Here is a 144,179-nt window from a genome sequence, read left to right on the forward strand (position 1 = left end):
ATCATGTTGCTAAAGCCCTTGCCATTTCCTCTCGGCTTCATTTGCCCTCGCCAGCTGCATGCTGGGAAGGATACGGATCTCAGGTGGGTGCTGTGAGGAACCTGCTGTTCTGACAGACTGACTGGGAAGGAAATGTTTCCAACTGGTGGCATAGTCTGTGGGCCGTCTCAGGCATCGCCTGTAAAGGAAGCAAAGCCCTTCTGATGGGAGAAGGTGCTCATTTAACATGCACAGAGAGAACATCAGGCAACACTTTGGTGTTCCTTCAGGAAGATCTGGAGCCTAGCTGCCCGGTGGGGTTGAGGAGCAGGCATTTTCAAGGGATCAGAAATATAGGAGCTGAAAATGAAACCCAAAGTAAGGAGGGGAGTAGGCAAGGCAGATCTAGAGCTAGATTCGGGGAAGACTGGCACGGCCAGCCCTACCACTGGACAGAGTGCTTCTTCTCCCCTTTCTTTAAGCTTAAAATTGCATTTTTACTTTGCTTATATAAGGCAACTAGGCAGGCCACAAAATATGGTGCTGGTGAGACCCCACCAATCTTTAGGTTGCCCAGGGATACTCGCTTTGGTTTCAATATGCACATAAACAGCAGTCTGATTGTTGCTTTCTGTTGGCTATATGTCTTTCTCTCCCCCCCCCCCCTTTTCCCTCACTGGAGCACTTAAGACCCAAGAATGTATGATGTGCCTATAGAAAACAAATCTGTGTTGTGAATTGTCCTAAGGCACTTCATTTTAAATCCATTTACTCCCCAGCCCGCATTGAAAGCTTTTACTAGCTCCAGAGCAGCACACTGCATGGATAGACTGTATTACCACAGCAGAGGGCGGGGGGAGGTGGGTGGGTCAGGGCGGTGGGATGACCCTCCAGCTTTCCCCTGAGATGTTCTGTATAATCTCCACTTCTGTTGAGCGTGTTGGCCTTCCCAATGTCCATCAAGGTCAAGCAGACTTGAATTTTCCCATGATGACCCAAAAAGCAATGGTGCAAGAAGATGAAGAAGCTGGGTAAATGACATGGCTCCAGCTTCCTATGCTACACAGCTGAGGCAGTACATTTCATTGCATCCTTGGGAGAAGAGTTCAGAAGACGGCGAATGACCCATTGGATGGAAATGCTGAAATGTAAGTACCACCTCCACTTCCTCCACCTTCCAGCCACAAGGCTGGCCCCACCATTAGGCAGAGCGTGGAAGCTTGGGTGGGGGAGACATGTCCCCAATCAGTCATTCCCATCCTCCTAGCAGCAGTGATGCTTGCTTGTTGCTAGCCTGGGCAGGCCAGCTGCCTGTGTTGCCCAGTTATTGTCTTCTAGTACAGTATTCTTCAATGCTGGGTCTTCAGATGTTGATAGACTACAACTCCCATAATCCATGCCACTGGCTGAGCTGGAAGCTACCTTGAGTCCCATCAAGCCAAAAGGAGGGGTATCAGCTTCATCTTCATCTTCATCTTCTGGTGAGGGATGATGGGAGTTGTAGTCCAATAACATCTGAGCACCCAAGGATGAAGAACACTGTCTACTACATTGTAGACAGCACTGTTGGGAAAGTAAGTGGACATGCATCTCAGAAGGAATTCTGGGTGCACATGAGGAATGGGGGAGAAATTAAATCAAGTTCACTTTTAAAGGTAAGCTTACCTAATTTGCGCTTACTGGAACAATACAAGAAACAATGCAGTTGTTCTTCAAAATTCGCAGTTCTCTGAATTTTTCAGTGCTGTTTTCCAGCCAGGTAATGTGTACAGAAATGCACCGACTGGGGTAAAGTATGCCTAGAAATGAATATATATTAGTGAAAATGACATGCAAAAATGCATATTCTAGAGCAAATTGCTTTGCAAAAATATGTAGCATTGCGAGTTGGGAATGGGGTTAGGCTGTATGCCTGAGTCCCTTCTAATTCCTGAATCCAGCAAGGGCTAAAATCGAATGGAGGATTCAATTGCTAGAATAGCCGGGCCAGCTTCTTGTTAATGGCCCCCTAAGCACGGGCCATCAAGGTAACAAAGGAAGTGGCTCTGTGCCAGAGGAAAAATGTGGGGGGGCCCCGTCTCTCCAGTGTCTGGACTTTTCTTTAAAAATTTGCAAATGGATGTGGAAATATGCAGAACGGAACTTAAGACTGGGAAAATGAAAAACTGAGGGAAAGTGAAGCTGATGAAGTCGCCCATCGCTAGTGCATCTGCAATGCTTTGCTCTTATGATGCACTCTGGTGCTGCTGCTGCTGCATGGAGCATTTGTTCGACTGGGCAGCAAGCAGGCACTGAGCAAGCTCTGGTGAGGTATTGGAGGATGGAAAGATTTGTGTGCCCTGCCCTGTGCTCCCTAAACTGAGCTGCTGTGCTCAGTGCAGGGATGTTGTCTGGTCGTCAGTGCTGAAGTAAGATTCAACTGCCAGTTGTTTTGGCTTCTGCACATTGAATGGGGTGGGGGTGGTGGGGCCGCACACACCCCTAATTGCCCTTTTCCGCAGGTGTTAAATGCCCTGAGCTAGTCCCTTCTTTGTAGATGATCTCAGGGAATATTAAGAGGAACTTTTCTGGCAATGCAGCTGTGCCACAAACTTCTCTGGCGTCTCTGCATTGAGCTAATGTTTTAAAACCTTAACCTAGTAGTGAACTCAGCAGTGGAGCCTACTTAGGTTATGCTTGTGATTAAGAACTCTTGAAACAACCTGATCAACGTAGAAATAATTTTGCAGTTGTGAAGCATTCCTGTAACCTTTTTTTTTTGCTATTGGCTTGCTAGCACATTTTTATTGTTAACATTTATTCTTAATGTCATACTTTTGGTATATTGAATACATATAAGTGTTCACTCTACCACTGTATGCTTCTGGGTTATATTAAGACAAGGCAGGTATTGCTGTATCTGAGCCAGTATGCGGTATTAATTAGAATAGGGACATGGGTGGAACTGTAGTCTAAACCACAGAGCCTCTTGGGTCAGCGGTTCGAATTCCCACGACGGGTGAGGTCCCATTGCTCTGTCCCAGCTCCTGCCAACCTAGCAGTTCGAAAGCACACCACTCCCAGTAGATAAATAGGTACTACTGCGACGGGAAGGTAAATGGTGTTTCCGTGCACTCTGGTTTCTGACACAGTGTTTGATTGTGCCAGAAGCGGTTTAGTCCTGCTGGCCACATGACCCAGAAAGCTGTCTGTGGACAAACGCCAGCTCCCTTGGCCTGAAAGCGAGATGAGCGCCACATCCCCATAGTCGCCTTTGACTGGACTTAACCGTCCAGGAGTCCTTTACCTTTTACCTTTATTAGAGTGTCGGACTAGGACTTGGGAGATTTGGGTTCCAATTCCTGCTCAGCCATAATAATAATAATGAAAAAAATTAATTTTATACCCCACCCATCTGGCAGGGTTTTCCCAGCCACTCTGGGTGACTTACAACACATAAAAAATTGATAAAACATTAGACATTAAAAATTTCCTGATACAGGGTTGCCTTCAGATGTCTTCTAAATGCCAGATAGTTGTTTATTTCCTTGACATCTGATGTGAGGGTGTTCCACAGGGTGGGAGCCACTACTGAGAAGGCCATGAAGCTGACTGGGTCATCTGGGCCAGTTGTTGTCTCTCAGCCTCACCTACCTTGAAGGGTTGTTGTGAAGACACACTGGGGAGTGGGAGAGCCATTTGCAATATCCTGAGCTCCTTGGTGGAAGGGTGGGATAAATAAAAATGATGAATAAAATTGAGTAAATAAATAATTCTCATGGCAGAACTATTACTGGTGCTCCTTTGCCAAGCACAGCGCTGTTGCTGCTGATAAAACAAGCCCTCCCTTCTGCTTAAGTGTTGTTAAACCCTGCAGGAGACTTCCTTGCAAGAGCTCACTTCCTTTACCTCATTAAGATAAGCAAGGCAGACTTTTCAAGAGTTCACTTTTAAATCTGTGCCTGGGGATTTACAAATCCTGTATAGGGTTTATCTTTCTTTTAACATCTGATGAGATATGCAAATGCAGCTTGGCATCAAACAGCTTGGTACCATTATGAAGAAGTTTTCAAATACAGGTGAGCAGAGGAGTGTAATGAATGCAGCATGTGTGGATTTATTGGGTGGGCATATTATGGGATACTGACACACAGAAAAAGGGAACTTGCAAAGCAGTTCCTGCCTGCATTTGAAGGGCAAATTAGTCTCTCTCTCTCTCTCTCTCTCTCTCTCTCTCTCTCTCTCTCTCTTCTTCTTCTTCTTCTCCTTCTCCTCCTCCTCCTCCTTCTAGGATGTAACAATGTGTAAAGTACATTAAGCAGTGGCATTGAAATGTTAATATTTTATCATTTTGCTCCCATAGCCTTCTTTCTCAATGGCGAAAAGGGCAATAAAATTTATGACAGCTGAGTTATCTGCTCACCAAGGTATAAAAAGCAGTCAGAAGACGAGACCGTTTCATGACCACGCATAGGTCGCTGTAAATCAAAACTCACACCTTTCCAGGAGTGTTCATTCATAAAGGAAGGAACGAAGCATGAAGAAGCTGGCATTCTCCCTCCTGTTGGTTTTTGTCTTAGGTAAGGCCCTGATCACCTGTAAATGTTCTAGATATGATGCCTTGGTCACCTCCAGACTTGCTATTTTGCAGGAGGGATTCAATCGCATATCACGTATAGGGGGTCCTCCAGACTGAGGTAGAGTTTTTAGTGGGCAGGTGCATTCTGTAAGATCTCTCTCTCTCAGCAATCACTTGTGACTGGGTAAGATTGTTTTCCATTAACACAGTCTTAGTGGTGTGTCTGTAAATGACTGTGGAGGCCCTTTCTGGATCCGCACATCCTTCTACAGTGGGGACAAAGGTTTATTAACAAGTGTTGGATCACAAGGAGGATTTGATGTGATAATAGTGCATTAGCAGTGAATTGATACTAGACTGACCACTCATCATTTTGCTTTGTTCACTCAACACATCTCTTTACCCTGAATTTGACACTTGATATGCATATTTTTTAGGACCCAGCTTATTTCTGTGATTGCAAATTGTTTTAAACCATTTTTAACATGGTGGCTTAATTGTTGCAATGCACACTGGGACCTTGGATGAAGGGTGCATAAGTACTACGACTACACTAATTCTGCAATGCTTCTTCAGTGTTACACATTTCTGCTGTCTGGAAGGACATTGTGGTGCTATAGTGCATCAAAGGTGGAACAAAAAATCATCATGCACAATAAAAATGATGTCGGGGTCGAGGGGCTATGTTTGTGCAAATAAGGTAGATGACAGTGCTCTGGTAGAACACGATTGTTTTTAAATTTTGGTGGGTTTGCAGTTAGGAAAGTGGTGGGGAAATATCTGCACAACAATCTGCACACTGTGTAGAACAGTGACTGATTGACAGGGAGACATATAACCTCTGTGTAAACAAATTCAGGATGAATGCTCAATAAGCAGGTTGTCTGGAGGAACCACTTATATTGGGACCTCCAATAATCAACTGGAAAAGACAGAACAAAAAGCAAAGCCTCTGGAACTAAGAAGATGAATGGCAATTTAGGATCTGTGGACAAGGGCCATATCAGACATTGGAGGTGCAGGGAAAGAGATCTATGATTAGGATCTCCCACTTCCCTTCTTTTTTTGGAACTAATTTGATGTATGCTGTAGCTACTTTGAAGCCTGAAGAAGTGATGCTTTGGGAATAAGGTATTTTACCCTTTCCTCCTTTGTCATTCCTCAACTCCCCCCCCCCCCAATTCTCTATATCCAAGATGGATGTCTGTGTGTTGTAAGGGGGAAGAGCAGGGACATGTTGCCTGTGACCATGGGGGCAGATTGCTGATCGCTGCTTTCCCCATCAGGAGTTTGAATTACCACTGGATTTGAAGTGTGGATATACTCAAATAAATAGCACCATGTAGACCAAATCATCTAAGCAATTTTGATATTAAAAGTTCAAAATCAGAGTTACCTGACAGAATTATAATGTTTTTCTTTAGACTAGGAATGAGGAATTTATGGTTCTGCAGATTTTGCTGGACTCCACCAGTTCCCATCAGTCCAAGCCAAGGATGATGACTGGGCAGCTGGTTCCCTATCTCTGGGTTAGACAAATTATTCTCTCTAGGTCCAATTTTTACAGCACAACTGTCCTTTTTCCTTCTTCAGATAATAGTTTGCAGTGGAATCCTATGCATGTCCAGTCATACGTTAGCCTCATTAAGTTCAATGGAGCTTCCTCCAAGGAAAGGATTGAAATCATAGGGTCGTAATCATCTCTACTTGAAATACAGTGAAAAATACGCAGGCTGTTATTTAGCTATATGCACATGTTTACCCTCTCTGTTTGCATCCTGTGATTTACTAGTGTTAAAAATGCCTCTGACATTAGCAAATGAATGCATAAATTCACAAAAATAAAGCAGCCATATGCATCAACAGCCATAGATTGCAAGGGGGGAGGGGGAGCAAGGAAATAAAACAAAACCCATATTTCTTCGTCTTCTAGGGACTGCAGCTCATGTTCTGACACCCAAGAATGATACAAAGGAAGAAATGGAAGCTGAGGCAAGTATCTGTTTCTGCATGATGGCAGGAAGAAAGGAGTAATTGATGTTTCTCAGACTTTACGAACTTAGGCTTTCTTAAAACTGAGTTTTCCACTTGTGGCCCCAGCCTAGCAATAACTACAGGTGAATGCATGGAGGCTCTTGCCTGCAATTCTGTGCCTGCAGTCTTAGGTTTGCATGCATAGATGATAGCCCCTCTGTCGAGACCTCTTCAGAGCTACAATACCAAGCCTCAGCTGCTGAAAGGGAATGAGGAAATGTCACAGGATCATCTCCTATCATAGAACTTTATGTTCTAAGAACATGAAGTTCTACGACATGTTCTACGAGACCCACCCATCTTATGGTCTTATGGTTGTGTGCTATCTCATCTTTTCATTGGATGGAGATATAGCTAGAGTGCAAGGCCTTGACTGGTGGGAGAAGGATCCATCTTGACTCAGAGAAAGATGTTCCAGGGAAGGAGAGGGTCCTCAAAGCAGCTGAGGATCCCATTCCACCACAAGACATCATTCCTTGACTCTACATGTCTCCCAATGACCAGGAAGGTCCACCCCACAATCTAGTGGCTGGAGAGTTTTCAAGGCTTCCTATTTTCTTTCCTCACAGCTAAAGGATAGCTGGAATAGACGTGGGTCTTATGGGAGATGGAACTTCCAAATTCAGACTGGAAAGAGAGAGTACCTTTTAAAAATGTGTGTGGAAAGTAACAGCAAATATTTGACTTACAGAGCGTGGGCGGCCATATTGCTGCCTCTTACTTTCCAAAAATGATATTGTATTTCATAGCAATGTGGTCTTCGTTTTTTATTTCGGGGAAAGAGAGCTCTCAGAAAGCTCATCTATAACCATGCCTCGGTTCCTTTTATTGCCTTACCCTAAATTTTGTTTCTAAAATGCTTGTTTCTTCTTTCAGCCTTTGCATTTCTCCTGCAAGATGCTAAGTTCCCCTCATTCATCTTCATCTTCAGGTATCTGTTTTTGAAATACATATTAGAGCAGAAGAAGACATTCACTGAGTTGAATACGAAATTTGGGAGTTATGCTTACTTTCCCCTCCCAAGTCTTAGACTGTATACACAGCATGCATTTAAACACCCCCCCCCCACCATTATAAAATCCTAGGAACTGTAGTTTGTTAAGGATGCTGGGGAGGTCTCTTGGGAATACAGTTCCTAGGGTGTGTGGTTTTTTGGGGGTGTGTGTGCTTTAAATGTATGGTGTGTATGGAAGCTTAGACAAACTTTTTAAACTGTTATGCTACAGTCCTTCACACACGTACCTGAGAATATGTTCCATTTAACTTAATAGGGCTTATTTCTGAGTAGACATGTGCAGGACCGCACTGTATATAATGTACAACAGTCAGACCATATGAAAATAAGACATAATGGAACCTTATTTCTCAACAATTTGGGGTGGGGGGAGAATTTGGTAATATATTTTAGAGTTCTTGGTTCACTTTTCTGGATGTCAAAGAAATGGATACTTTGAGTGTGGGATTAATATATGTGTGTACTTGTGCATTAATTAATTGATTTATGGATAACCTCTTACATGATGTGTCTCAAGGCAATTTACAAACAGCATAAAAGCAGCTAAAAATAGTTACCACTTCATTCATTTAAGTAGTCTTCAGCGCTAGTCATAAGGTAAGCAAGCAAGCATGTGCACACACACTTAGACTTAAAGGATAAGTGCAATGCTAAAGATCTACCGAGCTCTTACAGTTTTGTGAAAAACCTTTCCGAAAAACCCGATACAAATGCTAGATATTAATTGTATCTTCTTACACATTACTTCCAATTCGATTAATGCAAATAGACATTTGGAAAACTGCTATTTTTCTAAACTGCAGTCCACATTTTATCTCTACAGTTCATACTTTGAGTCCATCGGACATTAAAGCAGTTGCTGCTATTGGAGGTTTTGGAAATGTGAGTATAACGATGAGCGCTATTGGAAAAGGGATCAAAGGTAACATGTTCTTCAGGAAAACTGTATTTAATATGAATGATGTTGACTGTGGTGTGAGGTTATAGTTTAGTATAGAAAATAAAATAAAAAGTGGCCCCCCATGTTCCATGGGTAGTTTGTTCCACCTCCTGTCCCCAGCACTAGGGTTGCCAACTTCTGAGCTGGCTCCTGTAGCTGTGCCTTAAATAGCTGCTTGATCTGCAGCAAGCATTTCTGTATCTCCAGCTGCCTATCTTTTCCATCAGCCTCTCAAACCAAATACACCTGAACGCTCTGACTTTCTTCCCAAGTCCTTCTAATATGCTCACTTTTCCCATTGCCAATACAGTGGTACCTTGGTTTACATATGCTTCAGGTTACAGACTCCGCTAACCCAGAAACAGTACCTCAGGTTAAGAACTTTGCTTCAGCTTGAGAACTGAAATCATGCTCTGGTGGCGCGGCAGTAGCAGGAGGCCCCATTAGCTAAAGTGGTGCTTCAGGTTAAGAACAGTTTCATGTTAAGAACAGACCTCCGGAACGAATTAAGTACTTAATCCAAGGTACCACTGTAGAGGTGTTCACACCTGTACAAAAAAAGTTGAGCTGCACATTCATGTGTCATATTCAACAAGTACACAGTCTGTGTGCCTCTTCACATAGCGGTTGAATATACAAATAAACATGCGTACATTCTTTTCCCACAAAGACTTGTACATGTGTACAGAAGCAGGCTGCACATGTTTTCCGTGCAATGTGTGAACAGGTCAATTATGGTGATGGAATCTGTTGAATGGGCATGAAGCCTTGTATTTATTGTCTTCTTCGTTTCATAGTCAGTCCGTCACTAAGTTGCGCAGCATCTCCCTTTACCACTGATCATCTGGCTGTACTCAGGTGGGCCACCCAGCTGATCTGCGCCAACCAGTTGGTCATAAGTGGATCGGCTGGTTGGACTAAGACATGGCAGTGGGCAGAAGTTTAAATAATAATAATAACAACAATAATTTATTATTTATACCCCACCCATCTTGCTGGGCTTCCCCAGCCACTCTGGGCGGCTTCCAACAAAAGAATGCTGAAAGCCATGAAGCTCCAAGCCCCATGGCTCCTTCCTCTCAAACCGTGCAAAGACAAAGAGGGTGAGGGGGCAGAGTGGCCTTGAATCCTGAACAGCCTACCCCCCCCCCACTAACTGGGCATCCCAGTCCTGGTGCCAGTTACCCCTTTCCTGGGAGCCACCAACTTGCGTGGGTGGGGGGAACTTGTCCCAGTCGAAGACAGGAATACCATCACCAAGTTTGTAGCAGCCTCCCCCTTTACATTGCAAATATATATATGTGGCTCTTTCCCTCTGTCCCTCATTCTGGCTACTGCTGTGTTCTCCTTTCTGATGGTTTCACTTCAGCCTCCTTGCCTCTGTCCAGAAAGAACACTGTGGCAAAAATCTGAGTCATCTTCTAGCCCAGAGGCCACCTTAATCCAGAATCCTCTTTTCACTGTGGCAAAAGCAGATTCCTCTGGGAAGCCGCAAAGCAGGACATGAGCGCAAGAGTCCTCTCTCCAATGATGTTTCCCTGCGACTGGTTTTGAGAGGCATATTCTGCTTCTGACAGTAGGCTTTGCATGCACATCAGATATTCTGCCACTGAGCTATGGCCCTTCCGCTCAGTATTTGATGACCTGTTACAGAACCAGGAAAACTGGCAGACCAAAACACAAAATCCACACATAAACCCCAAATCAGTTATTCTCAGGACTTCATAGAATTGTAGAGTGGAAGGGACCACAAGGGTCATTGAGTCCAAACCCCTTCAATGCAGGAATCTTTTGACCCTGAGATTAAGAGTCTCATGCTGAGTTACAATCTCCTGTAACATTCAGCTTCAGTAAATAGTTCAGGGTTGGATTAGCAGGGCGACCAGTTGTCCCAGCCTGCTAGTCAGCTAAATTGTCTCAGGAAGGCTCCCTGCATATTCTCTGGTTTGTTTTTTGAGATCGATGGCTATAGTAGACTTATTCCACTTGCCATCTGTCACTGATTCTTAAAAGGGCACAATAATTCATGTTGACACTTGATAGCAAAGATCATCCAAGCGTCACCTACTTAATTAAGGAGAGATATCAGCCAGTTAATCAATAGTGGTTGGCAGGGTGGCATGGGCAGCAGGGTGGCATCACTCACCTGGCTTCCCAATGCCAGGGTTGCTAAGGAGAGTGGTGCAGCAGTAGGAAGGTCAGGTGCAGGTGATGTAATTCCACACACTGGATTTGGCATTGAATGTCTAAGTGCATATCAACATATTGTATGAACATGCCAACTTTCAAAGAAGGTTAGACAAATTGAACCTAAGCACTGTTGAGTTTTTACAGAATCCCTTTCCTGCATCAATGCCACCCTCATTTTCCTCAGTCTGCTTCTCCGCCTTCCTAAGATTCCTCTTACAGTGGTACCTTGGGTTACAAACGCTTCAGGTTACAGACTCCGCTAACCCGGAAGTAGTACTTTGGGTTAAGAACTTTACCTCAGGATGAGAACAGAAATCGCACGGCGGCGGCGGGAGGCCCCATTAGCTAAAGTGGTACCTCAGGTTAAGAACGGCTTCAAGCTAAGAACAGACCTTCAGAACGAATTAAGTTCTTAACCAGAGGTACCACTGTATTCAATTGCCTACTCTCCACCATTCATTTGATCTCTTGCCCCTGAACACCCAATCCCTTCGATTCACTAAACTCTGGGACCCTTGCCCATTTGTTAGCTTCCCAGTGTCTTCCCTCGCAGAAGGTAGCCTGCAAACATCTTGGTTCAATTAACACGCCAAGCCACTGCACCGACTTAGCCAAACAATGCCCAAAGCTCCATTTGTTGGAGCCCAATCCAATATAGAGGACTGAATTATACACATGCTCACATTTGTCTGTTTTGTAATACTGAAGCTTCACCCTCACACACACACACTGAACAATAGGCCATAGCAAAACTTCACAGAACTACAGACAGGGCAGGCAGCCTTATTAAAATCACATTTGACTTATTCCTGTGCTAGATCTTAAAATTACTCAGCTTGGCAATGCTCTCTTTCCTTTTTTTAAAAAAGGCTTTTAGTTTTACAGGCAATCTCACAGGTCCACCCCCCCCCCCTTCCCACCACTATAGACAAAGTAAGAAAGGTTTACAAGAAAAGATGCAAAGTTCTGTTTTGGTCATTCACAGTGTATCCTTCAGACACTGACTAGACAAGGTGTGTTTGTTTTTAGTCCTGATGCATTTATCATTGTATATTTATTTACAGGTGGGGGGCACCAAGTTGGAGCAGCCAGACCTCCAAAGGTACAACTTTTCATTATGTCCATAAAACATGTTTATTACTAACTACAAATGTGTTTCACAGTTGCCATGTGTGCCAGTTACTTTAGGTAAAGGTAAAGGGACCCCTACCATTAGGTCCAGTCATGACCGACTCTGGGGTTGCGGCGCTCATCTCACTTTATTGGCTGAGGGAGCTGGTGTGCAGCTTCTGGGTCATGTGGCCAGCATGACTAAGCTGCTTCTGGCGAAACCAGAGCAGTGCGCGGAAACACTGTTTACCTTCCCACCAGATCAGTACCTATTTATCTACTTGCACTTTGACATGCTTTCGAACTGCTAGGTTGGCAGGAGCTGGGACTGAGCAACGGAGCTCACCCCGTCACAGGGATTTGAACCACCGACCTTCTGATTGGCAAGTCCTAGGCTCTGTGGTTTAACCCATAGCGCCACCTGTGTCCCGCCGGTTACTTTACCAGCTGTGAAGAAAGCCTGACGGTGACAGGCTGGAGTCAGTGCAGAGGGAAACCCTAAAGATGTGGTTTTAGTAGCCAAGAGAAAAGTGTCTTGCTGTTAGGCCAAAGAGGAATTCCTCCTACTTTACAATGAAGTCATGATCCAGAGACACTGGTGGGTCAGATCCAAGAGTTAAAACAACAACAACAATAACAACAACAACAACTAGCGAGTCACCTTTACAGTCCAGAAGGCATGCCACACAAGGCAAAAGGGATGGGGGGAGAGAAGAGGGAAAAAAGCAAATTCAAATGAAAACACCTTGTGTTTCATGCCATGACTATTTCAGATACGAAAACATGAATTGTTTTTGTTTATAGCACAGAGAGGGATCTTATCACGGCAAGCATGAAAACGCTAACAGGTATGACTTATAGTTTAAACTTTCCCTGTTCTATTGACTGTTTGACTTTGCAGATGAGATCTCTCTTTAATTTAATCTATTGCCCAACACTTTATCAATAAAAATACATATTATTTCTTGGCAACCAAAGGCCCCTATTCCCTGCTTTCTACCAACCCAAACAAATAAACAGGTTGATGGTTGCCCATTGTCATCTCATGTTCCTACAAGCAAATCCAGAGCCCACAAATTTACTGAACTGGGTGTATGTCTTGCAGCTCTTATTAGCAGGTTTAATCCTTCCGTGCAGTATTACTCTTCCCTTCGAAACAGCAGCGCAGTGCCAAGAAGTGGGACCCTGTAAGTTCTATTTTTATTTGCTACTTCGTATTGAACTGGAAGGCTTATTTGGGTGATAAAAGACACAGCAAATGAAAACTTTCTAGTTTCACACAGCCAAGGAATGTACAAAAAAACCCACTCCACCTTTACTAGATCATTCCAGTGACCTAATTATTTTATAGACCAAATACCTGGTCTGTTGCCTTCTGCTCAGTACAGTTCTGCATAGGAACTACATAGAAAACAGTCCTCTAGCTTTCTGCACTAAACAAACTTCTGCCATAGGTACCCACATTCTACCTGAAGAAAAGCAGAACTGCATTCTGTTCAAATTTAAAATGCATGATGGAGACATTGGCTTTCCTCGTAGCCTCTCGGGTGGGGAAGTGGGGCAGATTGTCATCCCAGTAACAGATGGGGAGGTTTTACTGTGCTGTGTTCCAATAAAATAAGATAAAAAACCGTCCCTGATGCCTATAATTAACAAATGCTGCTTTGCACTTTGGCTGAAGTGTAACATTCAGTTCGGCCTGAGATTTTACTTTTAAAAGCATTACTGCCTCTAAGTACTTGCAGGATCAAGCCACATGACCTCATCAAAAATGATTAGAAAGGCGTTATAGATTTTTTATGCTGTTAGCATTTCATCTTTGTGCCTATAAAGAATAAAGGCTTGTTTGACGATTTCCCCTTTTCATTTGTGGTGCAGAGATCTCTTAGATCAAGCTAAAGGAATTGTGAAGAACATGAAAGGGAGCCAGGTATGTATACCAATGCCAGGGCCGTCTTACCCGTAGGTGCTAGGGGTGCAGGGCACCTGGGCGCCGGGCTCTCAGGGATGCCAGGCCGAGAGTCCGGGGCCGAAAGTTGAGTCCCAGGAAGAGCCCACCTGTCGGTTGGAGCGCTGCGGTGGGCTCTTCTGCTGCGGGCAGCTCTGCGCTGCGAGTTCAGGGGCGACCGAGCCAGTGACTGAGGAACCAGGGGAGGGGGTGCCGGGTGGATCTTTGCACCCTGGCGCCACATATGCTTAAGACAGCCCTAACCAACGCTATAGACCAGTGAGCAGTTGTGGCCCACAAAGGTTTATTTATGTTTGCGATTGCCTCTCGAATTGATTTCGCTGTTGCTGACGCAGGGTGTGTGTTTTTTGTAGCGAAGTCAAAATGGTGCTCCTCCCCCGCAAGGGCTAATACTTTATAAAAACCTCCCTGAAGCATTCAGACACCAGTAATTTCTCACATCTACCTCCCCACCTCCAAAGCGAAGATGATACCACCTGAAGAAAGGTGGTTTGCAGGGCAGATATTGCTGGGTGTTCTTAGTTGGAAAAACAGCACACACCAAATCTGGTCTACTTTGGGGGGTTTTTTAACTAGAAACCTGGGATCCTGTAAGTGGCATTAAATGCAAAACAGTGGCTGGCGGGGGTCAAGCTAGATGCAAAATGGTGGCTCAGTGGGCAGAGTCTATTGCCAGCTGCATTTGGACTTCTATAATATATGTTCAAATCTATTAGTAGTAGTAGTACTAGCGTTTACCCATCCTTCACCCTACGTTAAAACCCAATATTAAAAATAGTTTAAAACAACTTAGAATAAAAAGAATAAGGTGAGTCCTAAAAAGAGACATGGATTCCACATTATTTGTGTCAGAGCCAAAGTGAATAAACTTCCTATTGTACTAGTCCTTGTTTTGCTGGAATCCTCCACTCATACACACCTTGATTCCTATTCCCTTATTAATCTGCAGTGTGACAGTTGTTTTTCCTTGTGCTCTTACCCTGCAGCAGACAGATTACCAATGTGACTGGAAGCTCATCACAATTTTCCATCCATGTCCTTTCCAAGTGTCCATCTCTCAGGTAAGAGTCCCATGTCTTGACTTGCCAAATGGACCAAGGAATTAGCTTCAATAATATGGTTTAAAACGTTGATGTTATCATGGATAACAGCTCCACAGCAGATCATATCATAAAAAGTGAGTCATTAAGGTGCTAAAATATATTTATTTTTCTTCCAGCTTTGTCTAGAATGTACAAGACTCTTTCTTTTTAAATCTAGTCCTCTTTCCTATTTCTTACCTTGTTTCTGATACCTCTGTATTCTCTCCTTTGCCTGCCCCACTGAGCCATTCAAGCATTCAGGGGGATCTTATTTCCTCTGCTCTTGATATTTGAACATTTCTGCTTTTCTGCATACTGTTAATCAATTTCACGAATACCCCCATTTGGACATTGTTCAAATCAATTGAAGGTGTGCGTTATTTTAATTTCTGGTTTGCTTTTTCCTCCCTGACAATGCTACACATTTATCCTTGGACCATACAACTCCTTCCAAAGAACAAAGTAAAATTTTCATTTCGGGTCTTTTACCTTTGTGTGCATATTGCACCAAACAGCCTGTGTTATACGGCAGGCTCTGCAACATTCCCTCCTCAGGGCTTTAATCAACTCTCTGCAAATTACTTTGTTTGAAGTCTGCAGAGGTGATAACTGTATATGAATATTTGAAAGGCAATAGTTGCTCCCTGCTCCCCTCTCTCATTCTCTAAAATTCATAAGAATGCAATCCTCAAACTATTAGCTAAGGGCTACTCATCCAGTGATTAATCAGTCTTGGGAAAAGCCTAGTTCAAATTGGATTGTCTGCTCACCTCTTGATTGCTTCATCTCAAAGTGCTGGAAGAATATAGATCAATATATTGCCCCTGGGTTCTTCTGTTTGGTGCCATTCTAAGGACCTCTTTATGATACGTAAAAACATTAGATTCTCATTGCAGAGTTGATGGGCATATTTCAGTTCTATGTAAGGTCAGAGGCCTTTCATTTTTGAAAGTTGTGATTCTACCTCTTGCACCAATTGTTTAGTCTGTAGTTCCCAACCTTGATTCATTCACTTGTTGGTGAATGCTGGGGGACAGCTATTTTGTCAACCTTTTGTTTGGCATAAAAATGAACCATCACCTCCTCATCCACTCTCTAACATAAATCCTTTCACTTCCAACAGACAACTTCCCACCTTGACAGCATAAAACAACTTGAAGAAGTCTTGGATTTTTTATATGAAGAAGTAAGAGCTAATTCATAGATTTCAACACCTTTCTTCTCCCCCTCCTTTTACAGTATAATGTCTATAAAACAGAGAGAACCATTATAACAGATGAAATTTAAAAGAGGAAAACAAACTACAAAATAGGCATGTAGAATGAGTGGGTATGGCTGCACATGGTTTAAAATAACAAGGACCACATAAAACCTCTTCCAATACCTGATTCAGATAATAGAATCATCGAATGGCAGAGTTCGACTAGATGGGTCATCTAGTCCAACTCCCTAAACTGCAGAAATCTCAGCTCAATGTATTAGTTTGTTTATGTAAGGCAGTTATATATTGCTGTTTATAATATCCATCTCCTATTTTAGTTTGCATTGCAGTATAAAACAACTCCCATAATACACACACACACACACACACACACACACTGGTACCTTGGTTTTTGAACGTCTCCGTTGACTAACATTTTGGTTTACGAATGCTGTAAACTCGGAAGTAAATGCTTCGGTTTTCAAACATGCCTCGGAAGTCAAACATGCCATGCGGCTTCTGCTTGAGTGCAAGATCCTGAGGAGGCCTAGCTGTTGGCTGTTGAGTTTTTGGTTTTTGAACGTTTCAAAACTCGAACAGTTTTCCGGAATGGATTATGTTCAAAAACTGAGGTACCACTGTTTGTGTGTGTGTATCTCCAAATCAAATTCAAATCAATAAGCAAATAAAACAGCAGACTGGTGATGTTGGAGAATACCAGTGTAAATGGGAGCAGAAACTGCCAATATTCATTTATTTGTCCCTTGTCCAGGAGAGAAATCAATTGAGGGCCCATCCATATCTTGGCTTTATGTGGACTGTGAACCCTTTGTGTGTCGTGCAATCCCCCCTCAACCATGATGCATGATACAGCTACTGGCGTCCTGTACTTTCTGCTCTCCAAATCCAGAGATTCCTATTTGCATTTCCAAAGCATAGGGAGTCTCCAGATTTAGAGGGGAGAAAATGTGGGGCAGCAGTAGTTGAGGGAGAACACTTCATGGAGAAAGGGGAATTAAGAGAGGCACAAGGGAGTCACAGTCTACACTGAGATATGGATGGACCCTGATGAATACAAGTGGTGCAGACATTTAAGAGAAAATCTTCTGGTGAAAGTGAATAGTCCACAACTGCTAGCTTTTCCTAATCATTTTTTTTTTAATCACTATAGATGCCCAAAGTTTTTGTAAACCTGGTGGATTCTCCTCTGCTCACAGTCTCACCTCTTCCACACAATGATCAGAATTATGTCAGGTAAATCCCATTTTATTGCAGCTGTTGATGAGCCAAGAGCTCTCATTGTGTTCCTTGCTGAGGAGTGCTCATTTTTCTCCAGAGGCGTTTTGTGACAGGGATATAAGAAGATTGCTGTACTGCATACCAAATCAATAGTCATCCTGATTGCGCTTCTGAAAGGGTTCACCTTGGTCTGCCAAATATCCGTCACCTCAACTAATCACAACTTACAAAGCAGGCTGCTTTCTCTATGTTGGAAATTAGGACCAACTGTGGGAAACCTTCCCCTTTGACCCTACTCAGGCCATTTTGCCAAACTTTAAAGTCGTTTGGTGAATCAGCTTTCTTCCACTACCCACATTTTACGTCACCATCAAATAACAGATTCTAGTTATTTATTTGGATATACCTGTGATAGAGTGATGGAAGTTATATACTTTTGGAGTGCTGGAAGTTATTTCTGCAAACCTCTGAGAACTTTTTACCATAGTTAGGGGAAAACACGCCACATTATGTCTGATTTGGAAATGTTTTGATATGGGTGACTGAAAATTGTTTTTTGTATGTCAAATTCTAAGCTAGAGAAGGAGGGAGTGAGACTCCATGGAATTGCAATGAGGGCTTATAGGTCATGTAGTCTGTCCTCCGGCTCAATCAATACAAGAACCTCAGAGTTAGAGGCATCCCCAAGAGAATTTTTGAGAGGACCTCAGCAGCTATGACAGAGTTGCAGTTAAGGAGATACTGGTCATGTTCTTTCCAGCACAATGCAATAGCTTCTTTATCTTTTAGAAGTGTGGTACTGTCTGTTGAGCGTATGGGGCATATGCCATGATTCATTGTGCTCAGAATGCTAGCAAGGAAGTTATACCCAGTTCCACATTCAATAGAGTTTGTGCCTGCAAAATTTTTGAGGGGATGCTTCATTTCCAATCAATGGGTATAATTACTGATATCGTGTAACTTTTTATACCATAAATGCTTCAATTTGATTTTGTCCTATATTCACTCTGATCTTATATTCTTCTTATTTTAATTCAAACAGCAGAAAGGCCTTTTCTTCTACTGTGCAATAAAAAGTAAATAGTGTTATGGTTTATCCCCCTTCTCCCCATTTTTGTTGCCCTATAGCCCCTCTGGATATTAATCATGTGGTAGCATTGAGGAAGCATCACACAGCAAATTCTAGCAGCATAAACCCACCATGCATGCACTGCTATTGTGTCAACAACATGTTGCTGAATACCCTTGCAGTAAGACACCAATCTGGAGAAGCCCTATGAAACATATACGTTTCTAAAATGCATATGAATCACAGCACAAATCTCTCCTCTCTATGTTTCAAAAGACTGCATGTTTATGAAAAGCTACAGCAATTTTTATTTCATTTATTTATGTTTTGGCTTGGCTTTTGCCAACTTCCAGGGATATTCTCCTCAAGCCATGCCTTTGTCCCAACGATTGTTCCAGTCTGGAGGTGGCTGTGTGGAGATGGTCCTATCAGGTGAGCACTGTGCAAGGGAGAACTCACATTCATCTGTGTATATCTGTCCAAAAATTAATTTGACATGACATCTAAATAGATTTAGAGTCTCAGATCCCTTTAACGTTAATCTTTTTAGGATCACATATGTATCCCTTTCATGTTTGTATTGCATTCTTCCTCCAAGGAAGTTATGGTGGCAGGGAAATGATGAATAAATTTGGTTTCCCCTCTTCAAGCAATGGAGTTGGCCCAAGATCAACTCTGTCCAGCTCAGGAATCTCAACGCAGATGCCAGTGTGCCTACAGCTCTTGCGCATTATGGGCCTCCAAACACAAATAATATACAACCCTTCCTCTTTGTTTTCAACATAAATCTATCAGTTATGCAAATTGAGTAAAGCTGTCTAGTTTGCATAATGCATTTGCATAAGGTATGCTGCCTTCATTATTTCATAAGAATTTTGTGTCAGCAACCGAGGTGGGGGGGAGGTGGGAATATATTTAGGAAGCTGCCTTATACAGAGTGTAACTGTTCATCCGTCTAGTTCAACATTGCCTATGCTGACCGGCAGAAAAGGTTCTTTCCCAGCACTGGAGGTGCCAGTGATGGAGCAAGCTTTTAAAAATGCCCTGCATATCCTAGTGATACATGACAGCTGAAATCCCAAATTTTTCAAATGGTGTTACAACAACTGCAGAGGGGAGAATTGAGGAACTGTGCTATCCCAGCTGTAGCTAATGAAAGCTCTGTTTGCCAAGCTGGTTAATTATGTTGTCTCTACTGCAGAAGCATGTCGGAATATTTAGCAGGTGGCAAAAGCTGCCCATATCCTGCACTGTTGGCTAGCTGGGGTGTTCCTGTTTCTGAGCTTTATGCAGGGCCAACCACGTGATCTAATTACTAGGTTTCTGCTCTTTCTAAGAAAACGGCCTTATGCAATTCACCTCGCAGCCGCTGGGTCGTTTCCTAATGGTTGCATAAGATGCTTTTTCATGGAATTACTTTTGTGTTTTGACTGTATAATTTGATTATTCTGGCTTATTAGCAGTAGAGACGGCTCTGAAACTCATTTAAGCCATGGGCAAATCTGTGCATTGTGCTATGTTCTCTGTGGTTCAGGGACAGAGTTCATCCTGTTAACTGTTTGCTTATCCTTATATGCAGAATTCTTTGGAAAATCTGCTGGCATCAAGGAAGTATGGCCAGAAGGATGATTTCGCTGTGGTTCTCCAGACTTCTCTGCAAGAAGCAAATATGCCTCTTGCAAAAGTGAGTGTGAGCTATGGTTGAGGTGTTCCTTCTGGGTAATACCTGGTGGTCCTAGAAAAATAACTGTACCTTGAAGAGAGTAATCAGACTATACGATTTTTGGCCTGCAAGGCAAATCAGTTTTCCATGTGTCAGGGAAGGCAATCCATGCAATCTAGATGATTTTTATTTTCTTCATATGAAAAAGGGAACATGAAAAACAGCAAACTATTTTCCCCTTTTGAAATATGTATAAAAAAATTAAAAAATTGTCCAGTAGCACCTTAGAGGCCAACTAAGTTTGTTCTTGGTATGAGTTTTCGTGTGTATACACACTTCTTCAGATACCTGTCCATGCATGGTATCTGAAGAAGGGTGCATACATATGAAAGCTCATACCAAGAACAAACTTAGTTGGTCTCTAAGGTGCTACTGGACATTTTTTTTATTTTTAATTTTATTTCTACTGTGTCAGACCAACACGGCTACCTACCTGAATCTATTTCCCCCTTTTGTTACCTTGACATTCTTTGAATACAAGAAGTTATTTTGTATTGTATCAGATAATTGGTCCGTCTAGCTCGCTATCATCCACATTGACTGTCAGTGGCTGGCTAGGATTTCAGCCAGGGGTCTTTCCCTATCTAGAGATGCCAGGGATTAAACTTGGGACCTTCTGCATGCAAAACACACCCTCTACCATTAAACTACAGCCCTTCTTTTTGTGAGCGCTTATAAAGTATTGAAAACAAGACTGCTAACTCCCAGATGCCATGTTGTCAAATATTTGCTGGGTCGCAAGTGAATAATCATGACATGTATCTATTGGCCATGATGACAAAGGCTGATGGGAGATGGAATCCAACAACATAGACCAATTGCCATTCTCGGTGGCATTTGCAGACCACCACAGGTCCAGGAAGGCCAGGGTGGGTAGGCAAAACCCTCCTGTGTGAACAGCTGACCGCTTCATCAGCCTCAGCTGGTCACGATGGGGTTGGGATGGGGCAGGAAATTTGAAATTCAGTTGTGACCAACCTAAAAGGTAAAGGTGGTGATTGGACCTTGGCACACCTGGCTTCTGTCAGATCTGTGGCCAATCCCTTTAAATCAGCTACACTCTGAGGTAGCAGGGCAGGCAGTCTTCAGACATCCCACCCACCCTTCCCGTACATTTGGCTCTGCCTGATGGCAAGTGGGCAGCACGTGTGCTATGGAACTAATTGGTCGCCATATTTGGGACCAGGGAGGAATGTGCCTGCAGACCAGCTGGGCCAATCTGAGGTTTCCCCCACCTCATAGCAACTGTCACAAGTTGCTGGTAAAAGAAGGCATTGGGTTGGATCCTTAGTCTAAACAAGGGGGTGGGGTGGGAACAAGCCCTATCCTCCTTTCAGAATCAAGTATCAGGGTACCCCGGTAAAGGGGTCCAGGGGGAAGGATTCTGTCTGAATGCCCCGATGGGGGCTAACGACCCATAGAACTTCCCAAATGGCGTCCTGGAGGGATTGCTGCATTTGAGGTGTGTCATGGTGGGATCCTTAACCCAGGATTGACCAGTAGTTGGGTTGGTTGATTCAGGATACATACCTAAGCCAAAACCTACTTACATCTGTAATCAATAAAGTTATGGCCCCAATTTGATCCCAAGATTTGTCATGTCATTTTTGTCTGCTTCCCGACCCCAGTAACCCCAGGTTCACTGCACATGGGCCCACAGCTAGAGTGAACAGGCAGTGAATTCAAAACTGTTCTGTAATATTCTCATCAGAATTTTTTTTTCTCTTCCAGGGCAGGCGAGATAATGACTATTCCGCAAAAAAGACTTTTATGAAAAACAAATTTGCTGTTCTCGGAGTTGGACTCTGGAACAATATGGTAAGAGGTACTAGAGACATTGGGATTGCTCAATAGGTTGCCGAGCATGGCTGCATGACCACACTGGCCCATTGGGGAGTCTACCATTGGAGAGGGTATTATCGCTTTAACAGTATCATGAAGGAATCAGGGCAACAATGAGAGGATGAAATTAGCTGGCAACTGCTTCTTTCACCAAGAAGAGCAAAGCTGAAATATCTAATGCCAAATAACGCTTTCCTTTCCAGTTGCAAATTTTGAGTTTACCACCCTCTTTTTCCAGGATATTCCATTCCTCTACATCCCCACCAACACGCACACTAATTTCCCACCTCAGCCGACACTGAATAGGCTCAGTCTTTACTGGGCTGCTTTTGGCCCTTCCCTTCTTAAGGTATTTTGTTGCTGTTTTGCTTATCCCCCCCCCTGCCCCCCGGTCCTTCTGTAAAACTCTAGGTCAGGCATGCTATCCAAGACATGGACTCCTCAGAAGGCTGTAAAGAACTTTGTCTGCTCTGTGATCAGATTGACTATTTGTCTTTATCTCATGGCTGCATCTTGCTTTTCCTGAGAAGAGGCACAAGGTAGATCACATGGGTGTGTATCCCATTTCTTATCTTCATGGTGATGATCCTCTGAGATAGCGATTAGGCAAAGGTAACTCAGAGAGATTCATGACAAAACAGGAATTTGAACCCAGGTTCTCCCAGCCCTAAGTCTGATGTTCAATCTGCAACATCACCATTAACAGCCATTCATTTATTTCTGCCCATTTCTGAGGTTCAGGCATGGGTGCCATAGCTTGTGCTCTTCCTCCATGGTTGGAGGGCATCAAAGCTTCTGAATACCAGTTGCTGGAGACTGCAGGAGAGGAGAGTGCTCTCACACTCAGGTCCTGCACAGGTCACCAAAGGAGAGGATACCCTATCCCCCCCCCCAAAAAAGGCCAATGAAGAATGAGTATGCTCAATGGCAATGAGATACTGACTGACTGTTGGGGGAGGGGGCGGAATGAAGAACTGGTTGGGAGGGAAGAATGGAATAGAGTAAGGTTTCCCAGACTTGGATCTCCAACTGTTTTTGGACTACAACTCCAATCATCCCTGACCACTGGTCCTGCTAGCTATGGAGTGTCCTGGAGGATAGCAGAAGCACTCTGCACTGGCCCTAAAGGATCTTCATTGGCTCCCAGTACAACTCTGAGCACAGTTCAAAGTGTTGGTGCTGACATTTAAAGCCCTAAATGGCCTCGGCCCAGTATACCTGAAGAAGCATCTCCACCCCTATTGTTCAGCCCGAACACTGAGATCCGGCACCGAGGGCCTTCTGGTGGTTCCCTCACTGTGAGAAGTGAGGTTACAGGGAACCAGACAGAGGGCCTTCTTGGGAGTGGCGACTGCCCTGTGGAACACCCTCCCATCAGATGTCAAAGGAATAAACAACTTTCTGATATTTAGAAGACATCTGAAGGCAGCCCTGTATAGGGAAGTTTTTAATGTTTGGTGTTTTATTTTGTTTTTAATACTTTGTTGGGAGCTGCCCAGTGTGGCTGGGACAGCATATAAATAATGTTGTTGTTGCTGCTGCTGCTGCTGTTGGTGGTGGTGGTGGTGTTGCTATGGGTCCCACTTGTAGACTATAACATCCAAAGTACTGTAGGAACATTCTCACCTTCTTCCTGTTCCCATTGTTCAAGACCGCGTCCTGCACAGAATAACAGACAGAAAAAAATGAATTGGAGGGTGTGTGTGTTGGTGTGTAGGTGTGTTGGAGCCTTGCTAAATTGGAAGGACCCCTAGTGCAGTGGAAAGTGCTGTTTGCCCTGTTATGAAACAACTGAAAGCATTGGATGTACATGGGCATCTATCCTGGAAAGAGGAAGCAAAACCATGTGATACAGCCATTAGCGGCAGCTACAGCTAAAGCCCCAGGATGATCACCAACTCCTATTTGCATACAGTTCACTCTAATGCCATGGGCATTTTGCCCGGTTGGCCAAGAGATAAAGACTGGAATCAAGGTTGCAACCTTAGATGAAAAGAACTGCTTGCAGTTATCTTGATCTTCCTCTCATTTATAAACACCTGCAAGGATAACGTCAAAGTTCTTGTCTCAGCCCTCCTTTTATTGCAGGTCGGATGCCCTGATAAGATACAGGAGTGGGTTCTCCTCCTGGGTTATTTGGTTTGCATTTGATTTCTTTAATCAGGAAGGGGGATTGTGAGCTGATCATGCCTGAATTCTAATTTAAAGTTAGTTATGCAGATTGATAGACACGGCAAACAAGTGGCTGACTTTCTCTCTTGTGTTTTAGCCTTGAAATATCAGCCACTGTTCAGCTGAGCAGAGAAACTTGGATTAACATTTTTTCCCCAAAAAATGCTGTGGATGCCCCCTTTCCAATGGTGGAGGAAGGAGGGGGTGTGGCGTGTGCTTTGCCCCGGGTGTCATCACTGAGGGGTGTGTGTGACAAAATGAGGGTTTTTTAATGAAAAAAATTTCACTCATGAAACTTTTTAGGAGTGACGTGGTGGCTTAGCTGCCTGCAGGTTCTGTGCTGCCTGAAACAGCAGCATGGGACTTGCGTCTGCCTACTGCCTCTCCCTCAGCCGCCCTACAGCTGAGGGGCAGAGAGGCTCAAAGCGTTGGAGAGGCTCGCCCCGCCCCCATGGGTGGATCGCCCTGCCCCCATGGGCAGCTCACCCCACCCCCACAGGCAGCTCACCCCACCCCCAGCTGCAGGAGACACCCCCGCACCAGGCACCCAAGTGGCTAGCTACGCCACTGCCCCTTTCCCCTGTCTTTTTCTTAAAGAGCCTTGCAACTGGGTGCATGTATACAGAAGACCATTTACCAAATGGTCACTTATCACCAGGGTTCATGTTACCACTTGGTAATCTAGCCTTCTTCCAGGGAGGATGAATGCAGCCTTCTCCTTCCAAAGACCTCCAAAATCCACTATTTGGCAGGATGATGCTGTTGACTGACTTAAGAGGGGATGGTTACATGGAAAGGTAGCACTTTGTAACCAACCCTCCCTTATAAGCCTTATAAGCTACCCTACCTTTACTATTTTGATGCCCTATGAGCAAATCTCTTTGTATGCTTTTTGAAAATTACACTTATATTAGTAGCACCCTAGCATGAAAACGTAAGGTTTCCTATACCAGGGCTGAAGGCCACCTTTCATATTTGCATGTAACACTAAACCATATTATGGCTTTGTGTGAACAAGCAAGCAAGCTGGTTGCACGGTGGGGAAATCATAGCTGATTCATTCCTCCCCTACTCCTGCTGTTGTTGTGCTGCTGGGACCTAAGCCATGGTTTGGTTTGGTTTGGTTTGGCATTATGCCCAAGCCAGACTCATGGTTTGTCTCCTCCGAACAAACAATGATGGTAAGCCAAGAACAATGCTTGCTTACTGTGTGTGGTTTGTCTGGAGCCTGGGATGTAATGTCAAGCCAAAGAGATTTTCTCAAGCATGGTTGCTTGTTTAGGAGGAGTTTGGGTCTTCTATAGAGTTTTAGTGCCCACACTTTTAAAGAAACAAAGAGCCACTTCGCTGCCAACATCTTGGCTCTCGTGCTTCCAGGAGAAGTTAACAGATGTTTGCATTAAGTTATTTCCCCTGGGTAATTTCTTTATCACTAATCTCTGTTGGATGGTTGGCTGCAATCTGTGCAAGGTCAGATGACATGCAAGATACTGTCAGTATTTAAAAAGCACAGGGCGAGTTTATCTGATCACCATCTCTGACAAGGAGACTCTATTGCTCCCATCAGAACAGCACAACAAAACCCACAAGCTAATGCAAAACTACCTCAGCCCATCAGAATGAGAACTAGTGTAACATAAAGGTCAAGAACTTTAAGTATGGTGGCTTACGGCAATGAATGCTTTTCACGTTTGCACAACTGGTGTTTTGCCTGTGTTTTAAAAGGTCCATTTGATCAGTGCTTTGCAAATTATCTGCACTGCTGATTCCCATCTTTGAAGTCTTGGTCTCTCTTGTCTTATTGGACTGGCAATGAACCACACACTGATAACAACACTAGTCCTGGGGAAGCTGCCAGATCCTGGAGCAGCTTGGACTTGGGTGTCATTCTGCTAAGTCAGGGGTGGGAAATCTGTGACCCTCCAAATGTTGTTGCACTACAAATCCAGTCAACCCTGGCCATCACGCAGTCAGCAGAGAGCAGATCTCTGCCTTTGACTTATTCAAACCCTGGCACATGGTTGTACAGAAATGTATTCAGCAGCTTATTTGCATACTGCAGTCATCACCACCACATGTTTAATGCAGACAGTCTGATTATTTCTTAAAATGTATCTTTCATTTTTATTTAGAGAAAGAGTTTCCCTTATAGGCAACCTTCTTTCATGTTAAAAGTAAAATGTCTCCAAAAATCCCTGTTTTATAAATTTTGGGAATATAACTCCAGAAGAAAATCAGAGAAACAGGAAAGTTATAGTGATTTGGGAAGATGAATTCTATGCATACTGATGCTATTCTGTATGAATTACTGTCTGAAACAGTAATTGGGAGAAAGCCTGCTTATATTCAAGGGCTGTGCAGGTGGCTGGGACCGTGTAGTTGGCTTATTTTAGACTCTGGGCTTATTTGTTTTGTGGGGCCTTCCTCTCTAGATGGGAACACTTCATTAAGTTCCTATTGGTAGAGTTGTTGCAGAACTGAATCCTTGATTTGAACCTTCTGCAGAGTATAAATGAATTTGCTCTCCAGCATAAGAATGAGTCTCAAAGCTTTGCTGCAGAACAGTCTTAAAATTGTTAAAATTAAATGTTACAAAATACAAATCAACTCATTGCTCTTAAACAGCAAACAGTGTGGTTCCAGTCTTCTTTTTAGTCCTTAATATAGTTCAGTAAACTTTCCTCTCTCTGGTCCCAGAAAGAGAGTTCATATACAAGCATATTGCTTGTTCAGGATTGTTGAGCTGCGCTTCTGCTGCTGATGGCTCCAGCACTAATATTCTGAGTTTACAGGCTTCATCTTCCTGTTGTGAGAGATCTCTGCTTGGGTTCCTGGGATGAGTCATCAATTAGCCTTAAACACCCCTGTTATGTACTGAGTTGAATAGGATCCAAACTGCAGCAGTCTGATTGGTCCTAGAACAATAGGATCCAAATTGCAGCAGTCTGATTGGTCCTAGAACAATAGGATTCAGAATACAGCAGTCTGATTGGTCCAAGAACAATGCAGCAGTATGATTGGTTGGCAGGAACCACCCAATCATGCTCCTGATTGGCTTACAGTAGAATTCCAGAATTAACCAATCATGTGCAGCCCATTGTGTAAATAATGTATATAAAGCAGATACTTTGAGGGGACATTCATTCATTCCTCCTCACCACTATGAGCTGAATAAAGAGCATGAAATCACTTTGCGACTCTGAGTATATTTCAACCCCCCTTGCTGCATTTGCTATAGTTAAACCTTCTGCCTAATGCAAACCGCTGTGCATAGCATTTTAAATATGTAGCATTTAATGCATATTAAACAGCCTTTGCTGCTCATTTTGCTCATTGGGCTCCTGCCCTATAGTCCTGCCAATATGGCACTAGGGAGGCACTATTCTCGAGAAGATCCTCAAAGTACCACCCTCCATTTCAGAACATTGGTTGCCCCACAAGTTATATTTTCCCAATCGCAGCCCCTTCCCCTGTCTTCATTCTCTTGCAGGGCACGTGGAAGGGCCTGTAATCAAGCAAAGCACTGGGCTGACAGCACCACCCTCCAGCAAACAACAATAGCAAGATGCATTTTTGCATGTGGGCAGCATTATGGTTTGAGCTGGTTGCCGTTGCCATCGAAGTGCCTAGTGATTGCTTTTCTCTTGGCCTAAGCAATTTAGATATCAGTCATCTCAGCAAGGTTTTGAGATGTTTTCTGTACATGACTGTGAAGACATTGTCTCTCTGGATGTGCCCCCATTTAATTTCATTTATGCTGCAAACATGCCCCTGCCAGATGGTGCCTAGCACTACTCATGTCTCAAAGGGAGATGGAAAAAGCTTTAGTGACCCACAAGACATGATTCAGTTTTTTTGCAAGCCCCTTTTAGAAATTAGCAGGAAAACTGGCCTATGCTTTTGTTTTAAAAGGAAAAAGATTTTCTCTGGTGTGGCTGAATCTTTGTTCCTTAATTATTTAAGTATCTTTTATTTAAGTATAGTACAGTAGTTTTAATCTTAAACCTGTGGAAATGACCGCCAGTATTAACAGCTTGCGAATGCATTATTTCAATTGGTCATCCATTCATTTTCAGTTTCATGAAATTTTCATTTGCCCATGAGGTCTTATTTCTCAATTTTCAGTTTTTCTTCATTATATCCCTGTTCTATTCTCAATCATTATTTTGTGTGCCAGCCAGCCAAGCATGCACTTTTCATTTTTTTAACCAATCGGTTCCCTAAATCTAAAACGCTCCTTACAAAAGTTGAGAAAAGTTGGAAAGCAAAACTCTTAGGGCCACTTTGAATGGTCATCATTTGCTGGAAGTGATCTGTTCTTTGTCTGGTTTTGCCTTCTGACTGACATGCTCATTTTCTAAATGCAAGGATGTAGCTTTTTTTGTTTTTAATTTTTAGCGGAGGGGGGGACATTTTGTTTCCTGCATGAGCCGTAGTCTACAGTCTCAAGGGCTTTAGTCAAGAAATAAGTTTACCTCCTCATCAGATGTAGTGCTAATTGCCTTGAATTAAACTTGCAGGTCTAGCCTATAGGTAAAGTAAAGGTACCTCTGACCATTAGGTCCAGTCGTGACCGACTCTGGGGTTGCGGCGCTCATCTCGCTCTATAGGCCGAGGGAGCTGGCGTTTGTCCGCAGATAGCTTCTGGGTCATGTGGCCAGCATGACTAAGCCGCTTCTGGCGAACCAGAGCAGTGCACGGAAATGCCGTTTACCTTCCCACCGGAGCAGTACCTATTTATCTACTTGCACTTTGATGTGCTTTCGAACTGCTAGGTTGGCAGGAGCAGGGACTGAGCAACGGGAGCTCACCCAATCGCGGGGATTCAAACCGCCGACCTTCTGATCAGCAAGTCCTAGGCTCTGTGGTTTAAACCACAGCGCCACCCACGTCCCTTAGGTCTAGTCAACAAGAGGCTAAAATGCACCCTTTGAACTGATCTGCTGCCTGAGCCTCACAGTGCTCGCATCTTGTCTTCCAGCTGTTACCAGATGGACAGAAGCAGCCCTATTATCTTGCAGAGATGCCCGAGGTGCGATGTCCTTCTCAGGTAGGAGCAGTTTTCTTTTATACATGCATTTTTGCATTTTATCTGTGTGCCCCCCATCCCCAAGGGACCTCTTTCTCTAAAGCAATGCAATCCCCTTCTCAAGTCTTCTCAACCATTTCTAAATATTGCAGAATCACAGACTTCCTACCTCCAAATGCCCATTTGACCGACATATTTTAATATCACTGCAGTAGAGGCACAGCTAATAAACTGTGGCTGTTAGTCATGATGGCTGCAGTATAATACGGAATGCCAATCACTGGACAGCAACAGCCAGAGAGGGCCATTCCCTTAATCCCCTGGTTGCAGGCTGGTGGGTCCTTGAAGCAGTTGGTTGTCCACTGTGGGAGCAGAATGGACCTTTAATCGGCAGACCTTTGTGTCAGTTTGCATTTCTTAGTGCAGAAAGTATTGATCTGATGTGTAGAGATCTTTTCTAATCTACTTAATACAAGAGGGTTCTGGAAGCTTCTCTGTGTGAAAGAAACAAGCAGAAGGTTCACGATGTTCGGCTTATTCCTTCAGAGAAGTTGAGTACAGCTGGCTTAAACTGGTTCTCTTATCTCTTTCTGTCAAGGTCATGCTGGCTATAAAAATAGGCTAGAATGAGACTGGGTTTCACTCTCTCTTTCTATCTCTTTTCCTTCTGGTGTAGTGTTCTGTATATAGTGTTAAGGTTTAGACTTGCTGTAAGTATTGTAAGTTTAAGTCTGCTGCAGCTGGATTTCTTATGGACAGTGCCAATTCTGAATGTATTGGATTTGTGACCATTCTGCTCATTTGCCCTCAGTAGCAGCAAAGCTCTGTTGGATAAAATACAATTGCCTCCGGTCTATTTTTTGGGAATCCTGCAACTTGTTTTAAGATTTTACTCTGCTAACTGTATGTGGGAATCTGCTCTGGATCAATATTGAGTAGAATTTCATGACACTTTGATCTGATCCAGCAAAGTTCTTCTGATGTTCTTCTGAACCTGGCGAGAAGACTATACCACAATAAATGCTTTGAGGTTTGAAGTTCTGACCATTCTGTGTGTTGTGGAATGACCAAGGAGAGGGACAGGGAACTTAGTTCTGCGAGATGAGAGGATTGAACCTTGAACAAATGGTTAGCGTTGCAAGGGCAGAAACTTTAAGTGCCTAGCTGGTGATGATTTTAGTTCATTTAAAAAATAATCTTCCTTTATGAGCACCTTTACAGGAGATAAAGGCATTCCTCAAGAGTAGCCTGAGTGCCTTCACATTAGTAATACTCAAGACATTTTGCTTGTCTGCACTGCATCAATCCTGAATGATGTTCTTACTGTACTGGTAATGAGAGGAGAGAGACATTTCGAAATCAAATGTACTTTTCAGCCAATGTAAATTTTTCATTTAATGTTGTTCAGAAAGGGGAAATGAAAAAAGAGATTCAAAGGTCATTTGTGAAAATGGCTTCAGAGATGCCATTTCTCCCAGAAAAGAAAAATGCCATCATTGCTCATTTGCATTTATAATTATTGCTCTTTATGATTTATTTCTAGAATGCCTGCTCTAACTAGGTGCTATACATAAATCAATATGCAAGACATAGAAGGGAAGGCATGCGCTAGCAAGAGGCCTTCCCACTCAGAAAATTTCCAGATATCATGGCAATTTATCAGTGACCACCCATTCACACATAGTGTTGTATTCAAAGCAGTGTTAACTAAATTATTCCATCAGTGCAAGGATTTCTCCCTGTGCATGGGACATTCTCTACCCCCCCCCAAACTCCATCCCTACACCCTTTAACTCTCTTCTGGGTTTTCCACAAACTCTTCAGGACAAATTTGGAGATGCAATTATTTGGTTGAAAATTGCCCTTGTGTACTCATGAGAATTCTGACTGAACTTGTCTGGACTGGGTGAAGTTGGAGAAGACAAAGGGAATGTTGCAGGATATCAAACCTGCCCAATGATCATTTACAAAAAAACAAACCCCTGTTGTTCAGATCATCTGGCAGCACACAAAGCAATGTGATATTTATTAAAAATTAGTGCTGACCCTTCTGAATTTTAACCAAGTTATGGCAAAGAAAATTCATCCAGTTTCACACATAAGGAGTGGGTGGGGAATTTATTGTGTGGGTAAGATGGCATTACTTGAGTTTTATCTGCTAAAATAATTTCTTTTTCATAGATGATAGATGATAGATAGATAGATAGATAGATAGATAGATAGATAGATAGACACACAGAGAGAGGGGGGTTTGGCTAATTAATGTTCTATGGCCTTTTAAATGTCTTTGGGGGGGCTGTTTTTGTTTTAACTATTTATTTTGTGATTCTATCTTGTATTTTTATCTTGTGACTTGCCCTGAGATCTTCAGTTGAAGGTCAGTATATAAAACAAACAAACAAAATAAAGTATTAGACTAGCCTTCACCAACCAGGTGCTCTCCAGATGTTTTGTACACCAACTATCAGCCCCAGCCAGCTGTAGTCCAAAACACCAGGTTGGTGAAAGTTTCTTTCTGTCTTGGCCATGCTAAAGATCATGTGCCCTTCTTCATAGGGCAGGTGTGGGGAACCTTTGGTTCTCTAGATGTTGCTGAACTACATCAGTCCCAATGGCCAGGAATCATGGGAGTTGAGGTTCAGCAACAACTGGAGGGCCAAAGGTTCACCCTACCTGTCTTAGAGTCTGGCAGTCCATAAGCAGGCCATGGTCTCTGGAGATTAGAATGGTCCCTTTAAATCCAGAATTTGAAATGATTAACTCTGGTTGCTGAATCTGCCCTTCTGACTTCAACCATGGTGCGAAATGATTATTCCTCTCCCCGCCCTAATTGTTTTCATCATCTTGTCTCTGCAGGAGAATCCATACTTCTTCACATTCAAGAATAGCAACTACTCATCTTTTCCTGTGGAGCCACGAACCAAAACAGTGTCTCAAGTAGGGAAAGCTCCAACTGCATAATATTTTATTATTGCTTGTCTTTGGGTGGAGAAGAATGGGTATTGGACATAAGAACATTGTATATCCCTTGCAGTTATTTTCTAGGGGGCAATGCTCTTCCTCTAGTCTGTTGAAGAAGTATGCATTTCTTTCTACTGCAACTGCTAAAGGCCATTTGTAATGCATTGTTCTCTGTCCTTTGTCAGCAAAGGAGCTTTGGGACGGACATTCCATGTATAGACCGCAACCCCTCAGACACAATTCCTGCCTCAGGTACAGATTTGTATCTCTGGATTTGCTCAGTCATCATAGGTCCTGTCTTGGTTCATTGCCAATGTTGAAATAAAATTCAGCTAGTTGTTTGGTTCAATTCTGCTGTCTTGTCTTTTGCCTCGGGCAGCAAAATATATTGGGCCCTCCTAGCTACTTCAGAGGACAGTTGCAAGGAGATAATATGGTAACACCCCTCTAATGCCTGCCTTACGCTCATTGGGGAAAGTGGAAGATGACTGTGATTTTTTTTTAATTGGTGAAGGTTGTTAATTTCATTTCCAAGTGGGAACATCACTGGGATGAGTGGGAGAAAATGATGGCATAGTAAGCCTTGGGAGGTATACTCTGTAAGATTCCAGGCAGAAGCTACCTTAGATATCAGGGATTGAACCCACTGGACCTTCTACATGAAAACCTGGTGGTCTGTCACTGGATAATGGCTCCTCCATCATGGCTAGGGAGCATGTGAATTTAGGAAGCTGTGGTACTCTAGTTCAGTGTTATCTAAACTGCTTGACTGTGGCTCTCTGGGATTTCAAGCAGGTGCCTTTCCCAACCTTACCTGTAGATGCTGGAAATCAAACCAGGAACCTTCTGCATGCAACCACTGAACTATAGGCCTTCCTCAAAGAACCTTGGTTACAGTCCTGTTTGGGGATAATCCACAGCCTGTATAGAATCTGCAATCTATTTTCTGAATACAGTGGTGCCCCGCAAGACGAATGCCTCGCAAGACGGAAAACTCGTTAGACAAAAGAGTTTTCCGTTTTGGAGGTGCTTCGCTAGACGAATTTCCTATGGGCTTGCTTCACAAGACGACAATGTCTTGCGAGTTCCTGCTGGTTTTTTTCCTTTCCCCTCCCCTTTTTCTAAGCCGCTAAGCCGCTTATCAGCTGATCCGATCAGCAGATAAGCCGCTAAAAGCCGCTAATAGCGCTAATCCGCTAATCCGTCAATGGGCTTGCTTCGCAAGACGAAAAAACCGCTAGACGAAGAGAATCACAGAACGGATTTTTTTTGTCTTGCGAGGCACCACTGTATTCTAAAAGCGGTACAATGGTGATTCCAGGGACACTGGAATGTGGTCCTCCATTCATTCTCCAGTTGACTTATATGCTCTTCATAGTGTGAATTATTGGCTTGGTATTAAAGAGTTTTCTCCATGCTCACATACAAACCCAATTTACCTAAAGCCCAGTTTTTCAAAACTACAAAGTGTGCATCTTTGGGGGAATAAAAGTTTCCTTCTTATAACTTCAAAGCACTAGCATAGCTGACTTTAAAAAAACCCCAAGTTCTTTGGCAATGCTTCAGAAAAGTATTGCTAACCAAAGAAAGGATTACGAGCACATAGGAATGCAGGTGCTCAAGGCATTCTGCAAAGAATGTTGTGGAAACTTGGTTACAGAGCAGCATATAAGGCCTGAAATAAATATTGTGGCTATTGTCACAATAGTTCGGTTTAAGGCAGTGTTTTTCAACCTTTTTTGGGCAAAGGCACACTTGTTTCATGAAAAAAATCACGAGGCACACCACCATTAGAAAATGTTAAAAAAATTAACTTTGTGCCTATATTGACTATATATAAAGTAATTCTCTTGAATAGGAATCAAATAAGCACAAAGAAAGTATTTTATAATTACTTTATTATGAAATAGTAAGTAAACAGAAATATGAAAAATTATAAAATACTTTATTCAGTGCGCAACCTGGGCCTGTTTGGCTAAACACAAAGCTGATATTCTGGCTGGAATCGAACGTTGCAGACCGTTCTCTGCTCAGCGGGGATTGATCCGCTGATCCCCGCTGAGCCGGCGGATGACAGCTCCGTCTCTGCACTGTGTGCGGAGAGGGAGATGTCAGAGCCCCGCTGCTCTCTATGGGGAATCAGATGAGAGCGGACCGCCTGTCCGCTCTCATCCGATCCCATCCGATCTGATCCCCACCCAGGACGAATGGAAAATAGGGTGGACACAGTCCGGTGCCCGCCTAGTGGGCGAAAATTTGACATTTTTTTTAAAAAAAATCTTTCAAATTTTTCAATTTTTCCCACGGCACACCAGGCAACATCTCGCGGCACACTAGTGTGCCGCGGAACAGTGGTTGAAAAACACTGGTTTAAGGGACTTGCACATTTTGAGCTGTAACAGAGTATGGCATAGCTAGTCTTTGAGGGGCATCCTGGCCTTCATCTAAAATGACCCTACAACAGTTGAGACTCATTAGACCACGGCTGGGAACCCTCAGGCCTGTGGGTCAAATGTGGGCCTCCAGACTTCTCTGTCTGGCCTTTGAAATTCTCTTCAGGCCAGGCTGCTTACTGGCCCTGCATAGCACCCCAAACATTTTTGCCTGGCTGAAATGTGGCCTTGAATTCTTCTAAAGCTTGTCTGGATGGAGAACAGAGAGGGCTGTGTGAGTGTGTGTGGAAACAGCACACTGTACAAAGGGAAAGCAACAACACAATGTCTCTGGCTGCTGTTGCCTCTCCCTCCACTCACCACCGGCATGTGGCCCTCAGAAACTTGCCCAGAAAGAAATGTGGCCCTCTCTGGGTGAAAATTATTCCCCACTGCTGACTGAAGATTGTCAGATACCAGTTCCTTGGATTTTATTTCAGCATAATAATTTTGTGGGAGAAAAATCCTAGCTTCTAGGGAAGAACAGTTGCAGGAGAATTAGGTATTCTGGTAAGTATCACATATTTGCCTCCGGGGACTAACAAGAGTTACGGCAATTTGGCAGAATATGAGTTTTAAATAAGATCTCAAGTTCTTTCAACTTCTTCTGAAGAAATATGTTCCGAATGTCAAAGATCCTCTTAAGAGTCCCATCACTCTCTCTCTCTCTCTCTTTCTTTTTTATAGTTCATAACTTGAGGCCAGCAGACATTAAAGTTATAGGCGCCCTTGGGGACTCAATAACTGTAAGTGCAGATCACCAAAATGTGCTCTATTAAAATGAGTGGTGTCAAAGCTGTTTCTGAATTCTGATCTGAAAAAGGAGGGATCTTCATGGCGAATTGAATTTCCCATGCTTTCTTCCGCTTTGTTCCCATTATGCTGCAGTCTTAATCTGGGATTGCCACCTCCTTGGGCCATTGCGCATTTGCAAATGCTAATTGATACAAATGTGTATATATATTTCAAACATTTTCCTACCACATGTGGACATTTCTTTGCAGAGGTGAACTTGACTAAAGGCCATTTTAACCATGTGACTTCTAACCTGGAAATCCCTTACTTGTGGAAGCTCCATGAAGGCGCTATAATTTGGGGGGTGGGAGATCTTACCACATTTGCAGTTGCCTACGTGCTAGCAATGTATAACTCAGTCAACAGCAATAACAAATTAATGTTATTTCTATCCCCCCTTCAAAACCCTATGTTGCTTTGTTGCAATATGCTTTGTTATTTATTGCTTCTGTACCCATCAGTATTCTTGAAACAAGTATTAATGGAAGGGCAATTATTGGTTTATTATTCTTTGATCAGCAACCATCAGTTTATGGATTTTATTCTAAGTAGGCTTGTAAATTTAGCCCTGGCCAATGACAGTCCTCCACTGCTTGCTTATCCCCATGATAAGGTAGACAGGATGCCAATGCTATTTTTAGGCAGAACTAAAATACTGTCAAGGTTCCTCAGAGCGAGAGTGGGGGATATTTCCAGGGGGAGTCATCTAAAGTGGCTTCTTTCCAACCATCCCATTCCAAACCAGCAAGCAATTTATTCTAAATGGACTTTCCCAAACCCCTTTGTCCTCTTTGATATCAGGCAGGAAATGGAGCGGGTTCTTCACCAAACAATGTCCTAGATGTTCTGACACAGTATCGAGGCCTTTCATGGAGGTGAGTGCCACAAATCAAAATCTTTAGATATTCTGCAGTCTGTTCTTATTCTTTTCTTCTTGCTGGCTTTCGAAACCAATTCCAGTCTCCTCCTTGCTGACCTCAATTGCTACTTCAGAGCCATCTTGAGCTTGGCACTCTTAAAACTTGCACAAGCTGTAACTAGAGTCATGGCTCTGGCAGATGTGGCCTCAGGCTTCTCTGATGATATAGGAGTCTTCCTCTTGTTTATGCATGGCTTCGTCTTTTTTCAAGTTCCTGTGGATTGACTTATCTATTTCTTCAAATTAACGAAAGTACCTTTTTCTACAAATGTTCTGACTTTTCATATTCCCATCTCATTCATTTTTCGCTACAATGAGGACAAGTACTTGAAAGCAGCATTCAAATGGAGTGCGATGAGGCGACTAGAAATAGGATATACGCGTGAGAAACCTTGTGTCTCTAGATAATTTATTTTCTATCTTCTTACACAATATTAGTCACAAGCAGATAGCAGTTCCTTTCTTCCCTGTACAAAACTGGGGCATTTCAGTGAATGGTGAAAGTAACAGTCCATTTACTGGTTCTATTAAACATGCTAGCTCAATTTGTCTGTAGCATACATTGCCTACTACCAAGGAATATTTGACTGGCAAGCACAAGAAACAGGGCCTTTTCAGTGGTTGCCCCATGCCTATGAACTCTTTTCCTAGATCATTGCATAAGGTTCCTCTACTGATGACTTTTAAATGAGTAGTAAAGAGTTATTATTTTTCTCTTTTGCCGGTGTTTTACTTTGCTATTTTTGCTGCATATATAATTTTAGTCTCCTAGTGTTGCTTTTAACTGCTGCTAAATCACCAGGCACCAACATTTGTAACAGATACTAATATAGGTTTGCTATATGTCTGGATTTTCCCGGACATTACTGGGATTTCAAAGGCGGAATTGACCTCCGGGGGGGGATTTCTGAAAGGCAGTGCTTTGTCTTGGATCTTTCGGGGTGTCCTGGTTTTTACTTTTTGAAATATGGCAACCCTATACTAATATATGTCACACAGTCAAAAATCAGAAATGACAGACTAAGGACAGTCCTGCTCATTTGTCACTATTACAGTGAAAGCTTCTGACTTCAATTGCATTCAGACTCGGCATATATGGATATATTTGATGATTGCTTACTGGTGCATGTACATAAATGAAACTAATGCATAGAGTCTTCAAGAGGAATATTCTTAGGCAAAATTATAACTCACTCTAGGGAAACTACCCCCTCCCCATTTATTAAATTGCAAGTCTATAACAGAAATCAAAACACAGCACATCAACCATGCATTGTTGTTTTTTAGCTGCTTGATACCCCTGCTGGCATTTTGCTGTTCTGGGCTGGCCGCAAAACCAGGACATTTACTATCATAGGGACTCTGCTCATTATATAGTTAACACAAGTTTCACAGGCATGTGGAGCCGTTATAAAACCCCACAATACCTATGAACAAAGACAACAGTGCAGTGTGTGGGCATATCATTAGCAATGAAGCCTCTGCCATATCATAGGCTCTGCAACCTGAGTTATTAACCATAGTCTTGAGAAGGATCCTGTGAATGGACTGGAAGCATTACAAAGACTTAGGAGGTAGGCAGCTAGTGATTACTGCCATAGATAGATAGATAGATAGCCTTATAGAATACCATTGGGAGCCCCATTTCAATGCATGATACAAGTAAAATAAATAAAACAAACATTCAAACCAGTAGTTCAAGAAAGTGATAGCTGAGGATCGGAAACATCACCAGGGGGCACTCTGTGACTTGTTCCAAGCAAATCTTCTCTAACTTTGTTTGCTTTCTCCTCCCTCCCCTCCCTGCACACTCCCCCCCAATTCTTCAGTGTTGGTGGAAATGAAAACATAAGCACAGTCACAACATTAGCAAGTAAGTGCCCATTTCCCTAAGGTTAGTGCATTTGTGAAGCTCTTTCATAATTTATGGAGCAAATTTGAGGAAATGTTCAGCAGGCTTGACAGACTTAAACCTCTTTGTATTCAGCATCCCAGACTGATGGGGGTGGAGGAGGGGCGGGGAAAGCCTTCTCACAGCCAACGCTGTAATTTGCTGTGCATGACTTAACAGTGTGTGTTTTATAATTTCCCAGGGTCTTAGTTGCTTCGAAATTCTCTGTGACTTTATATATATATATGTGTGTGTGTAGCATAATTATTATTCAGCTCCGTACGATCTTGGAATGCATTAAGCAAATAAGCAAGGCTCCTTGTGCAAGTTTTTATGGGGAAAAGAAAGGTGTCTTGGAATTCTTTTACAGGCAACCAACGGACATCAAACCACAGGCAGCTCATGGAACCAAGCAGTTACTTTAGTTGGGGGGGGGGAGCACTTACAGAACAGAGTGAAAGGCAGGGGCAGCCCTCCTCCCCCTCCCTCCACAGTGGCCTTTTCCCGAATCTCATTGATGCTTTTGACAGTGGAGATCCAGATGCCTCTGGAAGCTAAAACAGGATGCTATGATGACAGCCATCTCCCATTGTTTACCCCAACACCTGACGTTCATATTGCTTTTAAGCATATGATTTTATGTTAAGAACATAAGGGGAGACATAAAATTTAAAAGAACATAAAAAGAACATAAAAGGCCCCTCTAGTTCAGCATCCTGTTCTCACACCAGGTGCCTCTGGGAAGCTTGCAATGGGGCTTCAAACCATGTTCAGATGAATGTAGTTAGAAGCCTCCACAAGATCAATACTCCTGCATTAACTATCACTACTACTACTACTATCATTTATTAATACACTTTCCCATCTGATTGGGTATTAAATTTTTGGATGGTGTAGAGACTTACAACCGTGTTCGTCCAAACAAGCTTAGAAGGGAAGTTCAGGGCAGTGCAAAAGAGACATTGAGGATGAAGTTTGTAGTTGTTGTTATTATATTCATCCATCCATCCATCCATCCATCCATCCATCCATCCATCCATCCATGAAACCTCATTCCTCCAACATGTTCCCTTCCCAACACATTGCTTGGATGTCTAAATTCATCCACAGAGGCACAGGTGTTCCATTTTGCTGTCGTGACTAATGGCTATTCTACGTATTTGTCTTGTCCCTTTTATGACCATCTAAGGCCACCCTAAATTAATGCTGTCAGGTGAAAAGGTGTTGCCTTTTGTTTGTCTTGAACCAGCTGCCAACCATTATTAGAAAACAGAAATATCTATACTATTCATTCATCGTTTGGTACGCCTCTATGATATCTCACCTTTATTTTTCAGATATTCTTCGTGAGTTCAATCCTTCTCTGTTAGGCTATTCCAGTGGAAAAGGAAGCCAGAGCACATCTAATGCCTACCTGAACCAGGCTGTGGCAGGAGCCCGTGCAGAGTAAGACTAGATGTTGGGCATGTTTGTTTGTCTGTGCAGACCTGTCTGTTGCAGATGTGTTAAGCCTTTTTAGCATTTCTCTGTAATGGTACTGTTGCAGAATCATAACTGGGAAGAAAAAAAGAAAATGCACTATCCTTTTATCCTGAGATGCTAAATCCTATTTTGAGAGAAGTTGATCAGTGATTGAAAGAGCATTGTCTCCACATTCTGAGGCCTCATCCATCCTGTATTTAATGTGGTACAACTTCCTATACCTCCACTGATTCTCCATTGTCCATATGGTATTCTCCTACAAATTGCTCCTTTCTCATGTGTTTCCCTCCTTCAGTCCAGGTTTTCAGACACCAGGGAGAGGGTATGAGGAAATCCACATTGAGGGAGGGCAAAGTATGGGAAGGCAGTGATTTGGAGAATGTCATATGGACAACAGAGAAATGGGAAGCGGCACAAGAAGCTTACTATCCACATTAAACTGCCTTGAATCCCAACTTGGGAGAAAGGTGGGATATAAATACATCAAAGAAATAAAGAAAACAAAATGGCAGTGTGGGTGAACCCTCACTTCTCCACAAGTTGAGTTGAGTCTCTGATTATTTATCTCATTCCTACTCCTGTCAAAAAAAGGAAAAGATTTCAGCAAGGCTGTCCTCCTTGGTTATTGGGTGACTGGAGTAAATGGAGCAAATAATCACACATCATTTAGGCACTTTCTCCAAGATGCTGGCAAAGGCTCTTTGACAACATCCCAACTCCAGTGTGAACAGAAACAGGAGCTCCATCAGAGAGTTCCCCCCTTCAGGACCTCAGCTGTGCATGAGACACTTGCAAATGGGAATGAGCAGCTGAAAAACTCTGGCTGAGTTTTCTGTTTCTGCTTTCTCACTGAAAGTTGCATCTTCAACAATGTTTGTTGAGTAGATATCCAACTGGAAATGAAAATGTGAGGTGTTTCTCTTAGAGCTGCAATGCTTAGCTGATTAATTGGTGAGAGCAACTGATGAAAACATTTTTTTATCCTCCCACCCAAAAAAACAGTTGCCCGGATTTAACCAGACAGCAGATTGTAAATCAAATCTTACATTCAACTCAAGTGCTTTAAAAAACAGCAACGGCAAGCATTTTGGTGGTACCCAATGGAGTGAATCTGCCCTCACGCCTTCCTAAATCTGTTGTGGGTTCCCCCCTAACCCTTCCGAGTTGATTTTGGGTGGGGCATGGAGGGAAAGGAGAGGAAGGGGAAGTTCTGTTGTGCAAATAGTGCATCTACTTTGTGGGATACCACTTATTTCCTCCTGCAGGACAACTGCAGTAACACACGTGCGCATCATCAAAAAACAATGCTTTCCCCACTTTTGAACAATGATGTTTTCCTCATCTGCAGATTTAATAGATCAATATAAATGGGTTAGAAATCATTGGGAGTGTGTGATTTGTGGTGCAGCGGCAGCTCTGACTCATCCCCATATCAATTAGCCCTGTGTGAATGTGGCCCTTCATGTCAGAAGTGGACCTCCCCACTTCTGATAACCCCCCCCCGTAGCCACTTGAACCTTCTGCACAGAGATGCTCTTTTTCTGCACAGTTAAATATTATCTAGGGGTGGCAGCATTTGAACTAGCCCTAGGTTGATTTGTCTTGAGTGTTTCTAAATGTATGTACTCATGCACAGTTTGGTTTCTTTCTGACAAGGTGCTTGGCTCTTCTCTAGTGCTTCCATCCACAGAAAATAAGAGCCCCCTCTCACCTTGGAAAAACAGGGAATCCTTGTATGTCAGTCACAGTTTGTACCATACGCATTGATGCCACATAATAACAGTAATTTCACCAAGGTGATAGCACACAATAACAGAGTGCTGAGCTGATCACTCCAGCAGTTATCACCACCACTGTTGCTTTTTGAAAGTCATTATCTCTGCCGGCAGAATCCTTGCAGTTATCTGTTCCACTGGCACACAATATCATTCACGCATCAAGGGTTTAGCTCCCTCCCTCCATCCCTGTGAAGGGAGATTATTAAGTAACAAAGCTGTCTGTCCTGAACACTCCCTTCCCTTGACCTGCTTCATTGCAACCCTTCAGGATAGAATTGTAGAGTCGGAAGGGACTCCAAGGGTCATGTAATCCAACCACCTGCAATGCAGGAATCTCAACTAAAGCATCCAGTGCAACTTTGCACTGTGGCAAACATAGCAAAAACGGACAACTCACTGCTGGGTTATCCATTACAAGGGCCAGCTCCAGGTTTGGGGGAGAGCCCTTGGTAAGATGGTACCCAAAGAAACCCACAAACAGACACTGCTGCAAGTGGCCCAGTGCTGCAGAAAGGACCCAATCCTCCTGTGAGTGGTTAAGCTTGATGCCCCGGGGCTGCCACTTTTCCTCCCTAGCAGCAGCAGGTCTGCAGCGGCTCCTTTCAGCTGTCCTGATGCATAGTGATCCTGGAGAAGAGGCAAGAGTCCAAACAAGATGGTAGGAGGCAGGCCCAGGACCGTCTTGGCTGGCTTCGTGCCAGGCTGAGGTCAGGACCCTGGGACAAAATTCTTCATTTATTTCATAAAATTTAGGCACCACTTGATTGATTTTAAAATAATAATAATAATAATAATACACACATCAAAGTGGTTTACAAAAAGAATTAAATCACAGAATTCTTGGTGGAAACAGTTAAAAGTTATTTGAAACATTCAAAAATAAAATAAAATCCGTGATAAACTAAAAGCAGATTAAAACACACACCATCATTCTGCATATATGGGTGGATTTGTCTAAGCAAAAATGTTTAGATGTTTAACCCCCCACAACATGCTGAGTATGCCACATGTTCAAAGATGACAAAACAGGATGCTAGTTTGAGAACCCGGCAAAACTGACTTGTACCACAGAGTTAGTGACCTGCATGCCTTCTTGAAATGCAGCCAGAAGAAGCATTCCCTGTGTGCTGCTGCTACCACAGAACTGTTATTAAAAGAGGCATAGTATCTCAGGATGCTACAAGCTTAGCTTAGCTGCTGCTCCCTCTAACAACCTGGAGGAAGGAGTTGGTAGAATGCTCATTAGATTTGCACATTACAGAAAACTAGGACTCCAAATACCACAGGGGATGGGATGAAAATTCAAAATGTCCTTGATAAATTGGAGCACTGGTTGTTTGCAAAATTATACATAAGATTTAACCTGCTTCTTTTTCCCAAAGTGTGATGTATTACAAATTAGGGAGAAATAACCAAATGCATAAATTTAAAATGGGCATGGTCAAAGTGGGATGGCTAGGACAGGGATCATTAAACATGGTGTCCTCTAGGTATTGTTGATCTCCAGCTCCCATCAGGCTCAGCCAGCATGGCCAGTGGTGAGGATGATGGGAACTGTAACCCAACAATAGCGGGAAGGTCAAAGGTTAGCTACCCCTGGGTTAGCCTATAATGCTACCGAGAAGCATTGTGAGGCTATGCTGAATCGTGAGGGCAGATTCCCACATCTGAGCCAGTAACACAATGCATAGGGTCACATTTACTTTTTGCAGGCTCAGAACAGCTCGACATGGAGTGATATGCAAAAAGGCATGCAAAGCTCTGTGGGTTGTGTCAGCCACCCAGGACTGCCTCTGCACATAGCAATGGCTATTTTAGCTAGAGGTCAGTCACAGGTGTGGCTCATGCCAGTGGTGGCTGCAAAAATAAACTCTGAGTCATCAGTGCAGCACTGCTGTAAGTGAGGCAAAGGCCATTTTTGATAGCATGAACAGAAGTGTTGCATGCAAGCCACTGGATTTAATTGTGCCGTTAGATTACTGTTATCATCTCTCCCAGCTCAGTTAGATGACAATAGCTGGGGATAATATTTCATGCCTACAGCTGATATCATGCAACCCTGAATTTATCCCGATAGAAGCTGATGCTTGGGTGAGAGATGTCTGTTTTCTGTTCCTGGCCCCAGGCCAGCGATCCACTTTTACATATGGCAGGGAATTGCATGCATGGATAGAGCTGCTATTCCATGGGCACATCCCATTGTGGGAATCCTACTGCACACAGAACAGCAGAGCAGTTCCACGGCTCTGCATTCCTTGTGTGCCAACACATGTGGGATCATTCTCAGAAAGATTAGCATTGCACAAATCGGCAGGCCAGAGCTGTTGATGTGATCCTGCCTGTGCAAGGTGTCCCATATGCAGAAACGGGCACAGTAGTCATGACTTGTCTGCCCTCTGAGACTGGCTATTTGAACATTAAAGCAAGTTTAAAGATGTTTTCAAAGTTCTTTGTGCACTGCCTGTTGAATGAAGTGGCTTTGGGGGGTGGGATTTATGGACACAGGCCAGTACCATTTGAATTAGTTTTCCTGTTACCATATTCCTTGGAACGACGCTCCCAATGGCTGTACTGATCACAAAATTCTAATCACTTGCCTTATGTTTTTTATATTTAGAGGCCTCCTATCTCAAGCTAGAAGGCTAATAGACTTGATGAAGACTGATTCTGTGAGTTTCTGTTAATGCGAGCCTTTCTTTTCTTAATGGGTTGCATTATCTTACGCGATTTCGCAAGGGATGGGAAGGGGAGGTTAAGGTCTTAAGGATGGAATGAAGGGTTCACTTTTTAATCATATGGAAATGAAAAACACATAGAAATGGCTCACAAGGGATCCTTGACTAATTGTGTAATATGTTTTTCTTTTCTTTCCTTTAAAAAAATTTGATTTGAATATAAATACCCAGAAAAACTGCAGATAAAAGCCATATTCGTAGAAGAGGCACCCCCTCCTATTCTCACACAAGAGGGAATGCTTTTTAATTTTTATTTTTTTAAAAAACCTGTGGTGCCTGCTGTGATATATGCAGCCACCATCTAAAACTGGGATGGCAACCCTATGGTCTTCCAGACATGATTGAACTCAAACTCCCATCATCTCTATTCGGCGTGGCTGATGGTCAAGAATGATGGGAATTCTGGAGGGCCACAGAATCTCTATCCCTGATTTAAAAACATAGAAAATATTCTTCCTTGCCCCTTTAAAATTATTGTCTTTAATTTTTCCATAAAATTTTAGTCATGAAGATATGATGTATGAAGATATAATCCAGGAAGGGTTTGCTATTTCTCGTGCCTGCCTACCATGCATTGCTGCAGCAACACAACATCTTCCAAACAGAGTAGATTTTTTTTTTTTAAAAAAAAAGGATGCAGATGCTGATGCAGTTCATTAATACTGCTAGTAGTTCAAAAAAGCCAGAAGATGCAGTGGCCAAGGTGTGGGCCGGCATGCAGGAGTGAGAGAAGAGCTCTGACGGGTACGACTGATAGGAGTGCTGGTGGTCAGATTTCTGAACCCTTTTTGAATATGGATGTTAGGATTTATATATCTGAATTAGCATGCTTTGGGCTGCTACGGTACTGCTTCAAGAGGGTGCCCAGAATGCCACTATTTTGCGGGAGAAATTCAGGAGCATACCAGAACTATAGTTTATTGCAGTGAATAAAGCACTCTGTTGCCCGAGCATGACAATTTTTTAAAAAACACACACAACAGAAAACAAAAAACAAAGGACTTTTTGCAGTTAGGAAAGTGACAGGGAAATGCCCTGAAGCGTGTGGGATGAGCAAATGATTAACAGGAAGACACGTAAACACCCTGCAAGCAGTTCAGGCTGAATGCTCATTGTTGTATAACTGCCCCACAAAGAAATCAGAATGATTGCTAAATAAAAAGAAGACAGGACATAATCCAACTACCACCTAAGTGTTGTGTATGCAAATCAGTATAAATGCTCGATAAACAAGATGTCTGGTGGAGTCCCTAGTGGCTCAGCAGTACACATCAGGAAAAACAGTAAACCAACTATTAAAACAGATGGGATGCCAGATGCTTCAACATGTAACTATTTAACAAGACATATATACTTAGATTAGTTATATACCAGTTTAATCATTCTAGTATCCTGCAAAGAACCCTGGGAATTTTAGTTTTGTTCTGAAGCTTAGAATTCATACATCTCCTGGGAAAAGGGGAGTGCTGCTAAACCAATTATGTAAATATGTACTATATAGGACCCCTGGATGGTTAAGTCCAGTCAAAGGTGACTATGGGGTCATCTCACCACATGTGTTAAGTAACTCACATAGTTGCTAGTTTGGGCTGCTCAAGAAGGACCAAGCATCACTGCGGTCCAGCGATGCAGCTGCCAGGTGTGTGCCTGCAAATCATTTGTGCATTTAATAAGATGCATGGGAAAAGTTAAAAGCAACCCATCAAACTCCCCTGAACCTTCTGAGGTTGCATTAAATCACTGCAGAGAAATTGGGCTGACAGATTTCTGTTTTCGTTCCAATGTTCTGTTTCTACAGTACAAGGTGCTGAAGCGTAACCAATGATGTCACTGCCCCAGGAGGTCAGCCTGGCGACTAGTAGCTCTCCAAAGGCCTTGCAACTGTGATCCTTTAGCTGGCAGCCCTGGAGATTGATCTTAAAACTTTATACATGCAGACAGTATCCCTTGTTACTGAGCTGCAGCTCTTTGGCAATGGTGTGCCTAGCATGCTTCTGCCCTAAGAGCATTTGTGCTTCTTAAAAATGGAGATCTGGAGCCCAGTTTCTAATGTGACAGTATACAACTAGGTATGTAGGTGACACTATAGTAGCATTAGTGATTTGAAATAGGCCACTGCAAAGTGAACCTGTGATTTTTTTGTTTTGTTTTATATAACCATGTGGCGCATAAAGACCTAATTTAAGATTGCTGCCCTGGTTTCCTAGGTTCTGTAAAAGTCCAAAGGAATAAGCTGACTGTGCCCCTAAAAGAGCAATTTAATTAATCCTTTCTAGGCTGTTGACGCAAGTATTTTTCCTTCTTGCTTTTCATTATGTTTCATCTTCTTTGTCTTTAATGTAGAAAATAAATTTCCAAGAAGACTGGAAACTTGTAACACTTTTCATAGGAGGGAATGACTTGTGTGACCATTGCAAAGATCCTGTAAGTTTCCAAGACATTATTTTAAAAGTGTTTTTCTCTGTTCATCCCATACAACACCCCGCAAGAAAATCTTACTTGTTTATCTGAGTGCTCATCCATAAATATTCCTAAGTGGTAATGGTGCAGACGCCCTGGGGATACATCTACACAGGATCTGTCCTTCACATTATTTAATATAATATTGGAATGACTCCATGTTATCTCTGTCCCGCTGAGTAATGTTCGGGTTTAGGTCCGGTCCTACCATTAGGCAGAGTGAGGCTATCACCTCAGGTGGCAGATGTTGAGGAGCAAGTGGTGACAGCTCCTCTGGCAGCTCCTTCTGAGCTCCCCACGCCTTTCTTCCTGTTGGAGGACAGAGCTGTGTTATGCCACATGGTTTGTATTGCACTTCTAAGAGCCTACTGTGTCAGGTTTGGTGGCAGACTCTGTTCAGTTACTAGTAATGAAATAAGATTGCCACTTGCTAGTCTACTCAGCTTCTGCCCAAACATTCCTGGTTTGCTTTCTCTGTGGGGCAGGTGAGAGCAACAAGCCATCTAAACTGGGATTGTTTCTCCCGAACAAATCACGATCACTAGCCAATGTGAAATCATATTTTGTTGCTGACTTGCTGATCACGATTTGTTAGGGAGAACAAAACAGGATCAAGGTTTGGACACCATGACAACCCAAAGCTTCATGGCTAACTGAAGAAGAGCAATTGGACACTGTGAGCTGGCTTGGCTTATCTTCATGTGATAGGGGAGTTAATGTCAGATGGGTTTAAGCATCTAGTCATGTCACCTTCTCTGTGGTGGGACCTAGAGGTCATTCAACCTGAAGATGATATCACACAAAAGCATATCTTTGAGAACTTTATTGTTGTGACCTCATCTTAAAGATAACTTTCTCTTGATAAAGTCAAAAGTTTAGATAACGGATATATAGATAATTTAATAATAGAACACTTATCATGCCATGGATCCAGCAAATCTGAAAATCTGCCACTTCCTCTAAGCCCTGCTGCAGTCCTTCAGATCAACCAAGAGCGGCAGGTTAGCATACCAGGTTAGCACAGGGAGAAAGAGGGTGGCTGTTCCACAGCTGTGAAACTCTTGTCCCTTTTATGGGCACCACAACCTTTAGAAATATTGTCAAAATATTCAAGGCTGCAACTGTGGATGGTACCTTAAGAATAATCAGGTTATTTGCAGGTTACTTGCAAGCAGGTTATTTGCAACCTTATCAGGCTATTTACACGTGAAAGAGCTTCTAGAAGAAGAGGAGGAGTTTGGATTTGATATCCCACTTTATCACTACCTGAAGGAGTCTCAAAGCAGCTAACATTCTCCTTTCCCTTCCTCCCCCACAACAAACACTCTGTGAGGTGAGTGGGGCTGAGAGACTTCAGAGAAGTGTGACTGGCCCAAGGTCCCCCAGCAGCTGCATGTGGAGGAGCGGAGACGCGAACTGGTTTCCCCAGATTACGAGTCCACCGCTCTTAACCACTACACCACACTGGCTCTATGTGGACTTAGGCCTCACAGTCTCTTCATGCAGCATCGACTTCCTCATTCACTTCTGTGGCCAAGGCAGCTCCATCATACACATGTTCCGTTGTTCATACAATTGTTCATGCAATGTAAGTGGCAGAGTTAGCAAATGGAGCTCTGCGTGACTGTTTGCCATTACCAATCATTATCCACCTTTAGGACTGAGTGGATTGAAGTTTAGTTCTGAATGCCTACCTGGAACCCTAAATGTTTGCAATGCAACACAAGTGTTGCGCTGATGCACTGATAGCTTTGCCCCAAACAACCCCATGCTCAGTTTGCCGGTGCAGCAAATCTTACATCTGCTTCTCACATGATGCTTTGTTCTCAAGTTCCTAATCTCAGAATTTCTTACTTATTATGTCAGTTTTAAAAGGTGTGCACTCTCATATAAATTTCCCCTTAAAATATGAATGAATAATGAAGTTACTGGGAAAGAAATGAAGCAGGCTATGAGCAGGTCATTGTGCACACAACTCACCTCCACTCCCCCCCTTTTTTTCTTTCATACTATAGGTACTTTATTCCGCTGAAAATTTTGTAAGCAATATACAGGCTGCTTTGGACATACTCCATAAAGAGGTATGAAAGGACACTTTGCCAGTGGGGCTGGTAGGGGGAAGTAATGAGATGTTGATTTACTAGTAGTGGAATAGGTTACTCTAGAACATGAAATTATTTTATTTATTTACTATGGGAATTCAAAACTGGAGGATTCTCAAGACCCCAGGAGCTGCCAAATTTGACTATTGGGCTATATTTGGCTTGGGGGGGTCACACATTGTTAGAGAACTTACTTAAATGAGATTTTGCCACAGGCTGAATGATACGCAGGTGATTGTGCATTGTGAACACACCATTTAAACGATATTTCTCCATTGCAAGAGTGTGGTGTATCACACCTCAGTTTTATGCATCCAGGCACCCATCTAGTTCTTGGTAACACACAATAACATCAAACCACTGAAATGAAACTCTTCTCATTCTTGGTTTGGAAACTTCTATCAGCAGGACCATTGTCTATGAATTGCATAGTACAGCCCCTTCCGTTACAGATAAGGACCTAGCTTTGACAATCTTCCTCCCTACGACTTCAGTGGCACTTAAGCTTTTAAGGACTAACGTATCAAGGAAGAGCTCTTCAGCCTGAATTAGGGATCCCTGAATGATTGGGGGCAGGGGGTGGCAGCTGTCCTGCCAATAATTTCATCAGTTCAGTGTGTACTGTGCAGACTGGGTCAGTGGACGATGAATATGTTATATTGATCACAAGGCCAAATGTACTAAGAAGCTGGTACTACCTATTGCATTTTGCACCTACCTTTTGGCAGGTTCCTCGTACATTTGTGAACCTGGTCTCCATCCTTCACATAACAACTCTGAGGAAATTGTATCAAGACAAGAGAGTTTACTGCCCGAGACTCCTCATGAGGTAGGGGATTGACTTCTCATTTTCCTACAGTTCAGGAAACCCTGCAATATATCTGATTGAGGGACCTATTTTCCACGTTCCATCCGTGGGTGAACTGCATTACACATGTGTAAAAGAAGGTGCACCTGTTATCAACACTATTATTTTGCTTCTTGAGGCACTTTCAATTATTTTACTTCGTTTGGTTGGATGGTCATTGTCAACGTACTGTTGCTTAATATTTTATCTTATTTTAATATTGTATTACGGATTTTAAAATTTTTATGTATGCCACACTGAAATCCATAAAACTGTGGTGTCTGTTTGTCTATCTGTCTGTTTATCTATAGGTGTGTGTTCTATATTCTAGAGTTACTGGCAGTCATGGAATTACTACTATAGATATATAGACACACACACACACACATGCAGATATAAAATATTATCTTGACTTCCAGATATAAAGAACTGTGCCCATCAGTTTACATCCTAGATTACTGTTCATAATGAATAGCAACCACTGTACAGAGAAAGTAGTTAGTGCCAAATACAGTTCTGCAGCTCAGAGTGTTTGAGAAACATGTGAAATTTTATTGCCTTGCAAATTGAAATGCATTGCAATGGCAGTGAAGCTAGTATCCACCAAGAAGGAGTCTGCATAAATCACTGTGTGCTTGGCTTGAAGCCAGCCTGATTACTCTTCTTGCCTTCCTAACCCCTGCATTCCTGCACATAATGAATCAGGGCATTTGGGAAGGATAGAAAAGGTCACAGATATCTTCAGATAATCGTTTTTCTAAGGGATCAGAGGAACTCATCTTTAATCTCTTAGGCTCTCGTCCCAGTCCTTGTCTAGTTATTAGAATCTTGCGATAAGCCTGTGCTTGCAGCAAATGACATTTGTTAAAGAGAAGCTGTAAAGGAAACACACAAAGGCAGTACACACAGATTGCATCCAGCGTTTCTGAAACAAGGAAATGCCCTGCATTCATCAAAAGGGAATGCTGATTGCACTCCAGTATGAAAGTGGCAGAAGAAGAGACAGGGGAGATCAGTGTTTAGTGTTTGTGGAGAGACAAATAAATGCCCTGATTGACTTAAACTATAATTCCTTTTTACATGATCAAAAGCCCAGGTAGGCTGAGGTGGTGGAAAGTGTGTGGGTTCACTGCCTCCCATGGGCGTAGCCAGGATTTTTGTGTGGGGGGGGTGACCTTTGGGGGGGCATAACCTCAGTTAGCTATGTATTTATTTTTTATTGATATTGATTTAGGGGGAGCAGCTGCCCCTCCCTGGCCCCCCTTGGCTATGCCCATTCCTCCAACCCTACTCTCATGGCATATGCGTACACAGAGCCAACACATGGAGATCAGGAGTAGCAACAAGCAGCACAATCCTGTTCCTACTCTATATGTTCAGGCTTTGTGGACCTTACCATTTGGAAAGGACTATAGTTGTTTGGAAATCTGCAAGTTTGAAGCAAGTTCAGGGATGAATTTTCTAAAATGAGAAGTTCTGCTGCTCGAGTTTTCCTGGACATAACGCCTTCTGACTTAGAATTACAGAATTGTGGAGTTGGAAGGGTCATGTAACCCAACCCCCTGCAATGCAGGAATCTCAGCTAAAGCATCCATGATAGATGGTCATTCAACCTCTGCTTCAAAACCTCCAAGGAAAGAGAGTCCACAGCTTCCCCAGACATACCATTCCACTGTCAAACAGCTCTTACTGTCAAAAAGTTTTTCCTGATGTTTAGTTGGACTCTCCTTTTTTATAACTTGAAGCCATTGGTTCGATTCCTACCCTCCAGAGCAGGGGGAAACAAGCTTGCTCCATCTTCTCTTAAGATGTTTAGGGGATGCGTTACTGTTTGAAGAGCCACGTACCATTTCTCTCCTTTCTAGATCTCTGTGTACCTGTGTTTTGAACCCCAATGATAACTCTACTGAAATTGAGACGCTGGAGTTGTTTAACAAAAGGTATCAGGTAAGGAAACTTAATAATCTCCCCTTTCATCACATTTAGAAACAGGTTGCCAGACCCAACTCCTCAAGTAATAGTTGCAAGCAAGCATCAAATAGATGAAACTTTCATAATGGGTTACCTCTTACGCACACTTCATTCTTACCTCATGGCCACAGCATTTTCCGCCCCCCGTCACTGTCCAGGCAATTGGTAGCGACATCAGTGACAGTATGGAGGACAGGGGCGGGTAACACCAACTGCTCCTGCCCCATAGGCAATGGTAGTGCAAATACTCAAACCTGGGCCAATCGTTGTTGTTTTACCTACTCTGTATAACCTTTTTGACAGCAGGTTATATAGAAAAATCTAAGGGAGGTAGAAGAGCAGCAGCAGGTAAATGACCTTCATAAAGTTCTGCTAGGTGGAAGTTTCTGAGTCCTGAATTATTTATCCATGCAGTGACATTTGCTGAATAAATTTATACCTGAATTTTATGTCGCATTCTCCCCCCCCTTCTTTTTCAGTGGAAACTAGATGAGGCATGCTTGCCTGGCCAATTTTAATATTTTAAAAATGTCACTTTTCCTTTCCTCACTCTCACTTTAGTGTTTCCCTGCAGTACTGGGCATGTATTCACAGAGGTTTGCGGTAGCAACTGAGGGAAGTTGGTTACTTGGCAATGAATGAGACTTATCAGTTGCACTACAACAGAAAACAGCAGCAGCAAGACATAAGAAAGGATCTAGCATTTAATGTCTTGCGTCAGTTTCCACTGACCATGTGGAATTGTAACTAAGGCCTATAGAATATTGACCATGTTGGTATATTTCAGCAGGATCCTTCTCCATTTTTGATTTGTAAGCTTTTCTGGGTTGACACTTTCCTCAGTTACTGACCCCATAGTCTCTGCTGAGCATCTGTCCCTGATGTGCCACATGTTCCTTCCAATCAACCTCTGCTGGAGAAAGGAAGTCTATTGCCTCTTTATCAGGTGTGATCAGATCTTTCACGACTCAACAGAACTAACTTTAGAAGGTTAATCCAACATATTTAGTCACAAGCCATGTTCTAACACCATCTTATTGTCCTATTTTGCCATGTTTTTCTTGGTGCTTACCGCAGTCTTCCTAAGCCTTAAGCCTAGGATGCCCAGAATACAAAATCTCTGGTATAATATTGAAAAGAATTATATGTCACCTTCTCTACTAAATACTGCGGAAAGGACAAATAGACTTGAAAAGACAGAGGAGCTGCTGTGTGCTCAAATAAGTATTAGGTGACCTGGTTAGAGGCAAATGAAGATTAAGAAAAGGATTCAGGAAGGACATGTGTTTGGGGGCTTTGAAATGTGGTTTAGTAGGACAGTGAACAAAGGCAGCGTGGAGGGAGGGAGGAAGGGGAGCTGCAAGAGAATAGAAAATGGATTGGAACAGTCTGCAATTAAGAAAAAGGAATCTTTTTGACCAAGGATTTCAATAGGAGAACTCTGATACCATAAGAGAGAGCTGCTATAGTGCAGCAGCTGAGAGTGTGAACTGTGAGCCTGAGGAAATCTGTATAGGAAATCTGTAATTAGATCTTCCACCTTGGTTATTAGCTAAAAGTCACCTATGGTGGGCTGGCTCCCGCCCCCCCGAGCATCCACATCCCTTCTCTCTCTCTCTCTCTCTCTCTCTCTCTCTCTCTCTCTCTGTCTGTCTTCCTGCTGCTCTTGGGAGGGGGACTATTGTAATATGCTGGTTTTTCTTTGGGGTGGGGGTATCTTTCTGCAAACACTGGCATCTCCCTAAGTCTGAAGAACTGAGTACACTAGCGAAGTATATATACACTAAGAGGTCCCCATCTCCATGTCCTAGGCAATGTGCTTGCACCCTGTGTTGGCTATATCTCATTTTTAAAGCCGTGTCTTTGTCACACACTGGTCTGTGTATTAGGCTTACATCTCAATAAGGCCCTGGGTGATGGTAGGAGCTAGTTCTACTGCCTTCTGTGATGTTCCTCCCTGTTGCTCTGCATCTAAAAAGAAGCCAGGCACAGCTTCGGGGAGAATAAACAAGCAAGCTGTTATGTACTGAGTTGAATAGGATCCAAAATGCAGCAGTCTGATTGGTCCTAGATCAATAGGATTCAGAATGCAGCAGTCTTATTGGTCCTAGAACAATAGGATTCAGAATGCAGCAGTTTGATTGGTCCACAGGAGCCACCCAATCCAGCTCCAGGTGGAAGTGAATCAGCGACCTGATTGGCCTACCAGAGAATCCCGGAATTAGCCAATCGTGTGGGGCCCATTGTGTAAATAAAGTATATAAAGCAGTCATTCTGAGGGAACTTCCATTCCTCCTCACCACTGTGAGCTGAATAAAGAGCATGAAATCCACTCTTGACTCTGAGTATATTTCACAAGCACTGCTCAGAGAGGCTCAGAAGGAGGCTCTCTCCAATGGTGGTTTTAGCAGCTGCCAGAATGTTGGCTGCTGTAGCCACCCAGAGTTTTATCACCACATGGAAGCTCAGTGCACTAAACCTTTTCTCTACCCAGTATTTCTTCATTGAGGTATCTGGCTTCCATTTCTGGTTTAGCAGCCCTACTGTGGTGCAATAACTGGGTTTTGCTTTGCTAGGAGGGAATTCATGGCTTAGTCGAGAGTGGAAGGTATGACGCGAAGGAAGATTTCACAGTGGTTGTGCAACCGTTTTTTGAAGAAGTGAGAATGCCGGAGACTCCGGTAAAGTACAAAATTGCATGTATACATGTGCTTTGCTTTAAACTGTTAATTTACTGTCCACGTTCCCAACATTTATAGCTCATTTAAATAGGAATAAGTTGTCATGGTACATATTTCCACATGACTACATGTCATAGGAACCTTTCACCACATAACATTGGTCTGTGAACAGCTTGTATTCACACTAACTTGGTGAATTTGCATGCACACACACACACACTCCTGTGTGAAATGGGGAGGGGTTTGGACAAGACCAAGTTAATGGTCTCAGGATGCCTGCAAATGTTTCTCGACAGAGGCACATCCTTTGTTGATGAAAGTACTGGATGGCCCAATAAAACTGTTTTGGGGGAGATGATTCACTATGATTTCCCACTCTAGTCAGAGCAAGGGAGCCAGCTAGCTAGGTGTGAGTAAAGAACAGTGGACTGCCATTTGAGTAAAAAACTAAGAAAGGATCAGAGACAAAACAGAGACAGAAAGCTGAATTCAGAGCCATAAGCTAATAGCATTTTCAGGTACCTGCTGCCTCTCTCTGCCCATTGGATGTGGAAACTTTGGCTTTCCATTGCAGTGTTTAAGCTGCTTTCTTCCAAAGGAAAAACAAACAAACCTGGATAAGTGCTGCACTGCTAGAACTTATCTGGAAAATGGAGTGAGGGTAACAATATATTCCTGGGTATGGGCAATCATTGTTCTTGTCACACATATTGCCTCCGGTCTCAGATGCTGCGATGGAATAATAATAATAATAATAATAATAATAATAATAATAATAATAATAATAATAATAATAATAATAATAATAATAATAATATTTATACCCTGCCCATCTGGCTGGGTTTCCCCAGCCACTCTGGGCAGCTTCCAACAGAATATTAAAATACAATGATTAACCAAATATTAAAAGCTATATAGTACAGTGGTACCTCGGGTTACAAACAGTTCAGGTTACAGACTCCGCTAACCCCAAAGTAGTACCTCGGGTTAAGAACTTTGTCCCAGGATGAGAACAGAAATCCTGTGGCAGTGGCATGGCGGCAGCGGGAGGCCCCATTAGCTAAAGCGGTACCTCAGGTTAAGAATGGTTTCAGGTTAAGAACGGACCTCCAGAATGAATTAAGTTCATAACCAGGGGTACCACTGTATATAGAGAACAACAGTGGGATGATGCAGATATTATTCAAACTATAATCCGTGTGAATGGCCACTGGGCTTCTCTAAGCTTTACATAGAATTATGTCACAGACCATGTCACTTGCATATATTTGCCATTTGGTCCCACTGTTTATTTTCTTCATTCATCATGAGCTCTGATCACCAAAAGCTTAACCCACCACAAATGTTAGTCTTTAAGGTACTACAAGGCTCTTCATTTCCCCCACCTTCCTGTCACCTTCTGAAAGCCCCATCATAAAGTGGTTGTCTCTTTCTTTAGGAAGGGTTGCCCGATTCCTCCTATTTTGCCCCAGACTGCTTCCACTTCAGCCAGAAGGGTCATTCCCAAGGTGCTCGGGCTCTGTGGAATAACATGGTAAGAAAAATCTCTCTCAGTGCAATCATCAGATCTCTAAAATCTTCCAGTGAGTGTGATTTGCACCAAAAGAACACTCCAATAATTGCATCAGCTTGGCTGAACTTCAATGATTTTTTAAAAAAATATTTATTAAGTTTCCATTTTATCAAATTTAAACAAATCCTTATTATACATATTTGTCTCATGGTTTCCATAATTCATTATTACTTCATAGCATTTATTGTTGGTGTTATTTAGTCGTTTAGTTGTGTCCGACTCTTCGTGACCCCATGGACCAGAGCACGCCAGGCATTTATACATTTTCCCATTTACGTTTCATTCCTTCCGTTAATCACAAATGTTTAAATAAATATAAAAAGGTACAAATCCTTAACATTGTAAGTTTTCTTACAACAACCCTACTAGTGTTGTTAATTGTTAACAATTGTCATTCAAATATTGTGCTGAACTTCAATGATGCTCCTGGCAGATTAGGGCTAATTGAATTGTTCTCTGTGGTAGATGTTTTTACATCACACATATTTTAAAAACTACTCACGGGAACTATCTCTGCAAACTCTTGAAATGCGCTTAAAGAAGCTGATTGGATTGGGGCTAGAGAAGCGGTTCTCAAACTTTGTTCTCTCAGCCACATTTTCAGAATATTTTTTTTATCGCACAACACCACTTTTTTATTGCAAAGAAATACATTTTTTTTATTGCAAAGAAATACATTTTATTGCAAAGAAATACATTGGAAAACACAACTAGGGTTGTCCTCCATATCACTTGAGGCTCTTGCTCTCATTTTGAAAGGATATTTATCCATATTGTGCAAATAAAAACTAAAAATATTTCTACACTGCACTGAAATGTTTCTTTGGTTGTCCTGGAATCTTCTTGCCACTCTTGCCATCCTCTCCTGTCATGTCAGTGTGACACTCCACAGCCTTTGAGAACCACTGGGCTAGAATATCTATGGGCAAAAATCTTGCAAATATGGCATTGGTTCTACCACTTGTATTCGCTCCATTACTTCTAAACCAAAAAATTAGGTTTGCTTGAGTTTTTATTTCCTCATTCTCAACTGTAGTCCAGTTACACATTCCCAAAGAGAACCAAGTTACCGCATTTTTCGCTCTATAAGATGCACCTAGTTTTTAGAGGAGGAATACAAGAAAAAATATATTCTGTTGTTGAAGAGGAAGGAGGAGGGAGGATCAGGCTAAGGCATCACAAGAGGCGCTGCGCAGCTCTCCCTCTTGCTGTTCTGGCTTCAGTGATAGCTGCGCAGCCTGCATTCACTCCATAAAATGCACACACTTTTTAGGAGGGAAAAAGTGCATCTTATAGAGCGAAAAATACAGTACTTCATAATAACCCAAACGCATGTGGGGAATAGGTGCTATTCTCACCTGGCAGAGAAGCAGACACCTAGGCCTCATCCGTACTATACATTTAAAGCAGCATTATACCACTTTAAACAGCCATGGCTTCCCCTGAAGAAACCTGGGAACTTTATTTTTTGTTAAGGCTGCCAAGAGTTGTTAGGGGACCCTTGTTGCCCTCACAGAGCAATAATTCTCAGGAAGGTTTAACAGCCAATCATGTATGCTGCCTTTCCATAGTTAAAACCATGCTCAAGGCAGCTTTCAGCTTGGAGGGGGCAAATTACATACCGTAACTGCAAGGAACTCTGAAAATTGTAACTCTGTGAAGGTAGGGGGTCTCCTCATATCTTTCAGCACCTGTGACAAACTACATTTCCAAGGATTCTTTGTGGGGGGCAGTAAGCTGCAGGGGTTTAACGTGGTATAATACTGCTTGAAATATATGGTGCAGGTGGGGCCTTAGAAACAAATCCGCTCTATGACTATAAATGTGATGAATTTGATGAACGAGCAAACTGACCTGCAGGAGACATGGCCTGTGTGTGTGTGTGTGTGTGTGTGTGTGTGTTGACTCTTTGCCAACTTCCTGTCTATTGCATTCTTCTCTCCCTTGTAATTTGCATCTTTTGCATCCTAAAGCGAAAGATGCAGCAGGATCAAATGGTGTTTTAGTTCAGAAGTCAATGTAACGATGAATCTGCAATTATGCATCGGCTTCTTCCTTCCCCCGAAGGTTATGCAGCTTATAGTGACTGACTCCCCCCTCCCTGCCTGTTTTATTCCTCATCCCATGCTGACTCTTCTTCTTCTTTGATACAGCTAGAACCCCTTGGGGAGAAGTCAAAACTGCAAACGCTTGAAATGATGATAACCCTCAAATGTCCAGATCAGGTAAAGCGAATCTTCTCAGGAATATTTAACAGTGTTGCTCTTATTAACTAGCTGATGCCAAGCATGATTTGATAGGTGTGTTTTCCTTCCTTGCTCGCTCTGTCTGTTGAAGAGACAAACTAGCATCGCCACCATCTTGTTTCTACTCTGGGGCCTATGAACTGCAGAAATTCACAAAGTGGGAAGGAAGCACACCAGGCAGCTAGTTCTCTGGTGGAGCACATGCAGCAGTGGCTTAATTCACACAAACAGTAGGATGCTGTCACAAACTGATGGAGTTGGGAAGGGGACATTCTAGTTTTGATGGAGGAAGAGCATTTGCTGTTTTCCAGACAGGCCTGAACAGCAGAGGTTGGTCCATTTTTGAGGGTGCACTGCCCCACCAACCTCAGCCTAGCCTCAGCCAATCCCCACCTTCCTGCCTTCTTATGTACATTGGTTTATTTATTTATAAAAATATTTATATTCTGCTGTATATACACAGCAGTTTACAACAATATAAAACTTCCTCCTCCACTGTATCAGCTTCGTAGACATAGCTATCTCTGCTCACTAGGACAATGTCTTTATTTTGACTTGGGTTATCCCTGTTTCATAGGCCCAACCATACTTAATGACATACCGAAACAGCAACTATACCTACACCAGTGAGACCACTGCAGATTATGGGAGCCAGATGCTGTGTGAGGATAGAGCCCCATCCATCAACTTCCCTACTTCAGGTAATGCTTGACATCAAAGCCAGCCAAGGGAAAGTTCATTACTGTACTGGGAAAGTTCATTACTGTACTGAGTTCAGTGGGATGGCATTCTTTAAGGCAAGGAGAAATCCTTGGTTTGCACAAAAGATAGAAGCCCTGTTTAAGCATTTACAACAGGAGTAGGACTCTGCTTCTGCTCTGTCCCTGGTGTTACATCTCTCTTGCCATGCAGCACTCAAGCTTTGTGAGTTGAGCACATGGATCTGAAAAGGGTTTCCTTCGTGCAGGCAGCTGCTCACACACAGGGGATCCACCCAAATTTGTGGGTGTCTTGCTTGAATGGAGCCCTACAGGCAAGCAGCTGCTTGTTCGTGGCTACTTTTCCAGGTCTGTGCTCATAGCGATAAAGCTGCAATGTCGTGGCTAGGACTAGAAGCTTCTCCAGTTACAAGTGAGTGCCCTTCATATAAATAGTGAATAGGGGTAAAGTTGTGCCTTAAAAGTAAGCAGCATGATCCTTTGTGTGCTTATGTGGAAGTAACTTTCCATAGGACTTGCTCTCAGAGAAGTGCATCTAGGATTGCAGTCTAATTTATTTGCTTTTGAAAGCAAAATGATTAGCAAATAGCTCAGCAATGGAAGAGCCAGACTGAAATACCCCTGAACCTATGGGAAAGTAGTATCTGGGATACCGCAATGTCTGAGCATCTCACCAGACCATAGCTGTCAACGTTTCACTTTTTTAAAGGGAAATTCCCTTATTCCAAATAGGATTCCTTGCAAGAAAAGGGAAAAGTTGACAGCTCTGCACCAGACACAGGAGGGCAATTAAAGGCATAATGAATAGAGACACCTTCCAAGTAACGTGCGCCCCATTTTTTAATTATGTTAATGGCCCAAATCAAGAGCTGGTTATACCAACCACTCAATATTCTCAGTGGAGGGGTTACGTAAGGTAATATGTTTGAATGTGTAAGTGTATGTCTAGAGACAGCGGATAAAACAAACATCATTAGCTGTACTGCTGAATAAGTGTTTAATGGTTATTGTATTTGTATTGGTTTAAAAACCAATAAAAATTTGTTTTTTAAAAATCCTACTTCATGCATTTGCACAGCTGCTGAAGTAGGTTCTTATTTACAAAAGCATTTGTTGCAATGAGGGTATTTGCTGCACAGGGGTAGCCAATGTTGTATCTTCCAGATGTTTTGGACTACAATTCCTACCATCTCTGACCACTGGCCAAACTGACTAGAGCTGATGGGACTTACAGTCCACAAGAGCCCTATGGTGGTGATCCCTGGGTTAGTCTCTAAGGTGCCACAGGTCTCTTTGTCTTCCTGACCCTGCGGTGTGTTAGAACAGCTCCTCTCTTTCTGCAATTTGTTTGCATAACTTGCCGAAATATGATGATGTGACGCTTGCTCAGCTAGTTCATCAGCATGCTTGCTCAGCTAGTTAGAAGGAATCATCCTTTCAGGTAATTTGCAGGCTGACTTGCTGTAAATAATTCGTTGCAACTTCAAGGCCTCATATACATTTCAGAACTTGGCTATACTTTTATAATGCTGTTTAGTAGTAAATGAAGCTTGGCATCCCCTTAAATGCTATTAGAAGATGCATCCTCTCCAACTCATAGTTGACGTTTCATCCTACATGAAGCTTGGCTTGCTTTGTGTTGGAATACAGGTCTCCTGTGAGGTAAACTTCCTGTCCTGTGTTTTGACCACCAGATGCAAAATAAACCCAACCCATTTTCACTCCTTCCTAGAAACCTGTGAACCTTCAGATGTTAAATGGGCATAAAATAAGAGCAGGATGAGAAGCGCGGTAACACTTCAGAGTTCTCTCCACAATCTAAATCATTATTAAGAATTAGTGCAGTTCAGGGTTAGCCAAGATGGAACCCTTAAGATGATAACTTCCATCTTCCCTGACCATGGGCCAAGCTGGCTGGCTCTGGTGTTGGAGTTGTACTCCACAACATCTGGAGGGCACCATGTTGCCTATCCTATACCGGGGTAGGAGATCAGTCCTGGTGCCCTGGTTACCCCACCCACAAAAGAATTAAAATCCATATGGGCTGAATACTTTGTCCCAGCACTACTTAAAATGGGTATCCCCTAAACCTCCCACCAACTTGAAAAAGTTTAGAGCACCCATATCAATATTATAACCCTTTGGTGCATGCTTAACCATTTTAGAATTATATTAGAATTATATTCTGGTGCTGTAGTATTTTTAACATTGTTCCACTTATAGAGCTGGTATCTTATAATGCATAGGAGTGCCAGATATATATGGAACACCAACTCCTTGTGTTGTGCAAAGATTCAGTGCCAGATATATATGGAACACACAACTCCTTGTGTTGTGCGAAGATTCAGTGCCGAACAGAATTAAACGGCCCGATCCTATCCTTTGGATCTTTTGATAATCAAAATCCTTAATGGTAGCTTAGGCATTCAGCCTCTTCACTGATAGATTGATCAGTATGTTTCTATCTTGCCCTACACGGCCATTGTTTTATTTTATACAAAACTGCTAAATTTTGTGAATCAGAGCACGTTTGATGTCTCTCAGCACTGGAGTATAAACTTTCACTAATTCACATCCTATGATTAACATAATTCTCCTTCCTGTTGCAAATTTAACCACATCTTTTTCTTTCTTTCTTTTTCCTTATAGTGCATAGCTTGAAACCAGCTGACGTGCAAGTAATTGCTGCCCTGGGGGATTCCTTGACTGTAAGAAACATTGCTCCTTTTGCCATCCCCCAAAGCGAGCTGCATCACAGTTTGCTTGCTTAGACGGAGGAGGGTATTTGGCTTACATACTGGCTTGTGGCATGTAGAATACTTTAGCATGCTAAGCCGATGGAACATTTGCTACAGCCGGGGTGTGTGTCATCACTGATGGGAGATAGTGGCGACCACATTTATATGTAAGATGGCTGCATGCACCGCTCCGCACATAGATTTCCTTATTCCCCATCATCCACGTAGCTAGCCAGAGTTCTTGGTGATGGTTCCAAGCAGTGCCAGATTTACATATAAACTAAACAAGCTATAGCTTAGAGCACCACTCTCTTGGGGGCCCAAAATTGTTTTAAAGGAAAAGAAAACTGGATGTACGTTTCCAAAATATAAGATAAAAAACAAATAAAATAAAACCTACATACAGCAACAGTGTTTTGTGTTGTGTAGGCTCCTATGATGTAAGTAATGGGCCCCACCTGCTACTAGCCTGCTCCCTAAAATATCACTGGTTTGCTCATTTCTATATATAGGATACCATGTAACATATATTCAACACAAAAAAACAGCGACAATTTGTTGCTGACAAAGGACAGCTGGGCCCCATTACCTTCAGTCGCTTAGGGCCTCATCAAACCTAAATCTGGCCCTGGTTCCAAGGCTCTAGAACTCCTTGCCAGTTGAGGTCCAGCTTCAAATACCTTTTTCTGGCAGACTAATCAAGGGCAGCAGTTGCAGCCCAGTGTGGAAACCCCTCACACCCCAGAGGGCAAAATGACTTCACCATGGTGACCAGCCATTGGAACGCCTCCTTGGCCAGCTGCCATCACAAAGTTTGAAATTGCCCTATCAGGTGCAAGCTGAGGGGTGGAGCCAGGATGGAGATGAAGGCTGACTGTGTCCACTTGGCCCCATCTTCAAAGACCTTTCACCGTCCGGTCAATAAAGTTTTCTTTAAATAGGCCATTCCCCTATATTGTAAATGTGTTGAAATAACTTTTAGCTGGTGTTTTTATTGAAGTTTTTCCTACCTGATATTTTCTGGGGGTTCTTTGATATCATTGCTGTTTTATTGTATTTTATTATGTGTTTTATAATATTCTGATTATCATTAGGCAGGACAAAAAACCCCTAAAAATAGTCAAAACTCTTCCCCCATATGCCACATTATGTAAAGTGCCAAATTATCATATAATCCAGCCAGTCATTTGCGCACATGCACCAACTCCATTTCACATTCTCTGTATTATCCTGTACAGAGTGAATATGGGACAGGGTGTTGTAAAAGTTCATTGGCCTGATTGGGTGCCACTTCTCAATTAATTGCCCCATTTATTGTCCAGTTATCTCGAGTCATGCTGATAATGTTTCTAAACCCGGCTTCATGCAGCCATAAATCCTGTTGATGGAACACAGTGTACATAGAGCTTTCAAAATGCCATGGAGGCTCTGACAAAAAGGGTCAGCTGCCCTTGTTCTAGGAGCCCGAAGCCTTAAAAGTACACTTTTCATTATGAACAACAACAAAACAAAATACGTGAGTTGCCAGCTTCATCTATCTCTTTGGTCTCTCTGAGGCAGGCTGGTAATGGCATTGGAGCAAAACCAAATGACCTGATGGATATGAATACGCAGTATTGGGGGCTGGCTTGGAGGTAGGTAACTATCCTTGTGATTTTGCTCCACAAATAGCCACTGACCTTGCATTTGTGGATATTTCCTCCCATAGACAGTAGGCAGTTTTAGGGCATTGTGTCTGGTTTTGCCACACTGGGCACTGAGCCTAGGGGGGCACTGCAGGGTGTCACATCTATGATGTAGTGAATTGAGCAGAACGGAAGGCAAGAGGTGGGGTGGGTGTGGAATTTGGGCCTCACACAGGGCGTCACTGAAATTTGAAAGACCAAAGTCTGCCTCCCACCTAAATAAAAGGGGTAGGAAGTAAACAAAAGGAAACTCCACAATTATTCTGATAGGGAGACTAGCTTGTGAATGTTGAATTTTGAAAATCTTCAGCGACAAGGTTAGTCAAGGTATTTTGGCCCCAAAGCAGAAAATCCCACAGGCACCTCTCCACATTATCTCCTTTGCAAAAGCATGAAATGTACCTTTTGGTGTTTGTCATTGTTCCTCTTACTGGCTAAAACTTGGCTAAGAGGCTCGCTTTCTTTCTTTCTTTCTTTCTTTCTTTCTTTCTTTCTTTCTTTCTTTCTTTCTTTCTTTCTGACTCTTATTGCAGCATTGGAGGAGATGCTTCATTAAGGAATGTAACAACTTTGCCCAGTAAGTAAAAGTCAAGGGGTTGAATCCAGATTTATAAAGCAATCCTAAGAACAGGAAGCTGTTGGCTTAAATTAAACATGCACAAATTACCCCTATTCCAAACTCCTCTCAGGAGTGGGACTACTGCGGCTGACCTGGCCTAATCCTGGCAGAGGGAAAGCAAGCCTTTAAAATGCAGTTTACTTACATCTCCCTTTTTGCCAGCATAAGTTCCACCAGGTTGCCAGGTCATATGACTAAGCTGAATGGAGTTAGGCTCCAGCCTAAATCCATTCTGCCTGGTGCCATCCTGCCACTCCGCCAGGGCTTGACATCCTCCAACATTTCCCCTACTTTGTCATCCTGTTGTCTTCTCCAACCACCCAGCCAAGGTCTTCTCAGGTTCCTGACTCCACATCCAGGGGCGCCGACTTATAAAAAATATTGGGGGAGCCCGCGAAAGCTCATGAATAATTAATAAGCTCATGAATATGCAGATAAAGTGGCGCCGCCTCCTCGTGAGCGAATAGGGGAGAGCGTGCTGCGCCTATTAATCAGCTCCGAAGGAAATTGGGTGGAGCTTTTGCTCGGGAGGGAGGGCAGGAGGCATGCAGCCCGACCCTGTGCATTTTGGGCTGGGGGAGGGGCGGCGGTGGCGCTCTGCTGGAGGGGCGCCTGAGATTATTGGGGGGGCAGAGCCCCCCCAAACAATTTTTTGAGGGGGCTCGGGCCCCCTCAGGCCCCATGGAGTCGGCGCCTATGTCCGCATCAATTATTTCACCTATATACTTCCAAGTTACTCGCTCATTTACTAGAATAATACCTGTCCTGCTTTCTGCTTACGAGAGTAGTGCTCAGAGTGGTAACAACATTAAAACAAGAAGAAAACAAGAGTTTTTTTAAACCACCGAAGTTATTATTTTCTTTCTTTCAGATATCCTCCGTGAGTTCAATGCTAACCTCACGGGATATTCGACTGGCACAGGAGACCTAAGAAAGCCAACTGCCTTTCTCAACCAAGCAGTTCCAAGAGAACCAGCTGAGTATGTCTATCCACGGCATAGTGTCATGTGGAAATTGTTCAGCTCGTGGCGGTGGTGTGGCGCATGCCCGTCGCTTCATCCTCACGCAGCCCCTGCAGCATCACAAAGTGGCACTGGACTAGTAGGGCATGCTTTTTGTGCCTGCCAAGGGCTGTGGGTGGGCAGCAGCAGCACAGGGCTGGCAGAGCAGCAAGGAGCAGAATGCACCCCCAAAAAATGTGCCTGGGGCCACTGCCCCTCTCCCACCCGCGGTCACATCAACACCCCATGTTTAACTCACTTAGATCACTTTGACATCCATGGCTTCCTCTGAAGAATTCTGGGTACTATAGTTTGCTAAGGGAACTGTAAAGGTAAAAAAGTAAATGACCCCTGGACAGTTAAGTCCAGTCAAAGGCGACTCTGGGGTTGCAGCGCTCATCTCACTTTCAGGCCGAGGGAGCCGGTGTTTGTCCACAGACAGCTTTCCAGGTCAGGTGGCCAGCATGACTAAGCCGCTTCTGGCACAATGGAACACCGCGATGGGAGCCAGAGCACACAGAAATGCTGTTTACCTTCCCGCCACAGTGGTACCTATTTATCTACTTGCACTGGTGTGCTTTTGAACTGTAACTCCATGAGGACTCTCAAGGGAAACCATGTCTGTTAAAGTGGTACCAATTAAAGCGGCTTTAAATATGCAGCATAGATGTGACCCCAGCCTAATTAGGCCTTGATAGAAAAGAGGTGAGTCCTAAGTATTACCCAGCTTCTTTGTCTTGCAGTCATTCTGTGAAAGCATGAAGGAAGTTGCTTTCATAGATATTTATCCATATGGTTCATATTTAGTACAGTGAGAGAATGCAGGTGCTCCCCTTTCCCATGGTCTCATTTATTGTCTTTATGTGCTCAGATACTATGGTGATGTCCCTGAACTCTCAAAGACACACATATTAGAAGTCATTTCTACCACATAGTATTTACAGCCTTATCTGGCAGAGATAAAGTAAACTTGATATGGTTCCTGGAATACTATACAGCAACAAAAGGAAGAAAGGAATTACCTTACCTAATCCGACTATTCCTCTCTGCTGATATGAAACCATTTTTTATTTTCATTTTCATTGTCAAAGAATGTAAATCAAAACCAAGAACCCAAAGTAGCATTTGAAATGTCACACAAGCCTAATCATGGGAAAGAAATGAAATGTGTTTCAGCTCATTCCAAGCCCTGGAGCTTCCTTGAAAGCCTAACGTTTCCATTAGTCTTCTGGGTTGTTGTTGTTGTTGGTTTGTTGGGGTTTTTTTTGCAGACTACTTTTTCATGCACTTGTTTCAGTCAGGGACTACAGAGCAAAACTAGGAGTTGAAAAAAAGTAACTCAAAGAAGGAGCAGTTTTCGCTTGGAGGCCGCCATCGCTAGTTCATTCCTGGTTTCGATTAAGGTTTTGAAAGGAAATTTCAAATGTTCTTTCTGCGTTTGTGTGTTTTCACTAAAGTACCCCAGCGGAAGTCAGAATCTCTGCTTATGGGGACCAAAAGGGTGGAAACATAGGACAAAAAAAGAGGGCAAAGAAAGAGGACACCTTTGCATAAACTGTCCAGATGCTGTCCACATGCTAACTTTTGAGGAGCACCTTCAAGGCTCCTGCTCTCCCTTCTTGTGGTCCAGGACTGCCAGAGGACTAATTTAGGACTGGGGCTCCCTTGCTGTTAGAAATGAGTCATCAGGCATTTTCACGGATGACTCATTTTTCCTTGGTCCCGTTTTCCCATTCCAGCTGTAAACAAAGACAATATAGTCTTAAAGTGCCCCCCTGGGTCTCAGGAAATCCAAATTCCATTTTAGCCAATGATTTACCAGGTTAGATTAGGCAAGTTGTTTCCCTTTCTGGGACTGCAGTTCTCTCTTGGTAAAATGGGAATAGCCACTTCTCATTGTACATACCTGTTTTTAAGGATGAGTCTACAGATATATTCAGGCATCAAATACATGCCTTGTGTCATTTTACCTTGTCCCCTCTTTCCTAGGAAATTACCAGACCAAGTAAAGCACCTTGTGAAATTAATGAAAAACGACTCGGTAGGTTGACAACATTCAAGAAACTTGCTTACTTGTCACATTATATGAAGGGTTGCCGATAATTGCTTCATGTCGGTTGGCAACCATGCATTATATACCTGTGTGAATAAGTCAGCAGTGGTAACACGTGCATTCTTTTTCTTTGCTTAGAGAATCAATTTTGACACAGACTGGAAGGTCATAACTGTATTCATTGGAGTCCATGATCTGTGCAACTATTGCAAAGACATGGTGAGTTATGGGGATGTTCTCAAAGCACTGAGATGCTGGATGAAAGCCAAAACAGTGGTTTTCAGGGAATCAGTAAAGGCTTTCCTTTGTGATGGTAAAAGATGAAATCTCAAAGCCTGGAGACCCTAATGCAGCCTAGATGGCTTCGGTGGAGACTCTAGCTATTATTAGCACCAGAGCAAAGGTAGTTGTGCTGCCTAAAGTATCATTCTGGGTTTGAAAAAATGACTTTAAGTGGAAGCTGGAAGGAGATTGACTCTCTTACCTGCTCTGGCCACTGTTTGCAGTGTTTTCTAAGGACACAAGTTGATAAACGCCACACTTCTGTGTGGTTCATTTTGGCTGCTTAATATTACAAAAGCCCTAGATTAGCCACACAGAAAAAAATTCTGAACAGCCTTAGCAGCCCACAACCTGAGTGTCAGAACTAGTAGACCGAGGAAGTTCAAATTTTAGGGAGCCCCCATAGCTTTTTTGAAGTTGAAGATGTAGCTTCAGGTATCAAATCAACTCTTGGGATGCCGGCTAAAGATGGTTATGAAAAAAGGGTGGTCTGCCTTGCTTCCCCAACCACAAGATGTTCCAAATGTGACCTCCCTGTAGGGTTTGTTTCTTTGAGATGAAAGAAAGCATTGGAGACTTAATGGTGCATTTGCTGTACAAACAGATCATGTTGGAAATTTGTAGACCACTGAACATCCATTTCATTCTCTACTTTCTGACTCCTTCGCTGTCTTAAGAATATTCAGTATGTTATTTCTATCCCTCTCATAAGAGCTGAAGGATGTGACATTCCATAGGCAGGGAAACATCTAGTCATCAGGGGTCCCAGATTGTGCAGATGTCAGATTATGCAAAAACATTATAATTATTGTCCTGTCCACAATGATCGAGACAGCCAGGTTCAGAGCATCTTGTATTTTGTGTTTTTTGTCTTGTATTTTTTGTTGTGAACCACCCTGAGATCTACGAATGAAGAGTGGTATACACATTTAATTAATTAATTAATTAATTAATTAATTGGGAAAGGTTTTATTTGTTCATTGTAACTCTTAATTGGGATGCACAAATTCACTAGCATCATCTTTTTTTTTAAGCTACATCATGAATTCCATGTTATGTTTCCCAGTAAGGAGTGACTTGCATGATTAATCTTGTGTATTTATAATATTTGCAAAGGTCACTTTTACCTTTTTTAGGACTAGTAACTCTCTCTTTCTGTCTCCTACTTGTATCAGGATCACTATTCAGCTGTAAACTTTTCAAGCCGTGTTCAAAAAGCACTTGACCTTCTTCATGCAGAGGTAGGTGGCTGCTGCCTGGAGAGCATCTTTTCATTTTATTTTAGGATGTTGCTGCATAATCACACAGTGGATGTTTTTTAGGAGATTTTCAGAGCCATCACTTGAAATGGTCTGAGGCTGACTACAATTTCTTACTACCCACCCAACCTCTAGTGAGGTCACATTCTACCACATCCATACAATTTCTCAGCATTAAAGTGGTATTGCTTGGTTGGTGGAGAAATGCAATTCTCCCCTTCCTATAGGTAAAGGTAAAGGGACCCCTGACCATTCGTGGTCCAGTCGTGGCCGACTCTGGGGTTGCGGCGCTCATCTCGCTTTACTGGCCGAGGGAGCCTGCGTACAGCTTCCAGGTCATGTGGCCAGCATAACTAAGCCGCTTCTGGTGAACCAGAGCAGCGCACGGAAAAGCAGTTTACCTTCCGCCGGAGCGGTACCTATTTATCTACTTGCACTTTGACGTGCTTTTGAACTGCTAGGTTGGCAGGAGCTGGGACCGAGCAACGGGAGCTCACCCCATTGCGGGGATTTGAACCGCCGACCTTCTGATCGGCAAGTCTGTGGTTTAACCCACAGTGCCACCCGCGTCCCCCCCTTCCTATACATGGACTCAAATAATGCACATACAAATGTACTATTGCTATGTAGGATTCAGTTAAATAGGTGTCATGGGATCCCTTCAAATAGCACATAGAATATGTCTAGTAATATGTGGCAAAATGCTCCCTCTTCTCCCTGCCTATTCCATGTTATCCCATTTTTTCCATATGAACCTACCAGCAGGTGGGTGTGGTAGATGCGATCTGCCCTGGGTGTCACCTCCAAGGTGCCAAAAAGGTCCCTCAGCAAGGCACGCAATCTCTGGCTTCCCCAAAAAATATGAAATAAAGTTAAACCATTTTTGCAGGCCAAAAAAATAAAATAAATCAAATCAGTTGGGGGGGGGGGAGAAGAAATTTTTCGCACTGGGTACCACCTGACCTTGCTATGCCACTGCCTGCCAGGACCCTGAGATAATCTTCTGAGGCCCTTCTTCATTTCCCTCCTCCTCGAGAGGTATGGAGGGTGAAAATACGAGAATGGGCCTTCTTTGCAGTGGCTCCCCATCTGTGGGAATGCTCTCCCCAGAGAAGTTCACCTGGCGCCTTCATTATACACCCTTAGGTGCCAGGCAATTACATTCCTTTTTAACCAGGCTTTTGGTTGATCTGATTTACATCCTATGCCCTTTTAAAATGTGCTCTTTTGGGGGCGGGTGCTATTGGGTTGTTGTTTTTATTTTTATTATGTATTCTGTGATTTTATATATTGATTTTATTCTGTGAACTGACCTGAGACCCCCGGGTATAGGGGGGGTATATAAATTCAAATAGCAATAATAAATAATAATAAGGTCCTAGGTCTTCACATGATTTATTTAGAAAATGTCTGGAAAGGATAATATACACTTGGAGTATTCTGTGCTTGATTGTGCAGGGAAGCCTTTAGCTATGGTATAAAACTCTCCAAAGGGGGGTTTCAGTGACTATAGAAGGACATCCTACAAGCATTATTGCAAAGCCACAAGGGAGCCATGTGCCTGTATGAGTAATATAATGTGACTGGGTAGGGGGTGGTGGACTTCTGCCACTATATCACTAATTACTGTCACCAACTATATTCTGTAGGTGACCATGACACACTCACATTAACATTAATCACCATTATCTAATCTTCCTGGAAAGCTTCCATGTGGAAGGGTAGGGATATGGGGGAAACTGGGTCAAACAAGATGAGCAATGAATCAGGCTCGATAGCTGCTTTGACATAGAGACGACGCAAGTCCTGTGTTTCACATGCTGTTGTCTCTTATAACTTAGTGCTTCCTTTCCCATCAGGTGCCAAAAGCTTTGGTGAATCTTGTGAATGCAATGGACCTTCTTCCTCTGAGGCAACTGTTTCTGGATAGCAGATTGCCCTGTCCTGCTCATTTAGCAGTGTAAGCCAGCTTTGGTTTCTTCTTGTATCCATGTCATCCAAGTATATCTGGCCCATTCTGCATGGCATCCACACCACCAGGTACTTAAAGCACATGGCTTCCCCCAGTGAATCCTAGGAGCTGTAGTTTACCCCTCACAGAACTGCAATTCCCAGCGTTCTTTGGGAGAAGTCAAGTGGTGAATGGTGAGCAAGTGATCTGCTCACTGGATGTTAGGTGAGATCCCAGTATAATGGTATGTCTAGGGAGGGCTTTAATGGAAGCATCTCGGACTGCAAATTCTTAATCAGATAAAATGAGACAAAAGCCCATGATGGCACAAATATAGGAAAACTTTCTGAAATGCCTTTGTATTAGGCATTTTGAGAAAGCTAATTACAAGCCAGCAGGATCTGTCATAACAAGCCATGTGTGGTAGCCTCAATATGTCATATTGTGCAGGTTGTGTTTTCCCTACCAAGTCACGATTTAGCAGATTTCCTTGGGAAACAAAACACAGATGTAGAATAAATAGATTATATTTAGTCTGTCTTCATTCCTTAGCATCCGATGAAGTGGACTGCAGTCCTCAAAACCCTTATTCTATGGTAAATTAGTCTTTAAGGTCCTATAAGTTTCTCGGTTGCTTTTTTTTCCTAATTAGAGTAGTAGTAATCACTCTGGATATCCTTGGTTTCTTGCGATGGCAAAAGTGAAACATTAAAATTGTATTTGAGTCCTTGGATCCAGTATAATCCCCTACCATCACTTCTATAATTCTGATTTCTTTTATGTTTCCAATTCTGATTTTCAGTGACTTTCTACTTTCTACATTTCCTTATCTATCTATCTATCTATCTATCTATCTATCTATCTATCTATCATCTTATTTCAAATACAATCTCTAAGCAGTTTACAACATCCTAAAAATATAAAAATAAAAGGGAAACCCAAAAGTAAAGAAAAAATGTGTACTTTATAGCATAGATAACAATGAGATAGTCTATACTCTTAAACATCAGTATAACCTGAAACAGCCAACAGACAGTGACCATGATAACTACTCGTAGTTCCAAAATATGGCTTTATCAAAATATGGCTTTATGCTGTTTTTGTCCCGCACTCCCTTTAATTTCATATGCAGAGAGAATTGTGAGTGTGTTCTCACCGTTCAAGAAGGCTCACCAGAGCTGGCGAGGATGAAGGAAGCAGTCAAAGCTTATCAGGTATATCTGCAAAGAATCAATATTGCCATTTTGCATGTTATCTGCTGTCTTTGTATGAATGTTGTTACATTATACCCCAAAGCAACCATATTTTGTTCTTCTGGAACATCCTACGACATGATTTAAAACTACCACACTCTAGAGACAAAAATTGGATAACTGTCTCAAGAGAACCCCACCAACATTTCATGATTTCTTATAATCTCTACCATGTATATTATGTGTGTGGTTTCTGTGCTGTTCTTGGCACAGAAATTAGTTTCCTAACAGTACCCTGGCCCACACTTTCTGCTAAATCATGGTTCAACATTATACCATAGTTTAGTGTGCTTTGAACTGTGGTTTGTTTACATCTTGCAAATCATAATATGAAACCATGGTCTGTTCTTGAGGTACTCCTTTTATTTTTATTCCACAGAGCAGTCTGCAAAGCCTAGTGGAGACTGGCAAGTATGACACCCAAGAAGATTTTACAGTAGTACTGCAGCCTTTCCTCCAAAGCATCGTACTTCCTCTTCTACAGGTGTGTCTTGGCTGGATTGAACGTGGATGTGTATGTTGCTTACCTTATAAGAAAGCCTGCAGAGCTTTTAGGACATTCTGTGGGATCTTGAAATTTTGACATAAGGCTGTTATGATGCAATTTGGATTGAGTCGTGGACTCTTGATTATTCAGCATTCATACTGCCTTGCTCATGCAGTGGTTAGACTGTGTCTGATCCTTACTGAGCATAGCGTGTGGTCTGTGAACACTGACCTATATTGAGGTGATGAGAAGGACTTCCTGCACAGCAGCCAGCACTTCCATGTGGGTTCACAGAACACTCAAACCAGTGGCCTAGTGTTCCATATTAGACTGCTCACAGAAGTTAAAATATGTAATGAGTTCCATTCTTGCTCCTTTGCAGTGTTTGTGAGCTGAGGTTACTAGTATGAAGACCCAGTACCCTTTAGTTTAGACCTGCACCAGCATTTCTTAATTTTCTCTGGGATTGGGAAAGTATATATATACCAAAATACAAAGCACAATACAAAGCAAAAATAAGAAGAAGCTTTGTTAGCAAGGACAAAACCTGTCCTGACATAAAAGAACCTTTCAGACTGAGGTACTATGCAACTGTTTTCAAAAGTGGAACTGAAATGACCAGGGCTTGTTAAAACTATAGATGAAGGCTGAGTATTCATTGTGACTGACAGTTGCTTTATTTGTCACTCTTAAAGAAACACCAGCAGGGTTACATCAGCTTTGAAAATGTTGACTGATTTCAACATTTTACATTTTTTGCAGCAAGTTGTAATTTGTCTTTTATAAATTGCTCTTTTGCAGTTTATAAACGTGACCTATCATTTTGTATTCTGTTGTGCATCCTTTTAATTCATGTTTCCTAGTTCTTTCAGGCTTGAAGTAACTTTTTAAAAAGCAGTTTATGCTGCAAGCAAAGTTAAGAAAAACTGTTCTGGCAACACAAGAACTTTATTGACCTGAAAGAGCTCACATCAAATTTGACAGAATTGACACATACCGTGTAATGCCTCCACCCCCTGCTATTGACTTGAATAGAATATTAGTTACCAGAGAATTCAGGCAGTCTCTGATAGTTTCAGACTAGACACTAAAGAATTAAAACATTTTCACTGGATTGAATTTTCAGGATTGTCTCTTTGAACCCCCCACCCCCTCAAAAATCTAATGTTTTCAAACTTTTCAGGATGGACGTCCAGACATCTCTTTCTTTGCACCTGATTGCTTTCATCTGAGTCAAAAGTCACATTCCCAGCTTTCTCGGGCCCTCTGGAACAATATGGTAGGACATGGGATTTGATAATTTTGCTAATGTCCTCTTATTTGTACAGTGTATATCTCCTGGGTAGCAAAGACCTTTATGCCATTAAAAAATATTTTGCATATTCAGATTTTCTCCTTGTTGTCTTCAGATTATGTATTTATTTGTTTACTAGCAACTAGAATTGCTCAGGAATTCTAACTAAAAAATCTGTGCTACTTTGAAATCAGTGCTTAAAACTAGCACAGTTTTGAAAGGTTTAGGCCACCATTTTGATTCAAAATGGTATCCAATCTTCTCCAGACATAGACAAAGTTCATTGAACCATCATACAAAAATTGGTTGCAATTTCTTAAGGGATGTTCAAATTCATAGTGAACAAACAACTTCTAAATATATATATAGTAGATATAGTAACACCCATGTACATGAGGCCTTCTAAGGAGCAGACATAACAATTATTCCCAAGGGGCTTACAGACTTGAGAGAAACAAGGAAACAACAGGAAGGTACATATGGAAACAACGGAAGGCAGGAGAAGAATATATGATTATTTCAATTACATGTGTTTTGGATAAGTTACCATAAGAGCATAGGGAAAGGGGGGGTGACCCAAAGGCTTCCAGGAAAAGGTGAGTTAATCCTTGCTCTCAATGCTGTGAAATTATTGTCCTGTAGACAGTTGCTGTGTCACTCACTTAGAATTTTAGTTAAATTTCAGTGGCAATAAAACTGAGAACCCTTGAGAAAATGAGTTTGCAAAGTGCCTCGGGGATCAAATTATGGAACAAATGCATCATAGTATTTATTAGTTTTTATTTTGAAAGACAATTATTGGGGGGGGGGAGAAGAAACACTGTTATATAACCATTTGTTTTGTTTTGCAGCTTCAACCTTTAGGGAAGAAATCCGTTTCCTTCAACTTTACAGATAATGTAGCCCTGAGCTGCCCAACTCTGGTAAATAGAGCATCATCTTTCAGGGCAAAAGGTGTCAAATGTGGGTCTCAGCAATCTAACACTCAAATGATAAGCCACTGCCTTATGTGATCAATTATTTTTCCAACTAATACCTCTTTTTAGAATACAGGTGTCCCTCTACCTACGCACAACCGACTCACATGCAACTCTATGTGCATGGTGCTGGGAAATAATTAAATAATTCAATTCAAACCAAGAAATGGCAGGAGAGAGCTGGAGAGTCTTCATGGCTCATGAGGAAGCCCTCTCCAGAGCCCAAAGAGGACATCAGTGAGGGTGGAGGAAACCCCAAAGAGACTAGAGGTGCAGCAGGGCTTTGTTTATGCTGCTAAGCCTCCCTGCCTAACAGCTGATGTGTGGGGTAGTGCAGAAGCAGCGGCCATTTTCCTGCACCTCCTCCAGCCTCCTGCTGGCCCCAGAGCTTCAATTCTAGTTGTTGGATATTTTTGGATGCAGTATTTTTAGTCTGGATTGGTGAGAGAGCAGCAGAGAGGGTGTTTAAAGGGTGTCCCCACTTTACTTGATTTCACTTACTTTTAAAAATATATATATATATATATATAATTATTTTTTTTGAGTTTACATTATTTTGACCATAATCACAATCCGTTAAGATCATACCATCACCTATAGCCTTGCTCAAACTGAGCCTTGACTCCCCCCCCCCACACACTCCTTGGCTTTCATAAATATTCACTTACAACTTAGCATTTCTATATCAACCTATTTACCTTCTTTCATGCTTATAAAATTTACCTTGATAATTGTAAAGAGGTTCCAAAAATTAACATTGCAAAATATTTTAACTCAAACCTGCAAACGTTTTCAAATGTTTACAATGTTCTCTCATATATTGTATAAATTTACTCGAGTCCTTTTCGAACAGCTCGTTGCGCTGCTTTCGGATCTTCCCCATCAGCTTCGCTAATTCTGCATATTCCATCATTTTAGTCTGCCATTCTTCCAATGTTGGAAGCTGCTGCTGCTTCCATTTATGGGCTAAAAGTATCCTCACAGCTGTGGTAGCATACATAAATAAATTTATATCTTTTATGGGAATTTCTTCCCCAATTATACCCAACAAAAACGCCTCTGGTTTTTTGATAAAGGCATTTTTAATAACCCTTTTTCAGTTCATTGTATATCATATCCCAGTAGGCTTTAACCTTAGTACAGGTCCACCAGATATGGTACGTGACTTCACTAACATTCACAGGGGCCCAGAACGCAACCCCTGCCGGGGGGTGGGGGTACCTGTACTGAGTTTCATAGAAACTGCCCCCCCCCACACACACACACATAAGCGTTCTCTGTCAGAGATGGAAGCTTTCTTTCCCAGTCTACAACAATGAGTTCATTTGTGTATCTGTATGTACATTTGTTATGGCCCAGGGGTTACTAAGCCACATAGCAGAGAAAACAAATAGAAGGCTTCACCTTTCCACAATATGCCTCCAGTTTTCTTACTGGCCTTGCCAGTTCCTTGTGCTTCTCATCTCTCCAAGCAGAACTAGTACATTTCACTTGGCTCACTTCCATAAACTTGCAGGTCTATTTACATGGACTAGGAGTGCAAGCATATGCACATTTACTCAGAAGTCCATCCCACTTATGTGCAAAAGTTAGATTTTCAAATTTTATTATATTTTAGTATTTATTTGAAAAATGTACAGATTGCTAACTAGCAGAATGCAACAATAAAATTTCACTTAATAGGAGAGATAGAAACAGTTTTCCAAAGTAACTGTGATGCTGCCCTGATTTGATGTCCTTGTTTACCTTCAGGGTAAAGGTTTTCCATCCTTAAATTCTGGGCTTGGTCTACTTTTTATTTTTTTTACTTTTTTAAATTTTTTTTAATTCATCATTAATACACATATACAAACATACAAACATACATTTCATACAATCTTTAAAAATGTTCAAACATACTTACACTCAATCCCACAAATAGTTCCTTTCCCCATCACCATCCACCAACCCTTCACCCCACCTTTGTGTTTGACTTCCAATCTACTCAATTACAATTTCTTTCCACTTCTATTACTTTCTTTCACACACCTTTACCCTAATTTCATACTTCTTTTTCTATTACACATTGTTTTCCATCTTATTTGATATTTCAGTATTTGAAACGGAACTTGTTTATTCTAATAGGAGTTCTGATTTTTCGATATGATTTTGCAAGTATCTTTTAAACACCTTCCAGTCCCTATCTATCTTTTCTTTCGAAATCCTTCCAATTTCTTCCATTGTTTTGGATATATTGTAATACTCCAATAATTTGGCAAGCCACTCTGTTTTTGTCGGTATTATACCACTTTTCCAGTTTTTCGCAATCAATAGCCTTGCTGCTACTGTTGCGTATAAATATAAGGTCTTATCTTCTTCCTTTAGGCTTCCTGGTACTATTCCCAATAGAAAACCTTCTGGTGTTTTCCTAAATGAGTATCTAAACATTTTTTTCATTTCATTATATATTATTTCCCAAAATTGTTTAATGTTTAAACAATTCCACCATATATGTATCATAGTACATATGGGCTTGGTCTACTTTGATGCAGGTGGCGCTGTGGGTTAAACCACAGAGCCTAGGGCTTGCCGATCAGAAGGTCGGCGGTTCATATCCCCATGACAGGGTGAGCTCCCGTTGCTCGGTCCCAGCTCCTGCCCACCTAGCAGTTCGAAAGCACGTCAAAGTGCAAGTAGATAAATAGGTACCACTATGGCAGGAAGGTAAACGGCATTTCCGTGCACTGCTCTGGTTCTCCAGAAGCGGCTTTGTCATGCTGGCCACATGACCCGGAAGCTGTACGCTGGCTCCCTCAGCCAATAAAGTGAGATGAGCGCCACAACCCCAGAGTCGCTCATGACTGGACCTAATGTTCAGGGGTCCCTTTACCTTACTGGTCTACTTTCTGGTCTACTCTTCTCTCTCTAATGGGTTCTCGAAGCCAAACTCCTCTTTTTCTATGTGAGAATCATGATTGCAGAACTAAATTGAATTCATATTGGCAAGCCCCACAGACCTCAACTCTAATAAATGCATCCTTATGGTGCTGGCATAAATTCCGCAGTATTTGGAGCTTGAAATGTACTTCCTTTTTTTTAGCACCAACCATTCCTGGGAACCTACAAGAACAGCAATGGTTCACATTCGCCTCTGGAGCCCACACAGAAGCCAAGCCAGGTGATTCCTTTCTCATTTACTGTGCCTTATACATGTGAGCATAGTACTGAACATCTGTTGTCTACAGGATCTTTTCACACTTCACATAAGCACCCTGCAGTGACTGTTAAGGGAGGTGAGCTCTCTTTAGATGGATGCACCTGCAAGAGATAAACTTGACTTTTGAATCCTGCCTTATGGATTTAATTGTGCAAATGCAGCCAGCGCCTCTTGCAATGAGCTGTTTGAAGACCAAACAAAATGAAGATTGTAAATCTATGTGCAAATGCTAAAGGTGTGATATGAATTATAAGTAACAGTACACTAGTGGGCAAAATTGTGGAAACCTATTGGGAAAAGTGTATTGCAGAGATTTGATGGCTCATAACACCACTTTTATTTGGAGTAATACCATAAAATTATATATGAATGGAATGATAACTTAATGAAGAATGTAATGCAACAAAGTTTGTTCAATTATCTGTATTCTATCAAAAGTTATAGCCAAATAACCTGAAAAATGAAGCACAACTTACCGTATTTTTCGTCCCATAGGACGCACCTAGGTTTTTTGGGGGGAAATAAAGGAAATTTTCCCCCCTTTATTTTCCCCCCAAAAGCAGGTCAGGGAAACCGAACCAGGTTGAGGAACAGCGGGATGGCGGCGCTGCACCTCCCTGCTGTCCCCCGAGCTTGTGGGGCTGGCCCATGTCTGCCCGGCGCGAGGGGCGCTCTGCATCAGGGCGCCCCGCCCGCCGCGCGGCAGGCTGCTATCCGCAGCGTGGGGAGCCCTGCGGGGAACTCCTGCAGGGCTCCAACATGCTGCGGATGTCTGCCGGGCGCGGGGGGCACTCTGCTTCAGGGCGCCCCTCGCGCTGGGTGGCAGGCTGCTATCCGCAGCGTGGGGAGCCCTGGGGGAACTCCTGCAAGGGTCCCCACACTGCGGATGTCTGCCAGGCGCGGGGGCGCTCTGCTTCAGGGCGCCCCTCGCGCTGGGCAGCAGGCTGCTATCCGCAGCGTGGGGAGCTTTGCGGGGAACTCCTGCAAGGCTCCCCACGCTGCGGATGTCTGCCGGGCGCGGGGGCGCTCTGCTTCAGGGCGCCCCTCGCGCTGGGCAGCAGGCTGCTATCCGCAGTGTGGGGAGCCTTGTGGGGAACTCCTGCAAGGCTCCCCACGCTGCGGATGTCTGACGGGCGCGGGGGCGCTCTGCTTCAGGGCGCCCCTCGCGCTGGGCAGCAGGCTGCTATCCGCAGTGTGGGGAGCCTTGTGGGGAACTCCTGCAAGGCTCCCCACGCTGCGGATGTCTGCCGGGCGCGGGGGCGCTCTGCTTCAGGGCGCCCCTCGCGCTGGGCAGCAGGCTGCTATCCGCAGTGTGGGGAGCCTTGTGGGGAACTCCTGCAAGGGTCCCCACGCTGCGGATGTCTGACGGGCGCGGGGGCGCTCTGCTTCAGGGCGCCCCTCGCGCTGGGCAGCAGGCTGCTATCCGCAGTGTGGGGAGCCTTGTGGGGAACTCCTGCAAGGGTCCCCACGCTGCGGATGTCTGCCGGGCGCGGGGGCGCTCTGCTTCAGGGCGCCCCTCGCGCTGGGCAGCAGGCTGCTATCCGCAGTGTGGGGAGCTTTGCGGGGAACTCCTGCAAGGCTCCCCACGCTGCGGATGTCTGCCGGGCGCGGGGGCGCTCTGCTTCAGGGCGCCCCTCGCGCTGGGTGGCAGGCTGCTATCCGCAGCGTGGGGAGCCCTGCGGGGAACTCCTGCAAGGTTCCCCACGCTGCGGATGTCTGCCTGACGCGAGGGGCGCTCTGTTTCAGGGCGCCCTGCCCGCCGGGCGGCAGGCTGCTATCCGCAGCGTGGGGAGCCCTGCGGGGAACTCCTGCAGGGCTCCCCACGCTGCGGATGTCTTCCTGAAGCCTGGAGAGCGAGAGGGGTCGGTGCGCACCGACCCCTCTCGCTCTCCTAGCTTCAGCAAAAGCCTGCATTCGCCCCATAGGACGCACCCAGATTTCCCCTTCATTTTTGGAGGGGGAAAAGTGCGTCCTATAGGGCGAAAAATACGGTACTTAGGTTGATATACAGTCGCTTTCCTTCATTTGAATGTAGCCAATGAGCATGAGTGTTTAGAGAGCCAATTAGGTGTCATCTTGCTTTGGCAATGATCCAATCAGGTCACAGTAGGATTCAGCTATTGGAGCTGAGAGAACATCTGTCAGTGTGTTATGTGATTGCTATCAAGTTGGTGGTTGTTTTTTGTGTTCTTTCATTTAGTGAGCTTATAAAACGTAATAAAATTAAAGAAATGGCGCAAAGAGTTTACTGGTTGCCCAGAAAGAGAAAGTGATGTAAAACTAGGACTACATGATAGCATGCTATCTCTAGTATGAAGCCTGGGGATGAGGGCAATAAATGGAGGCTGATTAGTATAGACCCCCAAAGGCTGGAAGTGGGGCTTTCTTTGGCTTGTGAACCATGACTTGAAATTCTTGCATGTTCAATATATTTTCATTTCATTTGAAAAGCTTCTAATGATGTTTTGATTGCATTTGTCTTTAAGAGCTGGGGTAGTGATCTGTCATGCCCTGGACAGGCTGCATCCAAAAAAGCCCCAACATCAGGTGAGAAATAAGGAGATACAGAAAGAACACATAATGCAGAGTTTTGCTATCTCTTTCTTTTGCATTTTTTTAAGTCTCAGGGGGGTGTTACTGCGACATTACCAGCGGGGAGGGGAGGGAAACTGGTAGATAAACGTGGTCTTCTTTTTCATTTTTTATTTATTTCTAAGATTCTAGCATTTTTGTCCATTGCATTTTTCTGCACTTGCAAATTCTGCATCTGTGAAGGCTGTAGACTTGTTTTGAAATTAAAACCAGCATTCTCAGAGCTCTGAAAAGAGTATCTTATCACAACCGTAAGTACCTTTAGGGCTGCTGTGGGTATAGATAAGGGTGGAAATGCTGTACGCAATGAATATTCTGTTCACTTCAGTGGAATTTAAGCTTCCTAACTGCTTGCAGGATTGCCCCCCAAAGAGAGAATTAAACTCAGAATATGGCAACCAAGATAATTCAGGATTTAGAAAATGCGTCCCATAAGGAATATTTGTGCCATTGCTTAGTGAGAATTTTTTAATGTTTAGCATTGTTGATCTGCTTGTTACAATCCTATGCATGTTTACTTAGAAGAAAGCCCCAAATGGGTTTAATAAAGCTTGTTCCCAGGTAAGCGTACATAGGATTGCAACTTAAAAGTAGCTTCCATCTCTTTAGTTTCCAAGTTCAGCCCATTCAGCATATCATTTCTGGTCCGTGTAGAATTTTAAGTACCCTTACTGATTGCTTGACTGGACTTTGTTTAATTGTATTTGTATCAAGCGGTTCAAGAATATCTTAAGAAACAAACAAAACCATACCAGTGACACCCTTCCCTTATGATGTCCTCCTTCCACCACCCCCTTATCCAGTCCACAGGCTACAACCTTCTGACATCAAAGTGATAGCTGCCCTTGGTGATTCTTTGACGGTAGGTCTACGGGATGCAGCACCTGGGGAAATTCTGCTCTCCACAAGGATGCTGTGGTATCAGTCGACACCCAGCAATAAGGTTAAACTTAGCAAAGGAGAATTCGTGCCCAGCACACTTGGTCCAATAGGTATCATCTAAACGCTTTGGAATATTGTATGCTCAGCCGGACATTTCAGTTTGCAGCAGGATGCCTATTATGAAAAGAACCCTGGGAGTGGGTTTAGCCATCGTGGAAACCTGGTGCAAGTTGTAAAGATCACATCTGTACCATACATTTAAAGCACGTTAGGTGCATTCAACCGAATGCCATGACAGTTGTTCCATCAGCTTGCCAGACAGAACGATTCCCTCTCTCCTCTCCTGCACATTGTTCTGTGGGTTATCCCCACACACTGAGCCAATTTTGGGGGGCTGCAGAGGGTGGGAGAAGGGGAAGCCCCAATGTGCTAGCAGAAGTCATTGCACGGGCTTTCGCTAGTGGGACTCATTAATTGAATCCCAGCCACGGCTTCCCCCAAAGAAACAAGAGAACTGTAGTTTCCCCCAGAGAGCTACAATTTCCAGAGAGAGAGAGAGAGAGAGAGAGAGAGAGATTCATATTTCAGATTGCATGGGCCCCTTGGCTAATTCTGCTTAACATTATTCATGGCCTCATAAACCAACAGCAATCTTTAAAACATTCAACAACAGAGATTTTCCTACTCCACTCCTTTCTCGTCATATCATCCCTTGCAATGTATATAATTTATATATATTTCATTTACAGGCTGCTGTAGGAGCCAAATCAAGTGGTTTGGATGATCTAACCACAGCTTGGAGGGGGATTTCCTGGAGGTACAGCATTTGCTAGAATTTATCCCAGATTCTGCTGGAGTAAAGAATTTCATGCACCTTTTTGAAGAGCGCCATTATATAGATGAAAATGAGAACAGAAAGTGTATGTGACAATTACATGTCTGAGCATATCCTCATGCCCAGACATGCAATCCGTTCTTTTTCCAATAACAAGAAGCCTTATTAGTACCCTTATAAGAATACGCTGCCATCAAGCAATCTTGCTGGCTGCATATTACACTTCTTCCCAAGCTGTACTTCAACAAATACTTTCTGAACTGATGAAGGTTTGAGATTACTCTCAAGTGAACAAGCTTCCACTAGGAGTGGCACAATGGAGTTATGAAACAGCAACACACAGCTTGCTTCATGCTTATGTACATTGATTTGGATCTGTTCAACTCAGTCACCTGGTGCAGATTTCCTTCCTTACACAGATTTTTGTGCAAGAATGGACATTTTACTAAAAAAAAAAATTAAAGTCAGACAGTGGTCATTATTGCACAAAAATGTGGAAGAAGAATAAGATGGTAATTATCACACATTATCTGGAAACTTCTGACAATTGCTCACTTGTCATCTTGCCCCATATGCAATTAATGCACATAAATGAACATGTCTGAAAGGTGAATTTTGAGGCTACCCTGCTTTTTCAGAAATCAGGGTAATCTGCTTCTTTTAGATCTCAGATCAATATGGGACTATATAGAAAGGAAAACTAAATGTGTGTGCAACCACTGAACTGCACTAAAAGGTTTAATGCGCAAGTGTGCCCTGACATTTAACACACGCTCCTAAAACTTTAGAACCCCAAATATCTATTGGGCACCAACACAGTCTAGTCTGGCCTCTCAGTGAACAAATGTTAAGAAATCTAGTTTATTATCAGCAAGATCAGATTAAAGGAGGACAGATCTCAATATGTACTACATATATCAGCATAAAGGGGAGCATTTCTAAGTTCTTAGCTGTGTGTTCTTGCTAGAGGCTTACATCTGTTTTTGCTGCAGGCCTGTTTTACTTGATTTGAAAACTTCCCCTTCATTCATACTTGTTCCTATCCTTTTATCCTTAAAGGCTGGATGGCTTTTCCCCCATGGAGGTTTCTGTAGTTTTGAGGGACTTTTGTTCCTAATTCATCTCTACCCTACTCCTTGCTAATACAGCTGTGTTTCTCGGACAGATGGTAGATGCCCTTTGATACAGTGTTAATTCCAGTGACCGATTTGGTATTACCCTTTTTTCTAGTGCTGGAGGTGATGAAACCTTGGAGACTCACACAACCTTATCTAGTGAGTATCTTTTGACATACCATGGCGTGAAAGAGGAACGTTCATGACAATATTAATCCTCTCAAAGCCATAATTTGAAGGTTTGTGAACGAGCACTGTGTTTACATGCTTTCCCCTCTGACGTGTGGGCCTTAATTGCTCACTTGCCGCTTGAATGAAACCATAGTTTGTGATGATGTCCGGATTGGCAAACCATTGTTTGAGTGATCCCGCCAACCGCTCCGCCCCCCATGTTTTCATCCTGTGTTGCAGTCCTGATTTGGAGAGATGACTTAAACCACCGTTTGCCAGCTTGGATGTCAGGGCAAACCTGTTTGATGCCAACAGAACACAATGAATGAAGCCCTACTTGAGAGGAGAGGAGCACACAAGCACAGTGCTTGCTCAAAATACAAATGCAGTCAAAGCCTGTCTGATCTTGTATCGAAGTGATTGTTAAGAAATCACACACTGAACAGAGCAAGAACAGCGACAGAAGAAAACCAGGCAGCCACCTGGGTGTAAAAATTCCAGGGCTGTGTGCTTTACTTGTGTAAATAGCTTTGAGAAAGAGTCCTTGCCTGTACATCCTGAGATTTCCACTTTCCCAGTACATGACTTAAAGTGAAATGGAGATACTAATCAGTTAGTGATGATGTCTAGTAAACTGGCAGGCTGATCTACTCATATAGAGAACGATAGGGTGATAGCTAAATTACTGGGATTAAAAATAAAAATAAGAACCTCACATCCCAGTCAACTCAGCAACCTGGTGCTCTCCAGGTGCTTTCTTTGGACTACAGCTCCCATCATCCTTGGCCAGCAGGGATGTGCTTGGAGTGCACCAGGTTGGGGAAGGATGCATTGAAGATGGAGCTGTTTTGCTGCTCAGCATATAAGAAGACAAGGGTAGTAAAAACAACAACACCTGGGCTAACCCTGATATTGGATCCCTACTTAAAACCACTTCACATGCTATATTCTTCCAATCTCTGTATAGGAAAATTTGTGCTTCCTACCATTTCAACCCCAGAGTCGTCCGCGACTGGACCTAACGGTCAGGGGTACCTTTACCTTTACCATTTGAATTCAGTGAGCTACAGTAACTTCAAAACGTTTGTGCGGTGTTGGTGGGGGGTCCACTTCGGACAAAACAAATTGCACTCTTATTCCCATGCAAAATAAATTTCTGTGGGTGGTATTCAACTCAGTTCAACTCATGGTAGACCCAAAGAGCCCCCTGGTGAGAGGGTGTGGCCTGGGGGAGAATCTTCGCTTGGCCCCCACACCTGAGCCAGATGAGCAGCTGGTCTCACTCTGTATAAGGTACTTCCAGTGTTCAGCGCAGACATTTTGAACTGCAACAACAGCTCTGTTGAGGGTAATAGAACCAAAAAAACTTGATGGAGAAGACTTGGCTCTCTTTTCTACAGTTTCCCCTATGCTAGTTAACGGGTTGTAATTTCAGGAGCATTCATAAAATGTGAGGTGGTTCTTACCGAATTAGCCCAACCACAGTGTGGCTCTCGCTCACCAAACCTTACATTTTTTTCCTTCTCTGCCAGATATTTTGAAAAAGTTTAATCCAAACCTCTCTGGCTTCTCCACTGGCACCCAGAACGAAGCGGCCGGATTCAACGTAGCAGTAGGAGGAGCCACCGCACAGTAAGACACACTGGGACAAGGAAAAACTGCCGCGTTAAGCCTAAACTGTTGCCCCAAAGCTGAGGGTTTTTGCCTGCGTTTCACCTCATCCCCTTCTGGGGTGTAAATCTGGTTAAGAATCCAAGGATGAAGTCTTGCTATAAAATCTTTTTGCAATATTGTACCTGTCTAAATACATTTGGCAACTCTAGCCTCTGAGGTCCTCAATCGATCACCTTTTGCCAAGCACTAAATTAACTGCAGAGGGAGTTAGAGGTGAGGTGGCACGGCTGTGAAATAGTGCAGAGCTTCCAAGTGCAGCCTTGAAAATTTAGAGCTTTAGCTCCGAATGCACTCTGTCAGAGCCAATCCTTCAACAAAAATAATCGATCTGAACTTCTCTGCTGTTTGGCTCACATGCTAGCTGGTTGGCAGGCAAGTTGGCTGGTGGTGTCTTGAAGTTTGTGGTAGTCACCTGTGCAGACATTTTTTTAGGGAACTTAGGCTGTGTACACACCATACAATTAAAGCACACACCCCCCTCCAAGATTCCTGGGAACTGCAGTTTGTTACGAGTGCTGGGAATTGTGGCCTCAGTGAGAAGTCAACTACAATTCCCATGATTCCTGGGGGGGGTGCTTTAAATGCCTTATACTGCATTTGCTGTTCTTGATCATTCCTTTCCTTGTGCAGCTCTTACTGGTCGTGAAGTAGCATTTTATAAAGCGAGAGAGGGAGAGAAGCCTCCCAATTCCAAGTCTTAAATTAAGGATCCTGGAGGACCTCAGACTTTGCAAATTCCAAGATGACATTACCTGATCTAGCTCTCCACTAGATTTCTGCCCTTCCCCAGATGTGACAGAGCTCTCAGCAGCTTAAATATATCAAAACACTCATTCAAATATGTATTTTGAGAGAAACTTCACATTTAAACATGTATTAATACAGTAATAATAATAATCATCATCATCATAATCTATTATTTGCACCCCACCCATCTGGCTGGGTTTCCCCAGCCACTCTGGGTGGCTTCCACAAAGACCATAAATACGCTAAGATATCACACATTAAAAACTTCCCTGAACAGGGCTGCCTTAAGATGTCTTCTGAATGTCAGGTAGTTGTTTATCTCTTTGACATCTGATGGGAGGGCGTTTCACAGGGCGGGCGCCACTACCGAGAAGGCCCTTTGCCTGGTTCCCTGTAGCTTTGTTTCTCGCAATCAGGGAACCACCAGAAGGCCCTCGGCGGTGGACCTCAGCGTCCGGGCAGAACGCTGGGGATGGAGACTCTCCTTCAGGTATACTGGGCTGAGGCTGTTTAGGGCTTTAAAGGTCAACACCAACACCGACACATAATTGGAAATGTATGTTTAGAGGAAATTTATTCGTAAACATTGCAGCTCTATGTAGGTAGGATAAAAGCCACATGGATATGACACAGATCTGTCTTGCATATCTAACCCTCGACTTCCAAATACAATGGCACAATTGCCTAGTGGTCTAGGGTGGTACCCTTAGGAGTACAGCTATTACTGATGCTCCTTTTCAAACCGAGAGCCAGGGCAGTGCAGTTGCCCTAGGTTCAAATCACCACTCAGGCATTAAGTTCAGTGGAGGGCCAGTCATCATCTCTCAGCCTAGTCTAGTTCCTGGAGCTTCTGTGAGGATAAGTCAGGGTTAACACGTACACACCACCGTGGGGTCCTTGAGGAAGTGCAGGATAAATAAATACATATGTACACTTAACAGTAGGGAATCAGAGAGAGCTTACCTGAATTTTGCACAAGAGCTGAGAGTAAGTTTTGATTACATGCTGGCAATTGACAAGTGCAATGAAAAAGACTCATGCAAGTGGTCTGCTTACATGAAGAGCGCAATGTTAAAACGGAGAACTCATGCAAAATCACGGCTCATATTTTTGTGAAAGAAAAATAGTGACCTGCGGTGTTTCGCTTCATGGAAGAGCTGACACAATATTTGTTGTTCCTCAGCTACATTGCTCATGAGAGTAAATGGGTTGCATGAGAGCATGTTTTTTGCTCATTTGTTTCGTCCCACTTGGCAGCTGGTGACTGATCAGAAATGACTCTCTAGTTCACAGCGTGAACATCCACCAAGGACTCTCAGATCCTAGTTCTGTCCCGCAATGATGCTCCTTCTGTTGGTTGATTCCACTGAGCTTGCCATGTTTGAATGCTCTCCTTTTCTCTTTCCACAGGAATCTCCCAGCCCAAGCAAGGGGATTGGTAGCACTAATGAAAAACAGCCCAGTAAGTATCTGCATTACAGAAAATGAATGAAAATTGTTGCAGCTTGTAGAAACCACTGGGTAAGGAAGATACCCATAATATTGCCAAATGCAAGAATGCAAAAGTTGTGTATAAGATGTTGGGTCATTATATATATAAAAAAAACCAGTCATCCTCTCTTTGTTAATGCATTGTAATATATGTGTTTAAGCAGTGGGGGTAGGCATGAACAAGCTTCATCCTCTAGCCACCTAAACCAACTTACGCTATTTGTGCTATTTTAAAATATTGATGCTTACAATATTTAGCCATGCCCCAAGGACAGGGATCCAAATCTTCCCCACCACAAGACATTGTATACAACCCATGTTGCAATGGTACCAAAATCAGAGAATATAGCACTGCTGCAAAATGCCCACAGAGCAAGTAGCTCATGACGAGTCCAGCGAAATGATCCAAGCTGCATGATTCAGGTCACACAAAGCCATCCCCTGATCAAACTGGTGTGACACAAGGGAGGTTCCTGTCCAAATACAAAATACCAAGATCAAGCAGTCTCTGAATGAGAGTAAAGCCCATCCATAGGAGCCAACTCCTAGGAGCCAAGAGGGCTTTGCCCCCCCCCCATAAAATATTTGAGGAGGCTGCCCCCTGCCAAATTGATGGGCACTGCCATTCAAATGGTGTGCATGCACCATGCCATGTGATTGATTTTGCAGGGTAGGGCTTACCTGCGCCACCCCGCCCCCAATATTTTATTCAAGTTGGCACCTCTGAGCCCATCCGTTACGCCTTCAGTGCAGTGCCAGGGGCTGGATCCAGGCATCCTGCCACATGAATGGAAGGCACTAGGGATGGGAGAGAAATCTGATTGCGTTGGCATCAGGCAAACTTACCTAAGTCACGCTTTCCAAAGAATGAACCAGAACGCATCCGTCCTTCCAAATTCACACTTTTCCACATTTTGCAATCTTGTTCTTCAGTCAAGTAATGTGTACAAACATCCAGTATATTAGGGGAAATAGCTTTGGGAAATCTGTATATTGCATACAAAAATGTGTCTAGGAGGAGAAATTTGCACCAAAATGCTGGTGAATTTTCATGTGGACTTTTTAACTTATTATTCTTTTAAAGCCACCTTTGCTCAGCTATCTCCACTGGTTGCCTATTTGCTACCAGCCCATGTTCAAGCTGTTGCTATTAGTATATAGAGCCCTTAACAACTTGGGATGAGTGTTGTTGTTTTTTTGTGGGATTCGCTTTACCCCATATATACCCACCTGACAGCTTCAATTTGTGGAACTGGCACCTTTGCAGGTACCGCATAACACCCATTCCACATTTGTAAGAAATCCATCTTTCAGTGCAGCAGCAAACTGTGCTTTGGAACTCCCTGCCTGTTGACATCAGGCGGGCAGGAACCTTCGCTGTCTTCCTCTTGGTGCCTGCTTAAAACAATTTTGCTTAGGCAAGCCTCCTGAGGCAGCTAGTGTTGATTTTAATCTTTTACAATATCTTAATACCCGTTTTAACTCTCTCTATATATATGTAATGTTAATATTTTGATTTATATTGTTGCAATGAACTTTGGGTTGTTTGCCTGTTTACAATCCAGCAGTATATGCATTTTTGCTTAATAAGTAAATGGAATAACAGTGGAGCAGAGAATGCAGACCTGTACTGTGATGAGTGTTCAGTAGCTTCAAGACATGCAAAACGAGATGGCTCACCTCTGGAGGAGAGTCGGCTTCCAAGAGCACATTGAGGAAATGTTTTTACCATGTGCATTTGTGCCCCATCTGTGTGCAATTCAAGTTAAGTGGTTATGACCAGGCAAGCCCTTTCTGGTTAGGGGCTTAATATACCTGTGAGGTTGCCTTTGTCCTTCTGTGGCATTAAACCTTCTTGAATAGACAGAAAACACCTTCTTAATATGATCCGTGCACCAAGGAAGGGCATGAAATGCATGTGAAGACAGGTGTTTTCAGTGGCTGCCCCACATTTCTGGAACTTGTTCTCCCTGTAGGTCTGCCCGAGTGTCTTTTGGAAGCATTGCAAAACCTTTTTATGTTATTGAGGTTAGCATTTGGTGGCTGAGCTCAGATGCAGAGGGAAAATGCAACCAGGGTGTATTAACTGTGTAATTACCAACCTGAGTATTTTGGCTTTGGGAGACGAGCCATTGCAGGGAAGAAAGAGGAACCAGTGGCATTAAACTATTGATGGATCGTTTTGTGTGGGCTGGAAGACAAACAAAAACCACGGCTTTCCCAAACCTAGGCCTGTGTGACAGGTGCTTAGTGAGGGCTGCGTTTGCTGTCAGTTGTTCTGTTCTTATTAGTTGCATTTAGTTCATATTAGCTGCATTAGCTGCATACTGTGATAAGCAGAAAGGAGAATCCATTTCCTCTCTGCATTTCTGCATTTTTCCTGCTCTCTCTCTCTCTCTCTCTCTCTTACACACACACACACACACACACACACACACACACACACACACACACACCAGCCGAGTAGAAGCACTGACATTTAAGCAAAAGTCAGAGCAGCTCCTAGGTTTCAGGGACCATGATCCTGGCCTTCTGAAATCAGAGAGGGAATGATGTCAAACACCCCCAGGCACCTCTTTGAAGCAAACGTGAAGTGAAGTCAAGGGCTAGGAAAACAAATCCTATTAATGACGAGAATTCAGCCCTGTTTGTGATTCCCAGGCCTTTGGTTTCCTTAGGACACATTCACCAATGCTTGTTATGTAAACTTGCTGCTCTAAAAATAGCCACCATCCATTCCTTTCTTTGTACTGCATGTTACAGAATGTTTTCCACTGAGTTACAGCTCTCAGCAGCCCCTATTGTTGGCTGGCAATGACGTAGGTTGAAGCAGCTGCCGGCCTTGGCTAAGCACAGCGAAGTCACCTATCTGAGGGCTCCTTCTCTCTATCCAAATGTCCACTCTTCTGAGCATTCCCTTCCTTTTTTTTTCAACAGTCCTGGTAACGTGTCACTGTCAGGGATTCTCAGTGACTCCAGCTACTAACAACTAGCATTCGGTGCATCATTGTGGAAAATGTTCTTTGTCTCTCATGCTTGCCTCTGTACAAGTGCCAAGGGCTTGCGGTCCCAGTTACACCCTTCAGCTCCAAAGTCCATTAGGAATAGAAAGCCTCCTGTGTCACAGAAGCCCAGATGCAGCTTAGATGATCACACTCCAGGGCAGCTGCCAATTTCTCCCCTGGCTTTTATTCCCTCTCTCTCTCTCTCTCTCTCTCTCTCTCTCTCTCTTTCTCCTCTCCGTTATTCAGTCTGACCCACCAATGAAAGACTTTGCATTTCAGACAGCAAAGGGGGACTGTGTGTGAGAGGGGGGGAGGGAGAGAGACATTGCTGCTATTCTCTAGTATCTGTCCCATTAGACAAACCCTTTCATGTGGTAATGATCATGCAACAACTTCAGCTCAAATACCTAATATCCTCCGTTGGGCATGCAATACTTTCATGCCCTTGAAAAAAGCTGTGACAAAGACAGCCTAGGCATGGTGGCATTTCAAACAATGAGGATAGCATGCCATTGCAATTGCTATGTGTGACATGAGAAATATGGGATTGTGAATTTACTCTCAAATGGCCTTTTCCCGTGGAGATGGACGGAGTGTGTACGTGCTTTGGCTTGACTTTCTTCAGCCCCAAGCAATGTCTGTAAAAATTCCACAGCAGGTGAGCAGGGATACGATTCCAGCAGTTCCGGAGAGTGGAATCGATGGGATCCTGAGCAAGTCACATCACTCATTACTCTCTTTGCTCCTCTGAACATCCGTGAACTACTCTGAAGTGTGCATGCACATGAAAGCTCATACCAAGAACTAACTTAGTTGGTCTTTAAGGTGCTACTGGAAGGAATTTTTTTACTCTGATATTGTAGTGTTTTTGTTTCTCACCAGAGCATCAACTATCAGGAGGACTGGAAGCTAGTCACCATTTTCATTGGAGGCAATGACCTTTGTAACTATTGCTTAGACAAGGTATGAAAGCTGTAGCTGGCTTGGTTTGAAAACGATAGTATTTCCTGTCACTTTTTATTTGAAATGAGCATTTTTGTCCTGATTGCAGCCCCAGTCCTCAAAGCTGGTGATTGGCCCTAGTGACCTTCCAAAAAAGAGGTTTGCCATCCAAATGGAAAACAACTAAGTCAGCCATTGGGGGAATAATAATAATAATCCATGTGCCAAGCTAATAAGTATTAAAACTATAGTTCTCAGTGGCCCCAGAAATACAATGGAGTATTTTGGAAATACAAAATACTTCTGGAGACACATTTTTTTATTGGGAGTTGGGACATAGTGAGGTAGATTTGGAGGAGGAGGGAATACTAGTCTTTTTCTGAGAATTCTATTCAATTTTTTGAAAGACTCAGTCCCATTCTGAATTAAGTTTACCTGTGACATCAATAAAAATGAGTGAAACCAGTACGCCACTATGCCCTCACAATGTTGTGCCACTTTAAAAGGCCCCCTTCCCCATTTATGAGAAACCAATATGAATTCCAATTATAACATTCAAGATTATGAACTTGAATTCAAAATTCTGAGTGATTCCCCTTTTTTAAAAAAACTCACATTTCTGGATGAAAGTTTTGAAGCTGCATTTTAAATCTTGTTGCAAATAGTGGGCTTGATTTCAGCTCTTGAATTATGTCTACATCCAGTGTTTGGACGCAGAGAATCGAAACCAGCTCTCCCAATCCAGCTCTTCCTGATTAACTGGTTCAGGCATCAGTTGTTTGTTTTTAATTCAGCTGGACTGGTAATTTAAGAATCGCGTCCAAACGCCGTGTGTTCTGAGTAAGTCAAATGCATGCTGCAACTGGGAAACAATTCTGCAATACTTCCTTCTAAATATATCAAGACTTTGCTAGCGCAAATTATATCCTCATATCAGTCTCCTTCAAGTCAAGCTATTCCATAGACCTCTCTGGTTTTGGGTGTGTGGGGATGGATTTATCTGCAACTTTTCATGCAATACTGAAAATGGATAACTGAGTGTTTCATTTTCTTCAGGAGACCTATTCAGTGGACAGATATGTAGAACACCTCCAGGACACCCTTGATATCCTTTACAAGGAGGTAAGACTTTAAGACACTCTAGAAGGCTGAGTTCTTGGCAACTGCACTTAAACATTTCTCACCCCTCGCAGAGTTTCCATGATCATGTTTCATTCAGGACCTTCTTTCAGATAGCTGGCACTGGTGCAGTCATATTTGAAGGGTAATCCAATGACCTTGATAGCTAATGACCAGGAAAGTGGTGAGATTCTACTATGGCGAACGTGGTTGCATTTTATATGGTTTTCTTCAGTTTTCTCAACGTGGAGCTAGCCCCTAAAGCCCTCTGCAGCAGGAAGATGCTGCTGCCTCAACAGCAGGCAGCAGCTTTGTCTACCGTGCTTATGGGTGTACTGTCCAGCCTCCCCAATTCTATATTTGCCCTGACTTAGGGATATTTGTGCAGCAGAGGAGGAAAGGAGATGGGTGGACAAACATGATAACAAGCTTGCCTAGCATCTGCAACACTCGCAACTTCTTTCTCTCTCTCTCTCTCTCTCTCTCTCTCTCTCTCTCTCTCTCTCTCTTTCTTTCTTTCTTTCTTTCTTTCTTTCGTTACTCACTTTATTTTGCCCAGGACAACCAAAAGCAACTTTAAGTAAACAATTTCCCCACCCCATGTAGATACATTAATACCAAGGAGGAAAAGCAACACATTAAAAACATCTCACCCACTTCTAAAAAGCCACATGTAGTTAATGGCTAAAGGCCTGGTTATAAGGGAAACTTTTTGCCTGGCGCATAAAGAAGGCAGTGAAGGTGCCAGGCAGGACTCCCTGGGTAGAACATTCCACAAATGGGGAGCTGCTCCATGGCGCCTTCTGGACTTTTCATGGAAGGGGCACACGAAAAAGAGCTTCAGATGTTGATTGCACGGTCCAGGTTGGTTCATGCTGAGCAAAATCACAGATTAATTTTCAGTCTGGGAGGGGGCAACTCCCAGCTTAACCGTAAGTTGCTACAGAGTGAAGTTGCTCTGTTTTCCCCTTACATTGCCTCGGGCACAGTATGTAGCATCAAAGTTTGGAATAAAGATCTATGGGTTGCCACAAGTATGCAGTCAAGCCCTGGCTCTCCAATGATGAAGCTTTATTGAGATGAAGAATGAAGATAAAACAAATGAAAGGGGAAAGTTAGAATGAAAGAAACAAAACCATTTGCATCTGTGGGGGCTGGGAGGGCAGAAGGCAGCAGGTGGAACTAGTGCCAATGCAAGCAGAGGCAGTTAATTCTACTTTTGTCACCCCTACCCCCCCTCCTTTGTGCTGAGTTCTACAAGGGCAACACTGAGGCTAAGGGGAAGGAAGCTGCCAGGCAGTCCCACCCCCTGAACTAGTTGTAAGCAGACAAGGCATGTGGGGGCTGGCTGAGGGCAGGCTGAAGTTGACACAGCAGTGCCCCATTGCCCAAATGAAAAGCCTCCACTGGTTAAGTAACCTCAGCTAGTTATTGAAATTGGTGGCCCAGAGTCTCCTGGGTATTTTATTCATTTTTTATTTAATAAATCTGTTTGCTGCCTGTCAAAATGAAGCAGTTTCCGAAGGTGGCATGCAAGTCTTATCAAAGAAGCTAAAGGCATACGATAAAACACTATGCTACGATAAGCAGGAAGAATTAAATGGTGACATCGACTTCAGCCACCCAACAGAGAGTAAAACAGACACCTAATCTACACCTTCATAAATATTGTTTTAAGACAACCAGAAGTGCGCTAATCCTATTTCGCGACAGGAGGAGTGCCACCGTTTGGGGGTCACCACTGAAAGACCACTGTCTCCCAGGCCTGCCGACCTAGTCTCGCTTCAGGAAGGGCACTTGAGGGTTAGTTCCACAGCAGCTGGCAAAGGCTCATGGGAGTTGTAGTCCAAAGCATCTGTAGGGGTTCAAGGTTAGAGAAGGCTGTTTTGGAGCAAAGGTGAGCAACCTTTTTCACCCCTGAGGCCCACATGTAGCAGTGGGTAAGTGCTTGTGGACCACATCTTAGCGGTCTGGGCATTCACACATATATGCAAACAAATATATGCAAACCTACCCTTTGAAATCAGGGAAAGGTGGCTGTCACCAGTGTGGTCCTTGCTTTCAGAAGAGGCTTTCAGAGCTCAACTTTTAGGGGGATAAAAGGCCCCTTGGACGCAGGATGGTGCAGACTATCATCTGCCAAGCAGCTGTTAAGTGGGTTGTGGATGGCATAATTTACATTGCGGGGGGGGGGGGGAGGTGTACAGGGAGGGTCATCTCCAAACCCCCACTTCTTGTAAATTATGCCCCTTGCAGCCTCCCAAACAGCTGTCTGGTGGTCTGAAGGAAACACAGGACACAAGGTGATTTTACTAGTGGCAGAGGTGACAGCAACTCCCAGTGGACCACACAGAACTTCTGTGGTCTATAGGCTGTTGACTTCCCACCTGTGGTAGAGGCTTGTGGCAAAGTCATGCACAAACAATTACTGCACAAACACCATTGCACATCTAGCTCGACGTTGCATCAAGCTGGCTAATGGTGCCAGCCTGCAGTTATAGCTATAAAGTTTATCGCACCAACATAATATTTTTCTTTCATTGCCACTGGCCCTCTGTACATTTCCTTTCCTATTGCATGAAAACCAGATGCTCTCACGACTACTGATCTGTGCATAACCTCTCTGTGTTGCTGTTTGGCTCTGCCTTCTGCTCTGTGCATCAATATACCTGGTTACTGTAATCCCTGCAGCTCCCTCGGGCTTTTGTCAACATGGTGGAGATAATGGAACTCACTGGACTGCGTCAGATAGAAAGGGAAGCATCCGGATGTGTTCTTTCAGGGGCGTAAGTGAGCGGATCGCACAGCAATCTGTATTGTATGCTATTTTTAGGGCCGATCTATACTTTTGTTATTCATAAAGCAACCGCAAAGAGCTTAAAAAACCTGTTCCCTGCAAGATGCTATTGGACCTGGGAGCTGTGAGGCAGCAGATGCTCTAATTATAATGAGGATATTGGGTCTGGTTTTTCCCTTTACTCACATGAGAGCAATCTTCATTGATTTCCATTAGAGCTGCAGCCATTTAAGAGAGTAGCTTTGGCCTTCTTGTTTTCTGTACGGATATTTATAACAAGGTAGACAGTGATTCACAAAGTCTGGCTGATGCTGGATCTCTTGTGTTAAGCCAATTTGAGACGTGTGTTAACCTGGAGTCCATTTGTGTGCGCTAAACACGTCACAAAAATCCCTGTCCACTGTATGGAAGTGTGGGTGTCTTTCCCATCTGGACAGTGTCATTGTCTACCCAACTATAAAGAGGGTTTGGAATACCAGAATCCAAAGGTCCAAACTGTAGAATCCAGGAGCTCTTATATCCCAAATAAGAATCATGCCTCTAGGCCAGCCTTCCCCAACTTGGTGCCCTCCAGATGTTTTGGACTACAGTTTCCATCAGCCCCTGCCATCATGGCCAATGCTGGCTAGGGCTGCAATCCAAAAATTCTGGAGGGCTCCAGGCTGGGGGAGGTTTCTGTAAACCAACAAGCGAGGCAAAAGTCCCGGGCAGCAGGGGGATTAGAACCTAAGGCCACATCGACATCATATATCTAAAGCACATTTATACAACACCTTAGCAGCCTTTGAGAAAGAATCCTGGAAACTGTAAGCCTAAGAGAGCTACAATTCCCAGACCCTTAGCAAACTACAGCTCCCAGAATTATTTTGGGTAAGCCATGTGCACATGTGTGTATGCATATATATAGGACCACAGGCTTAAGCGCCATATTCTGATGTGTCTGTTATTAGGCCATGGAAGAAATGTATTTTTAAAATCCAAGGCATAGGCTTTTGTATTCTTTGGTTCCACAAACATAATCACAAGGGTGGTGAACCCATGGGCCTCCAGATGATGTTGGACTCTGGTTCCTTTTGGTATCCACAGCCAGTATAGCCAATGGTCAGGGATGATGGGAATCATAGTCCAACAACATTTCCCATGCCCTAATCTAATACTGTACATTCTTTCTAAGCTATTTTAAATCAAATCATTTTGTTACCTGCACTATTGCAGGGGGTTGGACTAGGATTCTGTGCTATCTAGGATCTGTGTTTATTTTAGCATCCCTCTCTTTCAGGAGCCTTTGTCCGTGTTTTCTAAACCCCCAGGAAAACTCCCCTGAACTACAAGAAATGAAAAGAATTAACAGAGATTTTCAGGTAAAGCAAGCACTTCCTTTCTTACTGATTTCAAGGGGAGGAATTTAACATCATGCTCTTCCGATCATTCTGCCAGCCCAAGCATTTTGGCTTGCCGGACAGAACGATCCCTCCTCTCCCCTCCCCACACTTTTCCAGGGGTTTCTTCCAACCCACGCCCAATCCAATTTTGGGAGAGTGAGGGAAGCACCAGTGCACAAGTAGCAATCTCTGTGCAGAGCTTCCACTGACGAGACTCCTTAGCTGAATCCCACTCAAGATCCTTGCACCCCTCCTGTAGAAGTCAAGCCTACATATTAATAGTGGACTCATTCTCTGAGTGTGGATCCATATGTAGCTAAAGCAGCATCACCCACAAGAAAAAAAAAAGTGTCAGCAGGCTTGGAGAAACCCCAAGGTCTGCAGAACTACACACACACATACTCCAAGGGAAGGAACCTGAAACAGCCCAATGAGGACCAAGTGTGTTCAGATGCTACAGAATGTTGGCTGGGTATTTGAGGTTGGGTGGAGTGGAAAATGTAGTGGTTGACTGATGCCCAAGGGAACTAGTAGGGCAGAAAGGAGGGAGACCATCAGTAGGTGGAGCCAGGGTCAACAACAGGCCGAGCCAACTAGTTTTGTTCTGTCCTCCTCCCTGTAGAGTTTTTTTTTTACAAGGGCAACATGAAGATGAAGAAGGAGGGAACTGACAGGAAAAGCCACTCCCTGGACGAGATGCAAGGGAGAAGGCAGGACATGTGGTGGGCTGCCTGAAGGCAGGCTGAGAGTTGGTGGGGCCTAACAGACCAGCCTCCCCTGAGAAAATGGCAAAGCTGACTGGAACCCTGAAGAGGAAGGCTCTGCGCTGCCACATTTTGTTGGCTTGATTTGGTGCTGAGAGTACCTGAGAGTGATTGCTTGTTTCAGCTGGCGTTAGTGATGTCATCTGTTTTCCCACATAAATCCACTCTCTTGCATTTCACGTTGTGCCTGGAGCTCGGTGACTCATCCTTGCCTCTTCTTCACCTCTTCTGTCTTATGTATTTATTTGTGTTGTGTGTTTATCTGTTATGTGTTCCTCCCCTGTCTGAGGCACAGTGGGAAGCAGTGAAGTCTTTTAGCCTTCTTGATGCTCATGCCCTCCTAATGGGAATCCCTGCTCAGGGAAACTCAGCCTCAGCCTCTCTGCTTTTCCATTTTTAGGAGTTCTTTTCTGGGCAGTTCTTTCTTGGGAGCCATCTGGCATTCCTGGTTACAGCTGGAGACAGCTCCTGAGCTGAACTGGAGCAGCTTTACTCCCTGCCAACTAATTTCTCTTGATTGTTTTACTCGTTGACAGTGCTGCGGTTTTGTAGTTTTATAAGGATAGCTTTATTATTTTAATGATTTTTTTTGTTGTAAATTAAGAACATCACAGAGTCTGCTCAATCAAAAAGGCCTATCTAGTTCAGTATCCTCTTCTTACAGTGGCCAACCTGATCCCTCTGGGAAGCCTGAAAACAGGACCTGAGTGCAACATCACTCCCCTCCTTTGTAATTTCCAGGAGTATTTCAGACTCATACTGACAATGTGTGTGGGGGGGTAGTACATAGTCATTGTGGCTGATAGCCATTGATAGCCTTAATTTCCTTCAGGAGGCTTGCTGGGAATCAGTATAGAGATTTGAGAAATGGTGGTGATAATAGCAAGTTTGGTTTCTAAGCCTACCCTATAATTTGTAAGGGTCTACAGTGGTACCTCGGGTTAAATACTTAATTCGTTCCAGAGGTCCGTTCTTAACCTGAAACTGTTCTTAACCTGAAGCACCACTTTAGCTAATGGGGCCTCCTGCTGCTGCCGCGCTGCTGGAGCACAATTTCTGTTCTCATCCTGAAGCAAAGTTCTTAACTTGAGGTACTATTTATGGGTTAGAGGAGTCTGTAACCTGAAGCGTATGTAACCCGAGGTACCACTGTATCTCCTTTTTTCTTTATCCTTGCAAGAGCTCTGTGAAGCGGGTATTCCTGCCATCTGACTGTCTCAGGACATAAGTTCAGCTAGTGTGACTTCCACAATGACCTTTAACGGGGTAGCTGTGTTGCCCTTACTGTACTTTGTCGCTTCTTCTCCTGTGACACCACCCCTGCACTTGGCACTCGTCCCTTTTAGTCCGTCTGGTCTGAGTCAGTACTTGTATACTGGAGGGGAAAGAGCTAAGGGAGTCCCCATGTCAACGCTGACCTTGCCATTGTGTACTTCCCAAACAGGAGAGAAGCGCAAAGATGGTCAACAGCTATACGGAACGGGAGGATTTTGCCGTTGTTGTGCAGCCGTTTTTCCGAAACACCATCATGCCACTAGACAGTGTGAGTCACCATTTGCTACCTGCAGCATTCAAAGCAGTGTTCCAGGATTTGTTCTAGATGACAAGATATACAGGCTGAGGATTACATCATCCTTACAACCATGTAGCGTTGCAAGGGAAACTGAAAAATAGACAGACAGATAGAACAGTCAGTTCCCACCATCCTGGCTCTGTGTACCATCCTAGAGGCAATTGGGAGCCAATACTGGTGATAGGATTACAGGCCCCCAGAACATATATCAATAAATGAATTGGACCACTACTGGTTTTCAAAATGCATACAAGAACTGGCACCAGACCCAGACCCCAGAGTGTCTAAAGGCCATTTGTCACTCACAAGAGAGAGAGCCAGTGTGGTGTAGTGGTTAAGAGCGATAGACTTGTAATCTGGGGAACCGGGTTCGTGTCTCCGGTCCTCCACCTGCAGCTGCTGGGTGACCTTGGGCTAGTCACACTTCTCTGAAGTCTCTCAGCCCCACTCACCTCACAGAGTGTTTGTTGTGGGGGAGGAAGGGAAAGGAGAATGTTAGCCGCTTTGAGACTCCTTCGGGTGGTGATAAAGTGGGATATCAAATCCAAACTTCTTTTCTTCTTCACATATAACTGATATGATACATGCCACATGTCCACATCCGACTATTCACACAAATCAGGCAGGCAAGCAGAAACAAATAAATCATTCCTCTAATTCATGGGTAGGCAAACTAAGGTCTGGGGGCCGGATCTAGCCCAATCACCTTCTAAATCCAGCCCGCAGATGGTCCAGGAATCCATGTGTTTTTACATGAGTAGAATGTGTCCTTTTACTCAAAATGCATCTCTGGGTTATTTGTGGGGCATATGAATTCGTTTATTTTATTTTTTAAAAAAGATAGTCCGGCCCCCCACATGGTCTGAGGGACAGTGGACCGTTCCCCTGCTGAAAAAGTTTGCTGATCCCTGCTCTAATTGTTCAAAACAGAAAAGGCCTTTAGGGGGAAAGGGAAAGGAGACCTGTGTAAAAGGTTGGTGCCAAGTCCAGAGAAATGATAGGTGGGCACGTATCGAAAGTAACTTTTTGAAATTGTTGCAGCACTGACATTGTCTTAGGACTGCTTCCTGTATGCATCTCTATCTCAACATCTCATCGCCACACAATCTATCAACCGATGAATCAGAGCTGAAAATGTGAACGGCCTCTAAAATTTGAGGAGACAGCAAATGTTATGAAAGCAGTGCTTTGGTGATTAATCTGTGATTCCGCACACCATTTTGCATGCTAGTCTTCACTCGAGGCTGCAGGCATTGAGAGATGAAGGGGGAAAGGAGATTTCAAAAGTGCACACACACCAATTTATTGGGGCCCAAGGCTACTTAACCAGATAAAACAATGAAGAGTCGTGTGGCCCAATAAATATTACTATATTTACTGTATAAGCTTCTGTAGACTGGAGTCCACCATCAGAGTCCACTTCTGAAGAAGCATATAAGACTATCTAAGCAGTTTGTCTGAAGAAACTGGTTTAGCTTCTCCTGCAGAAGAAACTATGGACTAAGCCCTACTTAACTGGTTTCTATATACCCTTGAAGTCTCCCTATCTTTTCATTTATGTATAGATGCCTTCTCTTCATCTCTTCTTTGGTCACATGTATGTGTGAACTAACCACTATGGCTTGTGCTTCCAAAAAATCTATAACATCATTTGATAATGTTTCCCGTTCTACGGAAGAGGCTCCTTCGCTCTCCAGTCTAGAACTCTGTGTATGTCACAGTGCACTCAGTCCATGTAATTACTGCTTTTGCAGGCCTTCCTGTTTGAAGAAAAGGATTATGCCCATTCACTGAAACAAATAGCTTATTTGCAGGTTGGAGAATTATGTCCTTGCATCAGAGTCACTGTGTCCTCCTCCCAATAGCATCAGTATGTTGAAAGGACCTGGAGGCGAGATGCTCCGTTGATACTGCTGATTGCTGCTTATATGAGGCATAAAAGTAACCATTTATCATAAATACCACTTGGAAAAAGGCTTATTATACTGCCTTTTCAATCTAACAGCATTTAAAGTTGTAGAAAGCATGTACTGACATCCCTGTCGATAGTTGACTTAGTCGATTTTTACACATTATGCCAAAAAAATAAAAAAATCTATACCTAGCTGGTGGTTGCTGCAGGAGTGTATTAAACACAAAAACAAACCATGTGACTTCTTTTGAGAGATAGGATTTGACTGTTGATTGGCTCAGCGCCAGGAGACAATGGGCCAAAAAAATACACGTGAAATGCCAGATCCTGACTAGTGAGTGATAAAATCTATTCTGAAGATTAATAATTGTATTTTGTATTAAATCACAGGACGGGAAGCCAGACCTGAGTTTCTTTGCAGTGGACTGCTTTCATTTCTCGGAGAGAGGCCATGCAGAGATGGCCATAGCACTCTGGAATAATATGGTAAGAGGGTGGTTGAATGAACTCAAACATACTTGGTGATACAGAAACCTCATATATGGGGGTGTGGATGGATGAACAGCCTATTTACTTTCCCTATCAGTTTCACACGGGCTCATAGTCATAAGTCCATTCTGTCCTGTTTTACTAAAGATTGAAAAACACACATGGAAAAACTGTGTGTAAATTATGCACATTTTATAATAACAACAATAATAATTTTATTACTTATACCCCACTCATCTGGCTGAGTTGCCCCAGCCATACTTGCATGCATTTTCCTCCCTAAAATATGCACTTGTGTATTTTCCTCAGTGCATTTTCCCATACAATTTTTTTGTCTACATTTTGTGGAACCAAAAAGGTCCCAAAACCTCCAAGAGCAGCAGTTTGCTTTAAAAAGTGGTCTGGATTAATTTCTCCTCTATCCTAGAAATGGCAACTAGCTGTAGTTACTGACGGATAACAGAATACATTCTGCACATGCTTGCAGGATTGTGAAGAGTTTAAAGATTATTATGATTTTATAATCAGTTTATTATTAGGAACAAGTTCGGTGGCTGCTGTTTGGCTCACATTCATCCTTTAACATATCTAAAACACTTATCGCTGTTGCTGCATCAACAAGGACCCACTTTCCTGTGAGATTTGTCTCAAGGCACCATTCATAATACTGCAAATAGAATGCTGGTGCCTTCCTGCTGAGGCGATGTAATGTTTAGAAGTCCTCTTCATGTTTTCCTATGAGAGCCTGCTGGAACCTGAAGCAGTTCCATCCCAGGGTTGGTTTGTTGTTTCTGTGCTTGCTGCGATCCCAATAACAGCAGCTGTATAGATGGACACTATACAATAAGCACAGTGTGTAGCTGAGGCTTCCCCAGCCTGGTGCCTCCAGATGTTTTGAACAGCTACTGCCACCAGCTCCAGCCAACATGGCCTATTTCAGGTTGGGGGGAGGCAGGTGTGGTTTGACCCTCAGCCTCCCTAGGAGGTGTCAACACCTTATACTCTCCTCGGCACTTACTCCACTACAACAACAATACAGTGGTACCTCGCAAGATGAATGCCTCGCAAGACGAAAAACGCGCAAGACGAAAGAGTTTTTCGTTTTTTGAGTCGTTCCGCAAGACGAATTTCCCTATGGGCTTGCTTCGCAAGACGAAACGTCTTGCGAGTTCTTGCGAGTTTGTTTCCTTTTCTTAAAGCCGCTAAGCCGTTAATAGCCGCTAAGCCGCTAATAGCCGTGCTTCGCAAGACGAAAAAACCGCAAGACGAAGAGACTCGCGGAACGGATTAATTTCGTCTTGCGAGGCACCACTGTAGCAGCAATAACAAATGTTACTCTGTTTTATTCTATTCTATTTTATCTTTATTTATACAACAACAAAAACACACACAAAGAAACACATATACAAAATTACACACAAATTACAAAAATAACCATAGACACATAATTTTCTTGGCAAACAATAAAACATCTATTGGTCTTAACACTAAAGACCCAACTTCTCGTCTATTCCATATTTCAAATTCATATTACTTATTGCCAATACACATTTTCATAATTAAACTTATTCTCAATAAATCTAATTTCTTCTATCTACCTAGCAACTATTACTGAAGTTCCTCGAATGCTGCAACAAAATTTAAACTACTATATTTATTTTTCAGATATTCTTTAAAAACCTCCCATTTAGAAACAAATTCCTGTTTTTGTTTTATTCTTTATCTTTTCTGATAAACCATCTAATTCGGCATATTCTGTCAGCTTTTGGATCCAATCTTGTATAGAGGGGATTTCATTACTCTTCCATTTGCTGCGATCAAAACTCTTGCTGCCGCCGTCACATATAAAAAGATACCCTTCCTCTTTTGTGGAATATCCAAATCTGTTATTCCCAGGAGGTAGGCCTCTGGTTTTTTATTGAAGGAGATCTTTAGCATTTTTTGCAGTTCTGCATGTATACTCTCCCAGAATACCTGTATTTTCCTACATATCCACCACATATGGTAGAATGTTCCTGAGTCTCCGCATCTCCAACAATTACTTGACACATTTTTATACATTTTTGAAAGTTTCCATGGTGTTAGATACCATCGATGTTGCATTTTTTGAAAGTTCTCTCTAATCGTGTAACAGTTTGTGAATTTCCAATTGATCTTCCATAAATTTTCCCATTGGGCCATGGTTATTGGATGGCCAAAATCCTGGGACCACCTCACCATTGCCACTGTTACCTCCTCCTCCTTGACTGTCCAGTCAAGGAGGAGTCGGTAAGTTTTGGAAAGAGTTTTTCTTTTAGAATTTACAAGATCAGATTCAAATCGAGAAATTTCTACTGAGAACCCCTTTTGTTTGTCAGATTTAAATTTTTCAAATAACTGATGGTATTGGAACCAGTCTGAAATGTGTTCTCTTATTTCCTCAATTTTTTTTAATTTTATTTGGTTATCTTCATTTTTTAGAAGTATTTTATATGTTGGCCAGCTTTCCTGAGTATTTTTCCGTTTTACTGCTATGACTTCTACTGGAGAAGTCCACCACGGGACTTTAGGCTCCATCAGGTCTTTATATTTTTCCCATACAGCAAAGAGTGACTTTCTTATTATATGGTTGGTAAAATTTTTATGAATTTTTGCTTTTCCATATATTAGGTAGGCGTGCCAACCCCAACGGTTGTCGAAACCTTCCAGGTCCAGGAGGTCCGGATCCTGCAACGTGCACCAATCTTTTAGCCAGGTGAAACAGGCTGCCTCGTAGTAAAGTTTTAGGTCGGGTAGGGAAAAGCCTCCTCTCTCTTTTATGTCTATTAAGATCAGGTGTTTAATCCTAGGTTTCTTTCCTTCCCACAAGAATTTGGAAATTTCTCTTTGCCATATCTTGAGACAACCTGCTTCACCCAGTATCTGAATCATTTGAAATAAAAAGATTAATTTTGGAAGCACGTTCATCTTTATAATGGAAATCCTACCCAGAAATGTTAATTTTAGTTTACTCCAGGTTACCAAGTTTTTTCTAATATCTAACCAAGTTTTGGTGTAATTATCCTGAAATAAGTTTATGTTCTTGGGGGTGATCCAAATACCCAAGTATTTCGCTTTTGAAGAGATTTTCAGGCCCAATATTTTTTTCTAAGTCATCCTTTTCTTCTGTGGTTACATTTTTAACAAGCATTTTTGTTTTTGTTATATTCAGCTTAAAGCCTGCCACTTCTCCAAATTCTTTAATCAGTTCCAGCACTCTTTTCAGACTTTCTTTAGGGTTTTCAGTCATAACAAGTAAATCGTCCGCGAAAGCTTTAATTTTATATGTTTTGTTTCCCAGAGTGATGCCTTTAACAAGCTGATCCCTTCTTATATGATTGTTCAAGGCTTCCATCACCAAGATAAATATCAGTGGAGACAGTGGGCAGCCCTGTCTGGTTCCATTGTTTATTTTGCACTCCTGAGTAATTCTTCCGTTGATGATCAATTTTGCATATTGTTCCGAATAGATGGCATTTATTCCTTTACAAATATTTTCTCCCAGTCCGATTTCTCCCATTAATTTTTTCATAAACTTCCAGGACACGTTATCAAAAGCTTTTTCAGCGTCCACCAACATAATAGCTGTTGGTTTATCAATTTTAATATCCAAATATTCTAATACATTAATCACACATCTAATATTGGATTGCATAAATCGTCCGGGAAGAAATCCGGTTTGATCTTTATGAATTATCTCTTTCAGCACCATTTTTAATCTATTTGCAAGAATGTCTGCGGATATCTTGTAATCGTTATTTAGCAGTGCAATGGGTCTGTAATTGGCCATGTTTGAGGCATCTGTTCCCTGTTTATGGATAAGAGTAATAAAGCTGTCCTTCCAGGTTTTCGGAAGCTTTCCATTTGCCAGAATATTATTCATTAGGTCTTTCATGGGAAGAAATAATGCTTGTTCTAACTTTTTATAGTAATTAGCTGGAAGACCATCTGGGCCCGGTGTCTTTCCTAATTTTGATCTCTGTATAGCTTGTTGCACCTCCATAGCTGTTATTGGTGAGTTCAATATTTCAGTTTTTTCCTTAGGTATTATTGGTAGTTTATTTTTGCCCAAATAGTCAATTTTTTTCTAGAGTCTCTGGACCTTCTTTATATAGTTTTTCGAAAAAAACTAGCAAAGTTTTTACTAATTTCCTTCGGTTCTTGAATCCATTTGTCTTCAATTTTAATTTTATTGATAATTCTATCTTCCTTTTTCTTCTTTAATTGCCAAGCCAGAAGTTTGCCAGGTTTATTTGCAAACTCAAAATTTCTATGTCTCAACCATTTCATCTTCCATTCTATCTCTTCATTTATTATCATGGAGAATTGCATCTGTAAAATTTTTATACTTTGCTTAATTAATTCATCATCTGGTTTTTGGGAAAGGATCCTTTCCTTTTTTCTAATTTCCTCCCAGATCTCCATTTTCTTTTTTTTTTATAATATTTTTTATTGATTTTACAAATTTTTTTTAAAACAATACAAACATATAAAAAGACATACAAACACGTATAGTTTCATAACCTTTTTTTTCATGAACCTTGTTTCTCAGACTCCCCCATACCTCCCCTTTCTGCATCCCAATGTCCAAAATTTTTTAGCAACTTCTAAATATTTCTGTCAAGTCTCTGTCCTTTTAATCTTTCCTTCAGTCTAGTCTTGTATCGCTGTAACCCTTTCTTTCTCAAAACCTCGACATTCTAACATTCATCAAGTTTATAATAGTCCTTAAGATAAATTTTAAATTTCTTCCATTCTTCTTCCGCCGTCTCCTTTCCCCGATCACGGATTCTGCCAGTCATCTCAGCCAATGTCATATAGTCCATCACTTTCATCTGCCATTCTTCCAGGGTGGGTAGATCTTGTGTCTTCCAATACTTCGCGATAAGTATTCTTGCTGCTGTTGTAGCATACATAAAAAAAGTTCTGTCTTTCTTTGACACCAATTGGCCGACAATGCCCAGGAGAAAGGCCTCTCCATTTTCTTCTTCTCCTTTATTTTCCTTTGGAATGTGTTTTGTTGTATAAAGAAGCCTCTTATGACAGCTTTACCCACGTCCCAAACCGTCTCTAGATCTACTCCTTGATTTAAATTAAACTTAAAATATTCTTCTAATATTTGCTTGGCCTTCTGTACAATTCTTTCATCGTTTAGCATGCTCTCATTAAGTTGCCACCTTTTAACCTTTTCTTCTTTTCCTTTAAAGTTAACCCATACCGCGCTGTGATCTGAAATTGTCCTTGGGTGGATTTCTGCTTTTGTAATATTATTTAATAAATCCTTTGTTGTCCAGATCGCGTCGATTCATCCTGCCGATTTATGAGGCTCTGAATAATGTGTAAATTCTTTCTCTGTTGGATTCTTAAACCTCCAAGCGTCGAACAAATTCAGGAGTTCTATTAATTGGAAAAATGTAGCTGGGAGTTTGTTCTGCCTCTTTTCTTTCTTCTTTATTGTTCTATCCATGTTTGGATTGACTACTCCATTAAAATCTCCTAATAATATAATTTCCCCCTCTAAATATTCTATGACTTTTTCTTCCAGCAATTGATAGAATTCGGATTTTCTTTCATTTGGTGCATAAATTCCAACAACTATCACTTTTTCATTATTGATCTTAACCTCTATAATCACTGTTCGACCTTTTTCATCATTGTAAAGCAGTTTTGGCTCCAGCTGAGGTTTTACATAGATTACCACCCCTCTCTTTTTTTCTTTACTTGATGCAATAAACTCAAGCCCCAATCTCTTATTTATTAATACTCTTTTATGTTTTTCCGCTACATGAGTTTCTTGCAGACAGATTAGATCATATTTTTGCCTAACCAGAATATGTTCCACCTTGTTCCTTTTTGATTTTTCATTTAAACCATTTATTTTTTTATTTTATATAAATATTTATTAGGATTTTACAAATTATAACAGACATATCAATACACACAAACACAAACAAACAAACAAAAAAAGAACAAGTATAGTTTCAATGCCTTATTTTCTTAAAACTTATTTCACCGACCTCCTCATACCTCCCCTTTCTGCATTCCCATTTCAAAAATTTAGTTCAGCAAATCCTCACCCTTGATCTTGTCTAATTCTCATCGTTACTTTTCTTTCAACTTAATCTTTACAGCTGTACTCCATTTAATTTTAAAAACCACATCATTCTAAGACTCATAAATTTTACAATATTTCTTAAGATAATTCTTAAATTTCTTCCAATCTTCTTCCGCCGTCTCTTTTCCCTGGTCTCGGATTCTGCCAGTCATTTCTGCTAGTCCCATGTAGTCTATCACCTTCATCTGCCATTCTTCCAAGGTGGGTAGATCTTGTGTCTTCCAATACTTTGCGATGAGTATTCTTGCTGCTGTTGTAGCATACATAAAAAATGTTCTGTCTTTCTTTTGCACCAATTGGCCGACAATGCCCAGGAGAAAGGCCTCTGGTTTCTTAGGGAAGGTATATTTAAATACCTTTTTCATTTCATTATATATCATTTCCCAGAAAGCCTTAATCCTTGGGCACGTCCACCAAAGGTGAAAAAAAGTACCTTCAATTTCTTTACTTCCGGTCAGCGCCAGCAATTAATGGTGGATTTCCCTCCGAGCTCTGGAGGGAGTCTGCTCCACGAGTTCGGGTCTGGCCGCTACGGTGAAGCGGGGACCCCTAAAAATCACAGGCGCGGAAGCCTGTGAACGAGGAGACTCGGCGGGTACCTTTGCGCCCCCCCGAAACTGAGAATTTAAACCATTTACGTTCCACGTAATAAATTTATAATCCATACTTTATTTCTTATGATATGTCAACGGGTTAAAAAAATTTTTTTAAAAAATTACACATTCAAGGTCTCAGTATACATTTAATAAGTTCCCTTCTTAGATCTGTCTCCTAACTCTCAGCTGTTTGATCAATTTCCTCTGATTCTCCCATCAGACAAATGTTACTCTAGAACAGGCTTTCCCAAACTTGGCTCTCCAACTGGTTTTGAACTACAACTCCCATCATCCCTAGCTAGCAGGACCCATTGGTCAGGGATGATGGGAGTTGTAGTACAAAACCAACTGGAGAACCAAATCAGGGAAACCCTGCTCTACAATGCTGAACCCAAGAGAGAGACACAGAAATCAGCCCAAACTCACATCCAACATCATAACCCAGCCTGCTCCAAGCCCTTTAAGGCTCCTATGACTTCCTGGAGGTTTTTGCTGCAGTTTCTTCTGGTACTCAGCAACAGCTCCCCGCCACCAATAATACTCCAAAATACTTACGCAGCTTAGGAGGCGGGGCTTTGCAGATGAAGGTGGTCTCAGAAAAGACACCCATTCTCCTTACCTGCCACTAGGTGGCAAAATCCAATAAGGCTAAACAGAACGCTTGCAATGGTTTTGCAAAGTTACAAATCCCTATATGGTCCTTAGGGGTGAGATAATGGTGCTGTTTTTCTCCTACAAACCCCAAACAACTTGGGACCAGAGTACCTTAGTCTAGGTACATCATATGACAGACTAATAGCCCCTGGCAAGTTATTTCCTCCATTGCCTATAAAAGAGCAGCCTGAGCATTACCCTCATTTTTTTAAATTAAGTGATGGCCTAGCAGGTGACCATAGCAAGAGCAATGTCATGACTCTCCAGCAAGCTTCATTCCAGGCATGACTGGTGGAAAGTGTTGCCTTGAACAGGAGGAGAATGGTACGTGGCCCCTTTAACCAGCACTTGAGGCCAAATTGCCCCTCAAGCAAATCTGGTTGCTATGTCACCTCGGCTTTTGCCAAACTGGTTCCTTCCAGATGTTGAACTACAACTCCCATCATCTCTGCCTATTAGCCATGCTGGCTGAGGCGGATGGGAGCTGGGATCGGGGCCACAAAAGAGCTATAAGCAGAGTTTTTTATTTGCTTTTTGAGGAAGCCATGTTACCAGAAACAGAGTGTGTTTTCCAACCAGATGTGGAATAAAGAAGTCATATTCCTAGTTCCTGGGTTTTAGAATTGCCTCACGGCTAGCAATCTCATACAGTTCTGATCTTAGGTCAGAAGAGTTGTGCTGATTTCCTTTCTGTTTCAGGGTTCTTGTTTTTTAACTTTCTTGATTTACCAGTGTGGTTCACTTTCCTAGACTAGCAACGACCCTTTTTCTTTGCTGGAGTAGAGGAATGAGAGCTCAGAGCGCTTTTAATTTATCTGTCTCCTCGCCTGAGGTTTTTCTGGGTCAGGGAATGTTGGAGTCTCCAGTGGAATTCTTGCCATCGCCCTGCCAGCAAAGGCTGCAAAGGGAGGGTGCCAAATCAGCGCATTCTCAGCTGCTCCAGCCAGCCACTTTTCTGGCCTTCCCAGGATTTTTAAGCTGTTCTGTTCTCTGTCAATGTACCATGTTGTCTCCCCTGGGAAGGATTTGTGCCTGCAGGAGTCCTCTGTGCCAAAAAAACACAGGGTGTGCATGCCAGTCTGCTTTGCTCAGCTACGTTCAAAATAAAGATGAGACCTACTGGATGCAGAGGCAGGGAAATCTGAATTGGGAAGCTACTTTATATTGAGTCAGGATATTGGTCTATTTATTTCAATATATTAGCTCAGTATTTTATACAGTGACTGGAAGCAGCTCTCCAGAGTTTCAAACAGGAATTATCCTAGTTGTATTCCCGTTTTCCAAGTCTTTTCAGCAAATCCTTACCCTCTTTCATTTGACTTTGCTCTATACTTAACCTATTATAACTATACATTTTCATCCGTATAACTATCTATATTTACCTATTCTTATTAACCTTATTACCAAAACCACTTCTTTTCAGTCCAACATCATTTTAACATTCATTAATTTTACAGTATTTCTGCAGATACTCTTTAAATTTCTTCCAATCTTCCTCCACCATTTCTTCTCCCTGGTCTCGGATTTTGCCAGTCATTTCTGCCAATTCCATATAGTCCATCAGCTTCATCTGCCATTCTTCCAGAGTGGGTAAATCTTGTGTCTTCCAGTACTTTGCAATAAGTATTCTTGCTGCTGTTGTAGCATACATAAAGAAAGTTCTATCCTTCTTTAGCACCAATTGGCCGACAATGCCCAGAAGAAAGGCCTCTGGTTTCTTCAGGAAGGTATATTTAAATACCTTTTTCATTTCATTATAGATCATTTCCCAGAAAGCCTTAATCCTTGGGCACGTCCACCAAAGGTGAAAGAATATACCTTCAGTTTCTTTACATTTCCAACATTTATTATCGGGCAAATGATAGATTTTTGCAAGCTTGACTGGGGTCATGTACCACCTGTAAATCATTTTCATAATATTCTCTCTTAGGTCATTACATGCCGTAAATTTTATACCTGTGGTCCACAACTGTTCCCAGTCAGCAAACATAATGTTATGTCCAACATCTTGTGCCCATTTAATCATAGCAGATTTAACTGTCTCGTCCTGGAGATCTCATGGATTGGCCGTGGACATTTTCCCATGCAAAGCATGAACTCTATACAGTCTTACCTTGGAAGTCGAACAGCTTAGTTCCCGAACGTTTTGGCTCCTGAACGTTGCAAGCCCAGAAGAGAGTGTTCTGGTTTGCGAACTATTTTTGGAAGCCAAATGTCCGATGGGGCTTCCGTGGCTTCCAATTGGCTGCAGAAGCTTCCTGCAGCCAATCAGAAGCCACACTTTGGTTTTTGAACATTTTGGATGTCGAACGGACTTCTGGAATGGATTCCGTTCGACTTCCAAGGTACAACTGTACTGAACTATTGAGCTCAGGCACTTTCAAACTGCCACTATTTTGCAGGTGGGATCAAATCACATACTTGAAAATTCAGGTTGTGCAATTGATGTGGATTTGGCACTCTCACTCGACAAACCTGCTCTTTAAAAAAGTGGGTTTTTAAAATATGGAAAGCGATAGGGAAATGCACTGGAATGAGCAACAACAATTGCTTGATGCAATGCTGTGCAGTAAATCCTCCAAAGAAATCAGTATGAATGTGTGTTGCCTTAAGTGACCAAGTCTCTGTTCACCTAAGAAATCACTGAGTAGTCTAGACCAGGGGTCAGCAACCCGCGGCTCCGGAGCCACATGTGGCTCTTTTACACCTTTGACGCGGCTCCGGGGCGGATACTAGCGAGGGGAGGAGGCACATTGTGCGCCCCGACACTCCCCACTGTGGCGGGCGCTGTACTGGCTGTGACGTCGCATGGAGGCGGTGTGTGCGTTAGTCACGCACCATCCCGACATCACCTTCCCGCCCACCCGCCCGCTACATTGTAAGGGGCATGTACACTGGTCACTGCATTGAAAGGGGCATGTACGCTGGTCACTGTTTTGAAGGGGAGTGAAGAACACACACACACAAAAAGGTAACTTGTTAATTTAACGTTTATTTCTATGAGGAGGAGTAATTCTGAGGGGTCAAACAAAGAAATAATAAAAAAGTGACAAAAAAGTTATTTTTATAATAACGAGTTTTGCGGCTCCCAGTTTTTTTTCCTTTGGAAACGGGTCCAAGTGGCTCTTTTTGTCTTAAAGTTTGCATACCCCTGGTCTAGACCTATTGGTCTAGAGCAAGGGTGGGCAATCTGGGTGGGCCCTCCAGGCATTGCTGGACTACAACTCTCATAATCTCTGACCCATGGGGCTAGAAAGGGCTGATGGAAGTTGGAGTCCAACAATATCTGAGGGACCACTGGTTGTCCATCCCGGAGATAGAGCAACTTGGAGGAGGAGCAAAAACTCTACCCTGCTGTGCAATTTCTTACAGTACTACAGTGCAGTCAGGCTTCAAGTCAAGTCCACAGGTTCCAATGAAAACGTGCTAAATGGTTCTTGGAGAGGAAGAAGCAAATAGATGGGTGGGTAGCTGGTCTCCCAACTAGGGTTCTTGCAGCATGCGTTTCCTATGTGCCTGGGAGTACTCTTAGCAGCACTCTGTGTGTTCAGGCAACTTAGAACTGCGCCCTAAAAAGGGCAGATAAAACTGGCTATATCCCCGTGCTTGGCATGGTTAATTTAATCTCCCATTTACAGAGCAACCCTGTTGGACAGGCTGTCCAAACATTGTGGCTTGCACACAGCATAAACGTGTAACTTCTGGATTACAGATCTATCCAGAATAACCTTCTGGATAACAGCCAGCACACCCCTACATTTCTGGCCAGCTCTGAAAGGCTAGGAATAACACTGCAATCCTTGCCTGGAAGCAAATCCCATTGAAATGAGAATCAGGTTGCACAGATCTAATCTTTTCTCATCCCTCTTGAGTCCATTAGGTTTCACCTGCATAAAATTCGTTTCCAGAGGACTACATTAGCTGCCACGTATTGAGGCCCTTCACTATACATTTGATATTTCATCCTATTAATTTGCCACTTCCCACGAACTCTATAGAAGCTATAAAAGGCTGCTTTTATGCATTGGAACTTAAGACATAGATTACATTTCCGCAGGGTTTTTATAGCCTCCTGTCATGACCTTAAGACAGGGTGCTTAACATTTTTTAAAAATCTTATTCTGTACCTGTAGAAAGAACACTTTCCAAGCTATAATTGTATAATATAGCAGAATACAGAGCAGTAATGTATACAATACTATAATAATGCAGTAGGTATAATGATTGAGCACTGCAATTTAATGGTGATATTTTATTAGTGTGGTTCTTGTGGTGTATTATAACATTCCCAGTCCCATGAAAATATAGAATTATGATTCAGGGGCGAATTATTTGTCCTTTTTTCTTTCAGCTGGAGCCAGTTGATCATAAGCAGTCATACAATAACTTCACATATGATAGGTCGAAACTCAAGTGCCCAACCTCGGTAAGTAACAAAGGTCTGCAGAAACATATTGCCCCATAGCACAGACATAGGAAGAGCCTCCTGAATCAAGAGATGGGGCCTATGCAATCCCATATCTGGTTTCCCCACAACAAAATAAACTCTTCTCACTTTTGATTCGTTGCATTCCTTCTGAAATAACTTTTAAATGGCTTAAAATGTGCCATCCCCCATTATAGGCTTTATGTAGCATGAAAGGAATCTGGTTGCCCAAACAGAACTAGATAGTAAAAGAGGCAAGAGCCCAGGACATGAAGCGAGATTCTTTGGGATTCAGAATTGCACCAGTCCTGATGCTGCTGCTAATGATGCTAATGGCTAGATTAAGACCTTTAGAGGCCCTAAGTGTTTTGGTGCCCTCATATATATCTAAATATAAACAATGATTAACTGTATATTATTAACAAAACAAAAAAAAATTCCTTCCAGCAGCACCTTAGAGACCAACTAAGTTTGTTACCGGTATGAGCTTTTGTGTGCATGCACACGAAAGCTCAATCCAATAACAAACTTAGTTGGTCTCTAAGGTGCTACTGGAAGGAATTTTTTTATTTTGTTTCAACTACGGCAGACCAACACAGCTACCTACCTGTAACTGTATACTGTATTATTAATTTCTATTATTACTATTTTATCATTTCAATTATTATTATATTATTATTATTATTATTACATATATATGTATGTATTTTTTTTCATTTATTGTGGGAGCTAGCGCCATATGGTCCATGGTAAATCTGGCAATGGAAACGTTCTGTGGTGCCCCTCTTCCCTTGATGCCCTAAGCCCATTCTTATTTTGCTTAATGGTTAACCCAGCTCTGGGCAAGTGTGTAGGAATATAGGGAGCTACCTCATTGTGCCACTGGTCTTTCTAACTCAGTATTGTTTACACTGGTCGGAAGCAGGACCCAAGGTTTCAGACCCAGCTCTTTCCCAGCCGTACCAAGCATTGAAGAGCATGATAATTAGAGCTTGCAATGGATTTTGCTTCTAAGCAGAACACAAATCAGGCCAGAAGGGTGAAAATAAGGAGGGAGGACTTGTCCTTGCCCTGCCACTTTCCCATGGGGAAAATCAGTCTTTCCTGCTGAATCGGAGCAAACATCAGTTGGGCTTTCTCCAGACAAACATTTGCTCCGATTTATTGCAAAAGAGCCACTTTTCCAGGGAGAAAGTGGTGGGACCAAGGGCAAAACCACTCAGACCCAAGCCTAGAAGGTGCAGAACAAGCGGGAAATCACTTGGACCCACGCTTTCAAAGTGTGGGGTGAGCCCTGAACCCTGCTGCTGTTATTTATAAGACAGGTGAAGAATAGAGCTCTTGTTCCTAAATGGATTTAATTTATTAAACTGAAATAGTAGGTGCATTTAGGGAAAAAAATATGTTGACCTGGATTTAATCCCTAAACTTTTCAGCCTCTTTATTTAAAAAAAGAAGTTTTATTTCACCAGGGTTTGTTAGAGTTGCATACCCCCAGTTGGAGGTTTAAAATAAATGTGCTAAAAGCAGTGTTGATCCACCGGAGGCCAAACGCAGAGGCTTCAAGGGAACATGTTAGTTTATAGTTCAGGAAAAGGTTAAGATGGTAAATCTTTCTGCTACAGCAGATGGGAAAATATTATTTTGTTGCTTCTGTACTTCATGGGTGGGAGGGGTCCCCTCTTACATCTTTAGGTGGTGTAAGGACTGAATACTGTTTTGTAATCTGTGCCTTTCTGCTGCAGGAAAATCCCTTTCTTTTCACCTCAAGCAACAGCAAAGCGCAGGGTTCAGGGATCGACGCAGAGAACAATGGAGGCAAGGTGCCCTACTGGGCTGCGATTGTGGCGGCAACAGCGGGAATCTTGGCAGGAGCTCTCATTGCCTGGGTGATCACCACTCAGAGAGCCATAAAACGCCCATATTCAGGAAACACAGCGACTGGAGAGAAAGTAACAACATTTTGAATTTTCACCTGCACCAAGGAGATCTAACACACCATCTACCTCCAGTAACACGAGGAAGGCAGTATGGGAGCTTAGCAGCAGCTTTTCACATACTATTTTTAAACCAAAAAAATTTCCATCTAAAAGTGGGAGAAGAAATATCGGCTCAGACAGCATGGTAACTGTTTGCAGACCAGAGCTTAGAAGATGAAATACATAGGGAGAGCTTATTAAAGTGAGAGCGTTCCAAATATATCGGCCTTCCCTGATTTTAAATAGGATATTTGTTATTGTAATGGAAACGCCAAGATAAAGAATGCTTCTATACGGTGATTAAATGGTCCGTGCATTTTGCATTCCCACTGAAGATTCATCCGCAAATGTCAGGTTTGCTCTCTTAATCCTGGCCTCTTAAATGGCATCTGGGAGCATTTAGTGAATACAATAATCAACAGTGTTACAAATGAAGAGCTATCAATTCTTAGAGTTGAGCCAAATAAAAGCCTTTCAAGAAGCCAACTTTTGCCAGTTTATTGGTATAGGCGGAGATAGAATCTCTTAGGTTTAAATTCTCACAGAAAATATATAGGAGAGCTAGCTTCCAAGAGGAAGATAAAAAGGTTAAGCCAATTAATATGTCTGTTTTCATATGATGAGAGCATGGATTGAATAGATATGTGCAGTGTTAAGCATAGACATGGGATTGCATCAGCACGTGCCCAGCTTGAGGCTCTAAGGCTGCGTGTGCAGTAATCTGCTTCTATCACACAAAAAATGTAGTTTTTCTTCAACTCAGAATTACTCATGTTTGTCCACAACATGCTGCTTTTTAATCTAGAATGATTCTAGATCCTGCCATCCATGAAGGCACGTGTGGTTACTTGATACACATTTGAAAACCCTCCCCTTGATTAGGTTTTTGCTCTCTGCACAGGCTCTCACCCCATGAATGAAGAAAGAAATGGTGGTTGCAATCTTGCTATATGCCCACCCACAACATCAATGGCTAGGTGCACACACACACAATAGCTAGGACTACCTACATTTGTTTTCAGGTGAACACACTGTGGCATAATGCAGAATCAATCTGCAATGAACTTTTATTTTTGAAATGAAACCAGTTCCTTAAGAAGAGCTTTTCGGGGGCAAAAAGAAATAAAAATTTGCAATAGTTCTAGATTGTGTGTGAACTACAGAGAAAAAACAAAATCTCCATTGATTTTTAACTAAAACGTGGTTTGTATGCAGCCTATATCAGGACCAGGGTCAGCACAAGACACCCTCCAGCAGCCGCTTGGGCCTTAGTAGTCCAGCAGGACCCATGGTAGTGGAGCCAGCCTTGGCTCCCTTTCACAGGCAGCTACAAACCATGTTTACAATTTCCCACAATGCTCTGCAGCAACAGGGGCTCTGAAGGAATTTTCAAATCGTGGCTGCCTGGAGCCAATAGGAGGGGCAGTCACCTAGCATGTTCCAAGTAGCACCATCGGGGGGTGGGGGAACAGGAGAGAGCCCATAGGGGGGACCATGTCAAGGCCTGAATCCAACCAATCCAGAGTTGCCACCATGATACCAATAGGCACCAGTCCACCCACCAATACCTTCCTATGGTGCTCACAAAAGATGTCAGTAAATAACCCCTCAAAAATCCACAAAGCCCAAAAGACTCTTTGCTCTCAATACTCAGTTCTTGTTTGCACTAGGTCGCCTTCTCTTACATACGCTTCATGGCAGCCATTTTGTGACCAGCTCCCATTGCACTTTCTCAAATTCCAAATGTGCACACTGGCACCAAAAGGACGATGAGCAGATATGCAGCTGCAGGAAGCAGGGTTGAACTCTCCATGTATCTGCCGATGTACAGGGTGTTCAGTCCTGCTTAGTAAAGGGAACTGGCTGGTACTCCCAAACCCTGCGGAAATCAGGGCTGAACTCCCTACAGATCAGATTTCTGAAGCTGGCCATTATGATGTCAGATGACTGGCGGATGGTCCTGCCCACCTGTCATAGTTGGCTTCCTGGGGTGGGGGTGATGAAGATCTGGCCCAGCAGGGCAAAGAGGTTCCCCACCCCTACAGCTCTCCAAGGCTACAGACAATAACCTTTCCCAACCTTCCTACCTGGTGGTAGGAACTTGGTACATTTTGCATACAAATGTGCTGTACCAAAGTGCCAGCCCTTTTCATTCATAGCATAGATATGTGTGCTACATTAGAAATGCAGTTCTCCAGTGTGATGCCATCCATATCCATCCATGCCTGAGCAATAGCAACAAAAACAGCCCATTGGGATTCCACACACCACTGGTTCTGCAGTCTCCAACTCTGTCCAACCATCCAGGAAGGCCTGACTCTGACCAGGCCTATAAAATTATGCCTGGTTGACAGCTCTAGCATCAGAGGATGAATGTTCAAACCCCACGATTGCCCTCAAATGGCATGAGTTAAAAACAGTGCCATTGATATTTTCCTTTGTCTTTTGGTTTAGTGTGAGACAGCAGAACGCATAATTCAGCTGATCACAAGGGCTGCTAGTGATGCTCTCCTCAGAGGACAGGCTCAGCTGTCCAGCCAGGCCATACCATATGGCTCTCCTCCAGGAGCCCGTCAGCCTCTAGCAAGATCCAGTTAACGTCCAATTTTCCCAACCTCTGTGGCACGAGCTGAATTGTTGCTGCTCTCCCTACTGTGGCCGCCGAACTGCTTTCCCCTATTAGTTCAAAGCCGCGTGTGATACCCTCCCTCTGTGAGGCTGGCAGTAATCGTTCTTGCAAAATAATGAAATGAGTCAGCCTGGCAATTAGGCTGTGTAGCTGAGCCACATTCCTTAGGCTGCCTCTTGTTTACATTAAACAATTAACAATGTAATAACACTTTGCCCTTCTGTCCAGCCTTTGTCGAGAGAATCTCAAAAACACTTTGCAAATGTTGTTGACATTTCCCTGACATTTCTCAACACCCTACAGAGTGGATTGGCATTGTCTGTTGCATTCAAACAAAGGCGAAGGGATGCGCTGAGGAATCTATGGCAGTGTAAAACCCTTACTGCCTGCTGTGGAATTACTATGAAATTTACTCTAATACAGAAGCTAAGTTCTCCTAAGCAGGGAGGCGCAAACTGTTAGGAGCCAGCAAGCACACTTGGAGTTTTGAGGAAATGCTGTGGGGGCATCATAAAATGGTTGCCAGAACACAAAATGGCTGCTGTGGGAGGGTGGCATAACCAAAAATGGCTGTCGCATCTAAAAGAGCAGAAAAAGAATCAGGAACACAACACGGTGCAAGCATGCCCCTCATCAATGGGAAAAAGGTGCCCACATAAGCCACCACTGTACAGAGAAGAAACTATTTCCACCTTCCCTCTGTCCAGAATGGAACAGAGGGCGGCTATCTACCCCTGGCATTCAATGAGATGTAGGCGTGTTTAAGGGTGTGTGTTTGATTTAGGAGAAGCCCAGCCAGTACAACAGGAACTGGGCAGGAAGAGTAAACAATCTCTCGGGTATTGTGGATCTTTAATGAGACATTTATGGAGACTTTCCATGGGTGTCACAGACGGAATTTGTGGGTGCGTTGGTGCCAGTGGACACCATGTTGGTGATCCCTCCATGTTGGTGATCACTCCACTTAAACTCTTCTCTTCCCTGCTGCTCACTCAGGGGGGACCCCACAAACCAAATTTCCCCTCTACCAGGTGTTTCCCCCAGGTGACGGTCACAGGTCTATCTTCCACAGTGCCTGGCCTACAATTCCATATACTGAGTGAGTGGTACCTCTGCTCAAGTGACAACTCAAAGTGATGGCATCCTTCAGCAATGACCCCAGCATGGTCAACCATGCTGTCCACAGAACCTCCTCCTGCTGCTAAGGTTCCTGCCACATTGCCAGAAACTTGGCATCTGATCATGGTCTGGTTTGGATCCAGATCCACTGCAATGATCACTAAGGAGGGTGAGGGGATAGCAGCCACCTGTTGACAACCCCATTTGTATGACAGACAGATAGACAGACAGATAGACAAACACACACACACACACCCCCCCAAGCAGTTCCTTTGCCATTACCATTTCCCTCGCCAAGCCAGCAAAGCTCTCAAAGCATTGAGAGACTCTCAACGCAGCAGCCTCATGATGCGGCGGAACGGAGGGGATTTGATCAAATGCTTGTTATTGTGTGCACAGTAAATGCGACGTCAGAGTTGCACAAACATCGCATTCACTGCAGGCAACTTGTCCTCCAGGAAGCTGCTGCTAGTCATGGCTTCAGTCTTCTCACCAAGTGCAAGAAACGCTGTGAAACCAAGACATGTTGCCACTTCAGACGTTAAATTGCTAGCATCACTTGTGGAAATCAGGGCTACAATGTTTAATCAATTACTCAGTTCAGTTAATTAATTTTACACCTTCCATCAACTAAAAAGGTGTCATGATTAATAGGAAAGGTTATACACACACACACATATAGTTGTTGTGTGAATGCATTGTGAATGCACTTATAAAAACTGCAGGTTGCTGTTGGCGGTTTTCATCCCTCACTCCCAGTTTATTTTGGGATTCTGTCTTCCCTCCCTTCCTCTCTCTCTGGAATGCCTCTTCTAAGAAAAAGACAGTGATTTATTAAATTTATATTGCATCCCTTCACCAGAAGACCACAGAGAAGTTTGCAATATGCAACGCAAAGGTGTGGCGTGATGCATCTATACTATATTTAAAAAATCAAAACAATGATCTAAATTCAATAATAGTAAGGAATACATAATAAAATGCAAATTCTTATAGCAGCAACAGCATAAAAAGAGAAAATTGGCAACTCTGTGTCTAAAATACAAAGACGGTGAAACAATTCAAAAGATGCCTGCTATGACATATGTGTGCATTATCTTGCTTCAGAAATATTGTTTTTATCGTTATACACATTGATGCAAATTAATCACGATATTAAATGATTAAACCTCATATGATGGATGGATTAATATTTGAATAACTGAGTTGCCATCCTAGCGGAAGTGTACCATGGAACTGTCACTTCTAATCTGCCATGAACAGAGAGGCTGGAAGGGTGTACCTATAACGCTGGAAAATCTGGATTTCCTTTAGCATCTCAACAGCACCAAAGGACACTTAAGAGCATAATCCTATACATGTCTACTCAAAAGTAAGTTTCACCGAGTTCAGTGGGACTTTCTCAGGGGCAAATGTGTATAGAATTGTAGCCCTAAATGTCCCACATCCAGCCTGTCCGTATCTTATTAGGGAGTTCCTAGCACTCTGAGCTCTCCTGAAAAGCTGCTTGAGATGACCTACTTAGAGGTGTCACCGGAAGATAATCCCGCATCCAGCAAGGATGCCAGGAACTTGAACTACTTGATGCATTGGGGGAAAGTCACTTCCTATCATTGCTGACCCAAGGTGTCCTTTGACCTCAGGCTGAGATTTAGTTAGGACTCCTGCCTCTGCATCCTCTAATATCCCACCAACAGTATGCTTCAGTTTATATACTGACCGTGAACTCATTCTCCAAGTGTGGGTCCTTATGGAGCCAAAACAGCATCACCCATCAGAATCGGCAAGCTGCAACTTTTGCAAATATATGGGGGGGAATGACCCTTTAGTGAGTTTAAAATGAATAAATGGAGGGGTATGGGGATATCTCGAAAACAACCCCATGCAGACAGCATGCTCCGTGGCAATGCAGTGCCAACTGACTGTTGTGGGGCAGGGAGAATGGACAGTAGTTTCCTGGAAGTGTGCAGGGCTGGAACCTTGAACGGCTGCACATCACACTGCAACATTTTGTCGCAGGCCCCTACTTGTAGAAACCAAATACTTAACAGGAAATACTCTTCTGGAAGGGAAGATTCATCTGCTGTGCTTCATTGGTCACATGGGATCTAGATCACCGGAGCCATCGCTACTTGTGTAAATTATTAAATCGTCACGCTTCCCTTACGAGCCAGAGTCCTTTCATGCAGTCATTTTCTGGAGCTGTACCACCGTTCCCATTCATTATGAGATTCTAATTATAGTTTAGCTTGACTGCAAGTGCAGGCTGCCTTTAGTTCCCTTTCCAAAATTGAACCGAGTAATTGAAAGTTAGGTCACTCTGGACTGTTTGCTTGCATAAAGCCAGGGGTGTCCAAAAGCTATTGGAAATGCATTAGCTCCTCTCCTCCCTCCCTCCCTCCCTCCCTCCCTCCCTCCCTCCCTCCCTCCCGCCTGGAATACATCCAGATGGAACACAAAGAAGGAGAGGATGGACGAAGCCTTCTGTCACCCCAGGAGCATGTGCTGACGTCAGCTTCTATGAACCAGCACTTTAATCATCGCACAAAGATTTTTCAGCCCTCTACCCTTACTTAGACATTTTCGGTACTCCAGTGTTAGAGTTCATGGGAGAGAAAACAGACAAGCTAGTTGCGTTTTGAATGCCTTTTTCATCAAAACTGCAATAGCAACCTGTGTTAGTTCTCCTGAAATGTGCAGTCCTGCTGGCAGATCAGCCTTAAAGGCTCATCCTACTCTTATGGGTGCAGATACTGTAACTGTGGTCACAAGCTGACCCCCAAAGGGGGAAGGAGGGGCCCTAAATGAGGCTGCAATCCTAACCCCACTTAGCTGTGAGTAAGTCCCATTGAATCCAATAGGATTTTCTTCTGATCCGAATAGACATGGTTAGGACTGTGCTGTTTGGTTGCAAATTGACAAAATTCGGAAGTGGCTGTGACTAAGGATATAAACTGCCCAGGGGAGACGGATGACAGGACACCAGCCTCACCTAACCTTCTGTCCCCTCAGCAAAAGTTTGATCTGCAAAAGCAGCGTTGCTTCTCATGACATGGAGATAAGCATTAGCACCTGCTAGCAGGCAAAGCTGCACTAAAAGACACAAGAGTCCTTTCAAGACCATTCAGACATACACATTTTAAAGCACAGCTAAAACCGAATCAGTCCCCCCTAGGTCACTTTGGTCCACACTGACAGACAGAAGCATTTCAAGACTCCAAGCACAGGTCTTTCCTGAATCCCAGCCTTGCCAAGGATTGAACCTATGCCCTTCTGCATTCAGAACACGTGCCCTACTAGTGGCATGACTTGCCATGTGACTTCCCTGAGGCTGGATGTCATGCTGTTCCAATAAAGTCTGACAGAGGGATGAAAACACATGTCACCAGCAGGATCATGCAGGCAGTCTCTTTCCACCCCAATATCAGTGGCAGGACGCTGATGGCATGCTCCACCTGGTTTATGTGATGCCATCTTTCAAATCCTGCTTAAAGTGGTATGATGGGATTCAGATCAAGCACAGATGAAGGTGCAGCTTAGCTGCAACAGGTACCCCATGTTTGTTTACTTCCCCTTAGATTTCCTGGGGAACACCCTCAGATTTTCTTACCAAGAGCAATTCAGTCTCTCTCTCTCTCTCTCTCTCTCTCTCTCTCTCTCTCTCTCTCTGTGTGTGTGTGTGTGTGTGTGTTTCTCCCAGTCTGTCCCAGCTGCAGTCTCAGTTTGCACAAACACAGTTGGATGACATCATCCGCTGGGAATCAAAACATGCTCCATTCCAGGAGGAATCTCTGGACATTTCCTTGCTTATGTAAGCTCCCTGGTGCCAATCCTACCAGCAAAAGATAATCTACCAGGCTACACTGGTCCGACTAGTTTGGCCCACTCTAGCAATCTCTTTTTAACAATTAGAGTTACAGGGATGAGGTGGCGGGGGGTGAATCTATCCATTTTGGATTTTCTCAGTTTCACATTTTTACAAACTTCAGTTCAGTTCCCCACATTTCTGTATCCAAAAAGTTCTCGTGAAGATTCACCTGCATTTTAGTGTAAACTTCTCCTAATATACACATTTTTGAAGAAAATTTCCCCAAATATTTTAATTTCCCCTATGGCAACACATTTTTGTATATCCTTTACATGAACATATGCACATTTTACCTTAGTATAGGCCTTTTTGTACACATTACTTGCCTGGATAACTACATTGCAAAATTAAGAGACGTGGGAATTTTGAAGGATGGCTGCGTTTCATTTCACATATTGTTCCAGGTCGTGGGAATTAGGTGGGTTTGCCTTCACATGCAAACTGATTTTAATTTCTTCCCCATTTTTAGGAGGATGGATCCTTGAGAAATCATTCATGGCTGCTGCCACTCCATATCTTGTCATAACACATATTGAACCTTGAATAACTTGTGGGAAAGAAGCCACCACAGAAAAGAATTGCTGCTAGGACCCAGGTGTTCCCTGTAACAGAAAGCCTTGTCCACCTAACCTTGACAGGAGGTCAGCTGTTAGGCCTAGGCTGGAGGAAAAGGATGCCTCCTCAACATCAGTTGGGGGGGGGAGCCTAAAGCTGCTGTCCTCATGCCCAGCTTATGACGCATTTGGTTGGTCACTGTGGGAAATGGGGGGTGGGGTGGACTAGAGTGGCACATTTGGAAACTGTCACTGTTACCACAAAATACCAATTTCACAGAAGAGAAGCTGACAATGACATCTCCCCACCAACAAATAAAACACAAACCAAAAGAAAAAGTAGAAAACGTCACACACTCCAACAGGCAACCCTGCTAAGAAAAAAAGCATACCTGTCAAGTGTCCCTATTCTCCCAAGACATTCACAGAGTTACAGAGCCATAAGTGTGTGTGAGAGGGTAGCAGAGGACTTTGATGGATGTCAAGAATGGCGTTTGAGGGCTCTGTTGTGCTCACAGACACCATTTTAGAGACATGGCCTTAGGCAAATCACTTAAACCATTTAAAAATAAAAATCTGAATTTGCTCACTTGCACAATGTGACTGTTTTTATCAGCCAAATGATTCCTTTCTAAAGTTATTGTTTTCAGCTTTAAAAGGTAATGCAGAAATAACCAGGAACTATTGGGAGTTGGGTCAGGCAGTTCTCTTTCAGATTTAATCCCTTGCCACATTGTTTATTTGTTTTTCCATTTCCCTCTTTAAAAAAAAAGGAACATATGAGGAACTCTCTCAGGCTGTGTGCAATGGCTGTGCCCTTGGGTTAAAAAAAGAAAAAGCAATTGTGTGCAATGGCTGCAGAATGGGCAGACTCTGAGGCCAGGACTTGGTGGAACAAGTGAAAGATGAATTTAATTCTCTACAGTGCCAAGAGATTGCCTCGCTGCACACACTCCGAAGCGCACCAGAGAGAGAGAAGACAGGGAAATCAATAATAAAAATGATAGTAATTACAAGCGGACTACAGCTGATGTAAATGCTGTCAGTTGAGCCTGACAGCTGCTCTGGTAAGGGAGCCTGGCGTACAAAATGGAAGTGTCTCCTCTACTGCTACCTCAGCAGAATGTTTTCCCTGGACCACAGTACAGTGCCATATCATCATCAGTTGCTGCCATTTCCCTCACAGAGGGGGCTGAGGCAAATCGCAACAAAGAACTATGTCAGCATTCTTGTCTTATTTGTGGCAGGCCGTGTAATTAAAGAAGGATTACAAAGCAGACTCACCACAGTTCCATATTCTTCCCTTCTTTTGTAGTTGCTTCTATTGCTTTGGATAAGAGAAAATTGTAGAAGGGACCCCAAGGGCCATCTAGTCCACACACCCCTCCGCAATGCAGGAATCTCAGCTAAAGCATCCATGACAGGTGGCCATCCAACCTCTGCTTAAATACCTCCAAGGAAGGAGAGTCTACAACCTCCTGAGGGAAACCAAGAGAGAAATTTGCACCTCTGGGAGGAAACAAAAAACCTCCGCATGAACTGGAACACAGTTCTTTGAAATTGGCACTTCTCTGAGTTTTGTGGTGCAGTTCTCCAACCAAAAAATATTATGAGTTGTGAGTGCCAGATTCCCCTAAATTCCTGGGTCTGATAGGTGTTAGAAGACACATAGTATCTAAGGGTAGCCACATGAGGCAAAAATGCTCACAGTGCCTCTCCTTGAGAGAGAAGATAAAATGACGACAACAACAACAACAAACTATCCATTTCCTGCTGGGGTCAACCACCTCACGCTTTCGAATGACAGGGCCAACCATATCTTTTGCTCATCTTTTTCCAGTCTGATCTGAAACTGGCTGAAGAGTAATTCCCTCTCCCAAGGGAAGCTTGAAAACTATATTTATATGAGGGGTGTTTGGGGCCTTTTAACAGAGGATTCCAGGTCTCCCCCTCAAACACTGATTCCTAGGAATGCTGCATAGAGCAATGATAATTTGTAGCTATGCCACATGAAGACCATCACTGTGCTTCCTGGGACTGATCAGAGTTGGAGTCCAACAGCATTTCAAGAGCCACCGCTTCTCTATCCTTCCCTTAGTGCACCCTCCCCCAACATTTCAGTTTAAATGCTTACGAAACTGTGCACTCTCCAACATAAATTTCAGGTTTTGCTCATCCGCAAAGCCTGGGGCAGCCTGCTTAGTCAGTGAACCTAAAGCACCTGTCCTGTCCATATGAAGGAGGGAGAACACACAAGGATTCACCTCTTCCACAGAAATGGGGAATCATTCATTCATTCTCCAGGGACCCCCAGCCTCTACATCTCTAAAGAAATGCAAGAAGAATGGAAAACTAATTACTATCTGAGCTTCTCTGCAAAGCTTTAAAGTGTTAATTCCTTTCTGGTGATCTCTTCTAATTGGATCAAATTTAAAAGGCACTGAGCTGACTAGGGCTAGATATTTTGTGAGTGATCCACTGGGCAGTGGGGAGAGAAAGATTAGGTTTAATCAGGGTCAGCTCAAGGTTTTCTGATTTTGCTGCCCTGGGTGAATTATTGAGTGCACACCTTTTTGCAGGCTGCAGAAAGGTGTCTAATTAATGTTAGCTGATCTACAGTATGGTGTTCCAGATGCCCCAGTAGACTAAGTAAATACAAAGGCCTTAGAATTGGTCCTGAAAGCTTTGTCTGCTGGGCAATTTGTGAGAGTGGAAGGAGAAGGCAGTTCTGAAACTGTGGGGCCTTGGGCAGCCACCTGATCTCAATATACAACTGGAGCAGCCCTGGGTTTGATGGCAACCAAGAGATACTAACAGCACAATCTTTCTGTGTTTAATTCTCACCATGTTCAATGGGGCTTATTCTCTCAGTCAAGCGTGCAGAGGCTTACTGCAGTAAACTTACTTCTGAAAAGAGATGGGGAACATGTGATGACCTCCAGCTGTTATTAGACTCCCAACAGCCCTGGTCATAATGGCCAACAGTGAGGGATGATGGGAGTTGTAATCCAACAATATCTGAAGGGTCATTGGTTGCTCCTTGCTGCTATAAAGCAGAGAGAACTTAAGGTAAGGTTACCAGACGTCCCCGTTTCCTGGGGACAGTCCACGGATTTACAAATCGGTCCCCATACAAAATCCATTGAAGTTGAAAAGTGTCCCTGGATTCATTTAAAAAGTCTGGTAACCTTAACTTAAGGGAAACGTATGGCATAAAATGCAAGTGATAGGTTATATTTCATATAAAATATACTGAACTGAAATGCTTTTAGTATGAATTGAGACAATTGTCTTCAGCTCTGGGTTCAGCTCTTTGTGGTCTCCAGACATTTATTTGAATTATAGTATGTCTAAATTTGCAGTTATACAAATTTATAAATCCAATAAAAAGGATAAACATAACTTAGTCGTTTTTATTGATTTCAGTGGGTGCACTCTGTGTAAAACTTAGTTGCATACTACCTAGTGTTTGCTTTCATGGTTATACATTTCCTAGAGTGGCATATGTCCACTCTAGTTCAACTATGTCATCAGTGCAAGACTTTAGGACAAATGTCCAGTGGCCAACCTAGCAAAATAAGCAGGATGGCCCACAGCACAGCAGGGCTGCCTTACCACATTTAAAAATAGCTGAAGGAATATACATTACCTTGATGCCCCCACCCACTTAATACCATTAAGTCCAGAGTCTAAAATTACCTAAACTGCAGCACCAGTACCTATTTTGTGACACTGATTGATGGGAAAAACTGGACAATTACTACTACTACTACTACTAATGATGATAATAATGCTCTCCAACACCCTTTATCTGTCTTGACTGTGCAATAGGCAAAAAGAGCTGAGTGATCCCAGCAGAAGAATGCAAATGAGGTCAATGCACAGTTGGAACTGCAAACCTTGCTTTACAAGCTATTTAAAGCTTCAAAACGCAAGAGCATCCTGAAAGTTGCATGCACAGCTCTGCAAAAATGCAGACTATTTGTTGCATATTTGCAAGGAACACAACTCTACCGAGACATTTCCCCCTCGGCTTTGATCTTCTTCCAAGAGATCCATCTGGCAAAGAAAAGTTCTGAAACTGAACATATTTCACAATATCGAAAACCTTTTGCTCCCCTGAGGATGTTGCCTGCTAGCCAGGGGTTCCCAACCCATGAGTTAAAGTGAGGTAGCTGTGCAGGCAGTTGGTTAACGGTGTCATGAAAGGTTAGCAAAGTGTTAATGTGTTATTGTAAATGCATTCTTGTTTTTACTCCTAAGGAGATAAAGGTTGGCCAGCTGTGGGTGCAAGGCAACTTGATTTGCAAGAGTTGCAGCTAAATCACTCACATCTGGAAACATCACAAGTAGTCAATATCTGCAAGAACAACCTGGAGAAACTTGCATGCCTCCAGCATTTTAAATCCCTTAGTACAGTTATCCCTCCATTTGCGAACATGATCCCTGCGGGAGACACGTATGCAACCTGCAGTGTTCGTAGCCTGAAGCGCCACATCTGTGCACACGTGTGACATGATTTGGCGCTTCCATTCCGATACTTCTGGGTTCGGCGTGGTTCACAACCCGAAAATGTGCAACCCGCAGCGTTTGTAACCCGAGGTATGACTGTGCTTCTGGCACTCTGGGATTGATCTGATGGCTCTTTATAATGCTAATGGGATAGAATACATCAAATGGTTCATAAGGTTGATGTAAGGGGAGTAAAATGGAAATGGTCCTTCAAAGATGGACACAGAAACAATTAGAACTCAAGCGCTCATCCATGGCAGCTTGCCTCCAGCTCGTTAATGTTCTATTTCCATCATGAAAAGCAAGAACAAAATGTTCTCTCTTTGCTCTGAGACAAGGTTGTCACACAGGGAGGAAAATGGACTGCAGGGCCCTTGTTGCTTGTTCAGTAGATCACACCTTTGTCATAATCCAAATTTACACTTCTTATCTTTTGTCTCAACAGAAAAGTCTTGGGAGCAAGCCAATATGCCAATAAGCCAATATGAAAGCTGAGCTCCTTTTTTTTTTATTGACCTAAAATAAGACAGATGAGGGGTGGAATATGGGAGAGGGTGCAATAGGTAGGATGTTATATATGTTGGTGTTGGTCAGTTAATTACACAGTTTATACATCAGTTGGTCAAGAATTCTGCAGAAAATTTAGCACAGATTCTGCAACCAGAAAATTCACACTCATTGATCTGCCCACTTTTGCTTCTGGTCATGCACATCTCTGGCCTTTGGAGGGATCTCCAGAATGGAACCATAGAACCACAGAATCGTAGAGTTGGAAGGGATCCTGAGGGTCATCTGGTCCAACCCCCTGCAATGCAGGAATCTCAATTAAAACACCAATGACAGATGGCCATCCAACCTCTGCTTAAAACCCTCCAGTAAAGGAGAGTCCATAACCTGCTGAGCGAGTCCATTCCACTGTCTTACCATCATAGCACAGCTCTTACTATCATAAAGTTCTTCCTGATGTTTAGCCGAATACATTTAGGGAAGATGGCCCTTGGGCTGATAAAAGTTCACCATCCCTGTCCTGACCCGCCCCCCTAAACTAGTATGTTAGCCACAGATTCAGTAGGAAGATGCTATCAGTGTTGAAGGAAGTTTAACTTCCTGTTTGGTCGGCTTTGGTATGTGGAACGGGGGTGGGCGAGGTCTGTGCCTTCTTCCCTTTTGCCTTGGGTTGACCCAGCCTCCCATAGTGGAAAACAGTGCAAGGCTCATAGGTCCTTGATATGCAATGTCCCAGTCCTAATTTAAGTGCTGCTATGGCATGGCTGACATGTTGCTACCAAGAAACGCTGTGCTCCAGTGGTTCTGCTGATGTTGTGTTGGGAGGGGCAGTGCTCTGTTACCGAGATAAACACCCGAGATTACTTTACCTGTTGTCTTGGGAGACAGTAGTACAGAAATACTTAATAATTCATTGCTCGTTCCATGAGACAATGAACCTCAAGTAACACCGCAGCTTGTGGACGGCCATAGGGCACCAGAAAGACACAGCTCAAGCAAAGGCGATGGTTTCGGTGCTTGACAAATCCTTACCATTTCCAAAGGAAGTGGGAAACCATGACGACATCAGGATTGTCACTCATGAGACTTGGTTGCAAACTCATAGGTGGGGAGAGACTACAGTCAATCGGTTTTTAGCTCATTTATTCGTTATTTTGACCATTCATATTGTCAAATTGTCTCTAAGCAGTGTGCAATGAGCTTAATAAATACAATAGAGATGAAATCAACGGAAAAATCAGAAATGCCCTAAAATGCCTGTTGAAATAAAAAGGTCTTCACTAGGCTCTGGAAGTTCAACAGGGGGTGGGGGGAGGAGGAGGAGGAAGGTAGTACAAAAAGGCAGAGAAGGGGAGAAAGTAAAAAAGTGGGGAAGACTTGAAGGGGAAGAGATTAATGAAATCATGGGCAGTGAAGACTCCAACAGGTTTTCACCTTGTCAGTGGTAGTTCCCCATTTTTTTCAATTTGCTTCCTCAGGAAATTAGTATTCTTCCCGCATGCACACACCCCATTGGTAGCTTTCTACAACTTTTTTTCTTCCTCTTTCCATTGTATTGGTGGTTTTATGCTGGCTTCATGTTTGAGTCACTACTATTTTAGTTCCCTTCTCAGACAAAACTGGGTGATCTAGGGCTTTACACTGTTGTGCAGCCTACTTTACAGGGTCTCTGTCATGGGGAGGGCCATGACAGAGACCCTGAGCTGCTTGGAGGATGAGCAGGATAGAAACGTAATAAATAAATAAATAATAGTTGTTTGGTTTGCTGGCTTGATTTCGAAGTTTTTGTTGTTTTTGTATATTCCATTCATTCGTTGTTGTATTCATTACTTGCAAGAGTAATATCCAAACAAGGCAAATTTATATATGGAGATAGATAGACAGACATAGATATAATAAACAATAAATGCTGAGAAGTGTCTTCCCTTACTGAATACCTGCCTGTCCTGCAACTGTACAGAGGCCTCTACCATAAGCAAAAAATGAATTATCACTGGATGTTTCCAGGTTGGTGTGTGTTGTGGGATCGTGGCTCTAGATGCACCCAAGATTTCTGCAGCATACATACAACAACACTGACATCAAAATCTCAGCCTGTATTCCACCCACCAGCACCATTTAATCTGGATTTACATGACCCAGGGGAAATCTGATGAACTGAAAAGAAAACTGTAGCCCATGAGCAGCCTACAATGTAAAGCGCTTGTCTGGAGGCCCCATTTTGGTTTGCTATACACGTGGTGTTAATCTGAATGCCAAAGCTGAGTTCTCCAGGAAACACTTCAGCTGAGATAAATGAGGAAGTTCTCAAACACATTGAGCATGAATCTAAATATTTGTCAGGGGATTAAAGAAAAGCGCTCTTTGTTCCAGCTCTGGCTAAGAAAAGAATAAGTGGCACCTGTTAATAACCAGCAATATTTAGAGTTTCAATAGACCTTTAAACTTTGAAATAGCTTTCTAGGCTTTTCTTTACTTGGAGGGCAAAGTGAGCAGCTGTTACGTTGCTCTTTGTATTCTTCTCCCTTCCATTAAAGCAGCTTCATGCTCAGGAAAACTCTAAGATGTGCCTTCTGCTACCTCCCTTCCAGACATGATACTCTCTTCATGTCCAATCTAGGAGGTACCTCTGGTGCCTTCCCTTGCCACACAAGATCAGGGGAGGCAGCTGGGAGGAGATCTGATGCTAAGTCCTGCCTCCAACACCTAAGCCATGTGGACACCAGCACTAGTGTGATACAAATGTCACCTAGCCAGCCCACCAGAAGGAGTGCTTGTTTGCACGCCCAGTCCCAGGACTCCAGCCATTTGCCGTGCTCAATATGTGTGCCTACTCCCATCATTCAAAAGGAACGTGAAGGGGGCATGTTGCTATGTCTTAGCTCGTGCTTAGCTCATGTAGCCTCTGAACCTTGCAACCTCCTACTTGTCTTATGTACCACTCTATTCTGAAAACAAAAGCTTCTGCCAGAAGCAGAGTTGTGAGTTCCATTCCTCACCAGATGGGGAGAGCCGGGATGAGGGAAATATGGGCTGTCATTTTGACATCTTGTGGATGCTACTCAAAGATCCAGAAGGACATCATGGGTGCTGGAAAAAGCTTGCATGCATGAAGTGTACCCATCCCATAATAAAGACCTATCTGGAAACACTGTCAAATTTGAAAGCCACCTAGAGGCTGCCAGTGCTGATCCAAATGTTAGAGCAGGATCTATGGCAGGATCATCACAGATATCATATGCCCCAAAAAATCCCCATGTCCAGTTTTTGAACCTTCACTAAATACCCAATGCTGAAATTGCCAGGTTTTTGTGGGAGAAGGCTCAGTGATGGCATGGCTGGAAGAGGGCAGCACGCCATAGGAACTAAGAGAATATCTCAGAGGCTTTTGCACCTTTGCTGGGTTTTCTGACAACCTGTGGCACAAAAGGGGTTCAACATATCAGAAACTGTGGCCTCTCACTAGGCAAGGGTCTGTGTCAAATAAGAAACAAAATGGAGGCACTGGTTCTCATAAACAGGGCCCGGCAGCTGATCTGGGCCGGCCCAACAGGTGCTTGAGATTACCTGAAATTTTCAGCCATGATCTATGCTATACTTGGGTAGCAAACCCCCAAATATGCAGAGATCAAACAAGCATGGGCATAAGGACTCCTGCCTAATAGGAGCTTCCAACCTTATTGTTATATTATCCAGCCAATGGTACAACATATTGGTTCTTTTCATGCTGCCGGCAGATCCATGCAATATCATATTGCTATCAATCTCCATTGTGCAGTCTGACAAAAAAACAGAGCAGGTTCCGAAGCCAACCTGTATTTCCTTTCTTCATAGCATCTGCAGCTTGTTCATATGCCTCAGGGTTATATCGTGCTACCATTTCTCACAATGAGTAATAACTGACTTCATAAATAGTGCCACTGAAATCAATAAGCATAGTAAGGTAGGAAATTAATGGTAGGAGAATCTGAGCATTAACACTCAGGCCCTTAATTTATTGTTGGCATTCTGCACATTGCAAAACAGGGTTATAATGCATGCGTTGCTTCATGAGAAAAGCAAGGCTAGATTTTGTAGGGAGTGGGAAAGTGGTGAGAGACTAGGGAGAGTCAAATAGGGGTACCCTTGAGTAGGAGTGAGTAAACCTTTCAATTTCAGTTTCTCTCGGTTTCCTGTTTTTCCCATTTTAAGTTCAGTTCTCCACCTTTCCACAGCAGTTTGAGATGTATTAATTAATTAAAGGACTTCATGAAAGTTCATCAGCGATTTTTTCCTAATATACTGTATACATATCTAGGCAATTTTGCATAATATACACATTTTAAGCTATTTCCCTAATATGGTACATTTTAATGGTTATTTTTACTAATATATTATGAACAGCTTGCCTTAATAGATGCATGTTTATACAGATTGGCTAGAGAACTGCGTTGCAAAATTCAAAGAAGTGTGACTTTTGATGGATAGATGTGTTTTGGTTCATGCATTATTTCAGAAAGTGGAAATTGGATTGGTTCACCTTTAAAGGTGAACTGAATCAAATTTCTCCCCTATCCCGAAGCTTGAGACATGAACCAGCATCATTCAGCATTTAGCCCATACAAATATTGTTGCCTCCAAACTGACTCTGAAGTCAGTTAACCTGAGTGAGCCACGGGGCCAGCCCAAAACATTTTTCTGCCTGAGGCAAAGGACAAAATGCCCCCTGTCTCCTCATTCCGCACACTGGATCCAACTGGAGTGGATCCATCTGGCAATTGGACAACATCCGCCACTGCACCTGAGTCAACAAGGCAGCTTAGAAGGAGCAGAGCAGTGTAGCTTGGGTGGGAAAGACTGAGGGACTGTAGCTGCTTTCCGCCTCCCCACCGCCAAGCATCTTCAGTCTGAGGCAGCTGCCTCACTCTGTCTAATAGTAGGGCCAGCCCTGGAAAACTATAGCCATTAAGATCACACTAATTTTGAAGTTTGATTGCAATTATTCCAGAATCTAGGTGCTTGAATCAGAAAAGCTGTCCAACTGGTTTCCCATTGTGAGTGCAGGGATTTCCTGGGAGTGGCAGGAGCACCCCTGTTTATTTTTCCCCTTCCAATTTGTCATATCCTCCCACCATGGTAGCTGAATGGCAGTGCGGAAAACCTTTAGACGTGCCCTATTCCATAGTATGGTTCTATAGCAAGCAAAGGATCCTGTTGCCAACCGAGACAGCCAGACCAAAGTTGCAGTTGTTTGAAAGCAACCTATATCTTTGGATAGGGTGACTTGGGGTTAGAGGATTCCGTTGGATAAGCCACTAGCTCCATTTTTCTTAGAGGTGATAACCGTGAGGCTGTTGGGGAAGGCCGTTGGGGCAGGAGGCCCATTCAGCAGCTCAAGCAGGAAGGCTGCCAAATGCAGCAGGGGATACACATTACCATCTAAAAGCCGCCCTGCCAAGCCAGAGTCTAAAATTGCCTTATTATTATATATTGTTGCGCAAATGGGTCGTAAGATAGTGCCGGTTGTCATCAGCATGACCATGCTGGATATTATTGTTATTCTGCTAGCGTACAGGTCTCTTCAAGATAAGCAGTGGATTTCTATGCATCTGCATGCACCTTAGACAGATACACGCAGCAACCACTCAACGGCTGCTGGTCTGAAAGTATCCAGCAAGAAATTGTTTTTTCAAAGTTGATGGCAAGTTCAAAGTCATGTATGTTTTCCATCTAACCTTTTGAAGTGATTCATTCTCTGGTTCATTTGAGCCCAATGAGAAAATATAATCCTTAGGGTTTTTCTTTTTTCTTTTGTTACGCTGTTCAGATTTTGGGGAGCTGGACTTTGGATGATTGATTTTATTAGAACAATAAATGAAGAGAAAGCACCAAGTCATTCACTTTCAGCAATGTTTCTTCTTGAGGTGACAGCACAGCAGATTACAGGCATATGGTAAATTCCTAAATGCAACCAGCCAGCTTAGAACATAGCACTGATTCAGCAGTTGCTAATAAACTGAAGGCATACTTGCTTGGAAGAAAGCTTCGTGAAAATCACCCCAAAATATCTTAAGTTCAAGGGGATAATCAATGAAGGTGTGTGTATGTGGAAAGTGGGCGCAGATCCCTTAACACAAATGGAACACTATTCCAATTTCAGGCAGCCTTTAACCAGAAGCATGCACACAAACAGCTGCCCTTCTTGCTCACAACCAGTTGAGGGGGTGCCATTGGTTGCAAGTGTCCTCCTCCTTAGCCTCAGTAGAACTTCAACAGGGAGGAGGATAGAGACAAAACTAGAACTGGCTGCTTCTAGTTTGTCATTCCCACCGGCTCCGCCTACCGTTTGTCTCCTGCCTTCTGCCCAATGAGTACCAGCCACCCTTGTCCTGATACCATAATTAGTTCCTGCCCTTTAGATCAGAAGGGGTCAAGGACAAAAGTAGGCAGCTCTCCTTCCTCAGTGAAACTGAATTGCCCTATAAAAAGGGACCTTTTTATAGGCAGTAGGTAAAAGGCGGTGGAGGCAGTAGCATGGTGGTGGAGGAAAGATCTCTATGTTTGATGACCAGCCCTTAAGAGATCCTGCTTCCCCCAGGTGTAGTGGGAAGGCTCCACAGCCAATCTGGTTAGCTACTGTACATGGAATAGAGAGGCATCAACTTGTCCTTCATCTCAGGCAGCAAAATGTATTGGGCTGGTTCTGATTAAGATCAGTCTCAAGTGCTGAGCTACAGCTGTTTGGAGCAATGTTTTTCAGAGTTTTGATACCTGTGGTATAGTGTATTGCTTTTCTGAGTTCAACAGGAGCTGTACTTTGCTCTAGGGTCAAAAAGCTCTATAATTTTGTGGGAGCTGAGTGACTTTTATTTGTGAGGCAGATTGCTGGATAATTATCCTAAATTAATGGCTGGCTGTCCTTCGTTGATAGATGCTAATGCTTAGCTCCTGGTAGCAGAGATCTCCTGGTTGCGGAGAATCTTTCTGTGTTTTTAAAATGAGCTACTCATCAGAGTTCAATGAAGGTAGTAACTCTCTGCTAAAGGGATGGAAGAAGGTAGACATGTGTGTAAAAGAGGTTGGGGCAGAAGAAAGAGGACTTAGCACTTTTAAAGCGACATAGGCAGATGGATGTGAGAAAGTAGATCATTCCAGTTGAAACTAGCTAAAACTGGGTTCCAGACTGGCCAAAGTTGTTCTCTGGAGGATCCTGCTTTGTAGGAGTGGCTGTAAGCCTCTAATGATGCAAATAAAAGAAATGGTATAAATATTCCATGTTGTTCTCTCATCTGAAGGAAACCGTACCCAGATTCTGCTGCTGGAACCTCTCACTCCTTGGGAGAGTGTGCAACTTAAGGAATGAAGAAGAACTGTGTGCTGCTTCTGAAAAATGCAGAGGACTCCTGATCATATTGTAGGCTGTAAAATGTGACCTTTAAATGTGGGCCACAGGAAAGCTGCTTAATGGATTAAATATTTTTGAAGCTTCTCTAGTAAATATATAAGGCTATACATTGTAAGCGTTGTACACGTTACCCTATACTCGAAGGCCATTGCTTTATATGGCTTGCTTTACTCTCTTTGCTCTTCTGCCTCTGGCCTTGCGCCCCCCCCCCCGGCATGTGGTCCCCTGAAGGTTGCGGGGAAGGAGACCCAGTCCTCCAACTGAAAATTGTCCCCCCACTCCGGTTATACACCGTGTCCTGGGAGGGGAGAAGGTGCTGGAGGAGACTCTTGGTGCTGGAGGAGACTCTTGAGAGTCCCATGGACTGCAAGAAGATCAAACTTATCCATTCTTAAGGAAATCAGCCCTGAGTGCTCACTGGAAGGACAGATCCTCAAGCTGAGGCTCCAATACTTTGGCCACCTCATGAGAAGAGAAGACTCCCTGGAAAAGACCCTGATGTTGGGAAAGATGGAGGGCACAAGGAGAAGGGGACGACAGAGGACAAGATGAGGGGACGACAGAGGACGAGAACACAGAGGACAGTGTTCTCGAAGCTACCAGCATGAGCTTGACCAAACTGCGGGAGGCAGTGGAAGACAGAAGTGCCTGGCATGCTCTGGTCCATGGGGTCACGAAGAGTCGGACATGACTAAACGACTAAACAACAACAACAAGGCCAAAAGACCACAAAATGCAAAGGGTTGTAGGGGTCTGTCAAGAAAAAGATGGCTTCTGAAGAGACTGCATTTGCAATGCAACATGGGATGGAATCTCAGCACGTACTTCACATCGGTTACAAGTACCATTTGATAATTGTGACCAGCAAATGCTCATGTAAACAGTGCATGAACAGGAGCGACTCGCATCAAGTTACAACAGTCTCTACCAAACATGGCTTGGTAAACGGCCTCTCTCCGTTCTCCTATTTATTATTTCTTTCTGCTTCAGTGCAGGGTAGACCGTCCTTGCCTTAGCATCTTCCCCAGCTTCCTTTTGCTTGGCACTCTGCCTCAGAGCTTAATAAATGCATTTGTCTCATTCAACCGAGTTAAGAATACTTGGCATCTGTGAAAATCACCCCAGCCCGGTTGCCCAAGATAAACATTCCAGAAAAGGAGAAATGCTATACTCAAGACCGTTTCGGAAAATGTTGCTGGGAACATTTGTTGAGGACATGAGAAGCATTCATCAAGGCTGGAAAACAGGCAAGGGACACAGGATGCAACCGAACCAGATTTTGTTGTTGCTGTTGTTTGACTAATAGAGATTGCTTTGTATAATTTTGTGCTAAGGGAAAGTCCTGCATTGAGCAAGAAATACAGCTAGTTTAAATGAAATGCAAATTACATGTAGATAGATAATTGCATGTAGGTAGATAAGTTGTTTTGCATGAAAAAAGGTCTCAGGTTCAATTGCCAGAATCTCCAAGCTGGAAAGGTGCTGTTGGTCATTGTAGGCGCTATTGAGCCAGGCAGCTCCCAATGTTCCTGAACTGCGAAGGTTTAGGCAGGGGTAGTTTTAGGGTAGCACAACTGGTGTACAGTGGTACCTCAGGTTACATACGCTTCAGGTTACAGACTCCGCTAACCCAGAAATCATGCTTCAGGTTAAGAACTTTGCTTCAGGATGAGAACAAAAATCGTGCTCTGGCAGCACGGCAGCAGCAGGAGGCTCCATTAGCTAAAGTAGTGTTTCAGGTTAAGAACAGTTTCAGGTTAAGTACGGACCTCCGGAGTGAATTAAGTTCTTAACCCGAGGTACCACTGTATCTCCAACAGTGTAGAAAGTCCTTTGCAATTCCACTTGTGGAAGAGCAATTATCATTAGCACTTGGAACCTCGCAGCCAGAAGCACCCTTTACACAGATGGTGTGTGTGCTCCTCTCTGCCCGCCACAAACAGAGCATTCACACATGCAGCCAGCCACCCTCCTACAGTCAGAATGGGTGCAGCAAGCCAAAGTCTTAGCATATGATTTGCTTTCAGTGTTGGGTAGGCATATTCATTTAGCATCAGAAGAGTGGCATGAAGATGGATACGTCACGCAAAGTTGGGACAGCTTATTTGCACAGAACTCTGCTGTAGATAGCTCAACGCCTCACTGAAAGGTGCAAAAGAGAACTGATTGTGCATAAGGAAGGGCGAGAAATTAAATTCAGTTCCCATTTAAAGGCGGCCCTACCTAATTTGCATTTTGATAAACTATACGTGAACCGAAACACAGCCATCCTTTGACATTTGCACTGCTCTGAATTTTGCAGTGCTGTTCTCCAGCTAAGTAGTGTGTATAGAAATGCATGCACTGGAACAAAGTGTGTATAAAAATGCACATAATAGGGAAGATAACATACCAAAATTCATCATCTTAGGGGAAATTTGTTTTTCAAACATGGGCATATTATGCAAAATTGCATACAAACATGTATACTTGCAGAAAATCACACAAAAATGCTGGTGATTTTTCTTTTTTTAAAATGAAATAAAATTGCATAGTGATGTGGAACTGAACCTTAGATGGGAAGAATGAGAAATGCACAGAAACCGAAATTGACAGATTCACCCATTCCAAGTTCTGCATAATTGAGCCAACTAGTTTATTAAAAGAAATATGCCAAATGCTGCTTGGCACACTATTCTGCAGTGAAAAAGCTCAGAGGCTGTGAGATTTTTGCTTCCCTGTCTTCACCCTCCAAGACAGTAAAGAATGTGATGTGCTTTTGGAGATCACTGTTTCTTCTAGGAACAAACTATTGATTTTACTCAGTGGTATGGCTAGGTATCAGCAGCAAAGTCCTGTGTTCACAAGAAGCTAACGTTCTTCAGAGCTCGGTTTGGCCAGAGCCTCATTTTAACCCACCTTTGGGAACTGGAACAAGCAACGTTTTGTTTTTATTTTCTGTGAGCACTGAAAAGCATGCGGGGGGGGGGTGTGTGTTTGAAAAGCTAAGCTTGCCACCCACTATAGCAGAAAGGCACATTTATTTCTGCGCAGCCAGGATCTGTACACTCACAAAGGTCGGCTCTGTTTCTCTTTTTCATCTAATCTAGGTACTGCCTGTAATATTTGAAAGAAGCTGGATACTTATTGAAGATAAAAGTCACTTCTATCACTCATTCTCCCAACACACATGTAGGGAAGTGGTCGGTAGATGCAAATCTGAGACTTGGAATGTCAATGTTCCTCTCAAAATGAGTGATGCTCCCACAGTTTTGTTTTCTTTCTTGGGCAGATAAACAAACAATTAACATAGTGGTCCCATCCTCAAGTCACAACAGAATGACTTCTGAGAAACCCTGCACTGGCGCATTGTGCTGGTGGGGAAATAATTGAGGCTAGCTTAGCAATACAGGTAGGGTTGCCACCCATATGGCGGGAAGCTGCAAAATGTCTTGAGCTGGCTCTGGAAGGGTGGAGCTAACATACTCATCCTCACTCTCCCTCATGTGCTTCTAACAATGTGGGGCATTAGACTATTCCAAATAGGGTTTCAGACTTTCTGGATCCAGTTGCTACCATGTACCACATGCCATTTCTTCTGATATGACCCCAACTTGAAATAATTATCTGGTGGGACAGTTGGTGGCTTTGTATTCACAGATCTTTCCTTGGTAAAAAATCTGTTTTTCTGAGGACTGATCATCCTTCCCCGCAAATTTTCACAGCAGTGAATTGAGAAAGAGGAGCCATACTAAAATTCAGCTCAGGCAGCAGAGGTCAATGGCAACATTTGAGTTTGAACCAGCCCAACATTTTTCCTTCAATAATTGACGCAACACTGTCAAGGTTACATAATTTTGATCTTAATAGGTTACCTGACATTCCTTCCCTTTCCTGAATCTCTATCAACCTCACCCAGCTGTGTTGATTGGGTAACAATAAATCCAGTTCTTCTGGAATATGTATTTTTTAACAACTTAAATCCCGCCCTTCCTCTCAACGGAGCTTGACTATAATGTGTGGCCTACTATTTCATCAAGACAATAACACCACCTCAAAATTGTGTCATGATGCTGGCAGGTTGGGCAACCTGACCCAATAACATACGGCAAGGAGACTGCAACCTTTGATTTACCATTTCGCTATGTAACTAAATCTGACGTTGAAATGAGGGAGTTTCATTCTGGGTCAAAAGGTGATGTCCCCAGGAACGTAGTGTAGTCCAGTGGGACACCTGTTCACAGGATAGTCTCAGGTGTCATGTTTCCCTTTATCAGCAATTCCTCACCTGTAAAATGGGAATAATTTGTTTCCAATTTACAGGGGTGCTGTGAGGACAACTGTGCATATATCTGTTGTTGGAAATGGTTGGAGAATAAAATAAATATAATCAGTATATTGCGGCTTCCTTTCCCTAGTTCTCATGGAGTGTTTTCTGACTTGGTCGTGGAGATGTTGCATTGTAACAGGAACTCACTTACCGTATATGCTTCTTCCCATTATGAACTCTATTTTAACTCAGAGATACACCTTTCCAACAATTGTGCTTTCCCCAGACAATTCAAGACTAAGCAGGGCTTAGCCTGATGGAACAAAACAAATTTATTTTGCTTGAACCTAGATAAACAAATACTTTATTTTCTTATTCAGGCATGTGCTTATCTTCAGCTGAAAGTTTCATTGTTACAGGATATGAAATTAATGGTCAACAGTTATAACATTTCCCTCACTTTGAATGGATCTTTGCCTTATGTATAATGTAGCATAATCATGTACAAAAGGCTAAGTTGACCTTTCCTTTTCCTGCCTCTTGACATTCAGCAGTACATAGACTGGGGAGGCCCATGTTCAGATCTAAGTTCAGCCATGATGCTCACTGGGTGGCCTTGAGCTAGTCATATCTTCTTAGGCTAACCACCATCACAGGACTGTTGTGAAGATAAAAGTGTGTGGGACAGGGAGAACCGTCTATCCGGCCTTGAAAAGAAAGGTGGGGTATTAATAAACTGATAAACGTAATATATAGATAGATATGAGCCATATGGAGAATTCAATGATGTTTGCACCATTTCATAAAGTAACATTTCCTTTCATTTTAACTCTGCCTGGGTTATTGGCTGTATTTTATTCAGTGTGGTGGTTTTAATATTGGTGTTGTTTAAATTGTTGTACACCATCTCAGGGCAAAAGTAGTAGGTGGTATAGAAAAAAAAGAATAATAAAACATTTCAACACCTCATACAGCCTAATTTCACCTAATTTTCTCTATGCTTTCCTATTTGTTCTCTTGAGGAAGGCCTTTCAATACCAGTATTAGTGAGATTCTCACACCACCCCCTCTGTGTGTTGGATGAATTCTTAGGGCAGGGGGGCTGGGGGAGCTACGTTTGCCCCCCCCCCCCAGCATATTACAGCCCCACCCCCTTGCCATCAATGTGCACTGCAGTCATGGCCTCCACTGTCCGCTGCTTTTTATATTTGCATATTTTGAATGAGTGTAGCGATCCAAAGACTATCGGATCATGCCTTTACTAAATCACCTATTCATTCTAACTTTTAATTGCATTTAATTAATTGCAGTAATTTCCACTGTTGTGCAGAATGAAAAGGAAAAAATACTGCTGTGATTAGCAACGTGTCAAAGTAAGATTGGAGAATGCTTAATGTTCTCTCCTCTTTCACCAACAACCTGGTTATTATGCTAGTTATTATGTATTATGAGGATATTGCCAAACAACAGAAAGAATTATATACTTTTCCACAGCATTGCAATATTATCCAATTACAGGAGAGTTTGGAAAATGATGTCCTGCGTGTGTCATATTTTAACGACATATACAGCTCCTTAGTGGGAATGGGGATGATTTATTGAACACCACAGTTTCCATAAACAACATCTCCATCGGATTACAAAATCAAACATTTATATAAAAATTCACTCCATAATATAATAAGGCTTTTCCAGTCTAATGGTGGTATGCATTCAGTTAAATAAGACATTACAATTAATTATGTTCTGATCTACCAAAGAGCAAAAAGTGTGACAGTTATAGATGTGGGAATACACTTTCTTTTCCACATATAAAAACTATGAATTATTAAAAATAATGTGGTATACAGACAATGCCTACTGTACTCAAATAAGCTGAAAAGATTCAGAGGCCATAGAATATGAGACTAAGGGTATTCATGACAAAAGTAGTAATAATGATCATTACTGTAATTATTATCTGTGTCATACACCCTTAGTTTCATATTCTAATTACTGTAATTATCACACTTCAGATGTATTGTATTGTGCAGGTTCGTCAGGCTTATAATCCGAAAAGAAAAGAAAATAGGGAGCAGTTTTTCCTGTTTTACACAATAGCAAAAATTAATGGATAACCAATTAAAATTAAACCCAAATGAAATGTAAATCAACACTAATATATATTATATATATGCACAGTACATCTTTGATCTTGGCAACTAACATTTCCAAATGTTAATGCTAATAATCAAAATGTGGTTTCCAGGAAGAAAAGCAAGAAAAAATAATGAAACAAGCACCATTAAATGGCTATTATCTAAGGGGTCAGTGTATGCATCCTCTTGCTGGTTGGATGGACAAATATTAGACTAGTGGAAATGATTGATGCGGGTTGATGTGCACTGTTAGTGCCCTGTGCCATTACAAACCTTTTCTGTAAGATTCAGGCTGTTCTCAGACAGCTGTTGCTCTAATCTTGTGTGGCTGCTGTTTTAGAAGCTTCTGTTGAAGTGAAATCCTGAGAAATGCATTATTATGAAAGGGATGGATTATTGAAAATTACAAAACATATCCCTCTGTCTCTTTATGAAATGGGTAAGAGAGGGAGAGGGAAAGAAAAGTATTTCTGCTATGGTGGCAGAAACTCATGGGCACAAAAAAGGAGGCAATTGTCCTGCAGTAATACCGATCAATACATGTTGCTTTGTCCCACAGTAGCCTAGCAAAATGGATTTTAAATAAGCAGTGCATGCAGAACTAACAATGTGTTGGATTTTTATTTTTCTTAATCTGAAAAGCGGGTGACTCAAGCAGGCAGGTAGGAAGCTGTGCATGCGTGTTGTTAAAATAATTAAAATTCCAACTTTCTTTTCTGAAAAGGGTCTTTACTCCTTTCCTTCTGGTAGATATCCTGAGTAATTTAATAATTGTGTGAGGGACAGAATGTCCAAACATGCTGGAAAAGCTGTACTTGTTCAGTTTCAGCTTGCCATTAGGATGTTGAATGCCAGAAGAAAGAGGTGGCAATCTTAATGTAGAAAGCAGTTTTCTTAAGTAAAGTAAATATTTTAGTCGCTTCGGGAAGAGAGACACAAAACTATACATTTCAAGTACACACAGCTCTTATGTATCGACATCCTTTTCTGACCCGGGTGGCAGTGGTTTGGTAACAGTGTTCCTAGGCACCTCACACAAATTGTAGTAATAAAATCAAAAGCCAAAAACTAACTGCAAGAGATCAAAATACAACAAAACATTAAATAAAACATTAAAGCAGAAATATTGAACATTTGATCAGAAACTTAAGAGCTTGGCAGAACAAGCAAGCTTTCATGAGACTCAGTGCCACCACAAATAAGACCTGCTTTTGTGATATCAGGGGGTGATAATCTGCTGCTTGCTATATGGCCATGAAGGCCTCCTCTGAAGATCATTGGCACTTCACTGTTGGTAGGATCTGAGGTCTGATTCAGTGATAGGCAGGTGGGATCCAACCTAGGAGCTCCCTCTTCAATGTCAGAGAGGGAGAGAGGGATCTGGTGTATCCTATGACACTTGGGACAGTCTCCCAGGGCAGTGCCAGATTTACATATGCTAAACAAGCTATAGTTTAGGGCCCCACTCTCTTGGGGGGCCCCAAAAAAATCAAAGGAAAAAAACCTAGATGTACATTTCCAAAATATAGACTGGGGAGGCCAGCTGGACATATAAAGGGCCCTATTACCTTCAGTAGCTTAGGGGCCTCATCAAACTTAAATCCAGCCCTGTCCCAGGGTGTGGGTCAGACATAGGATTGCAGCCTATGTAATTGAAACATTATGTTATAGGAGCTTAAAGTGACCAGAGTTGGTAATTTGGCCACCAGCTAGCTGAAGTGAATAAAAATACTTGAGCGTGACTATATTGCTATGCAATACCCCGTTCCATTCTGCCTTATGAAGAGTTCTGTGTAACACGAAGACTGGCTCTTGAGATCAGCTCAATTAAATTTTCACAATTCATTTTTCATATTGCTTATTCTGAGTAAAAATATGAAGGCATAGAATATCACTAAACTGGGAAGGAAGTTTGTTTGACTTCAGCTTCAATCACCTTTCATTTCAGCTGCTTGCCTAGTCATTGTGGCTCATTACAGTGAATGTATCTCAGAGGAAAACACAGAAGGTGCTGGGTGCAATTTGTTAGTGTAAAAAGCCTTGCATTACTGACATCATTAAATAAAATAGTGGCATGATGAATTTGGTGAAGTGGCTTCATTATGGCCCAATGTGGGGCACGCCAGAAAATAACTGTATTTTAATTTCATTGTAGCAATGAGTATTGAGAGGGGCAGAACGACTCTGGGGCTGAAAATATTGGGCTTTATTAACATCCCCTCACCCATGCAAAAAAACTCACACCTAATTGGATTAGAAGAAGTGCTGCGCTAAAAGAAATCTCCTGCATTTTCCTACCCATTCCTTATCCATTAATAAGAAAATAAATAACATGTGAACATTATTGAAGACGAGAAAACAAATTGGTGAAATTCTCATGGATGGGGTGCAGAATTTTTGTT

The 144,179-nt window shown here is 42.9% G+C and overlaps 1 protein-coding gene and 1 long non-coding RNA gene across 3 annotated transcripts; both read left to right on the plus strand.

Annotated features, from left to right (window-relative positions):
- The first annotated feature begins 892 nt into the window (after positions 1-892).
- LOC308583133 lies at positions 893-6,529 on the plus strand. The gene is made up of 3 exons (XR_014006073.1): positions 893-1,127; positions 4,322-4,538; positions 6,471-6,529. It is a non-coding gene; the product is annotated as an uncharacterized lncRNA (long non-coding RNA).
- A 922-nt stretch (positions 6,530-7,451) lies between these two features.
- PLB1 (phospholipase B1) lies at positions 7,452-115,298 on the plus strand. Of its 2 annotated transcripts, XM_081186352.1 has the most exons (55): positions 7,452-7,502; positions 8,410-8,468; positions 11,781-11,818; positions 12,631-12,674; positions 12,932-13,013; positions 13,705-13,756; positions 14,782-14,856; positions 16,001-16,063; positions 17,250-17,332; positions 18,740-18,818; positions 19,966-20,070; positions 21,841-21,927; positions 29,105-29,173; positions 32,009-32,089; positions 32,299-32,365; positions 35,233-35,291; positions 36,142-36,215; positions 38,089-38,132; positions 39,488-39,596; positions 44,028-44,079; positions 46,489-46,569; positions 48,621-48,686; positions 49,436-49,536; positions 51,420-51,501; positions 54,102-54,206; positions 55,645-55,740; positions 57,933-58,004; positions 58,603-58,726; positions 61,394-61,452; positions 63,043-63,116; positions 63,701-63,744; positions 64,658-64,766; positions 66,777-66,828; positions 66,979-67,059; positions 68,298-68,363; positions 70,241-70,341; positions 71,465-71,546; positions 71,965-72,069; positions 73,256-73,351; positions 74,218-74,289; positions 77,423-77,500; positions 80,026-80,086; positions 80,935-80,993; positions 81,763-81,830; positions 83,079-83,122; positions 84,667-84,766; positions 86,966-87,017; positions 90,934-91,014; positions 92,050-92,115; positions 94,804-94,898; positions 96,189-96,270; positions 98,500-98,598; positions 100,931-101,026; positions 112,764-112,838; positions 114,584-115,298. In XM_081186352.1, exons 1-55 carry the CDS (start codon positions 7,469-7,471, stop codon positions 114,803-114,805), a joined length of 4,302 nt encoding a protein of 1,433 aa, XP_081042478.1. In that variant the 5' UTR covers positions 7,452-7,468; the 3' UTR covers positions 114,806-115,298. The 2 variants fall into 2 exon arrangements, with proteins under 2 accessions (XP_081042478.1, XP_081042479.1); XM_081186353.1 differs by lacking the exons at positions 38,089-38,132; positions 39,488-39,596.
- Positions 115,299-144,179: the final 28,881 nt, after the last annotated feature.

The sequence above is a fragment of the Podarcis bocagei genome, assembly GCF_964188305.1.
Source record: "Podarcis bocagei genome assembly, chromosome: 3".
In the NCBI taxonomy this organism is placed as follows: Eukaryota; Metazoa; Chordata; class Lepidosauria; order Squamata; family Lacertidae; genus Podarcis; species Podarcis bocagei.

Excerpts from the sequence above, each read along its gene's own strand:
- PLB1 (XM_081186352.1), top strand. The coding sequence starts at position 7,469 with ATGCTAAGTTCCCCTCATTCATCTTCATCTTCAG. Across the intron at positions 18,819-19,965 it reads TGTGGAGATGGTCCTATCAG|AATTCTTTGGAAAATCTGCT; the intron begins GTGAGCACTGTG and ends CCTTATATGCAG. Across the intron at positions 84,767-86,965 it reads GTAGGAGGAGCCACCGCACA|GAATCTCCCAGCCCAAGCAA; the intron begins GTAAGACACACT and ends CTCTTTCCACAG.